The sequence below is a fragment of the Saccopteryx bilineata genome, chromosome 2, assembly GCF_036850765.1.
Source record: "Saccopteryx bilineata isolate mSacBil1 chromosome 2, mSacBil1_pri_phased_curated, whole genome shotgun sequence".
In the NCBI taxonomy this organism is placed as follows: domain Eukaryota; kingdom Metazoa; phylum Chordata; class Mammalia; order Chiroptera; family Emballonuridae; genus Saccopteryx; species Saccopteryx bilineata.
Window position 1 is genome coordinate 349,004,640 of NC_089491.1, and position 115,730 is coordinate 349,120,369.

General features: G+C 41.1%; 2 protein-coding genes, 1 non-coding gene and 1 pseudogene across 3 annotated transcripts; all 4 read right to left on the reverse strand.

Annotated features, from left to right (window-relative positions):
• Window positions 1–5,961: 5,961 nt before the first annotated feature.
• Window positions 5,962–21,314, reverse strand: METTL2A (methyltransferase 2A, tRNA N3-cytidine). The gene is made up of 9 exons (XM_066262677.1): window positions 21,182–21,314; window positions 20,886–20,977; window positions 18,641–18,996; window positions 16,979–17,028; window positions 16,588–16,648; window positions 14,995–15,134; window positions 12,392–12,498; window positions 8,919–8,984; window positions 5,962–7,196 (listed from the first exon to the last, which is right to left on the reverse strand). The coding sequence occupies exons 1-9, from the start codon at window positions 21,289–21,291 to the stop codon at window positions 7,039–7,041; spliced, it is 1,140 nt and encodes a 379-aa protein (XP_066118774.1). The 5' UTR covers window positions 21,292–21,314; the 3' UTR covers window positions 5,962–7,038.
• Window positions 21,315–25,371: 4,057 nt separating this feature from the next.
• LOC136323470 (CUE domain-containing protein 2-like) lies at window positions 25,372–26,811 on the reverse strand (annotated as a pseudogene).
• Window positions 26,812–28,753: 1,942 nt separating this feature from the next.
• Window positions 28,754–63,194, reverse strand: EFCAB3 (EF-hand calcium binding domain 3). Its single transcript, XM_066255321.1, has 9 exons — window positions 63,112–63,194; window positions 56,181–56,257; window positions 50,148–50,291; window positions 47,664–47,735; window positions 45,821–45,941; window positions 40,552–40,745; window positions 40,008–40,192; window positions 33,608–33,730; window positions 28,754–29,080 (listed from the first exon to the last, which is right to left on the reverse strand). Exons 1-9 carry the CDS (start codon window positions 63,183–63,185, stop codon window positions 28,754–28,756), a joined length of 1,317 nt encoding a protein of 438 aa, XP_066111418.1. The 5' UTR covers window positions 63,186–63,194.
• A 530-nt stretch (window positions 63,195–63,724) lies between these two features.
• On the reverse strand, window positions 63,725–63,859 carry LOC136327546 (small nucleolar RNA SNORA29). The gene has a single exon (XR_010729742.1). It is a non-coding gene; the product is annotated as a small nucleolar RNA SNORA29 (small nucleolar RNA).
• Between the last annotated feature and the right edge of the window lie 51,871 nt (window positions 63,860–115,730).

Here is a 115,730-nt window from a genome sequence, read left to right on the forward strand (position 1 = left end):
CTATGACTTCAAGCCTTCAGAGCTAAGTGTGGTCACTTCCTCCAAGTGACTGAGGAGCAGAGGGGGAGCAGTGGTGAGGACACACTTCCCAGGCTCTTCTGAGGCCTCTCTACATTTCTGCCCTGGGGGATCCAAAAGACTCCATTTCCTCCTACCTACCTTGTTTTTTTTTTTTTTTTTTACAGAGACAGAGAGTGAGTCAGAGAGAGGGATAGACAGGGACAGACAGACAGGAACGGAGAGAGATGAGAAGCATCAATCATTAGTTTTTCATTGTGCGTCGCAACACCCTAGTTGTTCATTGATCGCTTTCTCATATGCGCCTTGACCGCGGGTCTTCAGCAGACTGAGTAACCCCTTGCTGGAGCCAGTGACTTTGGGTCCAAGCTGGTGAGCTTTTGCTCAAACCAGATGAGCCCGCGCTCAAGCTGGAGACCTCGGGGTCTCGAACCTGGGTCCTCTGCATACCAGTCCGAAGCTCTATCAACTGCGCCACCGCCTGGTCAGGCTTGTTTTTTTTTTTTTTTTTTTTAGAGAGGAGAGACAGAGAGAGAGAAGTGGGGGAGGAGCAGGAAGCATCAACTCCCATATGTGCCTTGACCAGGAAAGCCCAGGGTTTCGAACCAGCGACCTCAGCATTTCCAGGTTGACGCTTTATCCACTGCACCACCACAGGTCAGCAGGCTTGTTTTTTGTTGTTGTTAGTTTTTTTGGTGACAGAGACAGTGAGAGGGACAGACAGACAGGAACGGAGAGAGATGAGAAGCATCAATTCTTCATTGTGGCTCATTAGTTGTTCATTGATTGCTTTCTCATATGTGTCTTGACCAGGGGCTACAGCTGAGCAAGTGACCCCTTGCTCAAGCCAGTGACCTTGGGCTCAATCCAATGACTGTTGGGCTCAAGCCAGAGACCCTGTGCTCAAGCTGGTGAGCCCACAGTAAAGCCAGATGAGCCCGTGCTTAAGCTGAGATCTTGGAGTTTTGAACCTGGGTCCTCTCTATCCCAGTCCTACACCCTATCCACTGTGCCACTGCCTGGTCAAGCTACCTTGTTTTTTCATGTAAGCTGCCTTGAGCAGCTGATTCTTGCGACCAGAGCTCTGTACATATTGGTTTTTTAAAATTAAATGCAAACTATCAGCAGGTGTCTCAGGAGGTGGGAGAGTACTGGGCATGGCAGGAAGAAGCTCTTTAGTCATTCAGTCCTCATTCATGAGCCCCACCAAGGGCCTGGTGCTGTGCTAAGAGTTGAGAATACAAAACTCTCCCAAGGAACTCATCATTCAGTGGGCTCTAATGAGCAGGGGTCCCCAAACTTTTTACACAGGGGGCCAGTTTACTGTCCCTCAGACCATTGGAGGGCCGGACTATAAAAAACAACAACTATGAACAAATCCCCATGCACACTGCACATATCTTATTTTAAAGTAAAAAAAAACAAAACGGGAACAAATACAATATTTAAAATAAATAACAAGTAATTTTTTTTTTTTTTGTATTTTTCTGAAGCTGGAAACGGGGAGAGACAGTTAGACTCCCGCATGCGTCCGACCGGGATCCACCCTGCATGCCCACCAGGGGTGATGCTCTGCTCACCAGGGGGCATCGCTCTGCCGAGACCAGAGCCACTCTAGCACCTGGGGCAGAGGCCAAGGAGCCATCCCCAGCGCCCGGGCCATCTTTGCTCCAATGGAGCCTTGACTGCGGGAGGGGAAGAGAGAGACAGAGAGGAAGGGGGGGGGTGGAGAAGCAAATGGGCGCTTCTGTGTGCCCTGGCCGGGAATCGAACCCGGGTCACCCGCACGCCAGGCCGACGCTCTACCGCTGAGCCAACCGGCCAGGGCCAAGTTTTAATGGAGAAATCCAAACTCAGAGAAAGGTGGAGAATAAATGAACGAATGCAACTTGGGGCTCATCGTAAGGAGATGCCAAGCTTGAGCTTTTTTTTGGTCAAGGCTTCTGGCTACTTTGTCTTGCGGTCCCCCACTGGAGCATAGGATTTGATTGTAGCTATTTGTCCTGTAACCTGGTCACACAATGCAGTCCACTGAGTATAGGTAAGAGACAATGTCCAATCTTGAACCTAGACATTCATTGAAATAAAGGAGGTGGCTATGATTTACCATTTGTTTTTACCTATAAAACTCACCATCAGCACTTCCACACCTCTCAGATCATTACCTGCACACAAAATTAATAAACATACAAAAATCTGTAATGCATCAATGTAGCCGGGATCTGAAAATAGCAGCTCCAGCCACAAACCAAAGAACAGGTCTTTGTGAAGAGTGAGAAAAGCTGTTTGCCCTGGGCTCATCTTCTAAGACACAGAGAGAACTCTCCACTAATTACTAAATTAACGTGTTCAAGCAGAGAGGAATCAATTAGAGGAAAAGTAGGATATCTTAGTCCATTAGATTTTCCTTTCCTACTTAGGTTCCAAGGCCCTATTTTTTTTTTTTTTTTTATTTATTCATTTTAGAGGGGGGGGGAGAGAGAGAGAGAGAGAGAGAGAGAGGAGAGAGAGACAGGGGGAGGAGCTGGAAGCATCAACTCCCATATGTGCCAAGGCCCTATTTTACCAGAGCCCAAGAGAGTAGGCAGGTAACAAACCCATTACAAAACATAGGTTTGACAGCATTAGCAGAGGCCAGGCTCAAAACAAAGTACACAAAATTGGAGATGAATAACTTTTGTGGTGTAAGGACTCATGCTCTCCTGGTGATCCTGTTATATACCCTGACTCTGGACACTGCCTTAAGGAACATGGCTCCACTCCAACAGCTCCAGTAAATGTTTGAAATTGTCCCTGAGTTTTCAAACATTGAATTTGATCTCCTCAGTCAAATTAACACTACTTAGGAAGATAAATCAGTTTCAGAAACACTTCTCTATTAGATTTGAATCTAAAACCACATAACTTCCTGAGCAGTTTCACACGTGGAGCTAGCTACCTTCCCAGGCAATGCAGCACTTTTATTTTTTTTGCTTTAACAATATCAAGAGATGACAGTCAGGTCGGTAGTCCAGTCTGTTTCTCTGAGTGGCACTAAGGTCATACTTTAATGTACCCTGACAATGTTTATTTTATTTATTTATTTTTAAGATTTTATTTATTCATTATAGAGAGGGGAGAGAGAGAGAGAAGGGGGAGGAGCAAGAAGCATCAACTCCCATATGTGCCTTGACCAGGCAAGCCCAGGGTTTTGAACCGGCAACCTCAGCGTTTCCAGGTTGATGCTTTATCCACTGCGCCACCAGAGGTCAGGTTACCCTGACAATGTTTAATTGTCCCCTGCTCATCATTAGCAATTCCAAGGCTGAAAAATTATGCAAAGTCCCTTAAGGAGTTCAAGTTACCCTGACAGATAAAAAGAGAGCAAAGAGAAGGCTTAGCAGATGGCACAGAAGGGAGCAGGGGGCAGGAAGTCTCATCTGTTTTACCTAAGCCCCAAAATCCAACTCAGGTGCTTGGAAGATGGAATGAAAACTTGCCTGGTGCTTTGAAATGCTTCAGAGATGCCAAAGGAGGGTCTTTAATGGGCCATTGACTTAATATGTTCTTCATTCCAAATGATAAGTGAAATACCATTCCTGATACTCAGTCTTTTCCTTTTAAAGAAATTCAGTGCAATGAAAAGATGTGAGGTCCACTCCCTCCCACCTTTTAAAACTCATTAGGTGAGGCCAAGGTAGGTAGATGTCGGCACAGGAGCAGAGTTGTGGTGGCCCCATGGGGGTACTGGACTCAGGGCAGGGTGAGAAGGGCATCTATATAAGAAAGTAGTGGCAAGAATGGCATGGAGTGAGGTGTCAGAGGTGGATGCCCTTCTCACCAAGAGGATGGTGGCATAGAATGGTTATCTATGAGGGGACTGGCCCAATATAATGAAAATGGGAGCTTGGGATTGTTGGAAAAGGGAACAAGTACAGGGAGAGAGAATTAAAATTAGAACAAATCCTGTGGTGTGGAATTGAAATAAAAAGTTTTGCCTGGCCTGTGGTGGTGCAGTGCATAAAGTATCGACATGGAATCCTGACGTCACTGGTTCAAAACCCTGGGCACACCTGGTCAGGCATATATGGGAGTTGATGCTTCCTGTTCCTCCCCCACCTTCATCTCTCTCTCTCTCCTCTAAAATGAAATACACACACACATATATATTTTTTAATCAAAAGTATTGATTTGAACTGATGGTTTTCAATACATGTAAGCATAGGAACATAGATGCAAGGGTATGTATACATACATACATATATCCCTTGGCTCCATGCTTAGGTGGCCAGGGAATATTAACATCCCAATAGCAATAAGCATACTTAGCTTGGTTTCTGAGTACCTTTCTCCTCTAAAGAAACAGCTCCTTGGGGGAAATGGCTGACTCAGACTGGGACAGAAAAAGTACAAGATGAGCCTGGAACAACTTGTGCATGAAGTGCTCAAAAAAGAAAGGGGACACATCAAAAGATTACAGAAGCATTTGAACAGGTTCCCGCTGGCCAAATCTGTGACAATACAAGCACTAAAATAATAGCATAAATTATAATCATTAGATAAAAGAAACCCATTAAGTCCATATTAAGTCCATGGATAAGAAAAGAAAGCCTTCCTTACAGAACATCAATAAATGTAGAGGTACTGGGATTAGAAAATACCATACGACCACTATCATAGTAGTAATCAGCCAAGAAACAGCAAAAGATGCTGAAACCAGGGATAAAGTTTGGTAAGGAACAGGATAGTCTCAGAAATGCTTATTAGTAACTTTTTTCTCTAACTAGTAACTTTTTAGTAGAAAGTCCCAGCAGACACCACCTCAATTAAGTGATCAAGGTTAACATCACCAATGGGGTATTCTGAAGCATGTATCCTTATAGGAAGCAATGAGAAGTAGAGCATCACTTCTGACTTTACTCCCAAAAAGGAAGAACTTGAACCAAATCATGAGGAAGTATCAACAAACCCAACTAAGGACATTCTGCAAAGTAGCTTGTAATCTTCAAATGTCAAGGTCATGAAAACAAGCTTGAATGAAGCTGAGACATGATTACTACATGCAACAAAATGGCTTATTTTTAATTTTTTTAAGACTTTATTCATTTTAGAGAGGAGAGAAGGAAGAGGGAGAGAGGGAGGGAGGGAGAGGGAGAGAGAGAGAGAGAGAGAGAGAGAGAGAGAGAGAGAAGAGGGAGGAGCAGGAAGCATCGACTCTCGTATGTGCCTTGACCAGGTAATCCCAGGGTTTTGAATCAACGACCTCAACATTCCAGGTCAACACTTTATCCACTGCGCCACCACAGGTCAGGCCAAAATGGCTTATTTTTAAAGTGATAAATCATATATTGGGACCATTGGGAAAACTTGGTTATCTATGGATGGTAGTGTTTCCATGTAAATCTCTCCTTTCTTTAAAAATGATTTTTTAATTCAGTGATATTAGAGAGACATTGACTCATTGTTCCACTCATTTATTCATCCGTTGGTCAATTCTTGTTGTATGTGCCCTCATGGGGAATTGAACCTGCAACCTTGATGCATCCAGATGACGTTATAACCAACTGAGCGACCTGGCCACAGCCCGAATTTTATTTTTTTTAATTTTTATTTACTGATTTTAGAGAGGGAGGGAGAAGAGAAACATGAAAAGTAAAAATTGAAAAAAAGAACATATAAAAATAATGATGATCACATTCAGAAGTGAAGTGATATGGCACAACTACTATTGTGTCAAACATTTAAGTGTAGAATAAAAAAAAAAGACAATTTTGCTAAAAGTGAAAAAGATCTTTTTAATTTTTAAACAGTTTACTTAGAAGGGGAAAAGTACTTAAAACACCCTGGAACCAGATATTTGAATTCCCAAATAATTTAATAAAACTTACAGTCAAATGAGTTTATCATACATGACACTTATACATGGAAATAATTTTTTTTTTTTTTTTTTTTACAGAGACAGAGAGAGAGAGAGAGAGAGAGAGAGGGATAGATAGGGACAGAGAGGAACGGAGAGAGATGAGAAGTATCAATCATCAGTTTTTCGTTGTGGCACTTTAGTTGTTCATGATTGCTTTCTCATATGTGCCTTGACTGGGGGACTACAGCAGGCCGAGTAACCCTTTGCTAAAGCCAGCGACCTTGAGTCCAAGCTGGTGAGCTTTTTACTCAAGCCAGATTAGCCTGCACTCAAGCTGGTGACCTCGGGGTCTCGATCCTGGGTCTTCCGCATCCCAGTCCAATGCTCTATCCACTGCACCACCGCCTGGTCAGGCTGGAAATAAATTCTTGATGCCTTTAAAATTCCCAATTTCCATGAATTTCAATTAAGATATTATAAAATGACAAGAAAGATCTTTGAGATATCAAAATAAGAATAAGCTGGAGAAAAGTATATATTAAAGGGCTTCACAAATATGAAGCATGATTGTTAGAATCTTGATAAGTAATTTTTCCTAGGTTCAAGGCTCAAGTTTGTTTGATTCCTTGAGCTGTCCAACATCAATAAGACACCATTTGTGGTTGTTCTTTTAAAAAAGCCACAGAGGCCCTGGCGGGATAGCTCAGCTGGTTAGAATGTCATCCCAGTATGCCAAGGTTGGGGGTTCCAACATGGTCCAGGCACTTGCAAGAATCAACGAATGAATGCATAAATAAGTGGAACAATAAAACCCTGATATTCTAGAATCAATAAATAAAAAAAATTTTTTAAATAAGAAATAAAGAAAGCCAGGGAGGCACTCTCCCTCCCAGGAGCATGCCCATACCTTTTATCCCTCTCAGGTGTGCATCTCCTAAACTCCAAGGGTCCCCATGAGACTTGAAACCAGGTGAGCAAGGGCAGTTGCAGCTTATCCTGGGGTTAACCCCCTCAGCCTTTCTCCAAGGCCCTCTTTTCTCTGACTTTTCAGTAGCCAACAGCAGCTCTACCTTGGCTCTCTCCTGTTGCTCCTTCTATCCTAAGCCTTTCCCTGTTTCACTGGACTCTTGAAAAAAATTAAAAAAAAATAAAAGTATAAAAGCCAAGCAGCTCCCATGCCGTCAGGAGCCAGTGCTGGACAGAAGAGGTTTGCGATATTTGCACTGAATCCAAACTCGGTACATTGTCAGCTGTTTCCCTCGGTTCACTTGCAATCGGCGATCCATCAGGTTCTGAACCTTTTCCAGTCCTGCAGTCATGAAAAGTGTGTCCAATTCATCTAGATTGGAAAAGAGATGTTTATATATTTTCCCCAGAAGAAAAAGCATAGTGTCTTTCACTTCCTATGTTAAATGAAGCTCCTTGAGATTGCTGTCATTATTTATATATTTTAAGTGGCTTCAGGAGAGCTGTTTGGTTATAAATGCAGAAATGCTGTAGTGGCTTGGAAATAGCAAGTTCATGTTTAGGGTGAGGGGCCTGACCTTCTGGGAAAGGTGGCCTGGAACCCGAGGGAGAGCTTCTCTAAGAGTCAGTCAGCTGATGGGGAGGACTTTTCATGAAGGGCTCTATGACCACCTTAAAATTATATGTAAAATGATTCCATACATTGGTGGAACATAAAAACGAGACAGAGACATGGACAAGAGTGTGATGGTTACCAGGGGTGGGGGGAGGGAGGACATGGGAGGGAGGGAGAAAGAGAGTTAGGGGGAGGGGGAGGGGCACAGAGAACTAGATAGAGGGTGGCGGAGGACAATCTGACTTTGGGCGAGGGGTATGCAACATAATTTAATGACAAAATAACCTAGACATGTTTTCTTTGAATATATGTACCCTGATTTATTGTCATCCCATTACCATTAATAAAAATTTATTAAAAAAAAATTATATGTAAAAACCTATATACAGAGAGTCCAAGGGCTTACAATAGTCTCGATGTACGACATTTCGAGTTTACAATGCTCATTCCCATAAAAACTTTAAAAAATTGAGACATGAGTGTTTCAGCTTATGCCATTAATGTCATACTTATGGACTACATGGGCAAACTAGTTTGGTTGCGTGTGGCGGAAGAATACACAGTCCAGCATATTTATGTCCTTTTTATTTTTCTGTAGCTTGTGTTTTATGTTCTAGATTATGATTTTATAAATGTGTTAGGATAAGTGACTTAGGTTAGGGTCGTTTCGACTTACATCAAAATCTGGGAACGAAACTATGTCATAACCCAAGGACCCCCTGTATATGTATGTCTAAAGCCCCCCTTTTATTCTTTTTAGGGGAGAGGTTCCATCACTTTAACCAAAGGCTCATTAAGTATGTGACCTGACAAAGGGCCCAGCAATGGAGAGTTCTTACAGCACCCATCAAGGAAAGCTGTAGCTGGGCAAGCAGCAGATAGAGCACTTTGGGTGATGTGGAACCAGGGAATGGTAAGTTCACCCTAACTCAAGTACACCTAAGGCACAGCACAGCTCGGAGAGTGAAACAGCTGCACTGAAGTTTTGCAAAACGAGCTGGTTTCCTGTTTTGAACAAAGTGACAGAGAGCAGAACAAGACAGAGGACTGAAGGCGTACATGCTGAGTATCTGGAGAAGGCTGAGTGGTTCAGGTTGGCTGTGGGGGACAGGAAGGGCAGGAAAAGGCTGCAAAAGGTAGGAGGGTAAGATGATTTACATGTGCGAGTCCACTGAGGAAAATTTAATGTGGTACTACTATACTTCCCCATGTATAAGACGCATCCTTTCCTGAAATATCTGGGGTCTAAACACTGGGTGTGTCTTATACAGTGGTTGCATATTTTTTTACTTGCATTACTTGAAGAGTTGTATGAATTTTATGACAAATAAAACGAGTTCAATAACTTTATGTAATACATTTTCCCCCCAAATTTTGGGCCTCAAAATTAAGGTGCGTCTTATACATGGGAACGTCTTATATATGGGGAAATATGGTACTTTGGGAGTATTAGCATAAGGATGAGTGTTGTTTCCATACCTTGTGTGAAGAAGTAAACTCTGGTGCCATCGCCTCTCACATAGAAATTTTCAGATAGACACTGACCTGCAGAGCAATGTGGCAAAATCAGAGAAAATTTAAAACACTTCTCTGAATTTCACTGTCAATCAAAGGTATATCACAGACCATCTTCCTGGGCAGAGAATAGAATTCTTTCTTGGTTACACTTGGTACTTTGCAGGAATCTGCAATTTCTCTCCTATAAAGGAATGATGCTGCAGAGAAGAGCAGCCCAAAGGGAATAATCAAACTGCAGGCTAGGTAACACGTGCAATTCTTTTTTTTCTGAAGCTGGAAACAGGGAGAGACAGTCAGACAGACTCCCGCATGTGCCCGACCAGGATCCACCTGGCACGCCCACCATGGGGCGATGCTCTGCCCATCCTGGGCGTCGCCATGTTGCGACCAGAGCCACTCTAGCGCCTGAGGCAGAGGCCACAGAGCCATCCCCAGCGCCCGGGCCATCTTTGCTCCAATGGAGCCTTGGCTGCGGGAGGGGAAGAGAGAGACAGAGAGGAAGGCGCGGCGGAGGGGTGGAGAAGCAAATGGGCGCTTCTCCTGTGTGCCCTGGCCGGGAATCGAACCCGGGTCCTCCGCGCGCTAGGCCGACGCTCTACCGCTGAGCCAACCGGCCAGGGCCACACGTGCAATTCTTAGTCTCCTGTTCTAGAGTTTTGGTTCATGCTGAAAAAAGGTTATTTTTTCCCTTTCCCTGACTAAACACCTTATATTCTTTGTATTAAAAAAAAAAAAAAAAAAAAAAAAAAAAAGGGCCTGACCAGGCGGTGGTGCAGTGGATAGAGCATCGGACTGGGATGCGAAAGACCCAGGTTTGAGACCCCGAGGTCGCCAGCTTGAACGCAGCCTCATCTGGTTTGAGCAAAAGCTCACCAGCTTGGACCCAAGGTCACTGGCTCGAGCAAGGGATTACCCGGTCTGCTGAAGACCCGCAGTCAAGGCACATATGAGAAAGCAATCAATGAACAACTAAGGTGTCGCAACAAAAAACTGATTGATGCTTCTCATCTCCCTCCGTCCCTGTCTATCCCTCTCTTTGACTCTCTCTCAGTCTGTGTAAAAAAAAGAAAAAAAAAGGGAAGAGAAGGAAGGGAAGGAAAGGAAGGAAAGGAAGGGAGGGGAGGGGAGGGGAGGGGAGGGGAGAGGGGGAGGAAAGGAAAGGAAGGAAGAAAGGAAGGGAGGGAGGGAGGAGGAAAACATCAAGCAATATAGCTAAGTCTAAGGAATGGAAATTTAAGACAGCAACTAATACCATTTTGGTAACTGTCATTTCGCATGTCTCTCCATGTGTCTACACACACACACTCATAAATGATAACACATACACTGTTTTTATCTTGGATACGCACTACCTCCGTTGCTAAATGCCCCAACTTTATGCCCGCTTAATAACCTGGTGTGTAATCCTTCACCTTTTGAATGTCAATATAATCTTACTTGCTTTACTTTTTGTATCTTTCTCCAGCTACTGTTATACGTGAGATCAAGTTTGAAATACTCACCTGTACACTGCTTTACTCAGGTGGCAATACAATGGAACTCCCCCACTTACCTCCGACACCAGTGTTATGGGAACTACCTCATGCGACAAGCACTATATTCCCCTATCCAGAGGCTTTCACTTTGTTTCCAAGATTTTGCTTAAGTCAGGGCACATAAGCAATCAGTGAGTGCACAACTAAATGGAACTAAGTGAATGACGAGTTGCTGCTTCTCTCTTCCGCTCTCCCTCCCCCACCCTCCAAATCAATGGAAAAATTATAAAAAAAGAAAAAAATTACCAAAAGGGTTGTTGGATTGAATAGATAACACAGGGTGCTTTTAAAATGGCCATAACAATTCCTGTTTTACTAGTAATGGAGGAACATATCTTTCTTTGAATTGGCCAGCAACAGGTTTAAGAACTGGTATCTCATGATTACTGTAATTCCCTCAAGTTTTGTTTTTGGCTATTTGAATTGTTCTTCTGTAAATCAAAATATTCCTTCCCTGTTTTTCTGGTTGGGTCACTGATCTTTTCCTTATCAGTTTGCCAAGAGTCCCTTGAAATGTACAGATATTAAGTTTTTAACTGTGTGTGTGTGTGTGTGTGTATACACAAACATATATATATTTCCAGGACAGAGAAAGAGAGAGGGACAGACAGACAGACAGGAAGGGAGAGAGATGAGAAGCATCAATTTCTCACTGTGGCACCTTAGTTGTCCATTGATTGCTTTCATATGTGCCTTGACTGGGGGGCTACAGCAGAGCAAGCGACCCCCTGCTCAAGCCAGCGATCCTGGCCTCAAGCTGGTGAGCCTTGCTCAAAACAGATGAGCCCGCGCTCAAGCTGGCAACCTTGGAGTTTAGAACCTGGGTCCTCCACATCCCAGTCCGATGCTCTATCCTGGTCAGGCAAATCTTTAACTGTTTTATGCACTGAAAATATTTCTTTTAACTTTTTAATAACATTGTTTGCCATACCATACCACATTTTTTTTTTTTTGTGGGAGAGAGAGACAGGAAGGGAGAGAGATGAGAAGCATCAACTTGTAGTTGCATCATTTAAGTTATTCATTGAGTGCCTCATATGATCCTTAAGCCTAGCCAGTGACCCCTTGCTCAAGCCAGAGACCTTGGGATCCTATTGATGATCCTACACTCAAGCTGGTGAGCCTTGCTCAAGCCAGATGAGCCCACACTCAAGCTGGTGACCTCAGGGTTTCGAACCTGGATCCTCAGCGTCAACATTTTATCCATTGCACCACCACTGGCGAGGCTGATGCCATACTATATTTAAAATTATTTATGTAAACACCACTTTTTCTTTTCTTTTCTTTTTTTTTTTGTATTTTTCTGAAGCTGGAAACGGGGAGAGACAGTCAGACAGACTCCCGCATGCGCCCGACTGGGATCCACCCGGCACGCCCACCAGGGGGCAATGCTCTGCCCCTCCGGGGCGTCGCTCCGCCACAACCAGAGCCACTCCAGCGCCCAGGGCAGAGGCCAAGGAGCCATCCCCAGCGCCCGGGCCATCCCCGCTCCAATGGAGCCTCGGCTGCGGGAGGGGAAGAGAGAGACAGAGAGGAAGGAAGGGGGGGGGGGTGAAGAAGCAAATGGGTGCCTCTCCTATGTGCCCTGGCCGGGAATCGAACCCGAGTCCCCCGCACGCCAGGCCGACACTCTACCACTGAGCCACCCGGCCAGGGCCAACACCGCTTTTTCTTAAAAACAAACAAATAAAACAAAAACAAAAGCCTCTTTTAAAGGTAGCTTAGTTTCAAAAACCTCCTAATAACCTAGATTACATAATTCTTCCAAAACAGACCATCCTAGTCATGTATTAAGTAGCTTTATATATGGAGCTATAATTCTAGAGTCTTGTTCTGTTCCACTGATTTGTATGTCTATTCTGATGGCGAAACCATTGTTTTGACTATAGTTGCAAATACCTTTTTTAAACCGAAGCTGAGCCATGTCATGGCGGCCATAATCTCGTAAAAGCATCATCCCTCCAGGCTTCAGAAGCCCACTCAGCCCGTTGATAGCCTTCTGCATCCTGTGGGGTAACAGGGAATGAAAATCAGGTCTTTTTAAGGACAGGATTCCTTTTCCTTTTTGCATGTTCTGGAAAGCCAGTGGACTTCTAACCCTGAAATCTCAGATCTTCTGCCCCTGCTTTAGTTAGAACAGGAGCACACATCCAAATTCTCTCTCTCGCTCCTCTCACTGAAGAAGAGAGAGAGAGAAAAAGAAAGAGAGAAAGAGAGAGCGAGAAAGAGAGAAAAAGAAAGAAAGAGAAAGGTGGGGGGAAGAGTGAGAAGCATCAAGTGATAGTAGTTGCTTCTCGTATGTGCCTTGACAGGACAAGCCCAAGGTTTTGAACAGACTTCAGCATTCCATGCAGACGCCTTATCCACTGTGCACCACCACAGGTCAAGCACTTATCTAAATTCCTGATGTGCCTTCTGGGGCCTGATCACAACTGAGGATAACCTGCTTTTGCCTTAGGGCTCTACTATAGGGGAAGTGACCAAGTCGGCTTGGCTCAATTCCTGGGACTGCCTCATAAAGAAGCCATTCCTGCCCTCTACCCCATGGCTCTCATGGGAGCCCTGACCATTCACTGTGGACTGCTAGCTGACTCATCTGCCTGCTCTGCTAGGCCCAAGCCAGGGGTCCCCAAACTACAGCCCGCGGGCCACATGCGGCCCCCTGAGACCATTTATCCGGCCCCTGCCGCACTTCCAGAAGGGGCACCTCTTTCATTGGTGGTCAGTGAGAGGAGTATTGTTCCCATTGAAATACTGGTCAGTTTGTTGATTTAAATTTACTTGTTCTTTATTTTAAATATTGTATTTGTTTCCGTTTTGTTTCTTTACTTTAAAATAAGATATGTGCAGTGTGCATAAGGATTTGTTCATAGTTTTTTTTATAGTCAGGCCCTCCAATGGTCTGAGGGACGGTGAACTGGCCCCCTGTGTAAAAAGTTTGGGGAGCCCTGGCCCAAGCTGTTTGAACACAGAGACCGATCTTTCCATCGGTTAAATAAAGACTAAACCTCAAGAAGTTACAATTTACATGGTGACAGTATGCAAATCAGTAACTATGGGCACAGCACTTCACATATCCTACTTCACTTTTCACATCAAGGTCTGTTAGAGGTTTCTGCTTTTCTAATTTCATAAGTATAAATGCTACAAACTTACAAAAAAATTTGAAAGTTTATTTAAATATTGAATAATTTATTTTAACTTCAATGCTTTGTTTTAGTCCGTGTCAGTTTGTAAAAGTTTGTAATATTTAAACTTCTGTACTTATTAATGTTTTGAGCCATGCCAGGCACTTTGGGCTGTCCTCCATATGCCTTTACTGCACACTGATAATATCCCCATCAGGTCAGATGACTAAATGCTATTCTAGAGAAAATAGGCACTAGACCAGGGGTCCCCAAACTTTTTACACAGGGGGCCAGTTCACTGTCCCTCAGACCATTGGAGGGCCGGACTATAAAAAACAACAACTATGAACAAATTTCTATGCACACTGCACATATCTTATTTTAAAGTAAAAAAACAAAACGGGAACAAATACAATATTTAAAATAAAGAACAAGTAAATTTAAATCAACAAACTGACCAGTATTTCAGTGGGAACTATGGGCCTGCTTTTGGCTAATGAGATGGTCAATGTCTAGTTCCATATTTGTCACTGCTAGCCCTAACAAGTGATATGACGCGCTTCCAGAGCCGTGACGCGTGCGTCCTGCATCACCGGAAGTAGTACTGTACAGGAGCAATGCCGTGCTTTGCAGTGCTGCAACATACAGTGCTCCTCTCACTGACCACCAATGAAAGAGCTGCCCCTACCAGAAGGGCGGTGGGGGCCGGATAAATGGCCTCAGGGGGCCACATGTGGCCCGCGGGCCGTAGTTTGGGGACCCCTGCACTAGACAAAAATCAATCCCCCCCCCCCCCCGGGGTCTTCAACCAACATTGCTTCCTTCAGATAATATGTATTTCACCAGGAAGACGAGTTGCCTATGTCTGTGAGACCTTAGCAGTATCGTTTAGGGTACAGCAATTGTCTTTTATTTAAGTTGATTTTATAAAATTCTAGCATACTTCAGTTTCCCACAGACCTTAATCATCAGAGAACAGCTTAGATAAGCTTCACTGTAAATTTTGTGCTGTTAATAAGCATGGTTTATTTAGAATATTTAAAAAGACCAATAATGAGATGTTATCTAACAGTGGTGGCACTCAAATATCTTAAACAGCATAATGTGAGAATATCAATGGGGCATTTCTCCACACATTCATTAAAGCTGGCTCGTCCATTTTGCAGGGATATTACACAATAAAAATGATAAAAAGAACCAACCACTGAAGTTAATAAACAGAAGTTGGACCAAATTTAGGAAAATGTTTGAGATGCTTCTATCACTTTAGATGGAGTGGCTTCTCTCTATCAGAACATTCTCAACTCTGACATCAAGGTCCCTGATGGAAGCTTTGTTTTTGTTACACTACTGGTTAAGGAACCTACAACTTACTTGTCTGGAACAATTGCTGACAGAACAAATATGAGGATGATAATATCAAGACTACCCCTGGGAATTGGGTAAGTCTTATCTTCGTCACACAAATCGTGAACAAAGGCAAAACACCGAGAAGGATCATATGCTGGATTTGTCTGCAGACAGTTGGAAGACAGAAACACATGGGTTAGAGAATGTTCACAGAGCCTCAAGGCACGCTAATCTTGCTTTTAATGTAACTGCAGTTACTTCCCTCTGAGGGACAGAGCTCTGATCATTAAGGCACACATTCTTACTCAAAGGCTAAGAACCAGGAACAACTCTACTGAAGAGCCTATGGAATAACTGGTGCTTTTAAAATAGAACGTGCTTGATTTCTCTACTTTATTCTACGCAGATTTAGATCTGAAGACTACAAAATGATCAGGAAGGTAAGTGACCAAGAGATAAATGAAAAACCTCATAAAGAAACAAAACATATTGAAAAAGCATGATTTAAAACAACTCCCAATCCAACTACAGCATATTACACAGATCACAGACTTCTCCAGGAAAAATTCGTTTCTCTAAATGTGGAAAATTTAACTTATTATAATAAATGCATTTCAGGGTAACTTCCCTTTTCACATCTCTTTTCTCCAAAAATATGACTTTGTTCCTCATTAGTCATAGCTAAGTAAAAAGAAGCAAGCAGATTACCAGCTGGGCTGGGCCAACCAGACTCTTTCTGGGGACTTTGGAATAGAGATATAGTCATTCCGGTGAGATTCTGAGAATACCTAAACAGGGTGAACTTGTAAAGGACTGGGAGGGGCAAGCATGCCAAGGCCACGTGCAAAACCAGGAAAAGCCTACTATAAAAAGCTAGTCTGCAAAAACAAATTTTATTTATTTATTTTTCAAAAACAAATTTTAAAAAGGCAAGTAAGCACTGGGCAATGAGAGATAAAGACACTAAGAACTGAGAGGTGTAGGGATAGAAGGGGCAGCAACATCTTACCAGACAGCCGACTTGCCTTGGTATCTGACACCTTTTCAGGGCTGAGTTTCAGTCCTGGCTGCATTTTATACTCTTGGGTTCTATGACATTCTACTTTATTGGTTGAGTTTGTCTACAAGTTTCTGTGACTTTTAACTCAAAGAAACCTGACTGAACAATCACCTCACTTTAATTCTTTTGTTTTTAGTTGTTTTTTTTTTTTTTTAATTTTACTTGAGAGAGAGAGAGAGAGAGAGAGAAGGGGGAAGGAGGAACAGGAATTATCAACTTGTAGTAGTTGCTTTTCATATGTGCCTTGACTGGGCAAGCCAGTAGTTACGAATCAGCAACCTCAGCATTTCAGGTCAGCGCTTTACTCACTGTGCCACCACAGGTCAGGCATTTTAATTCATAAGTTTGGAGAGGTCAAAAGACCCGCCCAAAGCTCCAGAGCTGGCAAGTGGCAGATTCTGTATGTATGTTTGGTCCTTTCTTTTACTCCAGGCTGTTTCAGGAAATCTTTGACTTTCAGACTACAGTACAATAAGAAAGTAACTAGAAACCGTGACTTTTACGAGGCCTTTTCCTTTTAACCAGTGAAAATTACTGATAGGAGCCACCATACTTACCTGGACCAGTTGTATAGCTGTGGAAGAAAAATCACAACAGTAGACAAAGAGTCTTGGGTCACTGAAATGGGCAGGAAAAAAAAGCAGAACAATTACATTACAAACTGGATTATGTCTATTCTCTTTCCTAAGTAACAGAGTTAAACTATAAAAGGTACCACATTTTATGCATACAACAGGTTTTAAACCTCACTAATGTCCCTGATGACAAAGATTATTTGCATATCAAATTAAATAAAAACATTCCATAAATGGATAATGTAGAAATCCAAATCTCTTGTAACCCATGGTTCCCCATAACCACTGTCACATCTGGTGTAGTAAGATTTTTGATAAACAACCCCAACTTTTCTTTTTGCTGTCATATGGTTAAACTTTACAATATACTTACTTGTTGATTTGTAGAATTGGAAAGACTGTGTTTCCCACACCACAACCAACCTGCAGATAGAAATGTGAACTATCAATCACAGAACTTTCTAAATTAATTATCTGAAGCTAGATAAATAATCAACGATAGAGAAACTTGCCTAATTGTGTTAGGGATGATATAGCCATCAGAGGTAAACAGTATCCAACACTCCCTGATCTTGAACCCAGGAACCCTAAGAGTTAGCATGGGTTCTTTTTTTTTTTTTTAATTTTTATTTATTTATTTTTTTACAGAGACAGAGAGAGAGTCAGAAAGAGGGATAGACAAGGACAGACAGACAGGAATGGAGAGATAAGAAGCATCAATCATTAGTTTTTCATTGCGCATTGCGACACCTTAGTTGTTCATTGATTGCTTTCTCATATGTGCCTTGACCTCGGGCCTTCAGCAGACTGAGTAACCCCTTGCTCGAGCCAGTGACCTTGGGTCCAAGCTGGTGAGCTTTTGCTCAAACCAAATGAGCCTGTGCTCAAGCTGGCAACCTCGGGATCTCGAACCTGGGTCCTCGGCATCCCAGTCCGACGCTCTATCCACTGCGCCACCGCCTGGTCAGGCCTAGCATGGGTTCTTATTACCAGAAAGGAGTTGGTCTAGAAAAAAGGGCATGGATTACTTTCACTTTTTTAATTCTAGTGCATGATCCTGAAGATGAATTATTTTCTTACTGAGCTCCACTATATCACAGAAAAACGTTTCTAATAGACTGGGCTGAAAAATTCGTGAAAAGCGAACTATGATTACACTGTTCTAAATATAGTGCGGGGTGTGGTAATAAAAACAGCGACCTTTTTGCCGTGGCAAGATAGCTCGGGTGGTTGGAGCATCGTCCGGAAGAGCAGAGGTTACCAGTTTGATTCCCAGTCAGGGCACATACAGGAACAGATTGATATTCTTGTCTCTCTCAAATCAATTAAATAAACATTAAAAAAAAAAACAAAACAGTGACCTTTTACTAAGGGCTTACTATATGCCAGACACTATTCTTAGATATTTTAAATACATTATTTCAATAACTTTCATAAAAACTATGAGCACAGACAGAGAGAGAAGTCACACTCTGTTTGGGGAGGGTAAGAGACTAATATAAGGTCATGCCACAGGACTCAGTCTCAAGACTAATCAGCTTGCAGCAGAGTATGTAGTCACCACTTGTGAATTTATATTACAGTACCCACCTAGACACTTTTCCAGGTCTAGCCTTGCTTCTACAACAGCATGCAAACTTAGAAGACAAGAATTCTCCCACATCTGAGAATCAGGCATCATCCCAACTAACCTCTCCACTTCATATATAATTGTTCATAAAAGAAGTAACAGAAGTTGTTCAGGGACCTGGGCCTCTTTTCCAGATGGCAGGTACAACACGACCTACAATTTTCAGATGCTATATGACATTCCAGGGTTAGTGCCTCAGGTGATCTATCTTTGTTTGCCACAACCACCAGATATCTTGGTCTGCATTTTGGGCATTTCAGTTCAAAAATGGAAGTGATTCCTGGCCAACATAAGAGTCAAGTCTTCCCCTCTGAAACATCTTTGTGGTCAGCCTCTATATACTGACCATGTGCACACCATTATCATTTTACTAACCCTACCACCAGGACAACAAAGGGAGGTTACCTCGAGTATTCGATAGTTGGCTGAGGATCCAGGAAACTCATGAGCACAGATTTCCAGCTGACTGACTTTCTGAGTTACATTTTCTTCCACAGAGAGAGTCTTTGTTTTATGCCCCAAGCTGTCTGAAGAACACTTGGGCTCTTCTTCTATTATTAAACCAGGTCCATCCTCATTGCTCCTACATCCAGACACTTCACTCCTCTGATTTTCTGAGAGCAAATCCAAGAGATTTTGGTTTTGAGTAGGTGCCAGCTCTGGGAATTCAGTGAAAAGCCAATGCCTGTCCTTGAAAAACCCATTTTCGTGGATTTTGTAGAAGTCATTCCAATATTTGTGGGCATTCATCTCATAATCCACTGTAAATGTTTAAGAAAAAAATTTAAGAACAATTTCTCAATACTTAATTTATCTAACATCAATTGTCACCTTGCTTCATTTTATAATAAAAGTATCCTGAATTAGAGCCATAACCTCAGAGACAGCGATCATTCAGTCCTACCACCTATCATACTTGAATTCCCTCCATATTTTGTCCTTCCAGAGTCCAACTTCTGCCAAGGCACTTACTACCTATCAACTCTCTCACATCTTTGGATGGCTCTTAACTATGAGAAAATTATAACCTTAAGCAAAAAACCTGTCTAATCACTTCTGGTTAAAAGGGCCTACCGTTTCTCAGGGCTGTACAGAACAACTATTTTGTGTTTGAGGGCAGTTATTTTTCCTAGATCTTTTACAAGGTAACTCTCCCAGGTTCTTCAGTTGTTCCCCACGTGAACTCAATGGTTCAGGTACAGGTAGCTTTTCTTCCTCTGTCTGTAGTTCTTTCAAGTGTGGAGTTTAGAAATATATATATATTCTGCTACTAATAAATACTAAAAATGGTAAGAAGGCTAAAAGGAAATAGTGAATGCTGGCACAAATGAGAAAAGTTTTCATGATAAGAGGCCAGGACATACCAAAGCAGTGTGAACTGTTTAAAAGAAAGCTGTTATTTAATAAAGGTTGTCTTCACTTTCAGTTCTCTGTTCTTTGTCAATACAGGACCTTGACTAGTGTAGTAGAAAGAATAAATATCTAAAAAACTGGACTTCAGTTCCACCAGTGGTACTACTAACAGCTTACTTCTGGGCAAGGCACTTAATGTCCTATGGTCCAAGCTTCTTTGACTGTAAAATCAACATATTGGACTATGTGATTTTCAAAATCCTTTCAACTTTAACTTGCTTTGACCTAGTCTGTCAAACTATATATGGCAAATATTTTGTAACTAAAATCTTCTAATTGTTGTACAGAATTCTTTCAGTGGGTACTATTGTCTCTTAGGACATAGACCCTAGTTTTAGCATCTAGCTAGGGATATTTTGCAATGATACCAACTGCCTCTCTAGAAGTGGTTTCTTTTCTTTGTCCAGACTTATTGCCATTCTGCTTCATCCATCTTTCCTTGGCTGAAGCTTTGAATCCTCACAGCCAGTACACAAGACATAATTTACCAGTTATTAGACCCCTCCTCCAACATTTGGAATCCAATCACTTGGATCTAAGTTCAGTGGTAACATTTCCGCAGGCAAAGTGTAACCACATGGAAAACACATCCTCTAAAGCAGGGGTCCCCAAACTGCGGCCCCCTTAGGCCATTTATCCGGCCCCCACCGCACTTCTGGAAGGGGCACCTCTTTCATTGGTCAGTGAGAGGAGCACATTGACCATCTCATTAGCCAAAAGCAGGCCCATAGTTCCCATTGAAATACTGGTCAGTTTGTTGATTTAAATTTACTTGTTCTTTATTTTAAATATTGTATTTATTCCCGTTTTGTTTTTTTACTTTAAAATAAGATATGTGCAGTGTGCATAGGAATTTGTTCATAGTTTTTTTTATAGTCCGGCCCTCCAATGGTCTGAGGGACAGTGAACTGGCCCCCTGTGTAAAAGGTTTGGGGACCCCTGCTCTAAAGACAGCTGTGTGCTGACTGCCATAGGCCAACCATATTAATATGGTTCTAGTCAACACAACTATAAACTTAAAACACTAGAAAATATCAACCAAAAGTAAAACACCCTCTGCACTAACAAGATTTTACGGGTGTAACCCTTCTCCATCCTTGCACATTCTCTTTCTCTCCCCTTCTACTTCCCAGCCCAGGAACAAAGGCTCTCCGGAGCCTCGGTTCTCTGGACTGCCAGGGAGGGCGTCCTGCAGTGCGCTAGCCATGGGTACCACTGAGGGCCCCCCTTGGCGCACCTTGCTTCTCCTGGCACACTCGCTGGGTACTGTTCTCCCGGACTTTCCTCTCCGCCGCCGCAGACTGCTCTTCCGACCACTCCACATTGTCCCTAGGAAAATCAAACAGGCAGCTTAGAGTCCTCACGTCCCAGCTGTGGGCAAAGAGAGCTGGCCTCGGAGCGCCTCTCCCGCGGGAGCAGAGCGCCTCGAATAGGGCCTCGGTACTCGTAGCCGGCGGTCAAGGGTTTCTCGAAGCGCTCTAGGCGGAGGGACGGAGGGCGAGCCGCAGGCTGGCCAAGGGGAAGGGTGGTTACCAGGCATTGTAGTGGAAGACACGCGCCGGATCGCTCAACAACCGGCTCCCGAACTGCTGCCTCTTCCCGCCGGCCTCGACCGGCGCCCCTCCACCGCAGGAACCAGCCATGACACCGAAGCCGGAAATGTCCGTCTCTCGGTAACCCGAGAACTTCCTGCGGGCCACGCCCCCTTCCGGAAGGCGCGGTGTCTGGGCGGGAAAAGACGGAGGCGGGGCAGCTCCGATGGCCTGTGTCTGGTTGGCGTTCGAGCTTCACGGCTTGGGGCGGTCCTCGAGTTTGGGAAGGGCTCTGGTGGGCGTGCATGGCTGCTAGAAAGTGGGAGACGTCCCACTTGAGCCTTCTTTCAGTGCTGGGCTCTGGATTCCTCCGTCTCACCCAAATTAAGGTTACTCAATTCCTATGTATACCTGATGGCCAAAAGAATTGTGGAAGGTAATACGCAGGGCGAGGAAACAGGGCAATTTTCTGTCCTCTAAGAATCAGCTTTCACACTGAAAAGCTATGATATATATAATTCCACATTATTTTTCTTGGGGGAGGATATGAAATAACCAAGGAGAACTTAAATTTTTATAACCTGTTTATTTATATCTAAGCTTATGTGCATAATCAAGATTGCAATTCATATGCAGATATATGTAGTTTCGTTAAATTAATACACTTCAGTCTTACACTTTTATTTTGATAATTACTACAAGTGGATTTTGACAAAAGCCTAGAAGTAAATATGCTGCCAATGTAAGATAAGATTAGTTGAGAAGACTTCCAGAAGAGTGTTGACTATCACTTGGAGGAAGAGAAGGGCTAATGAGTTATTTGAGTAGTGCAATTTTAGTACCCTGATACCCAGTGATTATTTCCTCTATTGCAGATTCTTTCCATAGTCAAAACTAAGGGGAGCAATGAGAACTTCTATACCTCTCCCACCAAAGAAATGGGAGCAATCCCCAAACCCTCTCTAATCACAAAGAGAAACACACAAATGAATAAAAGAGATAATAATTTGTACTTTATTTGTAAAAAAGGTTTTATTGATTTTACAGAGATGGGGGGCGAAAGGTATCAATACTCATAGTTTTTTCAGTTTAGTTGTTCATTGAGTATTTGTTGTACGTGCAAGCTCAGAGTTTTGAATCAGTGACCTCAGCATTACAAGTTGATGCTTTATCCACTGCACCACCAGAAGCCAGGAGCACTTGTGCTTTATTTGAAGACAAAATACTTTTGCCATTGTCATGGTCTTTTGAAACATTTTGAATAAAACTTATGCAAATAAGTACATGGATTTGTGTCTCTTCTCAAGGCCAGCTATATGCAGATATGATGGTTGATTTATATTTATTGTTGGCATCTTGTTTTCTCATTTACAGGCTTTGTTTCTCCCAGATCAAAAGCTGTTAGGGCACCTGACCAGGTGGTGCACAGTGGATAGAACGTCAGACTGGGATGCGGAGGACCCAGGTTCGAGACCCCAAGGTCGCCAGCTTGAGCGCAAGTTCATCTGGTTTGAGCAAAGCTGACCCAAGCTCGCTGGCTTGAGCAAGGGATTATTCAGTCTGCTGTAGCCCCACGGTCAGGGCACATATGAGAAAGCAATCAATGAACAACTAAAGTGCCACAGCAAAGAACTGATGCTTCTCATCTCTCTCCCTTCCTGTCTGTCTATCCCTCTCCCTGATTCTCTCTCTGTCTCTGTCAAAAAAAAAAAGAGTCTGACCTGTGGTGGTGCAGTGGATAAAGCATCGACCTGGAAATGCTGAGGTCGCCGGCTGAGGTCGCCGGTTGGAAACCCTGGGCTTGCCTGGTCAAGGCATATGTGGGAGTTGATGCTTCCAGCTCCTCCCCCCTTCTCTCTCTGTCTCTCTCTCTTCTCTCTCCCTCTCTGTCTCTCTCTCTCTCCTTCTCTCTCCCCTCTCTAAAAATGAATAAATAAAAATTAAAAATATATTTTAAAATTTGCACTTTAAAAAAAAAGCTGTTAGGGCTCCCAATCAACAAGTCCCACTGTATAATTTCTTGCAAAGAGCTCACTCTTGAAGTTACTTGTTATAAAATTTACAATTGAGTTATTTAAAATGTCAAACAACTTGGGCCCTATTGAAAAAATGCATTAAAGTATCCTAAACTTAACTTTTATGCTATTATCTTTGGTTGACCTGTACAACTCATTTTTCTTCATCTTTTGAAGCACCTAAAATATTTTTTTCCCTGAGAATCTTGGAAGACTGAGTCTTCCGCAATTATCAAGACTTCATACTGCACTGCGTTTCGGAGGAGTTAAGGGTCCCTCTGCTGGCCAGTAGAGAGAACTCTTCTAGCTCAGTGGGTGGCATGGGTTCAGAAGAGGTTAAAGGTTAAGTACTCCAGTTTGGATTATTGCCTTGGGTGTCAACCCCAGCCGCCAGTAGTTAATTGCTTCATGCTTTTCTTTCTGTTTCAATCAGTGGCAATTCTGGTCTGTGTAAGTATGTGCTCTGGATCTGAAGGGCCAGGGAAGGCTCCCTGGTGTTCTAATTTGCGTTCCTCAAAGTTTCACAGAACCTGGACAGCATTTGTGGCAGTCCTAGATAATTGAATAAACTGGTTTAAAACTTTAATTTTAAAAGACTATTTTTTATTGCAAAAGAAATATGTTTATTGGAGAACATTTAGAAGACACAAGTAAGACAAAAAATACCCCATCCCATCCTTAATTAAAAAAATTTTTTTTTTAGATTTCATTTATTCATTTTAGAGAGGAAAGAGAGAGAGAGAGAGAGAGAGAGAGAGAAGCGGGGAGACAGTAAGTGTCAACTCCCATATGTGCCTTGATCAAGTAAGCCCAGAGTTTTGAACCAGCAACCTCAGTATTCCAGGTCGACGCTTTATCCACTGCGCCACCACAGGACAGGCCCCCATACTTAATTTAACCCATTAAACATTTTGGATTATATCCTTCTAATTTGGTTTATATTTTTCTAATTTATTTATAGGAATAATTAAAATTTTTTATTAATTTGAGAAAGAGAAACATCAGTTTGTTGTTCCACTTATTTTTGTATTCATTGGTTGATTCTTTGTGTGTGTGTGTGTGTGTGTGTGTGTGTATTTTTCTGAAGTTGGAAACAGGGAGGCAGTCAGACTCCCACATGCGCCCAACCGGGATCCACCGGCATGCCTACCAGGGGGCGATGCTCTGCCCATCTGGGGTGTTGCTCTGTTGCAACCAGAGCCATTCTAGCACCTGAGGCAGAGGCCATGGAGCCATCCTCAGAGCCCAGGCCACCTTTGTTCCAATGGAGCCCTGGCTGCGGGAGGGGAAGAGAGAGACAGAGAGGAAGGAGAGGAAGAGGGGTGGAGAAGCAGATGGGCGCTTCTCCTATGTGCCCTGGCCGGGAATCGAACCCAGGACTCCTGCACGCCAGGCCGACGCTCTACCACTGAGCCAACCGGCCAGGGCCTCATTGGTTGATTCTTGTAGAGGCTCTGACCAACTGAGCTACCCAGCTAGGGCCAGAAGTAACTTTTCAGTTAAAATATTTTCAGAACAAACTGCTTTGTGCCCCCTCCTTTTACAGTTTCATTGAGGTTTAATTTACAATTAAATTCATCCATTTTAAGTGTACAGTTCAGAGTTTTTGTAAAAATCTGTATTTGTGCAACCATCATCATAATTAAGTTTAGAACTGACCCATAAAGTTCTCTCATGCCTCTCAGCAGTAGTAGCCTGCTTTTCTTTTTTTGTTTTTATTTTCTTAAAGATTTTTATGGAGGGGAGGGTTGAGAAGTATAGTTGCTTCACGTTAGCTGGTCATTGCTTGCTTGTCATACATGCCTTGACTGGGAAAGCCCAGGGTTTCAAGCCAGCATTCCAGGTCAATGCTCTATCCACTGTGCCACCACAGGCCAGGCTGCTTCTAAACTTAATAATAGCTCATAAATATAATTTTGTTTGAAATATTCTTTTACAACATCATTTTAATGATTCTGGTATTGTCTTATATAGCTGTAGCTGTATCATGATTTGTTGGACATTTAGGCTTCTTTAAGTTTCTTAAAAGTTCAACATGATAGACATCCTTATAATGAAATTTTGTACATAAATGATTCTTTCTTTTCCTTGGGGCCACCTTTACTATGCCCATGGGAAGCTCCAAGAGGAAGTTAACATGGTGGGACAAAGAAGTAAGAGAAGGGGTAGAGAAGGGGTCAGGAGTTAGGATATGCCCTGTGTGGGGTGTGGGGCTCCTTCATCCCTCTGGGATCTGAGCCTAGAAGGCTCTAGCAGAGTCCGACAAACGCTTCCGTGGAAGCAGTATTTTCTGGCCGGCTTGAGGTTGATGTATGTGATCTTCATCTCCTCGGCCTCAGGGTTCCGCACATCTTTGAATCATTCCCCCTTGGTACTCACTATCTGGTTGTTGATGTATCGGATCAGCTTCTTGAGGGCCTCCTTGGGAACCATGGGCCGGTGAATCTTCTTCTTTTTTTTTTTTTTTTTTGGCATTTTTTTTTTTGCATTTTTCTGAAGCTGGAAACAGGGAGAGACAGTCAGACAGACTCCCTCATGCGCCCAACCGGGATTCACCCGGCACGCCCACCAGGGGCGAGGCTCTGCCCACCAGGGGGCGATGCTCTGCCCATCCTGGGCGTCGCCATGTTGCGACCAGAGCCACTCTAGCGCCTGGGGCAGAGGCCACAGAGCCATCGCCAGCACCCGGGCCATCTTTGCTCCAATGGAGCCTTGGCTGCGGGAGGGGAAGAGAGAGACAGAGAGGAAAGCGCGGCGGAGGGGTGGAGAAGCAAATGTGCGCTTCTCCTGTGTGCCCTGGCCGGGAATCGAACCCGGGTCCTCCACACGCTAGGCCGACGCTCTACCGCTGAGCCAACCGGCCAGGGCAAATCTTCTGATCCTCTGCACTATCCACCATCATGTACTTCTGCAGGATGAAGAACTTCAGCTCATCCTTTTGGGAGCCTCTGAGGCGCCTGGGCAGGTCCTGGTTGGGGCCATCCCAGGCTGGAGGCCCCTCCTCCTTCCCTTCTGCCAGCATCTGTACAGCTTCTTCCAGGTCCCCCTGAGCTTTGGCCTGCACCCACTGGGCCTGCTGCACCGACTAGACAGGGAACACCTCCAGGAGTACATCCACTCCTGGCAGCAGCTCCTCCTTAGCACTGGCTGCCTTATCTTGGGTGTCCCCAGCAGCAGGATAAGCCCTAGTATCTTCTTTGAGTTTTTCAGGCCGCTGCAGGGACTCTGGGGAGATGGGCACCCAACTTTGGACCTCAGAACTCTGTGGTTGCAGGTTCTCTTTGTTTCTGGCACCACTCAACTACCCAGAGAGCTTCTGCATCATGTCCCCTACTGTACCCCTTGGGATATGGGCGAAGTCAAGCCCATAGGCCTCCATCATCTCAGTGAAGGTCTCCATATCAAAGTTCTCCTCTGATGGGCCTTGCGGGGCCCAGATCCTCCAGGACCCCAAGTACTTAGAAGAAGATGATCTCATCCAAGCTGCAGAGGTCAGCCTCTGGGAGGTGCGTCTGGACAAAGGCAAGAAGGGCTGCACTGACAGTCTTTTCCAGCTTCATGCTCTCTCCTCTTTCGCGCCGCCGGGCACCGCCGGTGATTTGTCCTGCGCAGTGCAGGTCTCCCATGATTATTTCTTTAGGAACAATTTCTAGAAGTGCAAGTACTGAGTCAATGGATACAATTAGCTCCATTACTAAGCTCCATGAGGTCAGGGTATTTTATGTTTGCTTACTGTTGTATATCCAGATCTTAGGTCCAAGTGTACAGCATACAATATGCAACTGAATAAATAATTGGTGAGTGAATGGCTGGGTACCCATTGCTATACTGTATTCCATCGAAGAGATGCCAGTTTATACTATTACCAACAGTGTGTGGCAACTTAATAGAAGTAATGTGTCAGTGTACATTTTAGATTTTCCAGGACAGATCTACTTAAAAATATTATGCTAGTATTCCATTGATCCAAGGAAATAGTCCAATAATTCTAATACTTTGTCATCAAAATATCTATCTTAGATTGCCTGTTATACTCACAGCCATACCAAAAAATAAATCTCTCGTCGAACCCATACATCTTGTTTTCTTTCTTAGAAAACATGGGCACTCACCTTAAAGTTAGCTATTTTTTGTAACATCAGATAATATTAAGAAAAACAGCAAGTATATTGAGATGGTTTTTGAATATTCAAGGTAACAAAAAAAAATACTTCAAGAATGTGTCATTAAACAGTTTTGGGAACCTTCACTCTCTTCATTGCTTTTTCCTGGAATGTTATATACATTTTAAGCCACTGGCACCATCGATATGGAACAAGCCTTTTCCTTTTTCTATAAGGGAAAAATTGTAATGGATGATATACACTTATACATGATTACAATAGCCTGACCAGTGGTGGCGCAGTGGATGGAGCATTTACCCAGAGCAGTAAGATAGCTGATTCAAACCTTGAGGTCACCAGCTCAATCCTGGGGTCTCCGGTACAATCCCTGGTCAATGCACATATGAGAAGCAATCAATGGGATGCACAACTAAGTGGAACAATGAATTGATGCTTCTCTCTGTCTCCCTTTCTATTTCTTTCTCTCTCCCTCCTTCTCTCTCCTTTTCCCTATATCCCTTTTCTCTCTTTCAAAACAAACTGTTAAAATAGTAAATTTTATGTATATTTTTCCACAATAAAACAATTATAATCCCAACTTGTTCTATTTGTGCAGTTTTATTAAGTGCATTAAGGAACAATAACAGGAAGTGTAATAGATAAGCTATTTAAAAAAATATATTTATTGAATTTAATGGAGTACAGATTTAAAGTGTACAACTCAATAAAAACATCATCTGCACACTGTATCATGCGCCCATTGCCCCAAGCAAATTCTCTTTTGTCACCATTTCCCTTCCCCCTTCACCCACCTCCCCGATTCAGCTGTAAAAAGAAAAAAAGAAATCTTACCTTTTGCGACAGCATGGACGGACCTTGAGATTATTATGCTAAGTGAAATCAGCTAGTTTTAAGAGTATTCCAAGAGATTGGTGTAAAGATATGTGGCTAAGGAGCCTTAGGAGCACACAAATTTAATTAAGATTCCCTGGGAGATGGTGATATTATCCCCTGAAACTGAAACTGAAAGGTCATTGTCATCTGCTGCCTCTGGGCACTTGGGCAATAATAAAAATCCTAATGCCACTTACAGTCATATAAATTCAGATGCTTATTGCTGGGAGGGCCCTTAGGGGCTCACAAGGGAAGCTGTATGTGGAGGTTAAGTGCCTGCATTCAGCTTCTCTCCTTTTGCCCAAGCAGTGCTGAGCCAGGTGGGGGCAGCAGAATGCAACCAGTTGCTAGGGAAATATCAGAATGGCATATATTTACTAGTAAGAATTAAAAAAAAAAAAAAGAAACCATATTATGACTTAAAACTTTTTTACTGATCAGAATTCAAAAGATGTAAACATTTCCAGCTGCTAAGAATGTACTATACAAAAGCAAAAAACCATAATTTTGATATCTATGAAAAAGTAGTTTGCAATGAGCTGCTTTGAAAATGTAGAAATTTCATTGTCGAAACCCTTTGAAACTTTTCCGTTTTCCTTTTCTCCCTGTCTCTATATCACATTGACTGTTATCTGAAGAGGAAGAGAACGTAGAATTTTGGAAGGAATTTCTATTCATGCAGGCATCATATAACCTTAAGTCCTTTGGGGAGAGTAATTCTTGGCAAACATTCCAGGACCAGGTATAAGTAGAAAAGGTGTCATAAAAGGACTCATTTTTCGTGTCTATTCCAATCAAATTTCCTCGAATCTTCTGCCAGAGGTTTAACATTTCTTGCTGATGCTTAAGAGCAATTCCTAAGTTATAGGTATCTATAGCTCTCTTCACCTGCAATGAGAAAGCAGAAGTTCACAGTACTTACCTTAATATATCTATGATTTGTGGACCACAATCTAGATATCCCAAGAGTTATGTTCCCAGGCTACTTTAAAGTCACCTGGTTCATATATTGAGTAGTGCCTCTTGAGGAGTTAGGAGTTAGTTGATGGACAGTGAAAATAAATTACTTTGTAGGCCCTGGCCAGTGGCTCAGTGGATAGAGCCTCAGCCCTGTATATGGATGTCCGGGGTTCGATTCCTGATCAGGGCACAAAGGAGAAGCAACAGACCATCTGCTTCTTCCTCTTACTCCCTCTACCTTTTCTCCCTCCTCCCCTCTTGCAGCCAGTGGCTTGATTGGTTCCAGCATGACCACAGGCACTGAGCATAGCTCTGTTTGAGGGCATCAGCCTCAAGTGATAAAAATAGCTCAGTACTGGAGCATTGCCCCAGTGGGGGTTGCCAGGTGGGTCCCAGTTAGGGCGCATGCAGGATTCTGCCTCACTATCACCCCTTCTCTCACCTAAAGAAAATTAAAAAAAAGAGAGAAAGAGAGAGAGGGCCTCCCCTGACCTTGAAATAAACAAATAAATTAATAACTTTAGAATAATGAGAATAAAAAATGTTATAATAATATTAAAAACATGGCCCTGGCTGGTTTGCTCAGTGATAGAGCATCAACCCAGCATGTGGAAGACCCAGGTTCAATTCCCAATCAGGGCACACAGGAGAAGTGACCATCTGCTTTTCCACCCCTCCCCTTTCTCTCTTTCTCTCTCCGTCTTCTCTTCCCACAGCCATGACTTGATTGATTTGAGTGAGCTTGCCCCAACACCGAGGATGGCTCCATGGAGCCTCTGCCTCAGGTGCTAAATAGCTCAGTTGCAAACATCATCCACAGATGGGGGTCTCTGGGTGGATCCCAATCAGGGCACATGCGAGAGTTTGTCTCTATCTCCCTTCCTCTCTCTCACTTAAAAAAAAAAAAGAAGAAAAGAATGCTGAGCTAAGGTATCGCAAAGATCGGTGTGCACACAGACTGGGCACCAGGATTTGTACGGGTGTGGTGTTTCCTGTTCTTTCCCCCGCAGGGCTGCAGCTCGGGCCTTGCCTGACCCAACCCAACCCAACCCAACCTTGGCTACAGCTGTGGCGGAGCTACAGGAAAGATCTAGAAGAGGTGAAGGTGCTGCTGGAAAGGCTACTAGAGAGTATGTGATGTTGAAAAGAAGCTTATTAAACACTTTGATGGACAATGAAAATAAATTACTTTGTGGGACCTGGCCGGTTGCTCAGTGGATAGTGCATCGGCCCGGCATATGGGTAATAAGTGTTTAATAGGCTTCTTAAACACTTCCTCTAAAGATTTTTTAATTTCTTTATTGATTTTAGAGAGAGGAGAGAGAGAGAAAGGCGAGGGGAGGAGTTGGCAGCATTAGTTCGCAGTTTTTTCTCGCATGTGCCTTGACCGGGCAAACCCAGGGATTCAAACTGGTGACCTCAGCCATTCCAGGTTGACGCCATCATAGGTCAAGCTAAAGATGATTTTCTTAGTAAACTGGTCATTTTTTTCAAGAAGGAATAATATTGCAGTCTCATGTGAAATGTAAAGAAGCAAGTCTATCCTAATGAAAAGCCATATTGTATGTATTTTTGTTCAGCTAACAGGACAAAAAGTTAGTTATTGCTTGTAAAATTCCTGACATCAGTTCTCACCAATGTAAGAATAAGTAAAAAATAAAACCTGAATTTTTGCGTTAAAAAACAATAGACTAAAACAAGGAGGAAATGTGGGATGGAGATAGGCTTTGAATATAACAGGAGTGCCAAGGATGGCTCTCCATCCACCTTAGGTCAGGAAGGGAGAAGATGCTGAGCTGAGTAGGTCCTCAAGGATTTGGTCAAATTGAGGGAGTGGTGGTGGGAAAGTGTTCCAGGGAGAGGACTAGCATAAGGGTCAAAGGCAATAAACATCCCGGAGTTGGTACACAGGAGATAAAGCACTTCAGTATTGCTAAGGCATCAAGTTTAAAGTGGGAGGGAATGGTGAAGGCATGGTAGGCAAGGCCTGCTGTAATCAGGCCATTAGATTTGGTCTTGGTGACAAGAGGGAGAACTCTTTCCTTAGTGAGAATAATGTGGTAGTGAGCCGCTCTTTCTGACAGAAGTGGGGTAAATTCTTCAATTGTGTGGAGCAGAAAATAGAGTCAAGAACCCTGTCATCAGTGAGAGGGAAGCATTTATTCTTAAGCAGGACAGTGACACAGTGGATCTTCATGTTAGATCATTAGCAGCTATGTGGAGAATGGGCAGAGGGGAGCAGCTATGAGGTAATGATATAAGGTTGGAGGTTGTTGTCCAGGCTGGACTGAATGAGGGCCTTAGTCAAGGCAGTAGTGATAGGACGGATTAAAGGGACAGATCTGAAAAATCTTCAGGGGAATTAGAGTACCCTGATTGGTGATTGGTAGATGTGAAGAGTGAGGAAAATGTATAAGTTAAAGATGGCTCCTAGCTTTCTAGTTTTAGTGACTGAGTAGATGGTGGTATCAACAGCTGAGATGCAGGTTCCCCAAGAAATAGCTAATTGATACAGATGACGAGTTTGGTTTTGGACATGTTGAGTTTAATATGCTATGAGTCAGTGAGGTAGAAATGTCAGGCAGTCCATGAGGAAAGACAGAAGTACTGGAAAGAAGTCTAGGCTAGCGACAGATTTATGAGTTATCAGTATATAGGTGGCACTTGAAATAAGGAGGGTAGACAGTCCAAAAAATACTCATCTTAGCTTTTCCTTCACTTAACACAAATATCCCCAATGTTCTGCTGTGAGTGGTTTATAGGTATGACAATTTATTGATCTTCCTAAGCATCTTAGCCCTTGGGGCAGCTGGTGCAGCAGGCTGGAGGCCTCAGGCTATAAATAGCCTCCATTTAATCCATATGTGCCATGATGAGAATGAGGATGGAGGCCCACTCCTTTGCATTCTTGTGGCATCAGCACAGACCACCTATCGTTTCATTTATCTCAATGTATTACAACTGCTCATTTCCTAACCTGTGTCTTCCACCTTACTCTAAGCTCACTGAAGTAGGAACTGTGTTGTTTTTTCTCTATGATTTCTCCTAATCCCAGAATTTTGTTAACACTGTATAAATAGTTACTGAAAAAATGAGTGGGTGAGTATATATAATGAGAAGAGCAGCAGGGAGAGACTAGAAAGCAAAGAAATATCAGCACTTAAGGGATGAACATTCAGGAAAGCAAGGAGAGGAAAGGACACAGAGCTGCAAAGAGCATCGAAGACACAGTATTGTAAAGGCCAAGGAGGAAGAAAGTGGCAAGGAGAGCTTGATTATTAGTGTCAAATACAGAAGAGAGGTAACATAAGATAAATACACCCCAGTATGTCTCAGTGGAGTACAAAAGTTGCTAAAAAGTCAGGACACAACAGTAGACAGGCAGCATAGAGTTGTGACTGAGAGTGTGGATTCTGGAGCTAAGCAACCCATGTTTATTATTCTGGTTCTGTTATTGCCTGTGTGCCTTTGGGCAAGTCACTAACCTCTCTGTGCATATCTGTAAAATGATAAGGAACGAAATGGTTCCTACCTCAAAGGATTGTTGTGATAAGTAAATGAATTAATACACCCGAATTACAGCACTTGTAGAACACAGTGCCTGGCACCTAGGAAGCTCACTTAAATGATTATTTCTATTATTCTTTTAGCTGCTGTAATAAAGATACTTTAACTCATCATGATTCCCTGAGTGCACCACTCACTGTGACCATCAGTTTAGTATCTTAACTAGTTGCTAGTTCCAGCATGAAACAAATTAATGTCCAGAAATGATGCTGCGTACGGCTTCGGAGGTGATTAGCAGAATGAATTAGAACAGTTAACATTTGAAACCATTTGATTATAGAGCAAGAAATGTCATTGTACGGGTAAAAATGAGAAATGGCCTGACCTGTGGTGGCGCAGTGGATAAAGCGTCGACCTGGAAATGCTGAGGTCGCCGGTTCGAAACCCTGGGCTTGCCTGGTCAAGGCACATATGGGAGTTGATGCTTCCAGCTCCTCCCCCTTCTCTCTCTCTCTCTGTCTCTCTCTTCTCTCTCCCCCCCCTCTCTCTCCCTCTCTCTCTCCTCTCTAAAAAAGTGAATAAATTAAAAAAAATTTTTTTAATGAGAAATGATCTTATTTTAAACACATAGAAGGGGAGGTCCTGGCTGGTTAACTAAGTGGGTTAGAGCATCGTCTCGAAACATCAAGGTTGTGGGTTCAATCCACAGTCAGAAAACATATGGGTACAACCAGTGAATGCACAACTAAGTGGAACAACAAATAACTACTTCTCTTCCCGCCCCCTTGTCTCCCCTCCCTTCTTCTCTGTCTCTCTAAAATCAATCAATCAAAAAAAAAATTAAAGACTTAGAGGAAAAGAAACCTCTTGGTTTTATGGTGGTGGTATTGAAGTGGAAAACATTTTTGTCAGAGCTTTCTGGGAGGGTATTCAACAGTGAGTACTCACATGTGGTTTAATAGCAGCTGCATCAGTCACTGTCCAATTCTGCTTTTTCTTGAATATTTGCTCAATGGTGAGGATGTCAGCCGGGTAGCCTGAGGCAGGGTCAATAGGCTTTATATTTGCTGCCTGGATGCACATTAAAAAAAAAAGATTAGTAATGTATTTTAGTTTGAATTATGCAACAAAAGCATAGCAAACAGAAGAGTATTATATTAGGAAAGGGTCTGTATATGGTGTATAAGTTTATTGCTAAAGTACTTGTCAGGTGTTTGGGGCACCTGGTATTGTTCCATGTATAGATGGGCATTTAGAAATATCTCTTTCATAGTGATGAAGACTACTTATAAGAAAAGTACAGACCAGAAGAATATTTATGCGTGGAATGGATATGGAAGGTAGAGGAGCCAAATCCATCCTCACCCAAACTTTCCAAGCCATCAGGAAACACTGAAAATGAATGTGCCCTCCACAGAGTACAGCCTATGTTACTTCCACATTTCTCATGGGAGCCAGCCATCTACTTGTTTCCCCTATTCCTGGCTGCTGAATAATGCAGTAGAAATCGTGTGAGTATGCTGACTGCTTTCTTTGAAAATGTATATCACCTGCCTGACTAGGTGGCAGCGCAGTGGATAGAGAGTCAGACTGGGACACAAAGGACCCAGGTTCAAAACCCTGAGGTTTCCAGCTTGATCGCGGGTTCATCTGGTTTGAGCAAAGCTCACCAGCTTGAGCCCAAGGTTGCTGGCTTGAGCAAGGAGTCACTCGGTCTGCTGTAGCCCCCCAGTCAAGGCACATATGAGAAAGCAATCAACAAACAACTAAGGTGCCACAACAAAGAGTTGATGCTTCTCATCTCTCTCACCCTTCTTGTCTGTCTGTCCCTGTCTGTCCCTCTCTCTGTCTGTCATAAAAACAAAAGAAAAAAAAGAAAATGTATATTTCTAATTTCATCCAGGCCCACAGTACTGTTTGACATTACTTTCTTCATTCACTGTTACCTTTCTTTCAGTCTTCATAGTGATTATTGGAAAACCAGACTTTCATACTCCCTTAGCTTGTCTCTTCAAAGCTATCTAATATGAATTCTTTTTATTCTTCTTTCCACCTTGGGATTTCTCTATCCTTGAACCTGTTTTTTCCTCCTTCTCTCTTCTATTTAAATTTTCCCTAATTCCAAGGCCAAAGTCTCCCCTGTATCTTTATTTGTTTGCCTCCTGGAACATATCTCTTCAATTGTCTTCTTTCCAGGGCCAATGTCATGGGCATGTGATCTATGCAATTACACAAGACCTTGGACTTAGAAGGGCCCTGAATTTAGTTTAATGTCCCACTGTGGCTGTCTTTATATTCTTAATTATTTTTTGGAAAAGGGGGCTACATTTTCATTTTGCACTAGGCCTGACAAATTATATAGACAGCCCTGCTTCTCTTCTATTCACTTTCTCTTTTCATTGAGCAGTGGTTTTCAGCTTTGTCTGCCTGTTGTAACTTTAAAAAATTCTGAGGCTAAGTCCCCATTCCCAGAGATCTGCTTTAATTGGATAGTGCTGTGGCCTGGGCATGAGATTGTTTTTTAAAGTGCTCCCATGGTGAAGCCAAGATTGAGAACCACAGCTTTAATGGTCCTTCCTCCTGGCTACAAATGTGCTCAAGTCTCCTATGTCCTGAAATAACTTTTTCTAGACTCTTGATTCTACACCAAGCTGTAGTTCCAAATCTCTCTTCCTTAACAGCTACATTTTTTTTTTTTTTTTTTTTTTTTTTTTACAGAGGCAGAGATAGACAGGGACAGACAGGAACGGAGAGAGATGAGAAGCATCAATCACCAGCCTCTCGTTGTGCGCGTTGCGACTTCTTAGTTGTTCATTGATTGCCCTCTCACATGTGCCCCGACCGTGGGCCTTCAGCAGACCGAGTAACCCCCTGCTGGAGCCAGCGACCCTGGGTCCAAGCTGGTGAGCTCTTTGCTCAAGCCAGACGAGCCCGCGCTCAAGCTGGCGACCCCGGGGTCTCGAACCTGGGTCCTTCCGCATCCCAGTCCGACGCTCTATCCACTGCGCCACCACCCGGTCAGGCTTTTAAAATTTTTTAATTTTATTTATTCATTTTTTTTTAGAGAGGAGAGAGACAGAGAGAGGAGAGAGAGACAGAGAGAGAGAGAGAAGGGAGGAGCTGGAAGTATCAACTCCCATATGTGCCTTGACCAGGCAAGCCCAGGGTTTTGAACCGGCGACCTCAGCATTTCCAGGTAACAGCTACATTTTTTATAAGAGGAGTTTATTTCCTTTTTGGGGAAGTAGGGAATCTGCTTTATTAATTCCTGAAGATGCATGATAAAAATTTCCCATTATGCCCTGGCTGGGTAGCTCAATTGGTTAAAACATTGTCCCAATAGGCCAGAGTTGCATGTTCCACCCCTGGGTCAGGGGCCATGCAAGAATCAACCAATGAATGCATAAAAAAGTAGAACAACAAATCAATGTTTCCTTCTCTCTCTCTCTCTCTTCCTTATAAAGAACTTATAAAACTCAACACACACACACACACACAAAAATACCCCCAAAAAATCCAATTAAAAAAATGGACAAAGGACCTGAATAGAGACTTTTCTAAAATGGACATACAAATGGCCAATAGACATATGAAAAGATGCTCAATATCACTGATCATCAGAGAAATATAAATTAAAACCACAGTGAGATATCACCTCACACCTGTCAGAATGGCTGTCATCAATAAATCAACACACAACAAGTGCTGGTGAGGATGTAGAGAAAAAGGAACCCTCGAGCACTGCTGGTGGGAATGCAGACTGGTGCAGCCACTGTGGAAAGCAGTATGGAGCTATCTCAAAAACTTGACCCAGCAATTTAACTTATGGGAATACATCCTAAGAATCCAGAAACACTAGTTCAAAAGAATATATTTACCCCTATGTCCATTGCAGCGTTATTTATAATAGCCAAAATCTGGAAAGTGCCCAAAAGCCCATCAGTAGATGAGTGGATAAAAAAGCTGTGGTACATTTACATACTGGAATACTACACAGCCATAAAAAAGAAATTTTACCTTTTTTGACAGCATGGATGGACCTGGAGATCATTATGCTAAGTGAAATAAGCCAGCCAGAAGATAAGTACCATATGATTTCACTCCTATGTGGAATCTGATGAAAAATAATGAACTAACAAGCAAAATAGAGACACACTCATACATAGAGGGTCAGGCTGACAGCAGTAGGGAGGGGGGTGGTTGAAGGAGGTGGAGGGATAGAGTAAAAAAAAGGACAGAAAGAAGCCTTATGGATATGGACAACAGTGTGGTGATTACCAGGAGTGGGGGAGGTAGAGAAGGGGGGAGGAATAAATGGTGATGGATGAAGACTTGACTTGGCAGGGGGTGAACACAGTGTGGAGTACAGAGATGTGTTGTGGAGTTGGGATCCTGAAACCTGTAGGATTATGTTAACTAGTGTCACCCTAATAAAGTCAATTGTAAAAAATCACAGAATATGTCTATACAAAATAAAATAAAAATTTAAAATCTCCCATTGTAATGATGGATTTGCCTATTTGTTTAGCAATTATCCTTACATTGGATAAAAGTGAGAAATTTTAGCATAATTCCTTAAAAAGTCTTATAATCCTATTAATTATCATCTTACCTGTCAATTTGCTTACACAACAGATTCAAGATAGTAATATCTTCCTGATGCTTTTAAAAAATCTTTAAATAGCATGTTTATCTTTACCTATGTTTTTCTTACTTTTTACTTTCCCCATATTAATCTATTGATGCCAGCTTTTTTTTTTTTTTTCCTGAAGCTGGAAACCGGGAGGCAGTCAGACAGATTCCTGCATGCGCCTGACTGGGATCTACCCGGCATGCCCACCAGGGGGCGATGCTCTGCCCATCTGGGGCGTTGCTCTGTTGCAACCAGAGCCATTCTAGTGCCTGAGGCAGAGGCCACAGAGCCATCCTCAGCGCCTGGGCCAACTTTGCTCCAGTGGAGCCTTGGCTGCGGGAGGGGAAGAGAGAGACAGAGAGGAAGGGGAGGGGGAGGGGTGGAGAAGCAAATGGGTGCTTCTCCTGTGTGCCCTGGCCGGGAATCAAACCCAGGACTCCTGCACACCAGGCCGACGCTCTACCACTGAGCCAACCGGCCAGGGCATGCCAGCTTATTTTGATATGTATTTATTTGCCTTATATATTTTTGCTGTCCCTTTACTTTTAAGTTTTCTGTATCATATTTTAGGTGTGTCTCCAATAAAAACATCTACCTGGAAAATTTTAAAAATCAGAGTTCTTATATTCTATTTGGAGAAATTGGCAATAAACAGACAGGCATCAGGAGTGTAGGGTTCCATGTCGGGAAATAAGTTTAAAGAGGAATAAATGTCCTCTATATTCATCTTGTCAGTGATATTTGCCTGTTGGTGTGACCTCATTTGGAAAGATAAAGACAAAATCTTAATTTTACGTCATTTGTGATCATCATGGGTCCCTTTTTTTTTTTTTTTAGATTTTACTTATTCATTTTTTGAGAGAGAGGAGGGAGGGGAGGAGCAGGAAGCATTAACTCCCATATGTGCCTTGACCAGGCAAGCCCATGGGTCTCTTGTAAAAAAAAAATTTTATAGTGGTAAGAACTCTTTTCTTTTTACTTTTTTATTTATTCATTTTATAGAGGAGAGAGAGAGAGAAGGGGGGAGGAGCAGGAAGCATCAACTCTCATATGTGCCTTGACCAGGCAAGGCCAGGGTTTCAAATTGGCGACCTCAGTGTTTCCAGGTTAACACTTTATCCACTGCACCACCACAGGCCAGGCTGAGGCAAGAACTCTTAACACAATATCTACCCTCAACACAATTCTTAGTGTACAATATAGTATTAACTATATGCATAATGTTGTAGAGCAGATCTCTAGAACTTTTTCATCTTGCATAATTTTGATTTCATGACCATTACTTAGCAATTCCTCATTTTTTCTCCTACCTCCAGCTTCTGGGACTCTTAAGCCTATGGCTGGAGGGGCCTGTAGGGATTTCATCATGATGTGAACAATACATGGACCTCTGGAACCCAGAGATGCTCCACAGGGTGGGTGGTCTCCATTCAAATCTTGATCTTGTTTCTCAGGCTATGAGGCCTGTGACAAACCTGAGAAAAGGCTAAAGCTTCCTGAAAGACTATCCAGAAACTAGGGCATACTAACCTGGAACCTTAAAACTTATGATAAAGTGTACCTTGAAAGGGGAGCAAAAATACTGCTCACAAAAATTAGGGAATATTTCAAAATGAATATGCAGTGATAAAAAAAAAGCATTTGATTTTTTTTTATTAAACAAGAACATCAGAAAAGCAAACAAGTCAAAGAAAGTTGTATGATTATGCAAATGAGATGCAAAACTAAGTTTTATTTCATTGGTGAAAATGCACTATACAAAAGGCTGAAAGTACTGGAGCATCTGCACGTTCCCTGATCCCCTAATTTTTGTTAGCAGTGTAGATTAGAGGCAACAGAGCTTGAAGCAGGGCCAGAAGCTTCCACTGGGACTATAAATGGGGTTCTAGTCCAAGGGCAGGCTGGCCCATCCACCACAACATTGCTCCATTGAGTTGTGGACCTGGTCCACTCATCCCATGGTATCTGGCTCAACCATAATCTAGAGCTGGTTGAGGAAGACCAAAATAAAGCTTCTGGTTCCTGAGTTGATGGGAGAGCAGTTGGAGGTAGGACCTGAGTGTCTTTTTATTATTATTCTTATATTCCCCATCCCTAACCCCAAGCTTACTTTCAGTAAGTTTAACTATTTGTTGAAGTTAAATAAAATATGTATACCCGAGCTTAAATTTACGAATATGTCTATGGAATCTGTTTGAAATATAATGACTGAAAATAAAAATATGAGTCATTAAAAAGTACCTTACTGGTTCTGTTATGTTAGACTTTTAAAACCCAAGTATTTAGGCCCTAGCCAGTTGGCTCAGTGGTAGAGTGTTGGCCCAGTGTGTGGATGTCTTGGTTTCAATTCCCAGTCAGGGCACACAGGAGAAGTGCCCATCAGATTCTCCACCCCCTCCCCTCTCACTTCTCTTTCTCTCTCTTTCTCCTCCCACCCCACCCCTGCAGCCATGGCTCAATTGGAGCAAGTTGGTCCCAGGTGCTGAGGATGGCTCCATGGCCTCACCTCAGGTGCTAAGAAGAGCTCAGTGGCTAAGCAACGGAGCAATGCCCCAGATGGGCAGAGCATCACCCCGAAGGGGGGTAGCAAGGTGGATCCTGGTCGGGGCCTATGTGGATATCTATCTGCCTCCCATCCTCTCACTGAATAAGAAGAAGAAGAAAAGTAAAATCCAAGTATTTGAATTAACTGATGTGACATAATTTAAATCTCACCTGTGTTTTCCAATCTCTTTTATGGAAAAAATAGTTCTCAAAGAAATTCAGAGGCTCCTTTCTCCTTAGAATTTCTAATTTCTGTATGTCTTTGCATGGCTTTCCCATTACCACCCCATCCATATTAGGAAACAATGGAAAGATGGGTATTTTTGAATATGGGTTATCTGAAGGAGGATTGCATCCTAAAAAGGTAAAAAAATGTTATCACAATTAATGTAAGAAGAAATTCACATTAAAGACATACATATGGCATCTATTTTGTTCTTTGTCTATTCTTCTCAGTGCCAGGATCCATCTTCTTCACTCTCCGGTGCTCCCCACTCCTCATCCCTCCTCAGACTCTCAGTTTCATCCAGGTGTCTAAGGTTCAGGTAATATATATACACATTTGCTTTCAAATGGTATCTGGGTAACAGAAACCAGTCACTCCAAATAGGCTGTGGTCCAGCTCTTATAGCACTTGGCCTCTAGTATTTATTTCTGGCCAGTAACATACAAATAAATCCTTTACAACAGTAGAGAAAGGACAAATGGCTCTTACTCTTGAGTTCCTCGAGGTACTTAAATAAATCCTTTTCCTTCATTACTGCAATCCGGGCAGCATTGACAAAGGCAGCCATGCTTGAGCTTAGAGGTGTGCATATATCTGGCTTAAATCTCCTTTTTCCATAACTCATAGCATAGGGATTCCACAATATCGCTGAGGTGACTTCTTGAAATTTTTTTTGGAAATAGCTAAAAAAAAAAAAAAAGGCAATCCAGAAATGGATAAAAAGTACCTGAGTGTTCTGCTGAAAAAGTACCTGAGTATTAGACATATAAGAAAAAAAAGTTAAGATGTATGTTATAAATGCTGAATAAATTTATTTTAAATTTAATTTGTATATTCATTCACTGTTATTTATTGATTGCCTGTTTCTGTGACATTTATGGAATACCTACAGATAACTGCCAAAGGACATTTGACAATTTTATATATGTAGGCCCTGTTGCTTTGGTTTCCTTTCTCTTCCCCAAGACCTCTCAGTCTTTTCTAGAAAAATGCCTGTCAAGTATGATTCTGAGCAAACACTTAATTGGTACCAGCCTGAATACAAACATTAATCATGTGTATTATTATATTTGTGTTGGACAAAAAAATGCAACTTCTTTTGATAATTTTTATAAGAGTTTATTTGAAGCAACTGATGACATATTTCAGGGAGCATGATCTCAAATAAAATGCAACAATTTTTAAGTTAAAAGAAATTCTCATTGCAGAGAGTTTGGAAAATAAAGAAAAGTGTAAATAAAAAGCATTACCAATAATCTACTATCCACAATAAGTCACTATTGACTCTAATTCTTTGCAGTGTGTGTGTGTGTGTGTGTGCCTGCACATGCGCACGAACAGATCTAGGAGATGTGCTACTATGTGTTTTAGTTTACCAATTCTTTTCTTTTTTTTTATGACAGAGACAGAGAGAGACAGAGAGGGGGACAAATAGGGATAGACAGACAGGAAGGGAGAGATGAGAAGCATCAATTCTTCTTTGCGGTTCCTTAGTTGTTTGTTGATTGATTTCTCATATGTGCCTTGACTGGGGGGCTACAGCAGAGTGAGTGGCCCCTTACTCAAGCCAGTGACCTTGGGTCAAGCTGGTGAGCTTTTGCTCAAACCAGATGAGCTCGTGCTTAAGCCGATGACCTCAGGGTTTCGAACCTGGGTTCTCTGTGTCCCAGCTCAATGCTCTATCCGCTGTGCTACCGCCTGGTTAGGCTAGGTGTCGCGGTCCAGCCACAACAAGTCTATTACAGGGTTCTCGAACGGGAAAAGGTATGGAATTAAATAAATGATAGGCAGAGAATTAAAGATATATACATAAAGATGGGTTCAGGAGGACAGCACAACTAACAGTCTCTACTGTTCCTAAGCCGATGCAATGGTGGCTTCCAGAAGCGCATCCATGTTTATTCAGGGAAAAAAAACGTGGTCTATTGGTAATTCAATTGTTTCCAAGACAACTTAAAGACAACCCCCACCATACCATTTAAATCTAACTTTACACCAATAAGAAACTAGCTTCCAGCCTCTTCCAGAGAACATGGGTGGGACAAGTGAGAATCAAGTGTAGTTCTTTGTTAACTAGGCAAGTGAGGTGGGGGGTTAGGCCCAGCACCTCTGTCCCCTAGATATCCAGATTGTAAAAACACCCTGTTTATATTTCGGTCCCCAACAGCTAGGTTATCAATTCCTAAAGAATAAGCAGAGCAGGCTATACCTGATAAAGGACTCTAATTCACAGTACAAACATCCCCAAATGTATAATCATCTGATTTATAAACATGCATACCTTACACATCAATGACAGATCAGATTCCTCCTTACTTACAAACCTACTGAATCAGAAACCCTGAGGCACAGCAATGTGTTTTAATAACCACTCAAGGTGATTCGAATACAGGCTCAAGTTTGACAAATGCTGCTCTATATTCTCCCCCTTCCCTGAAACTCCACTCTTTGCTTGATGGCTATATTCCCGGTTATATTTATAATGAATGGTTTCCTTCCCTTGCTCTTTCCCCTTCTTCCGTCTTGCTTTAATCTTTCTTTAATAACACAAGTTTTTCTTAAACATTTCTTGATTCTTGGATGCCTATATTTGTAAGCAAGACTAAGCACTTTTTTTAAATTTTTAAATTTTTTTTATTTTTTACAGAGACAGACAGAAAGATGGATAGACAGGGACAGACAGACAGGAACGGAAAGAGATGAGAAGCATCAATCATTAGTTTTTCGTTGCGCGTTGCAATACCTTAATTGTTCATTGATTGCTTTCTCATACGTGCCTTGACCGCGGGTCTTCAGCAGACCGAGTAACCCCTTGCTTGAGCCAGTGACCTTGGGCTCAAGCTCGTGAGCTTTTGCTTAAACCAGATGAGCCCTTGCTTAAGCTGGCGACCTTGGGGTCTCAAACCTCGGTCTTCCGCATCCCAGTCCAACGCTCTATCCACTGCGCCACCGCCCGGTCAGGCAAGACTAAGCACTTTTTAAGGTTAACTGGAAGCTCTTTGGTGTGGGGTTTTATTAAGAGGGAACATCACTGTCAGGTAACTGGTTGGAGCCTTGTTTTATCAGGAGACCTTTTGCTTGTATCTGCTAATTTTTCTTTTGGGCTTGTTGATTTCCCTGGTAAGGGATGCTCTAATAGTTTATCTGAGTGGTATAAGTCTAGCTGTCAATACGTAGGATCCTAGGGAAGGAGAAGATGGTTGGTGGGGTGTCTCATCATTTAGTAAGTGGACTTTCACATAATCTTGTTTTTACTATGATACTTTACATCTTTAATTAATGTTTGATATCCCCGAGTCCAAACAATCTTTTGAGAGAGTTAACTAATTTGACAGTTAATTATATAATATACATTTTGTATTATTTCACCTCTGCATAGTTACTTAGTTATTTACATATTTATGGCTTTTCTCTCCATTTATATTTGAAGCTCCTTAAAAGCAAATGCTATGTATTAAACACTTTTGCTCTCCTTAGGAACCATGTATATAACAAGTAACAACCGCAACCAGAATAACAATAAAATCACCAGTATTAGTCTGACCAGGTGTTGGTGCAGTGGACATAACATTGACCTGGGACACTGAGGTCCCAGGTTTGAAACCCAGAGTTCATCAGTTTGAGCATGGGCTCATCCAGCTTGAGTGCAGGCTCACCAGCTTGAGCATGGGATAATAGACATGATCCAATGGTCGCTGCCTTGAGCCTAAGGTTGCTGGCTTGAAGCCCAAGGTCACTGGCTTGAGCCCAAGGTTGCTGGCTTGAACAAGGGGTCACTGGTTCAGCTGGAGTCCCCCTGGTCAAGGCACATATGAGAAGCAATCAATAAACAACTAAAGTGCCACCACTTCAAGTTGATGCTCCTCATCTCTCTCTCTCTCTCTCTCTCTCTCTCTCATTTGCTAAGAAATAAAAATTAAAAACTCTCTAATATCAGCTTACATTTCTTGAATATGTACTGGGTATGAGAGGCAGTGCAGGGAGGTGGATAGAGCAAGGTTCTGGAATCAGACTATTTGTGCTAAAATCTAGATACCACTGCCTTTTGGGCAAGGTACTTAGCTGACCTGTGCTTCAGTTTTTTATCTGTAAACTGGGGATAATAGTACATATCCATTAAGGAGGTAAGGATTAAAATAGATATATATTTTATGCTTATTCTAGTTACTTCTACATAGTAACAATAGCTAACATAATAACAATAGCTCTTATGATGTGCTAAGCACTTCACCTGCATTATCACATCATTCACCCAGGTGCCCTGTAAGATATTAATAACATCGTCATTTTTTTTTTGGACACTATTTATTCATTTTATTTTATTTTATTTTTATTTTTTGTATTTTTCTGAAGTTGGAAACGGGGAGAGACAGTCAGACAGACTCCCGCATGCGCCCGACCGGGATACACCCGGCACGCCCACCAGGGGTGATGCTCTGCCCACCAGGGGGCAATGCTCTGCCCCTCCGGGGCGTCACTCTGCCGAGACCAGAGCCACTCTAGCGCCTAGGGCAGAGGCCAAGGAGCCATCCCCAGCACCCGGGCCATCTTTGCTCCAATGGAGCCTTGGCTGCGGGAGGGGAAGAGAGACAGAGAGGAAGGAGTGGGGGGGGGGGGTGGAGAAGCAAATGGGCGCTTCTCCTATGTACCCTGGCCGGGAATTGAACCCGGGTCCCCCGCACACCAGGCTGACGCTCTACCGCTGAGCCAACCGGCCAGGGCCTATTTATTCATTTTAGAGGTGGGGAGAGAGAGAGAGAAGGTGAGAGGAGCAGGAAGCATCAACTCCCATATGTGCCTTGACCAGGCAAGCCCAGGGTTTCGAACCAGCAATCTCAGTGTTCCAGGTCAATGTTTTATCCACTACACCACCACAGGTCAGGCCTCTCATCACTATTTTATAGATGAGAAAACTTAGGCTGAGAAATTAAGCAATGTGCCAAATCTGTGTATCAATAGCAAGCATTTAATAAATATATCTGAATTGGAAAAAGAGTAGAATATTGTGCATCCTCTGTTCCACTTCTGACAGAGATGTAGGATAGTATTCAATATAAAGGATTACCGATTGAGGAGCACAAAGATATTTTTACATTGTTGGTGATATTCTGTATTCTTAAGTCTCAATGGGAAGAATGCTTTGAAAGGGTATGACTTGCAAATATTGATAATAGTAACATTTAATTTCTATACTACAATGATAAGCATAGATTGCGGAAATTTCTCTGTAGTGATATTTGCTGGAATAAACTCATTTGGGTGTGAGAATGTTTCTTTGTCCTCTATTCTCATTCTACTTCTGGCTCTGCTTCAGTCCAGAGGCTGTTTTGGAAGGTCTGAACTTGTTTTACATTATCTCAGAGTCAAGGGACTTCTTGTAAGTCCCTGGTAGTTCCAGTGTGAATGGGAGTGTCTTATATTCAAATTAGACTTCTAAGCCCACCCTAAATCATCCTTGGAAAAGTCTTATTTCTCTGGGATTCTCTAGCCTAGGGCAGGAAAGGTTGAACTTTCTTTACTGTCTTAGTCCCTCAGTGGGGACCTGAGATGGTCTGAGGCCAGCCTTGCAATTTCAGAGCTGGGCTGTACTGTGGGGATGAAGGAGAAGTGACTATCTGTCCACATACCTTCTCCTTTGTTTTAGAGCTGACCTTGTGAAGCAGAACGTTAGTGAGAGGTGACTGCCTCTGCCTTGTTAATATCCTTGTAAGTGCTTCTGAGAAGGTCAGTGGTTTTTGCCCCTTTCTTTGTCACTTACCTTACTATTTCCAATATAGCCTTTTTGGGTAAAGCCGAAGTCTCTACAAGCTTTGACAGGATTTCAAACAACAGGATCCCTGGGTTGCCAGCTAAATCTAAACACTTCTCTTTTTCTGGAACTAGGAAGGAAAGAGGAGATTCAAAATGCCTTCTGAAAAAATCATCTATCAAAAAGGTACTAAAATGACAGTCTTTTTATTGTATTTACAAAATTAATACCAAGTTGAGGATTATGGAAAAACATTCAACATCTGTTCTATTGTATGTAGAAAGATAATTTTTATTACTGAACAGACAAAATAATCAAGGAATTGAAAAATACCTTTAGTTCAATGGCTTCTAAACAAATATAGCAATACATTTAACATAAACATGAATTATATGTTCAAGACTATTGTCCTGTTTTCGGTAAAGGAGTTGGTGGTAATTATATCTCTGGTTTGCAGGCAAACCCATATTATAGTGGTACTTAGAGCAACAACTTTCGTTTGTCCTAAGGACAGTTCATAGCCTATGAATGGATATATTTTCTTTCTTTCCTTTTTTAGAGAGAGGAGGGGAGGCAGAGACAGACTTCCGTATGGCTCCTTGACCAGGATCCACCCGGCAAGCCCACTGGGGGGCAATGCTCTGTCCATCTGGGGCTGCTGCTTCCTTGCAACCGGAGTCATGTTTTTTTTAGCGCCTGAGGCATGAAGCCATCCTCAGCGCCTAGGGCCAACACGCTCTTATCGAGCCTTGGTTGGAGGGGAGGAGATGAGAGAGAGAGAAAGAAAGACAGAGACAGAGAAAGAAGTGAGAAGGGGAAGGGGTGTACAAGCAGATGGGTGCTTCTGTGTGCTCTGACTAGGAACTGAACCTGCAATATCCACATGCCAGCAGACACTCTACCACTCAGCCAATGGTCCAGGGCTCTTTTTTCTTTCCTTCTTTTTTTTTTTTTTAAGTGAGAGGAGAGGAGATAGTGAGACAGACTCCTGCAAGCACCCCAACTGGGATCTACCTAGCAACCTAAGTCTGGGGCCAAAACTCGAACCAATCGAACCACTGGCTGTAAGAAGGGAAGAGGGAGAAAAGGGGAAGAAGGAGGGGAAGAGAAGCAGAGGATTGCTTCTCTTGTGTGCCCTGACTGGGAATCGAACCTGGGACATCCATACACAGGGTCAATGCTCTATCCACTGAGCCAACCAGGGCCATATTTTCAAAACAATATACAGTATCTGGAATTGGGAATGTATTTTTCCTAGAAAACATGATATGAATGGGATTAGATTTTCCAAGGTGCCTGTTAAACTCATAAGCAAACCATTAGAGAGGACTAATAATTTATAACCTTATGTGAGACCGTGCTCCCCAACCTCCAGCAGACTCTCCAGCCCTTGCACTGAGGACAGAGGCTTCATCAGGGCGAGGAAGATATTTTTTGGATACAGTAAGTTATCTACACCCAAATTTGCATGAGAGGGAGCATTTTTCTTTTTCTAAAAATTTTTTTCTTTTGCAAAAGGAGTGCTTCCAAAGTAGCATATGCACTTGGTAAAGAATTAAAATACTATTAAAGGTAACCAAATTTTTCTACACCACTGCCTGAGTGTGCTTTCATTAGAGATCAAAAAGTAGTATCTCCTGCAGTAAGACTAGATGCATTGAAGTTAAAATTCTAAAACTTCACTTTGTTTTGCAAATACTGTTTTGGAGAAGCAATACAAAAGTAAATCACATTCCAGAGTATATACACATTCTTGATTTACCTCCTTATTGGAGGCTGAAATAAATAATATTGACTATGCAGTGAATTGTAACTACCCAACTGCTTTCTACTCAGTAATGTCTCTACTTACCCACAGCCTTAAGGAAGCGGTTCTTATCTGTTAGCACGTTTATAAAGTCTGAGAAATTCACTTTCCCATCTCCTGCAACAAAAATCTAAGGCTCAGAATAAGGACAAAAGATGTATTTTAATTATCAAGTTACATATTAAACATAAAAATAAAACACCACGGACCACCCAATACTTAAAATCAGAGCATTTTAGGGCTGGAAATATGCTCAGGTGAGCACTGGTCTTCCTAAAGTGGTCTTAGCACTATTACAGCAGTCACCCACAGTCCATTGAAGCAATGGCGGGTTGTAAACATCAAACCAGGGGCTCCCAGCCACTACAGTCCTGTCCATTCACTCCTTTCCTATAGTCTTACCATTTTTGCAAAAAATCCACCCCTGCCTTCCACTCCAAACCTCTAATACAGGGGTCGGGAACCTTTTTGGCTGAGAGAGCCATGAACGCCACATATTTTAAAATGTAATTCCGTGAGATCCATACAGCGACCTGTGTCCGTTAGGTATTATCCAATAAAAATTTGGTGTTGTCCCAGAAGACAGCTGTGATTGGCTCTAGCCACCCGCAACCATGAACATGAGTGGTAGGAAATGAATGGATGAGATGTTTTATATTTTTAATAAAAAAATAATAACTTAAAAAATATAAAACATTGAAAAATTCCGTGTGGAAACTAAAAGTGGCTGTCATATTTCAATATTGAATTTAGATTACCTGTCATGATGTTCATTTTAATGGATGCCTTAAAACAACAGATACAAAGGCATTGATTTCAAAATGCCATGTTGCCAAGGAAATCCAAGCTCTTTGTTTCTGTATGAATATAAACATCTCAAATACATGAGATGTTTTATATTTTTTAAGTTATTATTATTTTTTTAAATTACATTAAAAAATTATTTATTTATTTATTTATTTATTTATTTATTACAGAGACAGAGAGGGAGTCAGAGAGAGGGATAGACAGGGACAGACAGACAGGAATGGAGAGAGATGAGAAGTATCAGTCATTAGTTTTTCCATTGCGCGTTGTAACACCTTAGTTGTTCATTGATTGCTTTCTCATATGTGCCTTGACCATGGGCCTTCAGCAGACCGAGTAACCCCTTGCTTGAGCCAGCGACCTTGGGTCCAAGCTGGTGAGCTTTGCTCAAACCAGATGAGTCTGCACTCAAGCTGGCGACCTCGGGGTCTCTAACCTGGGTCCTTCCGCATCCCAGTCCGACGCTCTATCCACTGCGCCACTACTGGTCAGGCTATTATTATTTTTATTAAAGATCTGTCTGCGAGCAACTTGCGGCCATCAAAAGAGCCACATCTGGCTTGCGAGCCATATGTTCCCGACTCCTGCTCTAATATTTTTATTATTATATCCCCAAGTAGTACCTTGTGTCCTCTAAAATTAAGTATTATTAGAGTCATGTGTGTATTTCAATAAAAGAGAGAAAAGTGGGTTATTAGTGGAAACAAGTGAAGCTTTAACTACCTGGTGACATTGACTCACCTGTGGAACTGAGATAGATTGCATGGGGCACTGGCAGCTGGGTAGGGAGAGGTGACAGGATAATATACTGAATAGATCTTCAACACAACATAATAGTTTGGGCTACTAATCACTAGGTCAGGATATTTAAAGAACATCCCTATGCTATAAAATATTATTAAACATGCTATGGTGCCCTGGCCGGTTGGCTCAGCGGTAGAGCGTCGGCCTAGCGTGCGGAGGACCCGGGTTCGATTCCCGGCCAGGGCACACAGGAGAAGCGCCCATTTGCTTCTCCACCCCTCCGCCGCGCTTTCCTCTCTGTCTCTTTCTTCCCCTCCCGCAGCCAAGGCTCCATTGGAGCAAAGATGGCCCGGGCGCTGGGGATGGCTCTGTGGCCTCTGCCTCAGGCGCTAGAGTGGCTCTGGTCGCAACATGACGACACCCAGGATGGGCAGAGCATCGCCCCTGGTGGGCGTGCCGGGTGGATCCCGGTCGGGCGCATGCGGGAGTCTGTCTGACTGTCTCTCCCTGTTTCCAGCTTCAGAAAAGTGAAAAGAAAAAAAAAAAAAAAAAAAAAAAACATGCTATGGTATTTGAAATTCAATATAGGTGGGTTGAAATGATGGAAGGAAGATATGCATTAGTATGGTTCATACAGAAACAAAGAGCTTGGATTTCCTTGGCAACATGGCATTTTGAAATCAATGCCTTTGTATCTGTTGTTTTAAGGCATCCATTAAAATGGACATCATGACAGGTAATCTAAATTCAATATTGAAATATGACAGCCACTTTTAGTTTCCACACAGCATTTTTCAAAGAAGCATTAAATTGATTTCATAACTGATACAACATACTTCACTGATATCCTTAAAGAGCTATACATATATATGTATTTTGGCAAATAATTGAGGTTTATTTCTCATGTTCATACAGTCCCTGAAAAAAAAATTTACAAAAACATTTATGAGAAAATAAATGGTAAGTCAAAGTACTCACGATCAATATCAGCACATTTTAATTCATTACTGACATCATGCTTGGTTAGGTTCATTCCCAACTTAGCTAAAGTGCACATCATTCCATGCAAATCAATACAACCAGTTTTATCCTTGTTAAAGAAGTTGTAGGCATCTTGGAAAGCTGAGGAAATCAAATTTAGTCATGACAATTATTCAAGAATAAATATATATATATATTTATTTATTTATTTAGCAAGCGAGAGAGGCAGAGAGGGACAGATAGGGACAGACAGGCAGGAAGGCAGGAAGGGAGAAAGATAAGAAGTATCAGTTCTTCGCTGTGATGCCTTAGTTGTACATTGATTGCTTTCTCATACATGCCTTGACGGGGTGGGGGGGCAGGAGGGGTTCCAGCTGAGCCAGTGACCTCTTGCTCAAGCCAGCAACCTTGGACTTTAAGCCAGTGACCTTTAGGCTCAAGCCAGTGACCATGGGATCATGTTTATTATCCCACGCTCAAGCCACATGAGCCTGTGCTCAAGCCAGCAACCTCAGAGTTTTGAACCTGGGTCCTCAGCATCACAGGTCAACACTCACTGCGCCACCACCTGGTCTGGAAGGCATGGTTATGTTTTAAAATTTACTTTAAATTTTACATCATATTGGTTTTAGATACAGTTGCAAAGATACACAGAGAGTTCCTGTAGATCCCTCTTCTACTTTCCCCTAATGTTAACATCTTACATTTCTATGGTTCATTGGTTACATCTAAGAAGTCAACATTGGTGTAATACTATTAACTGAACTGCAGACATTATTCAGATTTCACTGGTTTTTCCCTAATTTCCTTTTTTAGGTGCCAGAATCCCATCCAGGATACCTTATTACGTTTAGACATCATGTCTCTTTTTTTTTTTTTTTTTTTAATTTTTGAATTTTCTTTTCTGTTTTTCTTCCTCCTTTTCCCCCCTTTACTTCTCCCTCTTTCTTTTTGTTTCTTTTTTTAACACTATGAGTACATATTCTTTTTTTTGTTGTTGTTTTTTACAGGGACAGAGAGAGAGTCAGAGAGAGGGATAGATAGGGATAGACAGACAGGAATGGAGAGAGATGAGAAGCATCAATTATCAGTTTTTCGCTGCGACACCTTAGTTGTTCATTGATTGCCTTCTCATATGTGCCTTGACCGCGGGCCTCAGCAGACCGAGTAACTCCTTGCTAGAGCCAGCGACCTTGAGTCCAAGCTGGTGAGCTTTTTGTCCAGGCCAGATGAGCCCGCGCTCAAGCTGGCGACCTCGGGGTATTGAACCTGGGTCCTTCTGCATCCCAGTCCGACACTCTATCCACTGCGCCACTGCCTGGTCAGGCATAGACATCATGTCTCTTTAGCTTCTCTATAACACTTTATCAGACTTCCTTTTTTTTGATGACCTTGATAATTTTGAGGAGTATTGTTCAGGTATTCTATAGCAGTGGTCCCCAACTTTTTTTGGGCCACAGACCGGTTTAATGTCAGAAAATATTTTCACGGGCCCTGGCCGGTTGGCTCAGCGGTAGAGCGTCAGCCTGACGTGCGGGGGACCCGGGTTCGATTCCCAGCCAGGGCACATAGGAGAAGCGCCCATTTGCTTCTCCACCCACCCCTCCTTCCTCTCTGTCTCTCTCTTCCCCTCCCACAGCCAGGGCTCCATTGGAGCAAAGATGGCCCGGGCGCTGGGGATGGCTCCTTGGCCTCTGCCCCAGGCGCTAGAGTGGCTCTGGTAGTGGCAGAGCGACGCCCCAGAGGGGCAGAGCATCACCCCCTGGTGGGCGAGCCGGGTGGATCCCAGTAGGGCGCATGCGGGAGTCTGACTGTCTCTCCCCGTTTCCAGCTTCAGAAAAATACAAAAAAAAAAAAAAAAAAAAGAAAAAGAAAATATTTTCATGGACCGGCCTTTAGGGTGGGACGGATAAACGTATCACATCACCGAGACAAGCATCAAGAGTGAGTCTTAGACCAAGGGTCCCCAAACTTTTTACACAGGGGGCCAGTTCACTGTCCCTCAGACCATTGGAGGGCTGGACTATAAAAAGAACTATGAACAAATTCCTATGCACACTGCACATATCTTATTTTAAAGTAAAAAAAAACAGGAACAAATACAGTATTTAAAATAAAAGACAAGTAAATTTAAATCAACAAACTGACCAGTATTTCAATGGGAACTATGGGCCTGCTTTTGGCTAATGAGATGGTCAATGTCCGGTTCCATATTTGTCACTGCTAGCTGTAACAAGTGATATGATGCGCTTCCGGAGCCTTAATGTATACGTCCCGCGTCCCCAGAAGTAGTACTGTAAGTAAGCAATGCTGCGGCTCTGCCACATACAGTACTCCAGGAGCACAGGATGCACCCTGTGCTCCTCTCACTGACCACCAATGAAAGAGGTGCCCCTTCCAGAAGTGAGGCAGAAGGGCCCGAAAAATGGCCTCAGGGGGCCGTATGTGGCCCGCGGGCCGTAGTTGGGGACCCCTGTCTTAGATGGATGTAACAGAGGGAATCTGGTCATTTTAAAAAAATAAAACATTGTTAAGACTTAAATATATAAATAAAATGGAAATAATGTAAGTTATTTATTCTTTCTCTGCAGACCGGTACCAAATGGCCCACGGACTGGTACCGATCCGCGGCCCGGAGGTTGGGGACCACTGTTCTATATAGACATCCCTCAGTTTGGGTTTCTCTGATGTTTTTCTCATGGTTCATCTGAGATTATGGACTTTTTTCTCTTTTTGAGATTATGGACTTTTGGAAGGAAGATCTCAGAAGTGAAGTATCATTCTCATCATTATATTAAGTTTAAATACTATCGCATATGTTAACCTTGATTAGCTGGCCTAGGTAGTGTTTGTCCTGGGTACCCTTAAAACAAGCAACAACGTATATTAATGTACTTTTGAAATCTTAAAGTTAATCCATAAACTATTATTATTATTATTATTTTTTTTCATTTTTCTGAAGCTAGAAACGGGGAGAGACAGTCAGACAGACTCCCGCATGCGCCCGACCATGATTCACCCGGCACGCCCACCAGGGGCGATGCTCTGCCCACCAGGTACGATGCTCTGCCCATCCTGGGTGTCGCCATATTGCGACCAGAGCCACTCTAGCGCCTGAGGCAGAGGCCACAGAGCCATCCCCAGCGCCCGGGCCATCTTTGCTCCAATGGAGCCTTGGCTGTGGGAGGGGAAGAGAGAGACAGAGAGGAAAGCGCGGCGGAGGGGTGGAGAAGCAAATGGGCGCTTCTCCTGTGTGCCCTGGCCGGGAATCGAACCCGGGTCCTCCGCATGCTAGGCCGACGCTCTACCGCTGAGCCAACCGGCCAGGGCCATAAACTATTATTATTAAGATATTAAGCTCGGTTTACAATAAAAAATATAATTTTGATTTTGACAATCTTTTGTGATTTCTAAACTAGCTTTTCCCCAGCAATAAAGGTGATTCTTTGATTCCTTTCTGTCTCCTGTGGGGGTGAGGGGCATGAAGCATTAGCCGTACCAGAACACAAACACAGCCATGCTTGACTTTTTTTTAACTTTTCTAGTATGTCACTCTTTTCTCTGGGCATTTGCAGATTCACTCTTTCTGCTCAAAATACTACCCTCTGTGCTCTTTGACTGTTTTACCTCTCATTCATTTTAAAATTACCTCTCATTATTCAGACTTCTCTGGGACTCCCCTCTTATCCTCACAAGACTAAGTTAGGAGAATTCTTAGAAACTTCTTTAACACTCAATACTTCCCCTATTATAATTTGTGTCATATTGTAATTTAACTGTTACAATCAACAAATCCTGGCTTGTCTTCCCTGTGAGACTTCCGATCAGGGCAGAGACAAAGTCTGACTTCTTGTCTTTTCCATGCTTAGTACACAATTGGTTTTAAATAAATCTTTATTGTTTGGATTAATGAACTGTGCCCACTATAAATCTTTTTTTTTTTTTTTTTTGTATTTTTCCGAAGTTGGAAACGGGGAGGCAGTCAGACAGACTCCCGCATGCGCCTGACTGGGATCCACTTGGCATGCCCACCAGGGGGCGATGCTCTGCCCATCTTGGGGCTTCGCTCTGCCGCAATCAGAGCCATTTTAGCACCTGAGGCAGAGGCCACAGAGCAATCCTCAGCGCCCAGGCAAACTTTGCTCCAATGGAGCCTTGGCTGCGGGAGGGGAAGAGAGAGACAGAGAGAAAGGAGAGAGGGAGCCTGACCAAGCAGTGGCACAGTGGATAGAGCATCGGACTGGGATGCGGAAGAGCCAGGTTCGAGACTCCGAGGTCACCAACTTGAGCGCGAGCTCATCTGGGTTGAGCAAAAAAAAAAAGCTCACCAGCTCGGACCTAAGGTCCCTAAGCAAGGGGTCACTCGGTCTGCTGAAGGCCCACGGTCAAGGCACATATGAGAAAGCAATCAATGAACAACTAAGGTGTCGCAACAAGAAACTGATGATTGATGCTTCTCATCTCTCTCCATTCCTGTCTATTTGTCCCTGTCTATCCCTCTCTCTGACTCTCTCTCTGTCCCTGTAAAAAAATAAATAAATAAATAAATAAAAAGGAGAGAGGGAGGGGTGGAGAAGCAGAAGGGTGCTTCTCCTGTGTGCCCTGGCTGGGAATCGAACCCGGGACTCCTGCACACCAGGCTGATGCTCTACCACTGAGCCAACCGGCTAGGGCCTATAAATCATTTTTTAAAATGTTTTTTAAATTAAATTTAATGCAGTGACAGTGATAAATCAGGGTACATATGTTGAGAGAAAACATCTCCAGATTATTTTGACATTTGATTATGCTGTATACCCCTCACCCAAAGTCAAATTGTCTTCCGTCTATAAATCATTTTTTATCATATCTTTTTCTATGAGAAATCCTGGGACTTTAGTTGTGTTTATACTGTTTATTACTTGATTTCTGCTTGACATTGCTTTTGTTCTTTTTTACACCCACATGTTCTTCTTTATTTTATTTTTTTTATGATTTTTTTTTTTTTTACAGAGACAGAGAGAGAGTCAGAGACAGACAGGAACAGAGAGATGAGAAGCATCAATCATTAGTTTTTTGTTGCATGTTGCAACACCTTAGTTGTTTATTGATTGCTTTCTCACATGTGCCTTGACCACGGGCCTTCAGCATATGGAGCAACCTCCTGCTCGAGCCAGCGACCTTGGGTCAAAGTTGGTGAGCTTTGCTCAAACCAGATGAGCCCGTGCTCAAGCTGGCCATCTTGGGGTCTCGAACCTGGGCCCTCCGCATCCGAGTCCGACGCTCTATCCACTGCGCCACCACCTGGTCAGGCACGTTCTTCTTTAAATAAAAACATTTGGCCAAGTATGCAGTGACAGAAAGTGGTATGACTTTGGGTGATGGACACAAAATGCAATGAAGGGTTCACATGCTTTGGAGACGTACACCTGAAACCTATGTGTTCATATGGACCAATGTCACTTATTAAATTTAATTTCTAAATAAAAAAATATTTGGCCAGTATTATCTTTTTTTTTTTTTATACTGACAGAGAGAGAGTCAGAGAGAGGGATAGATAGGAACAGATAGGAACAGAGAGAGATGAGAAGCATCAATCATCAGTTTTTTGTTGCGACACCTTAGTTGTTCATTGATTGCTTTCTCATAATGTGCCTTGACCGTGGGGCTGCAGCAGACCAAGTAACCCCTTGCTCAAGCCAGTGACGTTGGGTCCAAGCTGGTGAGCTTTTTGCTTAAACCAGATGAGCCCACGCTCAAGCTGGCGACCTCAGGGTCTTGAACCTGGGTCCTCCGCATCCTAGTCCGTTGCTCTATCCACTGTGCCACCGCCCCGTCAGGCAGTATTATCTTAATTCAAGGAAAATGTTTATTTGAAAGTAATCACCTTTCCTTTCTACAAATTAGACATTGCATTGAAGTTGTTTTTTTTCTCTCTCTCAAATAACAGAGTATTGTAGACAACCCCTGAAATCCTTTCTCTCTTATGAATGATCAGATGTATTAGAAGACTTTTGTTTATGTTTTCATTTGGGGGATGATTCTCATTACCTTGCATTTGTGAAGCATTCAACTTCCTTTCTTTGTGCCCTAATTTGCATGGGAGAGATCCTGGTAAATCTTTATCCCTGAGAAAAAATATGAAAAGATTTAATACAGATTTGAATCCAGCAAATATTCATTTGTTCCATTCATCAGTTTTTGCTGACTGGGATGACTATAAGCATCGCGATATATCCAAAGTCATACTACCTAAGGGACCTGTTACTGTCACTTGCCAGTAGCTACAGGATGGACAGTGAGAAAATGTTGGTCACTGAAGTCCACCTTCGCTGCCTTATACTTACTTGCTCATCACACCCTGTAAAAAAAAAATCTGATTCCTCTCATTTTACAAAAGAGGAAACTAAGGCTCAGAGGGATTAATAAACTTGTCCCAAGTAACACAGATAATAAGTGAAGTCCTGGGAGTCAAGCCCAGGTTTATCTAACTCCAAAGCTCAAGAATGTAAGACCTACACTACTTCTATTGTTAGAAATTTAAGTTGTTTCCTCTGACTTTTCAGTGAGCAAAGCAGCCTCGCCAAGACTCTCTCCTGTTGCTTCTTCTATCCTAAACCCTTCGTTGTTTCACTGTCCCTAGCTTGCTTGCTTGCTTGCTTGCTTGCTTGATTTATTTATTTATTTATTTTTACAGGGACAAAGAGAGAGTCAGACAGAGGGATAGACAGGGACAGACAGACAGGAACGAAGAGAGATGAGAAGCATCAATCATTAGTTTTTCGTTGCGACACCTCAGTTGTTCATTGATTGCTTTCTCATATATGCCTTGACTGCGGACCTTCAGCAGACCAAGTAACCTCTTGCTGGAGCCAGCGACCTTGGGTCCAAGCTGGTGAGCTTTTTGCTCAAACCAGATGAGCCCGTGCTCAAGCTGGCGACCTTGGGGTATTGAACCTGGGTTCTCTGCATCCCAGTCCAACGCTCTATCCACTGCTCCACCGTTTGGTCAGGCACACTGTCCCTAGCTTTAATAAACAGAACCTCAAAATAAAAAAAAAAAGAAATATAAATGGTTTCATTGTTTTACTAGTATCTTTTTTTTGTGTTAAGATTTTATTTATTGGTTTTTGAGAGAGAAGAGGGAGAGGAGGGTAATGAGAAGTATTGACTCATAGTTCCTTCACTTTAGTTGTTCATTGCTTGCTTGTCATATGTGCCTTGACTGGGCAAGCCCAGGGTTTTGAACCAGCAACCTCAGCATCTCAGGTTGACATTCTATCCACTGCACCACCACAGGTCAGGCATTTTTCAAATTTTTAACTAGTTAAGTCTTATGGTGAATATCCATATAGAAAAATTTTGTATCCATGCTTATTTTATGACTTTAATTGCCAAATTATATTTTACCAGCATATGAGAGACATAGAGGTATATCAGTCTCTCTCTCTCTCTCTCTTTATAGATAGATAGATAGATACATAGATAGATATTTTATATAAATCTGCAGTATTTTTTAGTTTAGGAACATAAAGATGTATTATGAAAAAATAGGTTTGTTTATACTATGGTAATTTCAAAATAAACATACTAATAATAATCATAACTTTATACATTAATTTTATTTAAAATATTTAGCTTTGATACAAATAGAACTAAAAGTTTTTAAAATATGGAATTTCTGCCTGACCGGGCGGTGGCGCAGTGGATAGAGCGTTGGACTGGGATGCGGAGGACCCAGGTTCGAGACTCCGAGGTCGCAAGCTTGAGCACGGGCTCATTTGGTTTGAGCAAAGCTCACCAGCTTGGAACCAGGGTCGCTAGCTTGAGCAAGGGGTTACTCGGTCTGCTGTGGCCCCATGGTCAAGGCACATATGAGAAAGCAATCAATGAACAACTAAGGTGTCGCAATGAAAAACTAATGATTTATGCTTCTCATTTCTCTCCATTCCTGTCTGTCTGTCCCTATCTATCCCTCTCTCTGACTCTCTCTCTGTCACTGTAAAAAACAAAAACAAAAACAAAAGATAAAGAAATTAAAATGTGGAACTTCTTAGTTTTTGTGTTTACAAGAAGCAGTTTAAAAAGTGAAACTAAAAGAAATATTAAACATGGTAGTTAAATAAAAAACAATTATGGTTTATGCATTTAGTATTCTCTATACTAGCTAGTAGATTCAACTTATTTTCAAAGAGAGACCTAGGAGAGAAGGAGAAAATTAGGTCTCATAATGCAGCATTTTCACCTTTTTTGACATGGAATTTTATTTAATTAGTTTATTTTCTCAGTTTTTACTAACATTGATTTCTTCTTCTGGTGTTTCCTTTCTCTTACCTATTTGAACTAAAAACTCAAGTTTGCCTTTATTTGGAAAGGTTATTTGATAGCTGTATTTCTAAATACAAATTAAAAGTTTTTGCATTATGTCAAAGATGCAGTTGATGGAAAAATATTAAGTTCTCAAGAAGCAAGAGGAAAATTAAAGGCCAGTCAGTATAAAGTTTTTTTTCCCTATAACTTTGTTTCAATTTTGTCAGCTTATTTTGTTCATTAGATTCCACATGTAAGTGAAATCATATGGTATTTGTTTTTCTCTGACTGACTTATTTCTCTTAGCACAATACTCTCTAGGTTCATCCATGCTGTCGCAAAACATAAGATTTCCTTCTTTTTTATGGCTCAGTAGTATTCCAGTGTGTAAATGTACCACAGCTTTTTTATCTACTCATCTATTGTTGGGCACATGGGCTGCTTCCAAATCTTGGCTATTATAAAAAACACTGCAATGAACATAGGGGTGCATATATTCTTTGAATTAGTGTTTCAGGATTCTTGGGATATATTCCCAGAACTGGAATTGGGTCATAACGCAGTTCCATTTTTGTTTTTGAGGTAACTCCATAATGCTTTCCACAGTGGCTGCACCAATCTGCATTCCCACCATCAGTGCACAAAGGTAACCTTTCCTCCACATCCTCACCAACACTTGTTTGTTGATTTATTGATAATAGCCATTCTGACAGATATGAGGTGATATTTCACTGTAGTTTTAATTTGCCTTTCTCTGATGATTAGTGACATTGAGCATCTTTTCATATGTCTGGTGGTTATCTGTATGTCCTTTGAAGAAGTGTCTATTCAGGTCTTTTGTCTATCTTTTTTTTTTTTTTTTTTACAGAGACAGAGAGAGAGTCAGAGAGAGGGATAGACAGGGACAGACAGACAGGAACAGAGAGAGATGAGAAGCATCAATCATTAGTTTTTCATTGTGTGTTGCAACACCTTAGTTGTTCATTGATTGCTTTCTCATATGTGCCTTGACCGCGGGCCTTCAGCAGACCAAGTAACCCCTTGCTGGGGCCAGCGACCTTGGGTTCAAGCTGGTGGGATCTTGCTCAAACCAGATGAGCCCGTGCTCAAGCTGGCGACCTCGGGGTCTTGAACCTGGGTCCTCTGCATCCCAGTCCGACACTCTATCCACTGCGCCACCGCCTGGTCAGGCTTTTGTCTATCTTTTAATTGGATTGTTTGGGTATTTTTCGGTGTTGAGTTGGATAAGTTTTGGTTTATTTATTTGTTTGTTTGTTTTTGAGAGGGAGAGAGAGAGAGAGAGATGGAGAAACAGACAGACAAGAAGGGAGAGAGGAGAAGCATCAACTTGTAGTTGTGGCACTTTAGTTGTTCATTGATTGCATTCTTGTATAAATTCTTTACAAGTTTTGGAGTTTAACCCCTTATCAGATGTACTGTTGGTGAATATGTTCTCCCATTCAGTGGGTTGTCTTTTCATTTTGATGATGGTTTCCTTTGCTGTGCAAAACTTTTTTTTTATTTTTTATTTTATTTTATTTTATTTATTTTTTATTTCTGAAGCTGGAAACGGGGAGAGACAGTCAGACAGACTCCCGCATGCGCCCGACCGGGATCCACCCGGCACGCCCACCAGGGGCGACGCTCTGCCCACCAGGGGGCGATGCTCTGCCCCTCCGGGGCGTCGCTCTGCCGCGACCAGAGCCACTCTAGAGCGACCAGAGCCACTCTAGCACCTGGGGCAGAGATAAAGCATCAACCTGGCACACTGAGGTAATGGGTTCAATCCCTGGTCAGGGAACAAATGAGAAGCAATCAATGAGTGTGCACCTGAATTGTACAACTAAGTAGAACAATGAGTTGAAACAATTATTAAAAAAGAAAAAGATTATTTGAGGCTATTCGGGGTCTTTTGTAGTTCCATATAAGTTTTTGGAATATTTGTTCTACTTCTGTGAAATATGCCACTGGTATCTAGATAGGAATTGCATTGACTCTATAGATTGCTTTGGGTAATATGGATTTTTTGTTGTTCTATTTTTCCTAAGTTAGAAGCAGGGAGGCAGTCAGACTCCCACATGCGCTCAAATGGGATCCACCCAGCATGCCCACCAGGGGGTGATACTCTGCCCATCTGGGGAGTTGCTCTGTTGCAACCAGAGCCATTCTAGTGCCTGAGGCAGAGGCCATGGAGCTGTCCTCAGCACCTGGGCCAACTTTGCTCCAATGGAGCCTTGGCTGTGGGAGGGGAAGAGAGAGATAGAGAGGAAGGAGAGGGGGAAGGGTGGAGAAGCAGATGGGCACTTCTAGTATGGACATTTTTAAAATGTCAATTCTTCCTGCCCATAAACATAGTATTACTTCCACTTAGCTCTGTCTTCTTCAATTTTTTCTGTGTCTTATAATTTTCTGAGTACCAGTCTTTTACCTCTTCATTTAAATTTATTCTTAGACTTTTTTTTTTGATGCAGTTGTAAATGGGGTTGTTTTCTTAGTTTATTATTGGTGTATGTAAATGCAACTGATTTCTAGATATTTATTTTGTATCCTGCTACTTTACTGAATCCATTTATCAGTCTTAACAGTCTTTTGTTGGAATCTTTAGGTTCTCTATTTAAAGTATCATGTCATCTGCAAATAATGACAGTTTTACCTCTTCCTTTCCAATTTGAATATCTTTTATTTCTTCTTCTTGTCTGATTGCTGTGACTAGGAATTGTAGGGGGGGTTGTTTGTTTTTGATTTTGCTACATTAAAAAAAGGATAGTGTTGGCAGAATTTCAGCATTATCTTGGATCAAACATGGAAAATAGTGTTATTATTTTATAATATTTTAAAAGTTTGGAGAACCTTAGATTTGGAACAAACTCAATCTAGCCTCTCATCTTATATAGGAATTCAATTTATAGTCTTTGCTTGACTACTTTTAGTGACAAGGAAGTCAGTACTTTAAAAGAGTTTGTTATGCAGGGTAATGAGATCAACGGATTTGGCTCCATAAGGTTATATTACCTACATCCCTCTAAAAAAGTAATATATTCCTGTAGCAATGGCATAGTCAAGGATACTAGGAGAAATACTCTCAAGTGGCAAAGAAAATGCATAATTGTGAAAGAGGAGAGAGGCTTTTCTTCTATGATCAGACAAAGTATAGATCAGGCTTTAACTTTCAGTCATTAGTGATGACTGTTTATTGGAATTTGTTGTTATCAGACTAAGAAAAAGCTGTAGTGTCATAGGCAAGCCTCCTGGCCTAATTTAATTTTTTTTTAATTTATTCATTTTAGAGAAGAGAGAGAGAGAGAGAAAGGGAGGAAGAACAGGAGCTTCAACTCCCATATGTGCCTTAGACCAGTTAAATGCAGGGTTTTGAACCAGCGACCTCAGTGTTCCAGGTCAATGCTTTATCCACTGCGCCACCACAGGTCAGGTCCTCCTAGCCTAATTTTAGTCCAAGCTTAGTCATCACTAATTTACTATTTCATTTTTTTTCTTTATTTTTGTTTGATGTTGTCCGTTGTCCTGCCACAGCTGTCTGCATGACAGTCTATATAGTACTGCTCTTCCCACCCTGTACCCCACCACCATATTAAACTACATTTCATTTTACTGGCCATATTTGAGCTACAGATTTTTCTCTATATTCTAACTTGCTTAGGAGTTTAGGTCTTCTTATTTTTTCTTTTTTAGTGAGAGAGAGAGAGTGAGGGACAGACAGACAGGAAAAGAGAGAGATGAGAAACATCAATTCTTCATTGGGGCACCTTACTTATTCATTGATTGTTTTCTCATATGTGCCTTAACCGGGGACTCCAGCTGAGCCAGTGACCCCTTGCTCAAGCCAGTGACCTTAGGCTCAAGCCAGCGACCTTGGGCTTCAAGCCAGCAACCTTTGGGCTCAAGCCAGTGACCCAGTGCTCAAGTGAGCCCGTATTCAAGCTGACATATGTCTTCTTAAATTTGTTGTCTTTTAAACTGGCACTCAAAATATTTTAATGTATAACTGACAACTTCTTAAGCCCTCTAGGGTATTCTGTCCCCTCACACAAAAATATGGAAGAACAGGAGGGAGAACTCTTTTCCTCTCAATCAAAAAGGCTATGTATATTTTTCTTTTCATAAAAATCTTTATCTTCAATTCAGATGTTTGTTTTATAACTAAATTTATCACAGAGTAGGTATTTAAAGAGCATTCTAAGTTGTTTCATCATAGCCTTTATGGGTATTTAAGATATTCATCACTTTAATATATATATATATATTTTGTATTTTTCTGAAGTTGGAAACGGGGAGGCAGTCAGACTCCTGCATGCGCCCGACCGGGATCCACCCGGCATGTCCACCAGGGGGCGATGCTCTGCCCATCTGGGGCATTGCTCTGTTGCAACCAGAGCCATTCTAGCGACTGAGGCAGAGGCCATAGAGCCATCCTCAGCGCCCGGGCCAACTTTGCTCCAATGGAGCCTTGGCTGTGGGAGGGGAAGAGAGAGACAGAGAGGAAGGAGAGGGGGAGGAGTGGAGAAGCAGATGGGCACTTCTCCTGTGTGCCCTGACCGGGAATTGAACCTGGGACTCCTATATGCCAGGCCGACGCTCTATCACTGAGCCGACCGGCCAAGGCAATAATTCTTTATCTTTATATATTTATCACCTTCATATATTCATTACTTACCTCTTGCCATGGGAGCTGGGTACTTTTGTCAGAGGATTCAGCTTAAATTTTGGCTTACTATCAGAAACTTCCATGTGGCCAGTAACTCTGTCTGAAATTCAGAAGGTACAATTAAGGATCACAGGTTAATTTTTCTATATTCTTTTGTGACCTTCCCAGCCCCTAAACTGGAGTTTAAAGTCCAGGGCCTGAAGGAATGGCAATAGGTATAAATTCAAGTTAGAGGTTTGTACAAAGTTGAAAAAGGGGGGGGAACTCCTTTTTCTATTCTAAGATCTCTGAACAAAATTTCTTGCCATTGCCATTGTTCCTTCTTTAAATAGTGTCATTCTAATCCTATATAAAGATAAATAACACTATGTGACAAAGATAAAGCATCCTGGGAATATGTGGGAAAAATTATTTAAGTAAAATTTTATTTTTGAAATCAGTAGAACATTTCACATTATAATTGACAGAGAGTAAAATGTTTAGCACTTCCAAAATATTTACCTAATTGTTTATATCTTTTTGGATACCTGCCTAGTAGTAAGTAGATTTTCCCAGAGTTTCCTTTTGGGAGAGCCACCTGTGCCTTGTAATTTGTTATGAACTCACAGAACTTTTTTTCTTTTCTTTTCTGTTTAGCTGTTTCATACAGGAGGAGGACACAGAAAAATCCTCCCTCTTCAAATCATGGCAACTTTAATCTATCCCATAAGCATAGCCACTGAAATCTGTTATTAGTAGAAAATGTGGCCACAGAATTTTCTTTTTTTTTTTTTTTTTTTCATTTTTCTGAAGCTGGAAACAGGGAGAGACAGTCAGACAGACTCCCGCATGCGCCCCACCGGGATCCACCCGGCACGCCCACCAGGGGCGGTGCTCTGCCCCCCAGGGGGCGATGCTCTGCCCATCCTGGGCGTCGCCATATTGCGACCAGAGCCACTCTAGCGCCTGAGGCAGAGGTCACAGAGCCATGCCCAGCGCCCGGGCCATCTTTGCTCCAATGGAGCCTTGGCTGCGGGAGGGGAAGAGAGAGACAGTGAGGAAAGTGCGGCGGAGGGGTGGAGAAGCAAATGGGCGCTTCTCCTATGTGCCCTGGCCGGGAATCGAACCCGGGTCCTCCGCACGCTAGGCCGACACAGAATTTTCTTAAAAGTAGGAATGCCTGACTAGGCAGTGGCACAGTAGATGAAGCATCAAACTGGGACACTGAGGACCCAGCTTCAAAACCCCAAAGTCACTGGCTTGAGTGCAGGCTTACCAGCTTGAGCATGGCATCCCCAGCTTGAGCTAGGGGTTGCCGGCTTGATTTTGTCATCATAGACATGACCCCACAGTCGCTGGTTTCAGCAAGGGGTCACTGACTCAGCTGGAGCTCCCCAGTCAAGGCATGTATGAGAAAGCAACCAATGAACAACTCAAGTGCTGCAAGTACAAGTTGATGCTTCTCATTTGTCTCCCTTCCTGTCTGTCTCTGTCTCTCTCACACACACACTAAAAATTAATTAATTAATTAATTAATTAATTAAAAGTAGGAATGGGGGTGAGATAGAAAGCTGTTTTGGTATCCTAAACCCTCCTGAACGGACTCTGCTACTATGGCCTCCCTAGTCCTTCCTTTCCACTTCTGCATAGAGAATGAGTGCTAGCGGACCAGAAGCTGGGTTGATAAGGCCTCCCATCTTGTTGTTGGTTTTATCTTTCCAATGATCTATTCAAAATGTAGAGTGTATTAGCTGGTTCACTGAGAAGAAAAATGACTTAGGAATTGTAGAAAATCATATACTATTAAACCATAAGGGAAAAGTCTCTGAATATTTGGTTAGAGTTTGATCAATTTCCCCAGGTCTTCACCTCAGCGCCTAGAAAGCAGTTGTTCATAAACACATCAATTACATGTCCTGAAAATCTAGAAACTTACCGCAGAGCTGCGAACTTCGGAGAGGGTCAACAATTTAGGCTCTTGAAAGGTGCTGTGCAGTCACCCTCATAGCTCAAAATCATCATTACTTTAAAAAAGTACCTTTAATGTCTCATTGAGATGATCGATTTTAAAAAAAGGACTCAGTGTAGATTCCTACAAAATTTGGATTTACCTACTTTTAGGCCAGCCTACTTACCACTCTGGGCTTCAGTCCTGTTAAGAATCCCAAAGAGGGTTTGTTCCATTATACAACTGTGACCTCATTTACTTCTCTGGCTCAGGTCCAGGGTGAGAATGGCCCATAAGCTCCTTCTAGAGTTAGAGCACCTCTGTTTTCAATGTGGTTCAGTCAGAACCCTTGAGGTATATGTGGGTGTAAATTATAGAATCAGAACATTTTACACTGTTGGAATTTCAGGGAAGTCCAATTTTTTTAAACACACTATTAATATATTTTCATGTTAAACATTAGTGAATTGAAAGTTGTTCATGTAAAATATTTTGTCCCACTGCCTTTATTGAATGGTGATTAAGAACCATTTCATTAATTCTTTAAGCCTAGAAAAAAAGACCAAAAAAAAAAAAAAAAACTCTAACAGGTTTGCAGTCTACAGTATTGAAAAGAGTGATTTAAAAAGAGTAATTACCCTGACCAGGCAGTGGTGTAGTGGATAGCGTATCAGTCTGGGATGCTGAGGACCCAGGTTCAAACCGCCAAGGTCGCCAGCTTGAATGTGGGCTCACCAGCTTGAGTGCGGGATTGCCGGCTTGAGTGTGCGATCATAGACATGACCCCATGATCGCTGGCTTGAAGCTCAAGGTTGCTGCCTTGAGCCCAAGGTCACTAGCTTGAGCAAGAAGTCACTGGCTTGGCTGGAGCCCCCATCGGGTCAAGGTACATATGAGAAAGCAATCAATGAACAACTAAGGTGCCGCAACTATGAGTTGATGCTTCTCATCTCTATCCCTTCCTGTCTGTCTGTCCCTGTCTCTCTCTCACTTGCTAAAATAAATAAATAAATAAATAATAAAAAGAGCAATTAAAGAAAGAATTATGATTGTTTTAGTTAGAAACTTTAATATTGAAGATCTAATATGTCTCATGGTATTGTAAATCCTCTAGCACAGGAAGTAGGAGTGTCTTTAGTTTTCCCGAGGGCTAAGCACAGATACCTCTGGCAACCCAAGGCTTAGCTTAAGTCCCCACTATTTTTTTCCAGCTTCACTTCATGGCTCAATTCTAGAGGTTTCCTATTCCTGCTCTGGGGGTTTCATTATCATGAGCACAATTTGACTTTTACCTAGTCTTTTCAAAGTTGGCACATTGCCTCCCATTCTGGCCATGGATACAGAGAGAAAAAAGGGAAGTGTTGTTTTTTTTTTAAAGGACATCTTTTTTTTTTTTTTTTAACAGAGGCAGAGATAGACAGGGACAGACAGACAGGAACGGAGAGAGATGAGAAGCATCAATTATCAGTTTCTCGTTGTGCGTTGCGACTTCTTAGTTGTTCATTGATTGCTTTCTCACATGTGCCTTGACCGCGGGCCTTCAGCAGACGGAGTAACCCCCTGCTGGAGCCAGCGACCTTGGGTCCAAGCTGGTGAGCTCTTTGCTCAAGCCAGATGAGCCCGCGCTCAAGCTGGCGACCTCGGGGTCTCGAACCTGGGTCCTTCCGCATCCCAGTCCGACGCTCTATCCACTGCGCTACCACCTGGTCAGGCAAGGGAATGTTTAACTTACAAATTAAACAAACATTTAGTAAGGGCCTAATATATAGGGACTACCAAGATTTAAAATGGGGATAATGTTCCTATTGGATGAGGGTTGAGGAGTAGAATTTTATTATTTTTAATTTTTAAAATTGTGATAAAATACACATAACATAAAATTTACTATCTTAACCACTTTAAGTGTACAGTTCAGTATTGTTAAGTAGCCACATTATTGTGAAACCAATCTCCAGAACTTTTTCATCTGGCAAAAATGAAACTGTGTGTTCATTAAATAATAACTCCTAATTTATCCATCCCCTCTCTGGCAATCACCATTCTACTTTCTGTTCCTATGAATTTAACTACTCTACAAACTTCATTTAAGTAGAAAGATAAAGTATTTGTATTTTTGTGACTGACTTATTTCACTTAGCAATAATAGCCTCAAGCTATATCTATGTTTTAGCATGTATCAGAATTTCCTTCCTTCAGCATTTTTAAGGTTGAATAATAATATTCCATAATATGTACCACATTTTATTTATTCATTTTTCTGTTGATGGACACTTGGGCTGCTTCTACCTTTGGCTACTATGAATAATAAATAATGCTGCTATGATACATTGTGTACCAATATTTGTTTTTACTCTTTTGGATGTACACCCAGAAGAGGAATTGCTGGATCACATGGTAATTCTACTTTTAATTTTTTGAAGAAATATTGTTTCTGATAATACCATTTTACACTCTCACCAATAGTGCACAAGGGTTCTAATTTCTCCACATTCTTATAACACTTGTTTCCTGTTTTTTGTTTGTTTGTTTAATTGTAGCCTCCCTGATGGCTGTGAGGTGATAACTCAGTGTGGTTTGGATTTGCATTTCCCTAATGATTAGTGATGCTGAGTATCTTTTCATGTTTGTCGGTTATTTGTATATCTCCTATGGAAAAATGTCTATTCATGTCTTTTGCCCATTCTTTAATAGTTTTTTGCTTTGTTGTTGAGTTATAGGTATTATGGATATTAACCCATAATCAGATATGTGATTTTTAAATATTTTCTTCTATTCTTTAGGTTGACTTTTTTTCAGAGTTTCTTTCTTCTTTTTTATTTTTTATTTTAATTTATTAAGGTGACACTGGTTAATATAATTATACAAGTTTCAGTGCCCAATTCTATAGCACATCTCTGTACACCATATTGTGTTCATCCCCATGTCAAGTTGTGTCCATCACCATTTATCACCCCTATACCCTTTCTCTACCTCCCCCCACCCCTGGCAGTCACCACACTGTTGTCTGTGTCCATGAGTCTTTCTCTCTCCCTCTATTGACTTTAGAGAGAGGAGAAAGAGAGAGAAGGGGGAAGGAGTGGGAAGCATCAACTCGTAGAAGTTGCTTCTCATATGTGCCTTGACCGGGCAAGCCCAGGGTTTTGAACCAGTGACCTCAGAATTCCTGGTCGACACTTTGTCCACTGTGCCACCATAGGTCAGGGCTCTCCCTCTCTCTCTTTCTTCATCCATTTTTGCTCAATCCCTTCACCCCCTCACCCAGCACCACCCCAAACAGTTGTCTGCCTGCTCTCTATGTATGCGTCTGTCTCTATTTTGCCTGTTAGTTCATTTTGTTCATTAGATTCCTCATGTAAGTGAAAGCATATGTAGGTTGACTTTTCATGGTTGGCTGGAACTTCTTCCATGTGTTAGAAGAACTGGAGACTCTTTCTGGTTTACTTTGGAATTGGATTCATTTTTCTCTCAGGTGAATATGATGGAAGAAAGGATATTTCAGTGAGACAAATATCTGTACTTCTTTTCTGTTTTTCTATGTATCCCATTGCAAAGGGGACACATGGGAAAGGAATATTATGAAAACAACAGGGACTCAAATAAGGCAACATCTTTTTCTTTCATTAAGCGAGAGGCTGGGAGGCAGAGAAACAGACTCCTGCATGTGCCCCAACTGGGATCCACCCAGCAAACCCCCTACAAGGTGATGCTCTGCCCATTTGGGGCTACTGCTCTGTTGCTCGGCAACTGAGCTTTTTTAGTCCCTGATGACACCTTGGAGACATCATCAGCACCTGGGGCCAACTTGCTTGAACCATTCAAACCCTGGCTGCAGTAGGCAAAGAGAGAGAGATAGAGAGAGAAAGGAGGGTGGAGGAGGGATGGAGAAGCAGATGATTGCTTCTCCTGTGTGTCCTGACCAGGAATCAAACCCGGGACTTCCACAAACTGGGCTGACACTCCATCACTGAGCCAACCAGCCAAGGCCTGGCAGCATTTTCAAACTTAGACCAATGACATTAAAATAGTTATGAAAAGACTATGGCAAACGCTAAGAGTTGAAATAGAAAGAGAAGGAACTGTTCTGTTTTGTGTTCCATCATATATTTCTTAAGAATTTTAAAATATGTTTAAGAAATATTTTTGAAATATGTTTGAGATGATGTACTTGTCACTGCTGAAGAGAGAATATGTTTCTTTGACTGGAATGATCTTCCCATACTTGTTCAGTTTAGGGTATTCTCCAGGAAACACCCGTCTTGGCAAAATGCTACCACAGCACCTTCTGCATACATGTATCACATTATATCAAATGATTTTGGTTATGTAATAATCTCCTCTGTTGGACCATAAGCTCTTTGTGGTCAAGGGCTGTGACTCATTCATTTTTGTGTCCTTAGCAGTTGGCACAGAGCCTAGCACATAGGATCCCTTCCTTTAATAATTGAATCTGTTGGGAGATATATAGTATAAATTTGACCTAAGGAAGAGAGCAAAGAGGAATCAGTCTGAGTACTGAAAGACACTGATGGGAATGTGGAGGGGAACAGGACCAGAAAAATATGAAAAGAATGGTTAAAACCTGAGAAGATACACTAAGTGCATGAGAAACCCAGAGATTTAAATACTGTATCTAGGCCAGAATAGCACTTCAAGAGAAAGGACTGTAGAGAAAGCTAGAAGAGCAGCTGTGAGACAAAGCGGCACTAAATGCTTCTTCCAGGGTGCCATTAAATAGGAGAAGAGATAGAAAGGAGCCTTGGGTGGCACCAACTCAAGAATTCTGATGAGGCTTGTTTCTTTCCACCATCAAGGTCCCCCCAAAGACCACTGACTTCACCTGCACTGGTCTTCCTACCAATATACCTCCATATCCCCTTCCAAACCTAGCCTTAAAATGTTCATAATTGTTAAAGTTGGGTGAGAGCTCCTTATGTTTGAAATTTTCCATAGTAAAATGTGAAAAAAATAATTTTGGTAAGGAAGTAATTTTTTAGTTTTATAAAATATTAAATACTTTAGTTTTGAGACTAAAAGGTGCACATCTCTTTCTCCCTCACTCACTCCAAATCTCTGAACATATTTATTCCTTCCCAACAACAAATTGGGAGACCAGAACCTAAGGAATAGAAACAAAAAATGAACATTTCCTTAAAGTAGGAATGGTGGCATAATCTATAAGAATAATGACATCTATTTTCAGTTTTAAGCAGTTCCAGTCAAATACGCTATTCATTCAGCCTTGAGCTGGGAAATGATTGGACAAGGCGGTGTCAGTGAAGAAACAGAATATAAAATGACAGTAGCATAGTGGAAGGAATGCAAAGCAGAGACTGAGAATTCAAGTAGAAAATCTGAACCATTGGTAAATAGAAGAAATATACATTCCCCTTAATCTACCCAAGAGTCTCTAGATATTAGAGAGGCTGGGTTTCCTCCATACATGGTAGTATCACAAATCAGCTGGGTTGTGAAAACTGTTCGCTATAAGAAGAAAAACAAGTTGGATCCTTATCTAATCAGATGCAAAGGTAGTATACAGATGGATTAAAGACCTAAATATGAAAGGTAAAACTATATAGTTAGAAGTAGTAGTAGAACAAGAAAATGGAATGTTGGCAACTTTGTTGGCTATCAAACTGGGGCAATGGTAAATTGTGATAATCGTACTGAAGAGATATTATGAAGCAGCCAGAATTATACTGATTTATAGAAACATAGATAAATCTCCAAAACATAGTGTTGATTCACACTCATGGGATGGTTAGAATAAAAAAGTCAGTAATAAGTGTTGATGAGGATGTGGAAAAATCAGAACCTGTAAACATTGCTGGTAGGGAAGCAAAATGATGCAGCTAATTTGGAAAACAGTCTGGCAGTTCCCCAAATGACCCAGCTATTTCATTTCTAGGTAGATACTCAAGAAATGAAAACATATGGCCACACAAAAAGTTGTACACAAATATTTATAGCAGCATTATTCATAATAGGCAAAAGGAGAAACAATCCAAATGATCATCAATTGATAAATGGTAACAAAATGTGATATATCCATACAGTAGACTATTATTTGGTCTTTAAAATAAAGTACTAATACATGCTACAACATGGATCTTTTTTTTTTTTTTTCATTTTTCTGAAGCTGGAAACAGGGAGAGACAGTCAGACAGACTCCCGCATGCGCCCGACCGGGATCCACCCGGCACGCCCACCAGGGGCGACGCTCTGCCCACCAGGGGGCGATGCTCTGCCCATCCTGGGCGTCGCCATGTTGCGACCAGAGCCACTCTAGCGCCTGAGGCAGAGGCCACAGAGCCATCCCCAGCGCCCGGGCCATCTTTGCTCCAATGGAGCCTTGGCTGCGGGAGGGGAAGAGAGAGACAGAGAGGAAAGCGCGGCGGAGGGGTGGAGAAGCAAATGTGCGCTTCTCCTGTGTGCCCTGGCCGGGAATCGAACCCGGGTCCTCCGCACGCTAGGCCGACGCTCTACCGCTGAGCCAACCGGCCAGGGCTCATGGATCTTATTTTTGGACTGGAATCATGCCCTCAGACACAAATTAACATATTGGTTGTACCTGTGTCTTAAGAAATGAAAAGCCAGGCGCAATCTTAATATATCATTTTTTCATTTTTTAGGACCTTGATAGGTGAAGTGAAGTGCATGGACCAGTAGCACTGGCATCATTTGGAAGCTTGTTAGAAATGCAGAATCACTCAGATTTGAATCATAATCTGCATTTCAACAAGATGCCCAACTGATTCATATATATAGTCAAGTTTGAGAAGCACTGTTCTAGGTAACAAAGATAAAGATCATTCTGCAGATTTTTTTTTCTTTTTTGTATTTCTCCGAAGCTGGAAACGGGGAGGCAGTCAGACAGACTCCCGCATGTGCCCCACCGGGATCCACCTGGCATGCCCACCAGGGGGCGATGCTCTGCCCATCTTGGGGCATCACTCTGCCGCAATCAGAGCCATTCTAGCGCCTGAGGCAGAGGCCATGGAGCCATCCTCAGCTCCCGGGCAAATCTTGCTCCAATGGAGCCTCGGCAGCGGGAGGGGAAGAGAGAGACAGAGAGGAAGGAGAGGGGGAGGGGTGGAGAAGCAGATGGGCACCTCTCCTGTGTGCCCTGGCCAGGAATTGAACCAGGGACTCTCGCACGCCAGGCCAACGCTCTACCATTGAGCCAACCGGCCAGGGCCTCTGCAGACTTTTTATAGAAGATAACAAAGACAACATCTCTAAGAAAATGACAGAATGTAAAAAAACAAACAAATAACGAAAACAAACACAGAAAACCTCACCATTAAATGTCAATTGAGGCATCGGTTCCTTCATTTCTTCCTCTGTGAGCTCAGTCTCCTCACTTGCAGGAACGTTGCCTGAGTCCGGCGTATCAATCAACTCTCCTTAGATAAGGTGAGAGATTAATTGTAGAAACATTATAGAACTACCTACAAAGGATGAAAAACACTGTACTTATATATATCATTGCCCTTATATACCCAGAATTAACAGGAAAGCCAGAAAAAAAACCAAACTGTCTTTAATTCTGGTTTAGGGAACCAGAGGTAGCTACAAAGAAAAAAATACACCATAGCTAGGAATTGACTGGTGGATTATTGCAAAATCCATAGCAAATTTAGCTACAAATAGGGATTTGGTTTCATTTTATTCTCTTCCTCTTATCTCACTTGAAAATTCAATTTTTTTCTATAAACTTTTATTAATAATGTTTACTTAAATTTTTAAATTTTAGTTTTTTAAAAAATTGAAATTATTGGGATGACATTGGGTAACAAAACAGTACAGGTTTTGCCCTGACCAGATAGCTGGGTTAGGTAGAGTGGGGTCCTGTTAGGCAAAGGTTGCTAGTTCGATCCCGTCAGGGCACACGCAGGAACAGGTCATGTTTCTGTCTCTCTCTGTTCCTCTCTCTCTAAAATCAATCAATCAATAAAATAAAATAAAAACCATATAGGTTTCACCCTGGCCGGTTGGCTCAGTGGTAGAGCGTCAGCCTGGTGTGTGGAAGTCCCGGGTTCAATTCCCATTCAGGGCACACAGAGAAGTGCCCATCTGCTTCTCCACCCTTTCCCCTCTCCTATCTCTCTCTTCCCCTCCCGCAGCCAAGGCTCCATGGCCTCCACCTCAGGCACTAGAATGGCTCCAGTTGCAACAGAGCAACACCCCAGATAGGCAGAGCATTGCCCCCTAGTGGGCATGCCAGGTAGATCCTGGTCGGGCATATGCGGGAGTCTGTCTCTCTGCCTCACTGCTTCTCACTTCAGAAAAATACAAACAAACAAAATCCTCATACTGGTTTTAAGTGTAGAACTCAATAAAACATCATTTGCATACTACATCATGTACTTACCACCCAAAGTCAAGCCTCTTTGTGCCCCTCCTTTATCCCCTCTCTTTGCCCACTTCCACCTCCTACCACCCTCTTTTTCCTCTGGCTATCACCGTACTGTTGACTGTGTCTATGTGATATCTATACATCCCAAATATATAGAGATATATAGATATACTTAATCCCTCACCCTTTTTTCACCCAGCTCCCAACACCTCTCCACTCTGACTGCTGTTCCATGTATCTATGCTTCTATTTCTATTTTTTTATTTTTTCTATTTCTATTTTTTGTCAATTTTTAAAATTTATTTTAAAAATCTTTGCTTGTAGTATACTTCTCCAGTCACTACGCATTCCAAAAATTTTATTCATCTCAACATAGTCAGAAGTACGTTCTCCTCATTCACTGTAAAAATAATGTATTACCATTAAAGATTAATATAAAAGGGTGAAAATGTAATTCCACCATCCTACCACAAAAACCATGTTTAGTTTTTCATATTTCAATTCTGGTCTTTGACAAGAAAACTATACTTTTACAATGTAGAAATCTAATATATATATATATATATAGTTATTATTTGTTTAAATTTTTAAAATTTATTTATTTGAGAGAGAGAAAAAGAAACATCAATTTGTTGTTCCCCTTATTTAGGCATTCATTGGCTGCTTTTTTTTTTTTTTTAAGTGAGAGGCAGGGAGGCCAAGAGATAGACTCCTGTATGCACCCCAACCAGGATCCACCCAGCAACCTTCATTTGGGGTTAATGTTCTGCCCATCTGGAGCCACTGCTCTGTTGCTCAGCAACTGAGCTATTTTAGTGCCTGAGACAAGGTTATGGAGCCATCCTCAGCACCTGGGGCCAACTTGCTCATTTGAGCCATGGCTGTGAAAGGAGAAGAGTTGGGGGGGGGGGGAGACGCAGACGATTGCTTCTCTTGTGTGCCCTGTTCAGGAGTTGAACCCATGAGTTCCACATGCTGGGCCAATGCTCTACTGCTGAGCCAACCGGCCAGGGCCCTTTTGTTGCTTCTTGTATGTGCCCTGACTGGGGATCAAACCAGCAACCATGGTGTATCAGGACAATGCTCTAACCAACTGAGCTACCTGGCTAGCACTTAGTATAGATGTACAAGAAATAAAGTCCTATTTTAGGTAAAGGATATGGTCCAAATGCTTTTTGCACTGAGAGAGTAGGCAGGCCAGATCCTATAACTGCAATTATGTAATTTTCTTTTCCAGCCTAAAGTTATTATTTTATAAAGATGTTTCCAAGTTGCCACATAAACCTTTACAATCAACAGAGAATATCTCAATAGGCTGACATATCACAGTCTCTGTAGCAATTCCTATACTTTTATTTATTTTTAAATTTTATTTATTCTTTTTTTAGAGAGTAAGAGAGAAAGAGAGTGAGAGAAAAAAGGGGGCGGGGAGGAACAGGAAGCATCAACTCCCATATGTGCCTTGACCAGGCAAACCCAGGGTTATTGAACCAGTGACCTCAGTGTTTCAGGTTGATGCTTAATCCACTGCACCATCATAGGTCAGGCTACAATTCCCATACTTTTATTTATTCATTTATTTTTTAATACTTTTTTTAAAATTTTATTTATTTATTTCAGAGACAGAGTGAGAGTCAGAGAGAGGGACAGACAGGGACAGACAGACAGGAACGGAAAGAGATGAGAAGCATCAATCATCAGTTTTTCGTTGCAACACCTTAGTTGTTCATTGATTGCTTTCTCATATGTGCCTTGACCGCGGGCCTTCAGCAGACCGAGTAACTCCTTGCTCGAGTCAGCGACCTTGGGTCCAAGCTGGTGAGCTTTTTGCTCACACCAGATGAGCCCGCGCTCAAGCTGGAGCGTGACCTTAGGGTCTCGAACCTGGGTCCTTATGCATCCCAGTCCAACACTCTATTCACTGCGCCACCGCCTGGTCAGGCTTAAAGACAACTCTTTTTTTTTTTTTTTTGTGGACCTTTAGTTGTTCATTGATTGCTTTCTTATATGTGCCTTGACCATGGGGCTACAGCAGACCAAGTGACCCGTTGCTTAAGCCAGTGACCTTGGGTCCAAGCTGGTGAGCTTTGCTCAAACCAGATGAGCCCGCGCTCAAGCTGGCGACCTCGGGGTCTCGAACCTGGGTCCTCCACATCCCAGTCTGACACTCTATCCACTGCACCACCGCCTGGTCAGGCTACAATTCCCATACTTTTAAAATGTTTATTTTATTGATTTTGGAGACAGAGGAAGGGAGAGAGTAAGAGAGACAGACAGGAACATTAATCTGTTCCTGTATGTGCCCTAACTGGGGATCGAACTGGCAACCTCTGTGCTTCCAGATGATACTCTAATGAACTGAGCTATCTGGCCAGGGCCAATTGCCATACTTTTAGATAGGCTGTTTCAAATTTCTCTGAAGGTCTTGAGGCAGAGATATTTTTCTTTCACTCAATTAAATTATTACCCAGGATAAATTTTCAGGAGTGAGGTTAGTGAGAATAAGTAATAGTTCTGTGCTCCTTGATACCTATTGCTATGTTGAAAAACTCTGTTGGGGAGAATATTATGGATATTAATATATGTATATAAGCACAGATTAATTATTGTTTATTCAAATTCAGCAGCATCCACAAAACTGGAACATATCTATATGTTAAATTTTTTTGTGACACAGAGAGAGAGACAGAAAGTGGGACAGATAGGGATAGACAGACAGGAAGGGAGAGAGATGAGAAGCATCAATTCTTTGTTGCGGCACCTTAGTCTTCATTGATTGCTTTCTGATATGTGCCTTGACCAGGAGGCTACAGCAGAGTGAGTGACCCCTTGCTCAAGCCAGTGACCTTGGGCTCAAGCCAGTGACCATGGGGTCATGTCTATGATCCCATGCTCAAGCCGGGTGAGCCCATGCTCAAGCCGGAGACCTTGGGATTTTGAACCTGGGTCCTCTGCATCCCAGGACAATGCTCTAGTCACTGCGCCACTGCCTGGTCAGGCTACATGAAAAAATTTAAACATTTATGAAGGAAAAATATTTTCCCACTAATTGCAAAGTATGAAGATGCTATTTATAATATCTTTTCTATTTATTTCTTATTAAATTAAATTTATTGGGGTAACACTGGTTAATAAGATGATATAGGTATAAAGTGCACAATTCAGTGATATAAAATCTGTATATAGCATTGTATATCCACCACACAAAGTCAAATCTAAATAACTAGTCAATATTCTTCAAAAGTGTCAAGGTCATGAAAGATTGAGAAATCATCCCAGATTGGAAGAGATTAAGGACACATGGCAACTAAATGTAATGTGTGATCCTGGATGAGATCCTACATCAGAAAAAGAACATTCGTGGAACAATTGAAAAAATTTGAATAACATCTTTACATTAGTAAATAATGTATCAGTGTTAATTTCCTGGTTTAGATCACTGTACTGTGGTTATATGGAGTCTTTACACTTGGCAAAACTAGGTGAAGAGTATTTAACACTAATTCAAAAGAACATACTATGCACCCCTATGTTCACTGCAGCATTATTTACAATAGCCAAGCTTTGGAAGCAGCCCAAGTGTCCATCAGTCGATGAGTAGATAAAATAGCTGAGGTACATTTACACAGTGGAATACTACCTAGCTATAAAAAAGAAGGAAATCTTATCTTTTGCAAAAGCATGGATAGACCTGGAGATGATTATGCCAAATGAAATAAGGCAGTCAGAGGAAAACAAGTACCATATGATTTTACTTATATGTGGAATCTAATGAATAAAATAAAGTAACAAACAATAGAAACAGACCCATAGATACAAAGAACAGATTGACAGCTCTCAGAGAGGATGGGGTTTGGGGACTGGGTTAAAAAGTTGAAGGGATTAAGCAAAGAAAAAAACAATTTAGAGACACAGACAACAGTGTGGGAATTGCAGGAGGGAAAAGGAGGTCAGAGGAGGGTAGAGAGGGGATGGAGGGAGACTTGACTTGGGATGGTGAACACACAATACAATATACAGATTATATATTGTAGAATTGTACACCTGAAACTTGTATAATTGTATTAACCAGTCACCAAAATATAATAAATTCAATAAAAAATTAAAAAATCAGGCCCTGGCTGGTTGGCTCAGTGGTAGAGCATCGGCCTGGCGTGCAGAAGTCCCGGGTTTGATTCCCGGCCAGGGCACACAGGAGAAGCGCCCATCTGCTTCTCCACCCCTCCCCCTCTCCTTCCTCTCTGTCTCTCTCTTCTCCTCCCACAGCGAGGCCCCATTGGAGCAAAGATGGCCCGGGCGCTGGGGATGGCTCCTTGGCCTCTGCCCCAGGCGCTAGAGTGGCTCTGGTTGCAACAGAGCGACGCCCCAGAGGGACAGAGCATCGCCCCCTGGTGGGCAGAGCGTCGCCCCCTGGTGGGTGTGCCGGGCGCATGCGGGAGTCTGTCTGACTGTCTCTCCCCATTTCCAGCTTCAGAAAAATTAAAAAAAAAAAAATTAAAAATCAATGAAAAAGCATATATGAACAATAATAGGTACTGTTATTGGCCACAATAATTATCTAAGAGAAGAGTTATTTCTCCATTGAATAAAAATGCACTTTTAACTAAACAAAAATTTTAAGAGCATATAGGAATGTTTTTACTTTTGTGTAATTCTTATGAATTTAAAATTATTTTGAAACAAAAAGTTTAAAATTTTTTAATGTAAATCAAGCGGCAGTCACTTTTTGTAGATGCCTAATTACCATCAGTTTATTTGGAGACGTTATACCAGATAAACTACTTCACACTTCTCTATACAGAGAACATTAAGTATGAGAGTAGTAGATGATATCATTTGATCTTAGTGACACCAGGAAGGTAGATAATCAGTTTCCTCCACAGACCTCTTCTATTATTCCTTCAACCAGGACTTTAATTCTTATCAAAATACAGAAAACTCAGAAATAGATATGAGGCACAGAGTAACAGCAGTGTATCATTAAAGGAATCAGAATGAACATCTTTGTGCTTCCTTAATAGTCACACTTGTTTTCAAAATGAGTTAAAGTATGTATTAGTGTAAAAGAATCGCAAGGTTTTCAATACACACTCATTTTAACAATTACATTCAGAACTAAATGAAATCAAAAGGTGAAAAAGTTTCTTTAAAGAATATAAACATAGCCTAAGAAATTTCCGTAGGTTCCATATACAGTACTTCTGTGTTATTAGTAAAGAAGAGGAAAACATATATTGGTTGGGAAACTATTACTCATCTTTGAGGAAGAACCATAAAGCTTTGGGGACCTAAGATATGTAGTATTAATTATTTCCTCTTGATATTCCCACACCTATAAGAGATAGTACCCAAAGTACAATGGATATCATATATTTAAATTATGAGACTGAGCAAAAATTTCACATAGGCTTTTTACATATTTAGTTAAATAAATTATAAAATAAGCATTTTCAAGAGAAAACAGGCCCTCTATTTTCTAGGGAACTTGAATGACTCCAATTAATCACTGAATAAGCTTCTCAGCCAAAGTTAGGCTCCCCCAAAATGGAGAATCTGAAAAGAAACTACCATCAAAACCACAGCACTGTATTCACCGTCCTATGTAGAAGTGGTGTTTACCCAGCATACTGACAATTAAAATGCCCACAACTATATATCTAATAACTGATTAATTCAGCTTATATATGCAATGGTTCAAGAGCTTAAGGATCTAGATTTTGATTTACATATATGATACTGACCCAGAGCATTAATTGCAGAATTTTCCTTAGATGAAGCCTGATGCAGGATGCTGGAATGCTTTCTCACAACTGGCTTCTGAAGTTTTGAGACACTAAAACTATCACTTATATCCAGAGACTTTTTGAAGCTTGTACTACTATTCAAGTTTTGTAATTTAGACTTTGAGTCATAAATGTCAACCTTCTCTGAACTTCTCTTAAAGTTCACGCCATCCTTGGAATATGATTCCCAGAATCCTATATCACTGGTGTCAATCCCATCCAGGAATTTTCTTATGTGCAAGTCATTTTTTGGTCTTTTAAATTCCAGGTCATTATTCTCTTCCATAATTTTATGAAATTGGAGGTTTTCTCTATTTAATGTTCGGGATGATGACAGTTCAGACTGTCTAGGAGATAAAATGCTCTTCTTCTTGTATGACAGATAACCGCCTGATATATTCGATAACTTTCTGTTTGAAGTAGCTTCATCCATGTTTGACTGTTCCACAATTGCTAACCAAGAGAAACATATTCAATTATTTCATTTACCTATACAATTTCCAATGTTTTTTTTAAATAACAAAGTCCTTATGAAAGCTATTCAAGAAAATATCAGTTGCTTAAATACATAAAGCAAAGTTAATAAGTTGAAAAAAGTAACAGCTGAAGATCAAAAGATTAAGCTATTAACTAGGTTAAATAAAATCTGGTGGCTCAATAAATTTAAATACATCTATCCAAAGCTATTCAAAGTTACACTGATTTAAATTTAAGAACATTAGATGCAAAGAAAACATTATATAAGTTTGCAAAGTCAAGAATCAGTTACATACAAAAGGTCAGGAATCAGGAAAAAATTTGTTTCTCAAACAGTAACATGGAAAACTAGAAAATCCAAAATTCTAAGGGAGAATTATTTCTAATCTAGAATTCTATACCCAAATCAGCAGTCAAATATAAGGACAGAATTTTATATAGAAGGAGAGAAGTGAAGTCTCCAGAATGTTAATGAAGGGAGATACCAGGATGGCAGCTGCACAGAAGATGTAGAGGGCCACAAATCCATATTGAAGAATATCAGAATACCATTCTAAGGAAGTTTTCTTCAAGAAGATAAAACTGATAGAATACCTGGTACATGGAAATTTATGGAGAGGATGTTCAGATAGAGTGGCAGTGTTTGAGGTTGCATCAGTAATAAATATACTTTTTTAAAAACTAAGCAAATAAGTAAAGATAATTATTATTTAAAGACAAAAGTTTTCACAGAAAAAGAAAGTAATAAAATGATACTATATGGCTCAGCTGTGAATAGTGTTTACAACTAAATATTAAAATAAATACTAAGTTAAAATTAATAAAATTACCACATAACTATACTGGGAGGATGAATAGCTATGTAAAGATAAGTGGGTTTGGTGGGGTCTGGGAAGATGAAACAGAACTAAATCCTTATTTTTCATGTAAGAAGTTTACTGTGTCTACCCAAAATTTTAAAAATCAATGAATAGCAATACAAACATGTCATTTACAGTCATGCAGATAAATAACAAGTAATCAGCAAAAACATTCAAAATGTTTGCTTCTTAAGAAGCTGAGGGGAGGATCAGGCAAGAGGCTACTTTCTTTTTTTTATATATATAATTTTTTTTATTTTTTATTTTTTTATTCATTTTAGAAAGGAGAGAGAGAGAGGAGAGAGAAAGAGAGAGAAGGGGGGAGGAGCAGGAAGCATCAACTCCCATATGTGCCTTGACCAGGCAAGCCCAGGGTTTCGAACTGGTGACCTCAGCATTTCCAGGTCGACGCTTTATCCACTACGCCACCACAGGTCAGGCCGAGGCTACTTTCTTTTACAGTAAGCTTTATATAAGCTATAAACTATAATTCTTAAAATTATATACATAGATAATCTTGACCAAATGATATTCAGACAAATAAAATATTAAGAAGTGACATGGCCTGACCAAGTGGTGATGCAGCAGATAGAGCATCAACCTGGGTCATTGAGGACCCAGGTTTAAAACTCTGAGGTCACTGGCTTGAGCACGGGCTCACTAGCTTGAGCATGGGGTCGCCGGCTTGAGCATGGGACTATAGACATGACTTCATGGTTTCTGGGTTGAGCCCAAAGGTCACTGGCTTGAACCAAAGGTTGTTGACTTGAGCCCAAGGTCACTGGCTTGAGCAAGGGTTCACTGGATCAGCTGGAGTCCCCCAGTCAAGGCACATATGAGAAAGCAATCAATGAACAACTAAAGTGCCACAACTATGAGCTGATGCTTCGCATTTTTCTCCCTTTCTGTCTGCCTGTCTGTCTCTCTCACTAAAAAAAAGTAACATGATGTGATGATGTGTAATAGGAAGAGATAAAAAGCAATCTTAAAAAAAACTAAACTAAATAAGGATTGATAGCAAAGAACATAATAAAAAATTTTAATAGTCAATGTCAGATGTCACAATGACCTACAAATTGAAAATTAAATATTATCTCTTCTAAGTGTTACTGTTTTGTTTTAAAGTTGACTTTACCCTTATGTTCATTGCAGCATTATCTACAATAGCCAAAATTTGGAAGCAGTCCAAGAGCCCATCAGTAGATGAGTGGATAAAAAAGCTGTGATACATTTACACAATAGACTACTATTCAGCCTTTAAAAAGAAGAAAATCTTACCTTTTGCATGTATAGTCCTGGAGAGTATTATGCTAAGTGAAATACAGCAGTCAGAGAAAGACAAAGATTTCACTTATATGTGGAATCTAATGAACAAAATAAACTAACAAACAAAATAGAAATAGACTCAGATACAGAGAACAGACTGACAGCTGTCAGAGAAGAGGGGATTGGTTTGGGGGGGCTCAGTGAAAAGGTGAGAGGATTAAGAAAAAAAATACCTCACAGACACAATAACACAGACAATGGCATGATGATTACCAGAGGGAAAGGGTGGTGGGGAAATGGTGATAGAAGGAGACTTGACTTGGATTTGTGAACACACAATACAATATACAGATGATTTATTATAGAATTGTATACCTGACACCTATAAAATTTTATTAACCAATGTCACTCTAATAAATTAAATAAAAATTAAAAAAATAAAGTTGATTTTACATTGCAAAATATTAAGGGAAAGATAAAAGTAACAAAACTATTAGACCATATTATAATCAGTATTAATTAGGAATATTTAGGGTAGTATACTAAATTTGTATCTCTGATTTAAGAGTTAGAGTAAAGGGTTCAGAGAAGGCTTTCAAATTCCGTATGATAAAACTTATTGGCATTTAATTTAAAGACAGTTTATTTATAGATAAAACCTTCTATAGCAACAAGAGCTCACTTACAGACTTCCTCATACTGTTGGTATAGTTCATCCAAAGTAAATATAATATTCCCAATATCTACCATGTGGTTTCCTATAATAGAAAAACAAGTTCAAATACTGTATTTCCTTATAAACACAAATATAGCTGCTATCTTATTCTAATTTAAAAACAACATAGAAATGTGTGGAAGTAGGACAAAGAGGACTAGCTCTTATGGGTTTTGAATATTACTTGGAATTTTGAATAACTCAATACACACTGAACTATAAGAATAAGAGCATTATTTTTTCTCCCTAATAAGAGTTTCTCATCAAAGGAATTAGTCTCGCCTGACCAGGCAGGGGCACAATGGATAGAGTGTTGGACTGGAATGCGGAGGACCCAGATTCGAGACCCTGAGGTCGCCAGCTTTAGCGCAGGCTTATCTGGTTTGAGCAAAGCTCACCAGCTTGAGCCCAAGGTCACTGGCTCGAGCAAGAGGTCACTCAGTCTGCTATAGCCCCCCAGTCAAGACCCATATGAGAAATCAATCAGTGAACAACTAAGGTGCTGCAACGAAGAACTGATGCTTCTTATCTCTCTTCCTTTCTGTCTATTTGTCCCTCTCTCTGACTCTCTGTCTCTGTCACAAAAAGAAAAGAAAGAAAAAGAAGTTAGTCTCATTTTAAGCTCCAAAGCTAGGTAACCAGGATAACATTTTATTCATTTAACAGAAAATTTTTAAGAGTGTACTATAGATAGTATTAAAGTATTTGCTCTTTTGTCCTGGGATATGTCTTTCATTTGATTCCCCAATACCCGCAAAGTATCTACTTCTTATCACTTAAAAATGATTTTTGGCCTGACTGGTGGTGGTGCAGTAGATAGAGCATCAACCTGGGATGCTGAGGACATAGATTCAAAACCTCAAGGTCACCAGCTTGAGTGTGAGCTTATCCAGCTTGAGCGCAGGCTCACCAGTTTGAGTGTGAGGTCACTGCCTTGAGTGTGGGATCACTGACATGGTCCTATGGTCACCAGCTTGAGCCCAAAAGTCGCTGGCTTGAAGCCCAAGGTCGCTGTCCTGAGACCAAGATCACTGGCTTGAGCAAAGGGTCACTGACTCGGCTTGAGCCCCCCCTACCCCCACCATCAAGGCATGTGTGAGAAGCAATTAATGAACAACTAAAGTGATGTAATTATGAGTTGATCCAACTATGAATTGATACTTCTCATCTCTCTCCCTCCCTGTCTCCCTGACTCTCTATCTCTGTCTCTCTCATACATGCTAAAAAAAGAGGCCCTGGCCAGTTAGCTCAGTGGTAGAGCATTGGCCCTGCATGTGGATGACCTGGGTTTGATTCTCAGTCAGGGCACATAGGAGAAGCAACCAACTGCTCACCACTCCTCCCCCTCTTCCTTCTCTCTCTCTTTCCCTTCCACAGCCATGGCTCAGTTGGAGCAAGTTGGCCCCTGACACTGAGGATGGTTTCATGGTCTTGCCTCAGGTGCTAAAATAGCTCAGTTGCCAAGCAACAGAGCAACAGCCCCAGATGGGCAGAGCATCCGCCCCATAGGGGGTTTGCCAGGTGGATGCCAGTCCGGGCGCATGCAGGACTCTGTCTCTCTGCCTTGCCACTTCTCACTAAGAAAAAGAGAAAAGAGAGAAAAGAAAAAGAAAAAAAGATGCTAGAACAGTACCTAGAGTGCTTTGACTTCCACTAGCAGAATAACTATGTTATATTACACATTACTTCAAAATTCTAGTACAGAAAATCCACATCTCCTACCTGGGTGACCCAAATCTTTTGGCATTCTGGGTTATTCTGCCTTTAACATTAAGTAAAATGGCTCAGAACTATATACTATATGAACATAAATCAATACTTTCTCTACAATTTGAGGATTCCTGAGTTGTTTATACTCTTGTGATTGGTTTTTGTTTTGTTTTCCATTCCCATGGACTCTTGTTTATCATTATCATATTCTACAGGTGCTACCTCCTCTCCCCACCCCATGCTTGCCTACCTAATGTATAACTTATAGATCTTTCTCCTTTAAATACACCCACCAACAACGCTAACTCAAGGCTATTGTATATAAGCATTTTTTCCTGATAAGGAAAAGAGAGGTAAAGTGGAAAAGAAATAATTCAGTTTTCTCTTAGACTTTTAACAAACATACCAAAATATAACAATTTTAGAAATTTCTCATTTAATTTTTCTAGACAATCTATTACCATAGACACCAGTACGTAGTGTCAACAGCAAAAGGCAAGAATCAAGAAAGGAAGAAAGGATGAATAAGAAAATTAATATATAAGAAAGATATATACCATATAAATTCAAATAACTTACTGTCAGTATTAGCATATTTTATCACTTCCTGAAACATTTCAGGGCTTACAGAAATAGCCATGCTATCCAAAATAGCAGCCACTTCATCAACTGCAACTTGACCACCTTTTATCCTACAGAAAATCTTCAAGGCATCCTGGAATGCTGCAAAAAATTTTTTTAATTAATTAATAAAAATAAACAAAAAAATAACTGTATCATGAGAATCAAATCTTTTGTTGGAGGAGCTGAATATTTTGTTAATAAACTACCAGGCATGGAGTTTTCTAAAAATGTACCTGCAAGTAGGCATTTGCCCAGTTCTGGCCACATCCATAGTATATAATGAAATTTTTGCTATTACTACTACTAATATAATCAATAATATCTGGTATTTATTGAATACTGTTTATGTGCCAGGAAGTATAATAAAATCTATGGGTTATCTCATTCAATTATCATAATAGGCCTATAAAATAGATATTATTATTATTCCCACATTTATTAAAGCTTAGAAAGTCCCTTGTGATTACACAGCTAGTAAATGGAAACACCAGAATTCTAATCTAGTAATCTTACTCCAGAATGCTTGCTATTAATCATTATACTACACTCACTTCATATTTAAAACTTTTATCTAAAACAATTTCTTACAATGGTATATAATTTATAATAGTAAAAATGCTTAATCCAAAATTTGGGGGAGTCATTAATTGCTTAAAATGTAATTTAGAAATGATAGTATAAAAGAGAGAAAAATAGTATAGATACAAAGTTTCTCTTCAGATTTTTTTTTTTATCATACTACAAAGAGTTTGGCACTATTGAAATTAGGCCATGAACACTAGAGATCTCAGACTTTTGGAAGCGCTAATTCTATCATTAACATGAATAGCCCTTCTAACCACTTTCTTTACAATTTACATGTAGTGTAAACTAAAAGTTATTAGGAGACCCATCAGTATCTAATATTTTAGGGAGAAATACAAGCAGATTCCAGACACATGAAGAAAGTACTGTTGAGATTAGAGAAAAGGACAGATGTGAGACTTCAACAGAGAAAAAAAAAAAACATGAACAAAAAGGCATGGAAGTAAGCATAAAACTAGCAGTGAAAAGGCCCTGGCCAGTTGGCTCAGCGGTAGAGCATCAGCCAGGCATGTGGAAGTCCCAGTTCAATTCCTGGCCAGGGCACACAGGAGAAGCACCCATCTGCTTTTCCACCCTTCCCCCTCTCCTTTCTTACTCTCTCTACCCCTCCCGCAGCCAAGGCCCTGTTGGAGCAAAGTTGGCCCCGGGCGCTGAGGATGGCATCATGGCCTCTGCCTCAGGTGCTAGAATGGCTCCAATTGCAGCGGAGCAACACCTCAGATTGGCGGAGCATCGCCCCCGGGTGGATCCCAGTCCAGTGCATGAGGGAGTCTGTCTGCCTCTCTCCCACTTCTCACTTCAAACCCCCCCCCCAAAAAAAAACTGCCAGTGGGAGATTTGTGATTAACTGGAGTATGGGGTTCTTGTTTGAGAAATGGTCTACAAAGAAAGAGAGGCAAACAAAATTGTGAAGAAGTGAGGACGTCAAGCATAAGAATTTGGACTGGATTCATTTAATAATAGGAAAAGCATCTAAAGTTTTTAGCAGAAGAATGATGTGACAAAAATCTTGTTTTAAGAAAATTAGACTGGCTGTTCTGTGCAGGAAAAAGTGGAGATTGGACATAGAAAATTAAGATGTCATGGCAGTGATCCAGGTTTAAAAAGTTATTTTTTTAATGAAATAACTCATATTTAATTTTACTCAATCTAGAATACTGCGCATGAGGGAAGGAGTTAAGAGATTCTGAAAAAAAATTCATATAACCACCCCACCCTCACATCAGTTACTAATTTTTAAGAATTCTTTAATTTTTAAGAATCATCATCTTTTTACCTGGATCCTGAGAGACCACGTAACAAACATCATTCACAGCTTTAAGGAAATTGGAAAAATCCAGCATTCCATTAACTATAAGAATGGTTCAGAAATTGAAGGAAAAACTCTATCAGTAAATTTATCAGTGAACTCACTAAAGACATAAGATAAAAATTGCAAACTAAAAATGTGAACAGAGCCTGACCAGGCGGTGGCGCAGTGGGTAGAGCGTTGGACTGGGATGTCGAGAACCCAGGTTCGAGACCCCGAAGTCGCCAGCTTGAGTGCGGGCTTATCTGGCTTGAGCAAAATAAAAAATGCTCACCAGCTTAGACCCAAGGTCGCTGGCTCAAGCGAGGGGTTATTCGGTCTGCTGAAGGCCCGCAGTCAAGGCACATATGAGAAAGCAATCAATGAACAACTGAAGTGTCGCAACAAAAAACTGATGATTGATGCTTCTCAACTCTCTCCGTTCCTGTCTGTCTGTCCCTATCTATCCCTCTCTCTGACTCTCTCTCTCTGTCTCTGTAAAGAAAAAATAAATAATTAAATAAATTAATTAAAATAAACTTAAAAATGTGAACAGAATGAACTGATATTAACATACCATAGTCTTTACACAATAAGTCAACATGAACATTAAATATAGAATGTAAAAAGGAAATTTACCAGAAAAATATTTACATATTGCAATTATGTAGTAAATAATATTGCAGCAATTAAAAAAATTATATCAACTAGAATTAGAGATACTACAGTGCTCTTTGCTCAGGCTCTACTTTATATATTTGTAATTAGGCACAAAAAATACATGCAGCATGAAAATTTTACATACATAATGGTTTTACCTTAATAGGATAAGATCGATTTCATTGTGTTGTAGAAAAGCCCTCTAAACCAGTGGCTTTGGGGGTAATTATGGATCTAGTTGAGATTCTAATGAAAGCTTTGCTTGACAGTATTCTTTTTTTTTTTTCTAGCAAAACAGAGAAAGAGACAGAGGGAGGGACAGGTAAGGACAGAGACAGAAAGGGAGATGAGAAGCATCTATTCTTTGTTGCAGCACCTTAGTTGTTAATTGATTGCTTTCTCATATGTGCCTTGATGGGAAGGGAAGGGAGCTCCAGTAGAGCCAGTAACCTCTTGCTCAAGCCAGTGACCTTGGACTTAAAGCAGTGACCTTGGGCTTCAAGCCAGCGACCTTGGGGCTCAAGCCAATGACCATGGGGTCATGTCTATGACCCCATGCTCAAGCTGGCGACCTGTGCTCAAGCTAGTGAGCTCATGCTCAAGTCAGATGAACCTGGGCTCAAGCAGGTAACCTCAGGGTTTTGAACCTGGGTCCTCACCATCCCAGCTCAACGCTCTATCCCCTCCACCACTACCTGGTCAGGCTACTTGACACAATTCTATCTCTCTCTTCTCTCCCTCTCTCCCTTTCACCATACTTACATGCACATGCATGCACATACACACACACACACACCATGCATTAAACAAATACACAAAATATTGCACAATAGTAAATAAATCCTTCCTCCAAAAAAACACCTTACTTTTCATACCAAAAATAATAGTTATTAAAAGAAATAAAGAAATCTAAATTGCACAAATGAAAACTTCAGTCAGCGTTGAATGAAAAGTAATTAGGGAGTGGTATTTTTTGCATAATATTGCACAGGTCATCTCTGATAGCAACTAGAACTAAAAATACAGATTTACAAAGTATGTGAAAGCACAGAATCAGGGTACTTAAATAACATTTTCTAGAGAAACACAGATCTGGGTCAAGTCATATCATCTGAATTGTTCAATATTTTTCATGTTAACTAACAAGTCACTTCCATCTGTCATTAAGTAAATGAGGTCAACATTGAAAGGGTTTACCTCAATGTTATCTATACCCAGAAGAAAAGGATTAAAAATCAACAATTCAATTTAATGTCATGTGAGTAAGGTAACCTATAAAAGAACACTTCAGTGTTTCCAGTGGTCTGCAGGCTTCTGCCTGCAAAGAAATTGACAAGGCTGTTTGTTCATATTTCACAAAAACACTTTCTCCAGTAATAGTAAATTTGTCAAGTTGTCTGCCTCAAAACTTTTATTTCAGTGCAAAAACTTGGTAGTGATTTCTCCTTTCCTTCAAAAACAATGAAACATCTGTAGATATTTCAATAAACTATTTAGACTTATTTTCTGATTTCTGTGGAAACTGGTATAAGGCAAAACTGTTTAGATGAAGCATAGAAAGCACAATCCATAAAGAAAAAATTGTAGACAGGACTTCATCAAAAGCATGAACTTAGCCCTGGCCAGTTGGCTCAGTGGTAGAGCATCAGCCTGGCCTGTGGATGTCCTGGGTTCAATTCTAGATCAGGGCACACAGGAGAAGCACCCATCTGCTTCTCCACCCTTTCCCCCTCTCCCTTCTCTCTCTCTCTCTTTTCTCCTCCCACAGCCAAGGCTCCACAAACGCACCTTGGCTCAGGCACTGAGGATGGCTCCATGGCCTTGCCTCAGGCTCTGGAAAGCAATGGCCCCAGGTGGGCAGAGCATCACCCCCTAGTGGGCTTGCCAGGTGGATCCAAGTCAGGCGCATGCAGGAGTCTGTCTCTTTGCCTCCCCACTTCTCATTTAAGAAAAATACACACACATGAAAAGTACGAACTTATGCTTTTCAAAAGATATTCTTTTTTTTTTTTTTTTTCATTTCAGAGAGGAGAGACAGACAGACATACATACACACACACACACACAGAGAGAGAGAGAGAGAGAGAAGGTGGGGAGGGGCAGGAAGCATCAACTCCCATATGTGCCTTGACCAGGCAAGCTTGGGGTTTCAAACTGGCGACCTCAGCATTCCAGGTCGACGCTTTACCCACTGCGCCACCACAGGTCAGGCTCAAAAGATATTCTTAAAAGAATAGAGAGATAAGCCATATACTAGAAGAAAATATTGCTATAGTTCCATAACCAATAAAGAACTTGTATTTAGAATATATAAAGAACTTTTAAAATGCAATAAGAACACAACCATTTTTTGGCCCTGGCCGATTGGCTCAGTGGTAGAGCATCGGCCTGGCATGCAGGAGTCCCGGGTTCGATTCCCGGCCAGGGCACACAGGAGAAATACCCATCTGCTTCTCCACACCTCCCCTTCTCCTTCCTCTCTGTCTCTCTCTTCCTCTCCCACAGCCAAGGCTCCATTGGAGCAAAGTTGGCCCAGGCGCTAAGGATGGCTCTGTGGCCTCTGCCTCAGGCGCTAGAATGGCTCTGGATGCAACAGAGCAATGCCCCAGATGGGCAGAGCATCGCTGCCTAGTGGGCATGCTGGGTGGATCCCGGTTGGGCGCATGCGGGAGTCTGTCTGACTGCCTCTCCATTTCCAACTTCAGAAAAATACAAAAAAAAAAAAAAAAAAGAACACAACCATTTTTTAATGGGCAAGAGATATACAAATAGCAAATAAGCACCTGAAAATATAATCAGGAAATGCAAATTAAAGCCACAATAAGATAATGCCATTTATCTATTAGAATGACAAACTTTTAAAAGCTAACCAATTTCAGGACTGATAAAGATTAGAAACAACTGAGACTCTCATATATTGCTTGTGACAATGTAAAATGGTTCGTTCAACTGCCTTGCATATACACTTTAGCAGTTTCTAAAAAGGTTATATAGCTACCATGTGACCCAAGCATTTTACCACTACGTATGTACCCAAGATAACTGTAATAGCCAAGAACTGGAAACACCCCAAATATTCATCAATTAGTGAATGAATATATGAATAATGGTATATTCATATAATGAAATACCATTCAGCAATAAAAAAGAATGAACTACTGATACAGTTACACACAAAAGCATGAATATGTCTCAATATAATTAAGCTAAGTGAAAGAAACCAGCCAAAATAAATGAACCCTTACTGCAAGATCCCATTTATATAAAATCCTAGAAAATGCCAAGTTATCTATAGTGACAGAAGCAGATTAGTGTTTCCTTGGGGACTGATGGGGCTGGTTGTAAAGAGGAATGAGGGCTTACAAAGCAGTATGAGAGGTATTGATATTTAAAAGTGCATACATGTGTCAAAATTTATCAAATTTATGTGTACTTTATGTGCAGCTTATTTTACGTCAATTTTACCTCAAATGAACTACAAAATATGCAAATAATTTAAAAATCCATTGGTACAGCTATTATGGAAAATAGTATAGAGTTTCCTCAAAAAATTAAAAATAGAACTATCATATTATCCAGCAATCCCACTTCTAGATATATATACAAAGGAAAGAAAAGCACAATCTCAGAGATATCTACACTCCCATGTCGACTGCACCATTATTCACAATAGCTAATAGCCAAGATATGGAAACAGCCTAAGTACCTGTCAATGGATGAATGAATAAAGAAAATGTAACACAAAAATATATAACACATATATAAACACAGAGGAATATTATTCAGCCATAAAAAAGAAAATTCTATCATTTGCAACAACATGGATAAATCTGGAGGACATTATGACCAGTAATAAAAGCCATAAGCAGAAAGACAAATACTGGATGATCTTCCTTATATGCAGAATCTAAAAAAGTTGAAATGATAAAAGCAGAGACCAGAATGGTGGTTGCCAAGAGCTGGCAGGTGGAGGAAATGGGGAGACGTTGGTCAAAGGATGCAAACTTTATTTTTATTTATTTATTTACTTAAAAATTTTATTTAGAAAATTAAACTGAACAGGGTGACATTGATCAATAAGAGTACATACGTTTCAGGTGAATATTTAGAACATTTGAACTATTGATTATGTTGTATACCCATCACCCAAAGTCAAATCATTTTCCATCACCGTATATTGGTCCCTCTTTACTCCCTACCCACCATCACAGGATGCAAACTTTAGGTATAAGATTAAAAAGTCCTGGGAATCTAATGTATAGCATGGTGACTGTAGTAAATATTACCCTATTGAAATTTCCTAAGAGAATAGCTCTTAAGTGTTCTCACCAAAAAAAATTATAAAAAAAATAATGATGATATGAGGTGGTAGATGTGTTATTTAGCTTGATTGTGGTAATTATTTCACAATGTATGTGTTTATCAAATAACCACATTCCACACCTTAAATATTTTTATTTGCCAATTATATCAGTAAAGCTGGAAAAAAAACATAATTTGACATAAACCATTTTCCTATTGATATGTACATATCCTTGGACCCAGCCTTTTCACTTCTGGAATTAATCTTTTTTTTTTTTTTTTTTTTTTTTTTTTTTACAGAGGCAGAGATAGACAGGGACAGACAGACAGGAACGGAGAGAGATGAGAAGCATCAACTCATAGTTGCGGCACCTTAGTTGTTCATTGATTGCTTTCTCACATGTGCCTTGACCGTGGGCCTTCAGCAGACCGAGTAACTCCCTGCTGGAGCCAGCAACCTTGGGTCCAAGCTGGTGAGCTCTTTGCTCAAGCCAGATGAGCCCGCGCTCAAGCTGGCAACCTCGGGGTCTCAAACTCTGGGTCCTTCCGCATCCCAGTCCGACGCTCTATCCACTGCGCCACCACCTGGTCAGGCTGGAATTAATCTTATAGAAATATTTACACAAATCTGCAAGAATTGATGCACAAGGATTTTTTTTATAACAGAAAAAATTTTAGTGGCAACTTCACCATTTAAAAAAACTTTTTAGCATGCACACATATGAGAGAGACAGACAGACAGACAGGAAGGGAGAGAGATGAGAAGCATCAACTTGTCATGGCACTTTTAGTTGTTCATTGATTGCTTCTCATATGTGCCTTGACTACGGTGCTCCAGTGGAGCCAGTGACCCCTTGCTCAAGTCAGTAGTCTTGGGCTCACACTTGTGACCTTAGGCTTTAAACCAGCAACATGCCGATGATCCCACACTCAAGCCAGCAACCTCAGGGTTTCAAAACTGGGACCTGAGTCCCAGGTTGACACTTTATTCACTGCACTGGTCAGGCCAACTTCACCATTAATCAATAAAAATCCAACTCAAATCTTGATACATACAAATAAAACAAAACATACCCAACAAAATTTTAGAGGAAAATTGAGGTGAAGATGATTTTTATTTTGTAATTTATAAACTTCTGTATGAAAAAATACTAAATTGAAACAAAGAAACCTCTCTATAGGACATGCTTTAGGTTGAGCATGTTTATTAAACTTTTTCTTTTATTTATATTTAGTATCAAGATGTTCAATATAGGGCTACATTATTTCCAATGTAAAAATTAATTAACAAGTTTAACGTGTGTCATCTAAAACTGGTTGTATGGCTTTGGAAGAGACTCTTCACCTTTCTATCCCAACAGTAATCACAGGTGATTGGAACAAACAGACTCTAGTCTTAAATATCTAAAGTTCTAAAGTTTTATTGCTTTGAATTTCTAATAACAACATCATTTAAAAGTCTTAAAAAGTTCATATTGACTTAGAATTTTAGCTTTAATTATCTTTGTCTGATGAGAGAAAGAAAGAGAGCACTGTTTGTAACAGCAAAAATATTAGTACCCTACAACTGTATAGGTTATTTATCTTTTGCTTATTTTTTAAACAATTTGTTTGTTTTAATCAAATCTGTTCCATAGAATAACTCACATCTATTTTTTAAAAAAAGCAGTATGGATCTCTATTTATTTACATAGAAAGTTAACTACCATGTAAAGTTAACAGAAAAAGGTAACAAAAATGTATGTGTGTGAGTCCATGTATGGTTTTTAAATCATGTGTTCATGTATGTGTATACACCACAGTTATACACACATACATGCACACATACACACAATTACATGTATATGCTTTGAAAATTCCTGGAAAAATATAAATATTCTGAAAACTAATCCTTTGTCAGTGTGTGAAATGCAAATATCTCCAAGTTCATAATGTTTCTTTTTTTTTTTTTTTTTTTTTCATTTTTCTGAAGCTGGAAACAGGGAGAGACAGTCAGACAGACTCCCGCATGCGCCCGACCGGGATCCACCCGGCACGCCCACCAGGGGCGAAGCTCTGCCCACCAGGGGGCGATGCTCTGCCCATCCTGGGCGTCGCCATGTTGCGACCAGAGCCACTCCAGCGCCTGAGGCAGAGGCCACAGAGCCATCCCCAGCGCCCGGGCCATCTTTGCTCCAATGGAGCCTTGGCTGCGGGAGGGGAAGAGAGAGACAGAGAGGAAAGCGCAGCGGAGGGGTAGAGAGGCAAATGGGCGCCTCTCCTGTGTGCCCTGGCCGGGAATCGAACCCGGGTCCTCCGCACGCTAGGCCGACGCTCTACCGCTGAGCCAACCGGCCAGGGCCCATAATGTTTCTTTTTACTTTAAAGTGTCCTTTGATAAGTAAGTTTTTAATTTTAACATAGTTGAATATATCAAATATATTAATCTCTTTTCTCAAAATTTTTTGCCTTGTTTAAGAAATTATTCCTATATCAAACCATTTCATATTCATGCAATTAGCAAAATTTAAAAGTCTAAAAATATCAAATGTTGGTGAGAATACATCATAATCCAATCCAGTAACAATCCATCCAATCACGGTTACTTAAGGCCCAATTTAAAAAATCATTATTGTAAATGTCCAAAAAAAGATGTTTTTATAACATATTTTAAATTTTAGCTTTCCTATCATTTGCAATTAATCTGACAAACATATAACATACCCATGTTTATAAACCCTTAAGTTAGTGAAAACATAATATAACAATATAACATACCCATGTTTATAAACCCTTAAGTTAATGAAAACATAAAACTTACCATCAATATCAATAGTCTTTAGTACCTTTCGCATTTCTGAATCACTTATAGAAATCTTCAACATATGATGTATCATTGGCAGATCATTCACATAAATCTTACCACTTCGAATTTTACTAAAAATTTTACAGGCTTTCTGAAGTGCTGAACACACATAACAAAACAGTTAATTCAAAGGAATAATTATCCTTACTTCCCAATCCCCTCTCAAGAAAATAATAATAATAATCATAATCATGAAAAAAAAAGACAAAATTTTATTCTAATTCTCAGCTTTAAAATCAATCGTGTGACCTATTTAGGTATGTCTGGAGCCAGTAACCTCTAGGTCTATGAGTTTCTTAAATAACTCTCAGAAAATGTCAGAAAACAGCCCTGGCTGGTTGGCTCAGTGGTAGAGTGGCAGGCAGGCTTACAGAAGTCCCAGGTTCGATTCCTGGCCAGGGCACACAGGAGAAGCGCCCATCTGCTACTCCACCTTCTCCCTCTCCTTTCTCTCTATCTCTCTCTTCCCCTCCTGCAGCCAGGGCTCCATTGGAGCAAAGTTGGCCCAGGCCCTGAGGATGGCTCCACGGACTCTGCCTCAGGCTCTAGAATGGCTCTGGTTGCAACAGAGCAACGCCCCAGATGGGCAGAGTATCGCCCCCTGGTGGGCTTGTCAAGTGGATCCCAGTCTGGCACATGCAGGAGCCTGTCTCTCAGCCTCCCCGCTTCTCACTTCAGAAAAATACAAAAAAAAGAAAAAAAGAAAGAAAGAAAAGAAAATGTCAGAAAAGTCACACAAGGAGATTCCAAGATGGCTGCAGAGTAGAAGGAAGCTACCTCCTCCTGGCACCAAACTGTATTTATAGCTAAATTATACAGTAATCAACCTGAATAATCAACTGAAGGACGGCTGAACATGAGTATTATAACCAAGGATTTACAGAAGAAGCCATACAGAAACTGGAAAGAAGGGTGCAGACACAAAGAGGACTGGCCCCTGTACCAATGTGCAGTGGCTGAGAGACCCAAAGGACATCTTGGCTGCAAAAGACCCCCCTAAGGAGCATGGGGTGTCAACCCCATGCTGGGACCCCCACCTCAGAGTTCCAGGGCCAGAAGAGGGGCCTGCATAGCATCTGTCAGTGAAAATCAGTAGGGACTCACTCAGGCCGCCTGGAAGAGGAAGGAGTCTGCTAGAAACCAAGGTGCTCTCTTAAAGGCCAACACATAAGATTCTGCTCTCAGGTACTCACCCAGAGCTCAGGTGGAGGAAAGGAGACTCAGAGCATACTGGAGTTATAAAGAGAAGATCTGGCTAGCACAGCCCTGAGGAGAGATCTGGAGGGTCAGCCACTGAGGTCCTGATCCTGAGTACCTATCCCACCCCACCCTCAAGTGCCATCTTCCCAGGGTCAAGCATTTCTATTCTTACAGCACTAGCCTGGGGAGTGTACTAACCTGGACCTCCAATTACTGAAGACACCACCCTTCCAAACGCTAGTCCTGCAGAAAGATCTGTTGGCTGCACCCAACAGGGAATTTCCTTGTGCTCTCTCTCTGGAGCAGCTCTAGGCAGATACTCAGGCCATCATTGAGCTGTGTGGCTTTGGAATGGGAGTCTGTCTTGCCCCCAACTTGCAGAGTTGGCCAGCACCAACCACAACTGGAGACTTTATGATCTGTCCCTCCAAGTCCTGATGACCCTTCCCTGCTGAGCTCAGTTCCAGGGTGAGAAGGGAGTACTGCTCAAAGCTGGGAACTTCATAGCACATCTCCCTCAGAGGCTATCTGGGACTCGGATGGGCGTTGGGATGTGTGGCTGTGGAGCTGAGGGAGACGAAGTGTTTGCCCCCCTCTTGCAGGGTCAGCCAGCACTACCCCTATGGGATACTCTTTTGATCTGTCCTCCTGAGTCTAAGTGGCTCTGCCCTGCTAAGCTTGCTCTTGCAGTGGGGACCACTGGCTTTAACCAATCTAAACCTGCGGTGCACTCCTCCTGGGGGAACTAGAGTTGGAGACTATGGCAGAGAATGAGTGGTATGCCTCTGAAGTAGGGGCCACTGTCCTTCCATTGAGTGCCTTGACCACATCCTCCCAATTCTGGCCACCCTGACATATTGAGCTCATGCCTTATGGAAGGGTCTGTGGGTCACAGACAGCCTGGGCTCACTCTACCGTCCTTTTTTGTAAGGCTGTGAAGGAAGTCGACACAACCTAGGAGGTGGAGAAGTAGCCAACAGGTGAAGGTTGATCTGAAGGAGCCTTGGACCTTTTATTTATCTGCCACCAGTGCAGAGATGGAGGAAGCCTATCCTTGTACACAGCTGGCCCCTCCCACACACACCCAGGCATAACAGAGGCAGCCACAAATAGTGAATAGAATGTTAGCTCCAGACAAGTGGCCCAAGGCTGGTGACACATAACATCTGACATTGACCTGTACCAGAACCCCACGCAAGTGAATCCAGAACCAACTCAACCAGTAGTAGGCTTTAGACCATACCAGAGCTTGCCAAAAACAATTCTGAGAAAGAACAACAAAGGGGGAGGCAACACACTTCCTGATTTCAAGCTATGTTTTAAAGCAGGGGTCCCCAAACTATGGCCCGCGGGCCGCATGTGGCCCCCTGAGGCCATTTATCCAGCCCCCGCCGCACTTCCGGAAGGGGCCCCTCTTTCATTGGTGGTCAGTGAGAGGAGCATAGTTCCCATTGAAATACTGGTCAGTTTGTTGATTTATTTTATTTTTATTTTTTTAATTAATTTTTAGAGAGGAGAGAAAGTGAGAGAGAGAGAGAGAGAGAGAGAGAGAGAGAGAGAGAAAGGGGAGGGAGGAGCACAAAGCATCAACTCCCATATGTCCCTTGTCCAGGCAAGCCCAGGGTTTTGAACCAGCGACCTCAGCGTTTCCAGGTTGACGCTTTATCCACTGCGCCACCACAGGTCAGGCCAGTTTGTTGATTTAAATTTACTTGTTTTTTATTTTAAATATTGTATCTGTTCTGGGTTTTTTTGTTTGTTTGTTTTGTTTTTTACTTTAAAATAAGATGTGCAGTGTGCATAGGGATTTGTTGGGATTTGTTCATAGTTTTTTATAATCTGGCCCTCCAACGGTCTGAGGGACAGTGAACTGGCCCTTGTGTAAAAAGTTTGGGGACCCCTGTTTAAAGTTTTAATAATCACCCTGGCCAGATAGCTCTGTTAGTTGGAGCATCAGCCTGCAGCACAGAGGTTGCCAGTTCAATCCCTAGTCAGGGTGCATACAGAAACAGATCAGTGTTCCTGTCTCTCTCTCTCTCTTTCTCCCTTCCTCTCTGACTAAAATCAATCAATAAAATTTTAAAATAAATAAATAAAGCTATAGTAATCAAAACAGTATGGTACTAGCATTAAAACACACACATAGATCAATGTAACAGAATAGGAAACCCAGAAATAAACCCATGCATATATGGTCAGCTAATGCTTGTCAAGGGAGCCAAGAATACATATAGCAAAAAGGCAGTCTCTTCAATAAATGGTGCCAAGGAAATTGAATATTATATATAAAAGAATGAAACTAGATCCTTATCTTATACTACTCACAAAAATTAACTCAAAATGAATTAAAAACTTAATGTAAGACTAGAAATCATAAAAACCCTAGAAGAAAACATAGGAAAATAGCTACTTGACATGGGTCTTGACAATAATTTTTTGATATGACATCTAAAGCATAAGCAACAAAATAAAAAATAAACAAGTGGGACTACATTAAAGTAAAAGGCCTCTGCACAGCCAAAGAAGTAACAAAATAAAAAGACAACATGTGGAGTGAGAAAAAATATATTTGCAAAGCATATACCTGATAATGGGTAACTATCCAAAAAATATGAAGAACTCATAAAACTCAATAGCAGAAATAGAAATAATCCAGTTAAAAAATAAACAAAGGCCATGAACAGACATTTTTCCAAAGAAGATACATGAGTGGCCAACAGGTACATGAGAAGCATTCACCATTACTCATCATCAGACAAATGCAGATCTAAACCACAATGAGGTATCACCTCACACCTATGAGAACGGCTACTATCAAAGAAACAAGAAATACCAAGTGTTGGTTAGGATGTAGAGAAAAGGGAACACTGTGCACGGTTGGTGGGAATGCATATTGATGTAGCTACAACCTAAGTGTTCATCTACAAATAAATTGATAAAGAAAATGTTTCTATATATAATGAAATATTATTCAACCATAAAACAAAGGAAATCCTGCCATTTGTGATATCATGGATGAATCCTGAGGGCATTATAATAAGTGAAGTAAGTCAGACAGAGAAAAACAAATACTGTATCATCTAACTTATAAATGGAAACAAACAAACAAACAAAAAACAAAGCAAACCCTCATAGAAACCAAGATCAGATTTGCGGCTATCAGAGGCAGGGTGTGGGGACTAGGTGAATTGGACAAAAGTGGTCCAAAGGCACAAACTTCCAGTTATAAGATAAATAAGTATTAAAGATATAATGTACAATATGATAACTATAGTTAACATTACTGTATGGTATATCTGAAAGTTATTAAGAGAGTAGACCCTAAGAGCTCTCATCACATGGAAAAAAATTATATATTTTTTTTGTCTATGAGATGATGGATGTCAACAAAACTTATTGTGGTAATTGTTTCACAATATATAATTATGTTGCACAGCTAAAACTTACACAGTGCTGCATATCAATTATATCTCAATAAAACCACCTAATATATTGACAAGGTTAAGGTTGAAAGAAAAAATATGCCAAATTACTCCATAAATATAAGCAGAGGTCCAAAAAATAGAAGAGAACAGTGTCAAGAAGTGAAAAGTACTATAAACTTTTATACTAAATTCCAGTAAAATCAGCAACTCCAGTGCTTACTAATTTATTCATAGTATGTAATATCCAGACTTTTTCCCCCAAATTTTTTGAATTAAAATAAGCATATGTTATATTTGCCTATCTTACTAATATAACAAAAGGTATTAGTGAATTAAACTATTTATGCTTGCTCAAGAAATGCAGCATTGTCACATATATAATATTAGTTGATACCATAAGCTGTTAGGAGTCAAGAAACACTAACTACTGAAACAATTTCTAAAAGGCACACAACCAGTAAATTTATTCAAGAAATTCTAGAACCTATTATTTACCACTTAATTCTTGTGAGTACATATATTCTTGAGGTACTTCATCATATATTGACTGGTAGAGGTTAATTTCCTTTTTCCTGTCAAAAAAAAAGCTACATTAGAAAATAGCAAAAAAAAAAAAATTATGCCATATTGCCATTAAAATATTAGCAAACCTATCAATAGCCCAAGAACTGTCCAAGTGATAGTGAATTATATATTCTTCACCGCAGAACTACCACCTTGTCTCTTTTTTTAAAAAAAAAAAATATATATATATTGATTGATTTTAGAGAAAGAGGAAGGGAGAGAGGGAGAGAAAGACAAGAACATCAATCTGTTTGTGTACGTCCCCTGACTGGGGATCAAACCAGCAACCACTGCACTTCAGGACAATGCTCTAACCTGTAGTAGTCAACCTGGTCACTACCGCACACCAGTGGGCGTTCCAGCTTTCATGGTGGGCGGTAGTGGAGCAACCAAAGTATATATAAAAAGATAGATTTAACTACAGTAAGTTGTTTTATAAAGATTTATTCTGCCAAACTTAGCAAATATCCGACATAAAGTACTTGGTAAGTAATTATTATTATATGCTTTAACTTGCTGTAACTCTGCTTTATAAATTTTATAAAGTAAAGTTACTTCCCTACTTTATAAATCACCATTACTGTGGAACCGGTGGGCGGTAGAAAATTTTACTACTAACAGATACAAAAGTGGGTGGTAGGTATAAGAAGGTTGACTACCCCTGCTCTAACCGATCAAGCCACCTGGCCAGCGCCCACCTTGTCTCTTTTAGGTACTCCTCCATAGAGGAGAATTTATCCTAGTCAGTAAGTAGTGCTTATGACCCACTAGCTGTCGACTGTGGTCCAATTTTTCCCATTCTTAATTTTACAAGAAGTTATTATAATAAGGTACACAAGAGTATGTTTAAACAGCCAAAAAATCCCAGATCCCCTAAACCTGTCAGTAAAGACATCTTGAAAAGGCTCTTCATCTAATCCTGTAACATGTAAATAACTAAAATAGAATGTTAGTATAGCAAGAAATCTTAGGAGTCCATTTAATATAATCAATCAGAAGCATTTGACAACCTGTACTTGAGACTGGCATCTCAGGTGGAGTGAGGCAGTCTTGTGGGACTGAGCCCTTAACCTGTAGGATCTTATAGTATCTTCATGAAGGCAGTGTCAGAATTAATTAAATTATAGGACATCCAGCTGGTATCACAGAACTGCTTGGTGTAGGGAAAACCCACACATCTAGTGTTATGAGTGTGGCAGTAGTGTGAAAGCAAAGAAGAAACATAGGAGGAGAACTGGGTTTTTCCTAACATGACCACATTATGAAAATTTTGAATAAAAGCATAGAATTATCTCAGATGCAGAAAAATATTTCACAAAATTCAACATCCTTTCATGATAAAAACAAACAAACAAACAAACAAAAACACTCTAAAAAACCTGGATATAGAAGAAACATACCACAATATAATAATATTGGCCATAAATGACAAGTCCAGAGCTAACATCATACTAAATGGTGAAAAGCTGAAAGTTTTTCCTTTAAGATCAGGAATGAGACAAGGGTGCCTATTCTTGTCATTTTTATTCTACAAAGTACTAGAAGTCCTGGCCAGAGCAATTAAGTAAGAAAAAGAAATAAAGGGCATCCAAGTCAGAAAGAAAGAAGCTAAATTGTCTGTGTTTCAGGACAATATAATCTTCTATATAGACTCCACCAAAAAAACAATTAGAACTAATAAAGTCAGAAAAAGTTACAGGATACAAAATCAACGTACAAAAATCCATAGCATTTCTATATACTAACAATGGACTATCAGAGGCATTAAGAAAACAATCCTATTTACAATAGCATTAAAAGGCATAAAATAGGAATAAATTTAACAAAGCAGGTGAAAGATTTGTACATATCGAAGAAAACACAAATAAATGACAAGATATTCTGTGTTCATGGATTGGAAGAATTAATACTTAAAATGTCCACACTACCCAAAGTGATCTATGGATTCAATGCAATCCTTATCTAAATTCGAATGGCATTTTTCACAGAAATAGAACAAACAATCCTAAAATTTGTACATAACCACAAAAGACTTCAAAGAGCCAAAGCAATCTTAAAAAGAAAGCATAAAATTCCTAGAAGAAAACATAAACAGTAAGTTCTTTGATATTGATCTTGACAATAATTTTTTGGATTTTATATCAAAAGCAACAATGCAGTGTGAAGATGATGTTTTATTGAGTTGTTACTTGAAACCTGCGTAATTTTGTGAACCAGTGTCACCCCAATAAATTAAATTAAAATAATAAAACAAAAACAAAAATTTTTAAAAAGCAATGGCAACAAAAGCAAAAATAAACAAGTGAGACTACATCAAACAAAAAACTTACAGAGCAAAGGAATCTTCAGCAAAATTAAAAGCAAGCTATGAAAAGGGAAAAAAATATTTAGAAACCATATATTCAGTGAGTTAATATTGAAAATATACAATTCATTAGCAAATAAATAACCCATTAAAAAAAAACAATTAGACATTCCCCCCACCCCCAAAGAAGACATACAAATGGCCAATAGGTACCTGAAAAGGTGTTTTACATCATTGGTCATCAAGGAAATACAAATCAAAACTACAATAATCACCTCACACCTGTCAGAATGATTAGCATCAAGAAGTACCAAGTATTGGCAAGAATGTGGGGAAAAGGGAACCCTTGTGCACCGTTGGTGGAAATATAAGCATGGTTGTGTGCTTTTCTCCAAATTCAATTCAGAAATGAAAATTTATGTGGAACCAAAAAAGAACACAAATAGCCTCAGCAATCTTGAAAATGAAGAATAAGCCTGACCTGTGGTGGCGCAGTGGATAAAGCGTCAACCTGGAAACACTGAGGTTGCCGGTTCAAAACCCTGGCTTGCCTGGTCAAGGCACATATGGGAGTTGATGCTTCCTGCTCCTCCCCCTTCTCTCTCTCTCTCTCTCTCTCTCCCCCCCCCCTCTAAAATGAATAAATAAAAAAATTAAAAAAAAAGAAAATGAAGAATAAAGTGGGAGGTATCACACTTCCTGATATCAAGTTATACTATAATGCCATTGTAATAAAAATAGCATGGTACTGGCATAAGAACAGGCATACAGATCAATGGAACAGAACAGAGAACCCAGAAATAAATCCATGCCTTTATGGTCAATTGATATTTCACAAAGGAGGTAAGAGCATATAATGGAGTAAAGACAGTCTCTTTAATAAATGGTGTTGGGAAAACTGGACAAGTACATGCAAAAAAAAAAATGAAACTAGACCACCAACTTACACTATTCACAAAAATAAACTCAAAATGAATAAAAGACTTAAATGTAAGTCATGAAACCATAAACATTTTGGGAAAAAACATAGGCAGTAAACTCTCTGATATCTCTTGTAGCAATATTTTTGCAGATATAACTCCATGAGCAAGAGAAATAAAGGACAAAATAAGCAAATGGGACTATATCAAATTAAAAAGCTTTTCTACAGCAAAAGACACCATGAACAAAATAAAAAGACAACCCACACAACGGGAGAACATATTCACCAATATGTCTGATAAGGGGTTAATAACCAAAATTTATAAAGAACTTCTAAAACTCAACACCAGGAATGTAAACTCTCTAATCAAGAAATGGGCAAAAGAAATGAATAGACACTTTTCCAAAGAGGACATACAGATGTCCAATAGGCATATGAAAAAATGTTCAACATCACTAATCATCAGAGAAATGCAAATTAAAACCAGGAGATACCACCTCACACCTGTCAGAATGGCGCTCATTAACAAATCAACACATAACAAGTGCTGGCAAGGGTGTGGAGAAAAGGGAGCCCTCCTGCACTGCTGGTGGGAATGCAGACTTGTACAGGCACTGTGGAAAACAGTATGGCATTTCCTCAAAAAATTAAAAATGGAACTGCCTTTTGACTCAGCCATCCCACTTTTAGGAATATATCCTAAGTTAGAATACCAAATGACTGATTCAAAAGAAGAAATGCACCCCCATGTTTATCGCAGCTTTGTTTACAATAGCCAAAATCTGGAAACAGCCCAAGTGTCCATCAGTGGATTAAAAAGCTGTGGTACATATACACAATGGAACACTATGCAGCCATATAAAAGAAGGAAATCCTTCCTTTTGTGACAGCATGGATGGACCTGGAGACTATTATGCTAAGTGAAATAAGCCAAGCAGAGAAAGACAAATATCATATGATTTCACTTATATGTGGAATCTAATGAACAAAGTGAACTGAGGAATGGAATAGAGGCAGAGGTAGGAACACAGGGAGCAGAGGGACAGCTGTCAGAGGGAAGGGGGGTGAGGGGATGGGACCAGAGAAGGTGAAAGGATTGGGGAAACTACATATATACATAATGCATATATACAGATAACAGGACAGCAAACTCCAGAGGGAAGAGGGGATGGAGTTAAGGGGAGGAGGCAAAAGGGGTGTAATGTGGGTATCGGGTGTGGGAGGTGAGGGTGTTATACTGAGTGGGATGCTTGAATCCATGTTAACACACTAAATTAAAATAAAAGAAACCCAGAAAACAAAAATGTAGATTGAAGATCCTAATGGGGGTCCAAGGATTGCTGGACTTGGTGTGACCCTGAAAGACAGGAATGTGATGGTTGGAGAGTGGGACATATTGAGATAATGGAGTTGAAATCATTGGTAATACAAGATTGAAGTTATGAAGAAGGGGACAAGTGACTGAGGAAAGGTGAAATTACTGTAGGAGAACAGGGCAGGAACTGAGATCAGGATTTTTTTTTTTAAATTTAGCAAGAGAGAGACAAACAGGGACAGACAGGGACAGACAGGAAGGGAGAAAGATGAAAAGCAGTAATTTGTAGTTGTGGCACCTTAGCTGTTCATCAATTGCTTTCCCATACATGATTTGATGGGGGTGGGGGGCTCCAGCTGAGCCAATGACCCCTTGCTCAAGCCATCATGAGGTCATGCCTATGACCTCAGCGACCTTGGGGTTTCAAACCTGGGTCTTCAGCGTCCCAGGCTGATGCTTTGTCCACTGTGCTACTGCCTGGTCCGGCAGGATATTTTTTAGAATCATCTAATAAATAATAAAATGACAAGACTTAGGAGTAGAATTAGAGTGACCAAAAGCCATGAGTTGAATCTGACTGCAACAAGGAGTGGTAGTGGGTGGTATAATCTGATGTCGTAAGATGCAAACCTGAGCATTTTAAGAATGGAAGAAAGAAAGGTTTGGAAGCAACTATGAGAATTATAAAGGGCATCTATTCCCATTCTGGCCCCAGTGGTACTGAAAGATAAGAGAGAAAAGAACCACCATTATCTGTACCCTGTATTCTGCCCACCACACTCCCAAACCACATTTCCTTTCTCATTTTCCCTTACATGTTGGTTGTCACTATTTGATTCATCAAAACTACCCCAAAAAAGTGAGGAAATTAAAAATCTCAGATATAATAACAAACAAAATATATTTAAAATATCATGATTGATTTATTCCCTACGTAGATCAAACTATTGTGTTATTACTAAAGGATTTTCCAACCAATAAAAAGTACAGTAGAGAATTTTCAAAGCTTTTTAATGTAATAGATATAGGTTAAAAGACAAGGAAGTTTCCTTGTTTATTGTTACATGAACTCACACAATTCATAACAGAGCTAGAATGATGTTAGAAATCTTTCCAGTCTAACCTCTGGCATCCAAACAAAGATTATAATCACTGGGGAACAATTTTTTTTTCCATTTTCTGTTGCATGAGGTTTTAGAACTGTTTCTATATATTTCTGCATCGCTGATTCCAAATCTGAAATCTGTTTTTTGGTGCATGCTTTATTTCTTATGCAACTTTAATTTCTTTTTGTTACAGTTAATGGCATGCATTGGTTTTTAAATTAGAGTTAAAGGGCAACAACTCTTGGATTGAACATAACCACAAGGCAATTAGTGTTTTACAAACATCACTTTTACATAATTGTAGTTGTTTTTAAATGTAAAAAAAAATATTCTCTGATAAAAACACCCTCTTATTTTGTTTTAAGATTGAATCATGGCTTTGTCAAGTAGGCATAAATGTAAGAATAATCCTGACACCTTCTGTTTTATATGTGGCTTTTACACACTTCAACGTCAAAGGCGCAATATTTCATCATTTGTGACACGTAAATATATTGCCTATTTTCAAGTTCCCCTTGGCGATCAAGACAAGAATTGGGCTCCTCATATTGTGAGGAAATGCTTCGTGACTGGACAAAAGGAAAACTCAAAGGAATGCCTTTTGGTATTCCCATGGTTTGGTGTAAACCTAAGGACCACAGCGGTGACTGTTATTTATGTCTGATCCATACAAAGGGTATTGGCAAGAAAAAACAACATATGATTGCATATTCTAATATTCCTTCAGGAATATGACCTATCCCACACTCTGAGACACTCCCGGTTCCAGTTTTCAATGGTTTTATTTCTTCTAAGGACAAAGAAAGTGAACATGGTGATCAGGTGTATTTTGATAAGATGCATGAGGAAATGGTTGTAGAATCTGAAGGGTCTTCTTCTGATGCCAAGCAGTCATTAACCCCTCAGCAGTTTAGCCAACCCAAATTGACTTAGTAAGAATGACATAAAAATTGTCCTCAACTTTCTGAAGTATGAGGAGCATAACTGGATCATTTGTGTGAATCTTAAAATGGTAAATTTCCTGCTAGGACAACAGAGAGGTTTCATGAAGTATCCTTGCTTTCTGTGTTTGTGGAACAGCTGAGCTCGGGAGAAACACTGGATGCAGAAGGAGTGGCCGAAACGTAAAGCTCTGGAAGTAGGGATGCAAAATATTGTGAATGAACCTGTAGTTAATTGAGACAGGATCATTTTCCCCCCACTTCACATCAAACTTGGCTTAATGAAGCAGTTTGCTCAGGCTTTGAATAGAGAAAGTGAATGCTTTCAACATTATTTCTGCTCTTCCTGCCTTGTCTTTCGAGAAGATAAAAGCAGGTGTATTTGATAGACCTCAAATTTGAACCCTCATATGTAACGAAGATTTTGCCAGGAAGATGAATAAGGAGGAGAAAGCAGCATGGCAGTCTTCTGTGGCAGTTACAAAGAACTTCCTTGGTAACAAAAAAGCAGAAAACTATGAACTTCTGGTTCAAAGGATGCTGTTGGCTTTCCATGACATTGGATGTAACATGAGCGTTAAGATTCACTTCCTGAACAGTCACCTTGATTAGTTTTCCGAAAATCTTGGAGTTGTTAGTGATGAGCAGACTACTGCTGGAGCATCAAACGAGATTGTCCTCAACAAGTACACAAATGCAAGAACTACAAACGCAAATTTTTGCCTGAATAGAATTTAAATAAGTTTTGTGCAAGTTTTATGATTAAAATAAGTGTTTTAATATATTCTATTTTGAAATTGTAGACAAATTCTGATGCAATCATATCTTTTAGTGTATTAGTGTATTTACTGCATTATATTTTCACAAAGATGATGCCCAAGAAGACATTCTACTTCATTATGTTAAACTAAATGTTGAAAATTTTACAATAAGATGAAAACCTAAAATCTTGAATTGCAAAAAAACCCTGTAGCTTACAGAGAAAAACTAATGTCAGATTTGAGATCAGCACACTCGAATTAGGTAAGAACAAGTATTTTTGGTGGATGCAACAAAAATTTTGTCCCCCAGTGTTATATATGAGGAAACTGATGCACAGAAAGATTGTAATTTGTCCACACAATGGACACAACCAAACAGTAGCCAAATTCCGGTCCCTGACTCCTAAAAACAGAAACAGTTCCACTGAATTCCACTGTTTCCTTAGTAAACCAAGAGGCAGAGCTCAGGCAGAAAAAGAACCAGACTCCAAAAGTCCATCAGAATACCTGGTTTTGTTTAGTCCTTTAATATTTACATTGCGCTTTCACAATCGCGCTTTCTCCCTTGGTGAATTATCGCCACCCCCAGAGAATAACTAGCTGCTGCCTTCTCACCACTGAAGGGTGGCATCCCTTCACAAAGGACTTTCTACCCTCTCCTTTACTGCCGCCTCCCTCACAGCAGCCCCGCTCACTCAGAACTAGGTGGACTGCAAACGTCCATCAAAAGCAACGGCACACACACCTTCACTGATGGACTGCCTTCACTCTTCACTGATAGAGTGCGGACCTGCGCTCGTCACCCTCGATTACCGTCGCTGTCACGGAGACTGAGCGAACACCCGCTTCACCCAGACCCTGTGCTGTGCTGGAGCCCACAGGCCCTGCCCTTAGGAAGCTTACGTAGCGTGCGGACAAGGAAACGACACCCGCCAGGTGGGAGCGAGGGCTCTAGCAGCGGTCCAGGAGAATGCCCCGGGGGTAGGGACGCGGTAGGGACGCTGCCACGCACGCGACATCCACGCGCACGCACGCGACATCCACGCGCACGCACGCGACATCCACGCGCACGCACGCGACATCCACGCGCACGCACTACCGCCACTGGCGAAGGACCCGCTGGGCTCCGCCGTCTCCCGCTCGGACCCCTGCCCCGCCGGCTCGCTCTCCGGCTCAGCCATGCTCAGCCACCTGGCGGCCCTTCTCCGCGACTGTTCTCCTGCCTCCCTCGCACGATGGTGCACTCTCCTCCCTCAGCCTCGAGGCTCTTCCTGCCCGTCGCCTCGGCAAGGCGCCGCCCCATCTCGGTCCCCTGAGATGCCCACCGTCTGCCCCCTGGGGTCCCCGCCGGCTGCCTCCCGCCCTCCCACCACCGCGCGAATCCCCGTTCCTTCGCGCTCTGAGGGCCCTCGCCGCCTGCTCCTCAGCCCGTCGCGCGATACCGGGCTCGTTCCACCGCCTTCCCGGGCTTCGACGCAGCGAGGCCCCGCCCCCGGTCACCTGACCGAGCCCGACGCTCCGCCCACTGAGCCGCTAGTGCGGGACGAACGCGGGACCCAGGTTGCGGCGCCCGCTGCCTTCGCCGCCACCGCCATCGCCACAGTGCAGGGGCTCCGGGCCCCGACGGGTGACAGAGCTCGCGCCTGCTCTGCGCGGACTGGAGAGCGGCGCGCAGCCCGGGTCTGCCGCACCTCATAAGGGCCTGTGACCTCACCTGCCGGGCTCCGCGACCTGAGCAATAATGGCGAGTCTTCCCTCTGCGTGCTTTCCTTTCCGGCCGCGCCTGCCATCCTTGAGCTCTCCGTTCTTCTTATTGCTCTGTTCATTTTTTGGTTCTATGTTCCGCCCTCATCTGACCCCATTTCAATATTATTTTCTGTCCATACTTTGAGTACCTCCCGCCCTCTCCTTCTTCTAAAACAGTGGTTTTCAACCTTTTTACGCTTGGGGATGGGTGAAAGTAAGAGAATTATTTCCGGGATCACTTAGGTAGAAATCACAAAGATCTTTGGGTCTCCAATCTTCACACAGCACCAGGTGGTTAACTCTTCGCAAACAGGCTCAAAATTTCTGGTGGACTGGACTGAGGTTTAAAAACATTGTTCTAAAACATTCCATCCTTCTTGGTTCTTCTGCTCAGTCATGAACAGCAAGCACCTCGAAGCCATTTGTCCCATTACTTTTCTGAAATTTATTCCAGGCTTCAGAGGACTAATGCTTACTTTTGAAAGACAGATTTTGGGTTTTTGTTGTTGTCATTTGTTTTTTTTAAATCAGCTTCTGTTTTCATGCATCATGCAAATGAAACGATACTAGTAAAAGAAAAAACAGAGAGGTTTCCCTTGGCTTTCCCAGTTGTTATGTAGCTAAAAGGTTGTGTGATTCCAATTCAGTGAAATTAATCATTTGTAAGATTTGTAAGTTGTAAATGCTGTCAAGCAAAGAGCATTTTGAAAATATTTTCCTCCAAAACCCACCATTTAAAGTATCTTTTCTTTACAAACATGTAGGTAATTTGTTCACATTAATTGATCCAACCTGAGCTCTCCATTATTTACATTGTAGTGAACAGCATGGGCTTTAGAGACAGATCTATTCAAGTTCTAATCCTGTTTATTTATTGAATGCATTGGGACAAATTACTTACATTCTTTCAGTCTCAAGTTTCTCATTCTTCCAGGATTGTAATAATGAAAAATTGTATATATGCTCAATAAATATCACAACAGCTAATTCCTTCAGTGATACTACTTTGTATCTTAAACCCTGCTGCTTAGGCATTCTTTAGTACTTTTAAAATGTTATGTGGGGCCCTGGCTGGTTGGCTCAGTGGTAGAGTGTTGGCCTGTCATGTGGAAGTCCCGGGTTCAATCTCCGGCCAGGGCACGCAGGAGAAGCGCCCATCTGCTTCTCCACTCTCCCCCCTCTCCTTTTTCTCTCTCTCTTCCCCTCCTGCAGCTAAGGCTCCATTGGAGCAAAGTTGGCCCCGGCACTGAGGATGGCTCCATGGGCTCCGCCTCAGGGGCTAGATGGCTCAGTTGCAACAGAGCAATGCCCCAAATAGGCAGAGCATCCTGGCTGAGCACATGTAGGAGTCTCTGCTTCCCTGCTTCTCACTTCAGAAAAATACAAAAATAATAATAAAGTGTATGTGGGTGTCCTTAAATAGTCTATAAGCACTGAGACTATGTCTTTTTTTTTTTGACAGAGAGAGAGACAGGGACAGACAGGAAGGGATAGAGATGAGAAACATCAAGTCTTCATTGCAGCACCTTAGTTGTTCATTGATTGCTTTCTCATATGTGCCTTGACCAGGGGGCTACAGCAGAGCAAGTGACCCCTTGCTCAAGCCCAGTGACCTTTCGGTTCAAGCCAGTGACTATGGGGTCATGTCTATGATCCCGCACTCAAGCCAGCGAACCCGCGCTCAAGCCGGATGAGCCCATGCTCAAGCCAGTGATCTCAGGGTTTTGGACCTGGGTCCTCTTCATTGCAGTCCAGTGCTCTATTCACTGTGCCACTGCCTGGTCAGGCCATGTCTTTTATTTTTGTAAACACCACCTATCCTCCTACTTCCCCACCTGCAACCCCATTTACAGTCACCTCTATTAATGAACTCAGCCCATTTTCCACTATTCATAAAGCATCAATTTCTAATGTGTAAGAATTGTAATGGATTCAGTCTTTATGCTGATCAACAGATTGTGGATAATTAACAAATCTTTAACACTTGTATCTTTTTAGTACTGAATCTGTTGATGAGCTTAGTCAGTTATACAGACTCCCAATAGCACCAAAGGTATATTAGTTAGGATTACGTTTTTTTAAATCAATAACAGAAAATCCCTAAATAATAGTAACTTAAGCTAGATAGAATTTTATTTCTCTCTTACATGCAAGAAGTTCAGCAATACACTCCAGGGCTGATTTATGTACCGTAGCTATTTTATTGCTCCACTGGCTTTCATTTTAACAATGGTTTAAGGGAGGTACCTCAGAGTAGCTTTCAGTTAGACAAAAGACTCTCTAAATAAAGATTTTAAGGTTAGGCTTTTTGGATCCTCTCAATAACTCTTCCAAGAAGCTGAAAGCCTTTGTCCTTCAGCAGAAGCCCAAGGTAGAGAAAGATTTATCTCAAAAATATTTATGGCCTGACCTGTGGTAGCGCAGTGGATAAAGCGTCGACTTGGAAATGCTGAGGTCACCCGTTTGAAACCCTGGGCTTGCCTGGTCAAGGCACATATGGGAGTTGATGCTTCCAGCTCCTCCCCCCTTCTCTCTCTCTGTCTCTCCCTCTCCTCTCTAAAATGAATAAATAAAAATAGTTTAAAAAAAAATATTTATGGATATGGCTTTTATCTCATGGACTGAAATCCAATAAGATTCACAGGAGATTCACAATATTTTAAACAGCATTATATTATCAGAAACACTGCCATCTTGGTCTGAAAGAGAGTACAGAAAAGACGCTTTTGGACTCTCAAGTTCTGTAAGCAGGAAGCATGCTGAGAAAACTATTTAGATGCAAACAAATGCTACCTTTCATGGGAAAAAAAAGAGGATGATTTAGGTGTAAAACTGAGAACCTAAATGGTAGAACCAAAAGCCATGGGGAATCATTATCAGTCCTTGAATGTGTGATTGCAAACCTGTAAATGCACCCCAGTGAATTTCAGAATTACTATGGACCAGTGACTTCTCCACCTCCTGTTTCCTGCCTTGTTGGAACAACAATGTCCAACAGTTATCCTGCCTGTCTTACCACCAATTTACATTGTTGTTTTAGGAAGGAAGCACGTGGCTTTTTTCTTTAGTTCACAGGACTTCAGATGGAGAGGTACTATACCTGAGGAGCTGTATAAAGGAGCTACATAGAAGAACCCTCATCCACCCCTGGACCTATTTAGAGGATAAGACTCCAGATTTTGAACTAACTATAATAAGATAAGACTTTGAGGCCTTGAACAGGATGGGTGTGTTTTGATATTCTAATTTGTGGCCAGAGAGTTGGACTGTGATGGTTTTAAAATATGTTTACAAATACTTTGATACCTATATTAGTTTCCGATTGCTACTGTTATAAATTAACACAAACTTAAGTGGCCTCAATAATTTATTATCTTCCATTTCTGGAGGTCAGAAGTCCAAAATATTCTTATAGGAATAAAATCAAAGGCTGCATTGCTTCTGGAGGTTGTAAGGGGAAATCCATTCCTTTTCTTTTCCAGTTTCCAGAGTCTGTATGCCTTCCTTGACACATGGCCATATCACTCTGACATGCTTTCATCGGTACATTTGCTACTCTCACTCTGATCTTGCCTTTCTCCTATAAGGACTCTTATGATTACATTGAGCCTACCCACATAGTCTAAGTCTAAGATAACTTTCCTATCTCAAAATCCTAATTATGGCCTGACCTGTGGTGGCGCAGTGGGTAAACCATTGACCTGGAAAGCTGAGGTCACCAGTTCGAAACCCTGGGCTTGCCTGGTCCAGGCACATATGGGAGTTGATGCTTCCTGCTCCTCTCCCTCTTCTCTCTCTCTCCTCTCTCTAAAATGAATAAACTAAAAAAAAAAAAAATCCTAATTATATCAGCAAGTCTATTCTTTATTCCATGTAAAGTAACATATATTCACTTGTTCTGAGGACATGGATACCATTTAGGGGAGTAGAAGCACTGGCAGTGATTCTGTCTACCACAAGCTCCCTCCCTTCAAGAAGTGGCAGCTAGTCTCATCCCTTTAAATATGGGCTGGATTTGGTGAGCTACATATAATAAAGAGAGTATGACAGAAATGATGATGTGACATAAAAACTAAGTCATGAAGACATTGCAGTTCCTTGCTTGCTCACTGTTGGATTACTTGCTTGGGAAGAAGTCAACTGATGCGCCATGTGGACACTCATGGAGTCCTATGGAAATGTCTAAGTGATGAAGAACTAAGCCTATTTATTGCCAACAGCCAGAATGAAACTAAAGCTTCCTTCTAACAGCCATGTGAGTAAACCATGTGTAAAGAGAATCCTTCAATTTCTTTGAGCCTTCAGTTGACTGTAGCCCTGACCAACAGCTTGAATACAGCATCTTCAGAAACTCTGAATTCCTGACCCCAGAAACTGCAAGATAATGTTTGTCGTTTTTGTATTTTTTTTTTCTTAAAAAAAATTTTTTTTTTTTACATAAAATTGGAAATGGGGAGGCAGCCAGAGAGACCCCTGCATGTGCCCACCGGGATCCACCCGGCACACCCACCAGGGGGCGATGCTCTGCCCATCTGGAGCACCGCCTTGCCGCAACCAGAGCCACTCCAGCGCCCGAGGCAGGGGCCACAGAGCCATCCCCAGCGCCAGAGCCAACCCCGCTCCAATGGAGCCTTGGCTGCGGGAGGGGAAGAGAGAGACAGAGAGGAAGGAGAGGGGGAGGGGTGGAGAAGCAGATGGGCGCCTCCCCCCACCCCCCGTGCACCCTGGTCGGGGAATCGAACCCGGGACTCCCACACGGCAGGCCGACGCTCCACCACTGAGCCAACCGGCCAGGGCCAATGTTTGTCGTTTTAAGCTGCTAAATTGTAGGGTAATTTATTATGCAGCAATAAATAACTAATATTATCCCCTGCATCGGTGGTTTTCAGCTTTTTTACACTTGGGGACTGTGTAAAAAAGCTGCATGTATCCAGCCAGAAATGGATACATACAACAAATAACACATGTAAAGTAACATTTCATGTAAAGTAACAAATAATACATAATAGTTGCTGCACGTAACAGTGCAACATGTACAAGCTGTTGCTTGATTTCCAAACTCCACATGTAAGATGTGTTGAATAGTACGTTTGTCTGAATGCTTTTTGTTTATTGTGCATGATTTGTAAATGCTCTGCACGGTGCAAAAGGTTGTTTGAATGAGCTTACAAGTTCCAAATATATCTAAGACAATCTCAATAGTATTTTCATTGATGATACAGGTTGATTAAGTGGCTATCACCCTCGGCATAAATGAATTTGACTAAGATCACCGGGTCTATAATCTTTATACATCAGGGTGGTTAACTCTTTTGCATACCAGCACCAGTCCACCAACTGGAAGTTGAAAAACACTGCCCTGGGTCACATCTTGATACATAATGTCTTACATTCTAGCTATTATCTCTACATTCTAGCCTGCAGAAAGGAGAAGGGCGGAAAGAAAGGCATTCTTCCTTCTTAAGTGGCACTTACTGAAAGTGTATGCACCTCTTTCATTTACACCTTACTGTCTATGAGATGGCCATGGCACACCTAGCTGTAAGAGAGGCTAGAAAACATAGTATTTATTCTGGGCAGCCATGTGCCTAACTAGAAATGAGAAGTTTTAATACCATGTGAGAAGGGGAAAACAGGTATGGGGGCACATTTAGCAATCTCTGTCACAATAGGTGATTATAAAGGTTAGGAAAAGAAAGTCCAGCATACATCCATCAACAGTTTTTCTTTCTTAAAGTATTTCTACTGACCACTAAATGCTATTTGCACACCCATCACCCTGACCTCTCCAAGGAATCATGTCAATTGAGTATGAGTCATGGGAAATCCCAACTAATATACTGATAAAACACAATGAATTGTAAAAGATTTTCCTCACAAAGTTCTTTTCAGGGACACTATTCAATAATCTACAATGGAAGTTTTACCTAAAGGCTCTTAAATATCCTAAACGTCGTTTTCTAGATACTTACATTCTATGTGCATTCTTCAGTGAATTGTCAGAAATGTACAACTGATGAAAATGTTTCCCCTATGCAAGAGGTTGGAGAGATATCATTATGACAACAGCTCTATGGAGTGCAATCAGGTTTCCTGACCGATAATTTTCTTTCCGCATAGAAACTCTTCTTGGGTAGTCTCATTAAGAGGGCTTTTAAATGTTCATTATCAATATTGTAACCTTGATTACAAGCATTTAAAACTGCCTCCTTGTGTGCTTTAGTCAAACTAACAAAAATTAGAAATATATATTTCCAAAAATATATTATAAAACCAAATGAAAATTACTTTTCAACGAGCATTAAACAGCTTGATATTTTTTCCTTACATCACTATGAAAAATTAGTGCACTGAAGTTCCAAGACAACCTGCTTGTAATTGGTCCCCGTGGTTGAGATGGCTGTTACTCAACTCAATCGAGTTCAGACTACCTAGGCCAAGAGTTAAGGGATTACAAATACGATTTGACATATAGCTTTTCATTTTGTTTTCACATAAGGTCCTCCATTTTCATCCAGACATTTAGTCATCAGTTACCATGATATAAATAAAACAGTGAGTTTTACAATATTTCACCATAAAAGGATTCAGTCTATGTTCACATAATCTTTTTATGATGTTATGCCCTATATTGTGTTTAAAAAAAATCTATTATTAGTAAGGAATGTAAGAGTCAAAGGCAACGATTATATTATGAGTGGTCTATAAAATACTTCAATCCCACACTGCTGGTGCTCAACACATTCTAAGTTATAAAAAGTGAAGTTCCATATTCTAGTCTTATTCTGGCATCCTATAGGACAATGTTCATGATTAAGATTTCAATCCCATCTCCCGTGAGTACATGCTGTAATATTATTTTCTTTCTTTAGCTTGGTACACAAAAGTTTTCTAAGATACCTGCCAAATACCTTGTCAGCTATTGTTTACCCTGTGATTCTG

Bases quoted from the DNA above. Each gene is read 5' to 3' on its own strand.
- METTL2A (XM_066262677.1), bottom strand. From the start codon at position 21,291: ATGGCTGGTTCCTGCGGTGGAGGGGCGCCGGTCGAGGCCGGCGGGAAG. The intron at 18,997-20,885 runs GTGCGCCAAGGG...AAACATTTACAG, and splicing joins AGTGTGCCAGGAGAAGCAAG to TGGATTATGAGATGAATGCC. The intron at 7,197-8,918 runs GTATGGAAACAA...TTTCCAATCTAG, and splicing joins AGTTTACTTCTTCACACAAG to ATGAATTGGACACACTTTTC.
- EFCAB3 (XM_066255321.1), bottom strand. From the start codon at position 63,185: ATGGAAGTTTCTGATAGTAAGCCAAAATTTAAGCTGAATCCTCTGACA. The intron at 56,258-63,111 runs GTAAGTAATGAA...ATTTTTTCTCAG, and splicing joins CCCAGCTCCCATGGCAAGAG to GGATAAAGATTTACCAGGAT. The intron at 47,736-50,147 runs GTGAGTACTTTG...TTTTTGTTGCAG, and splicing joins AAAATGTGCTGATATTGATC to GAGATGGGAAAGTGAATTTC.